The 101461-nt window shown below is 45.0% G+C and overlaps 5 protein-coding genes across 18 annotated transcripts in view; 4 read left to right on the forward strand and 1 right to left on the reverse strand.

Annotated features, from left to right (window-relative positions):
* The window catches only part of LOC115176726 (chondroitin sulfate proteoglycan 5), a 45823-nt gene extending 32482 nt beyond the window's left edge, over positions 1-13341 (forward strand). Inside the window, exons 3-7 of one of the 9 annotated variants that reach the window (XM_029736953.1) lie at positions 3421-3609; positions 7572-7650; positions 9643-9699; positions 11100-11201; positions 12491-12578. In XM_029736953.1, coding sequence (XP_029592813.1) covers positions 3421-3609; positions 7572-7650; positions 9643-9699; positions 11100-11186 — 412 coding nt within the window. In that variant the 3' untranslated portion in view covers positions 11187-11201; positions 12491-12578. Of the gene's footprint in view, positions 1-3420; positions 3610-7571; positions 7729-9642; positions 9700-11099; positions 11202-12490 lie in introns of all 9 variants that reach the window. The other 8 variants (XM_029736954.1, XM_029736950.1, XM_029736949.1 and 5 more) reach the window with 8 other exon arrangements.
* Positions 13342-28598: 15257 nt separating this feature from the next.
* On the forward strand, positions 28599-32002 carry elp6 (elongator acetyltransferase complex subunit 6). 2 transcript variants are annotated; one of them, XM_029736967.1, is made up of 7 exons: positions 28599-29091; positions 29177-29255; positions 29490-29557; positions 29728-29852; positions 30178-30376; positions 31008-31166; positions 31316-32002. In XM_029736967.1, the coding sequence occupies exons 1-7, from the start codon at positions 29038-29040 to the stop codon at positions 31436-31438; spliced, it is 807 nt and encodes a 268-aa protein (XP_029592827.1). In that variant the 5' UTR covers positions 28599-29037; the 3' UTR covers positions 31439-32002. The 2 variants fall into 2 exon arrangements, with proteins under 2 accessions (XP_029592827.1, XP_029592826.1); XM_029736966.1 differs by having other exon boundaries at positions 28601-29091; positions 29487-29557.
* A 91-nt stretch (positions 32003-32093) lies between these two features.
* LOC115176731 (sterol regulatory element-binding protein cleavage-activating protein-like) lies at positions 32094-61110 on the forward strand. Of its 3 annotated transcripts, none has more exons than XM_029736961.1 (21): positions 32094-32319; positions 39425-39631; positions 42916-43036; positions 43264-43421; positions 43529-43749; positions 46566-46844; positions 48571-48697; positions 49468-49580; positions 50290-50384; positions 50550-50648; positions 50971-51183; positions 51633-52033; positions 52238-52384; positions 54639-54840; positions 54941-55056; positions 55403-55910; positions 56176-56344; positions 57086-57252; positions 57390-57470; positions 57993-58199; positions 58331-61110. In XM_029736961.1, the coding sequence occupies exons 2-21, from the start codon at positions 39510-39512 to the stop codon at positions 58574-58576; spliced, it is 3792 nt and encodes a 1263-aa protein (XP_029592821.1). In that variant the 5' UTR covers positions 32094-32319; positions 39425-39509; the 3' UTR covers positions 58577-61110. The 3 variants fall into 3 exon arrangements, with proteins under 3 accessions (XP_029592821.1, XP_029592819.1, XP_029592820.1); XM_029736959.1 differs by lacking the exon at positions 32094-32319 and adding an exon at positions 37026-37799; XM_029736960.1 differs by lacking the exon at positions 32094-32319 and adding an exon at positions 37838-39184.
* An 86-nt stretch (positions 61111-61196) lies between these two features.
* Positions 61197-88093, reverse strand: LOC115176730 (tyrosine-protein phosphatase non-receptor type 23). Its single transcript, XM_029736958.1, has 23 exons — positions 87748-88093; positions 75242-75316; positions 74995-75122; positions 70329-70405; positions 70163-70212; positions 69852-69983; positions 69658-69738; positions 69294-69425; positions 69149-69196; positions 68957-69013; positions 68759-68817; positions 68481-68560; positions 68201-68381; positions 67936-68081; positions 67521-67841; positions 67286-67440; positions 66999-67150; positions 64269-66747; positions 63789-63973; positions 63585-63689; positions 63310-63448; positions 63009-63125; positions 61197-62366 (listed from the first exon to the last, which is right to left on the reverse strand). The coding sequence occupies exons 1-23, from the start codon at positions 87829-87831 to the stop codon at positions 61749-61751; spliced, it is 5601 nt and encodes a 1866-aa protein (XP_029592818.1). The 5' UTR covers positions 87832-88093; the 3' UTR covers positions 61197-61748.
* A 177-nt stretch (positions 88094-88270) lies between these two features.
* On the forward strand, positions 88271-93894 carry LOC115176732 (GA-binding protein subunit beta-1). 3 transcript variants are annotated; one of them, XM_029736963.1, is made up of 9 exons: positions 88271-88392; positions 89239-89349; positions 89549-89716; positions 89919-90116; positions 90374-90479; positions 90669-90749; positions 91116-91280; positions 92095-92213; positions 92301-93894. In XM_029736963.1, the coding sequence occupies exons 2-9, from the start codon at positions 89242-89244 to the stop codon at positions 92766-92768; spliced, it is 1413 nt and encodes a 470-aa protein (XP_029592823.1). In that variant the 5' UTR covers positions 88271-88392; positions 89239-89241; the 3' UTR covers positions 92769-93894. The 3 variants fall into 3 exon arrangements, with proteins under 3 accessions (XP_029592823.1, XP_029592822.1, XP_029592824.1); XM_029736962.1 differs by having other exon boundaries at positions 89242-89349; XM_029736964.1 differs by having other exon boundaries at positions 88275-88392; positions 89242-89349; positions 89922-90116.
* Positions 93895-101461: the final 7567 nt, after the last annotated feature.

Below are 101461 nucleotides of genomic sequence, written 5' to 3' on the forward strand. Positions count from 1 at the left end.
CCCATCTGTGCCCCCCTCTACCTTCCAACCCACTCTGCCCCCCTCCTCTTGGCCAGGTTAGGGTATCTATCCCGGGGGATTTTGGCAGTCGAACAGCCTTTACAAGCCTAATCAAGTTAATATTGAGGGGATTTGTGAGTTCTTTGTAATGTGGCTCAGGCTCGGGTAATTCCATTGTGTCGCTGGGTTAGAGGGCTGTATTTGGTGGCGATTGGAGGTTGTGGTAAACCTTGATTGAGTTAATGATGGGGTAGGGAGGGAAGGCTCTGTGGTTACACTGGGTAACTGGTTAGGGTAAAGCTGTCGGAGTCGTGAGTGTTTAAACGAGGAGCTCAGAGAGAGAGAGAGAACCAAGCCTAGCAAGAGCCAAGCCTTTTAAGGTAAAACAAACAAAGAGCCATAGTGAATGTTTCTACTGGGTTTATTTCAGCTGGATTGTTTCGGTTTGATTTTAACACTTGAGAAAACGTGCAACCAAAATCTTCAAGTCAAATTGTAGGGTTTTTAGGACACCATTTAAATTATGTCAAAACCAATGGAAACAAGATTACAGTCTGCTGGAGGCAGCTGGCAAAGAGCAGGAGAGCGGAAGGGTAGAGAGAGACATAAGGATAGTGGGAGGAGGAGGAGAAGAGGTGGTAAATCTGTGATAAATTGGAGAGATGGAGAAACTCAAGGAGCAGCGTGATAGAGGAGGGAGTAGGAGGACATTGAGAATGAGAAATAAAGAGTGATTACTAAGCGAGAGAGTCTCATGAGAGCTCTGTGTGTGTGTGTGTGTGTGTGTGTGTGTGTGTGTGTGTGTGTCTGTGTGTGTGTGTCTGTGTCTGTGTGTGTGTGCGTGCGTGCATGCATGTGGTGGAATGACATATCAGTACTGCATCTGCTTCTTGTGTGACTCAGCTGGATCGCCATGGCAACCAACCATCCTCCTTACCCTCTCCTTAAATGTACTCTCTCTCGCTCTCTCTTTCTCTTCCCTATATAAACTACCTCTTTGTACCAACATACAGTACCCTGGCACGGAGGGTCCCTGGTACCCTGGCACAGAGCCAACGCCCCTCGGTTGGCACGTTCGGCACAGGCAGAAAGGGGGCAGGATGCAGGAAGTGGTGCTGAAAGGAACCGAGCCCCCCATCACCCGCTCACTAGGCAGAATTGAAACTGTGAATCTGAAAGGCCATACCCACACCTCCATTCATACTGCGCATTTACATTCATCTGTGTGAGTCTGTAGGTCTCTTGGCCTGTGTTTGGGGAACAGGGGAAGGGAGAGGTGCATTTCTGTTGCTCATCACATTCAAATTCTTCCAAGTGAATGTGTGTCCATCCGAAAGTGGTGATTTCCCCCTAAAATCCACATGCAGACATTCAACCTGGAACCTAAAGGGTTCTACCTGGAACCAAAAAGGGTTCTACCTGGAACCAAAAAGGGTTCTTCAAAGGGTTCTCCTGTGGGCACATCCAAAGAACCCTTTTAGGTTCTAGATACAGTAGCAGCAGGAATATGCATAGTATCTGGTTACTATGGTTTCATTCCTGTTATAAGCAGTGAGAGACGAGTCATTACCACTTCCCCTTGTTAACCAGTGTGATCGACCCAGTTTATAGAGTCTATGTCTTTTTATGCAACATGCCATACAACTCATTCTCCTAGTGGTTACAAGCATGTGAGGCAGCACATTTGGTTAGTAAGGTTCCAGTCTTGTTAAGAACTGAGATATTTAGATGCCAGATAGTCAGCAGACAAAGCCATCTGCCTCTGTCATTTTTGTCCCCAGGCAGAAACCGTACACTGGCAAACTGGAGCAAAAAGAGTCTAGGGCTCAGATGGCGGGAAGTGTGTGTGTGTGTGTGTGTGTGTGTGTGTGTGTGTGTGTGTGTGTGTGTGTGTGTGTGTGTGTGTGTGTGTGTGTGTGTGAGAGTGTGTGTGTGTGTGTGTGTATGGAAAACAGCCTCTGGCTCTTTGTTTTTTTCTATTTTCTTTTCTGACAGAATGATCACATTATCCCTTCAAATAGAGCCATGTTGAAGGCCTGCTGGTGACACTTAAGGCATCTGAGAGTCTGTTTTAGACTAGGAGTTGAAATTTCACTTCCATAAATGACATACACTGCTGCATATGTGGGATGTTGAAGAGCCTTTTTTAGACCCCACACTCAGGGCTGGATTTAATCTGTATCGCGGAAGATCCGTGGTATAGCACGATTTAAATTGAAAGACAATGTTCCCGCATAGATTTCTCTATTGTGTTATATGATTGTACGTTTGCTTATGTGTAACTCTGTCTTTGTAACGCCTGTCTTCGTCGTCAGATGAAACAGAGAAGTCATCGTCGGAAAAGGTGGACCAATACGCAGCGGAGGATGTGTTCATATTCAATATTTAATTAATAGAAACACTTCAAACAAAACACGAAAATGAACAACAGCCTACAGTTCTGCTAGGTACAAAACTAAACAGAAAATACAATTACCCACAAAACCCAAAGGAAAAACATGCTCCTTATGTGTGACTCCCAATCAACAACAACGAACTACAGCTGTGCCTGATTGGGAGCCACACACGGCCCAAAACAAAGAAATACAAAAAAACTAGAAAAATAACATAGAACGCCCACCCAATGTAACACCCTGGCCTAACCAAAATAAAGAACAAAAATCCCCTCTCTATGGCCAGGGCGTTACAGTCTTGTTGTTTTTGTCGCACTGCTTTGCTTTATCTTGGCCAGGTCGCAGTTGTAAATGAGAACTTGTTCTCAACTGGCCTACCTGATTAAATAAAGGTAAAATAAAAAAATAAAAAACCTGAGATTGTCCACGATACTTCCACGATATGGATTGAATCCAGCCCTGAAAGCTTTCAGACTCACATAATGAAGTACTTGGGATAATTATAAACAGAAATTCTTTATTTTCTTAAACAGAGCAAACTGGATGTAAATGTGTGCCAACCATTCAAGCTTGAACTATGAATGACACAGTGGTACTGCCCTCACCCTAATCTAAATAATTTAGAGCCTGCACACACACACAGACAGAGACACACACAGACAGAGATACACACACACACAATTTTGTTGAAGTGTTTTATTTGGTAAATAAACTCTCTGCCATTTCTCACCCGCCCTTCTTTTCTCTCCATCCTTGATTGATTTCCCTTTACCCTCCTCTCATGGCCTTTCTCCACTCTTCCCTTACCTGGCCATTTCATCTGTCACCCTATCTATCTTTCCCTGGCTGCTCTTCTCCCTCCTCTCCGTATTCCATCACACATGCCTCATTGTTTCCACTACTACTACTTCCCCTCTTCGTCTTCATCTTCGTCTTCCTGTTCTTCCTCTTTCTTCTTCTTCTTTTTCTCTTTCTCTCCTCTCCTTTTTGCTCCCCTCTCTCTCTCCATCCCTCCTTCTCCATGCAGGTGTAATGTCCAGGACTACATCTGGCACAAGGGTTCCCGCTGTGAGTCGGTGGTGACAGAGTTCCAGGTGCTGTGTCTGACCATCGGGGCGTCGGCCCTCATGGTGCTGCTGCTTTTCATGATCATCGTCTGCTTCGCCAAGAAGCTCCACGTGCTCAAGACCGAGAACAGCAAGCTGCGCAAACGCAGGTAAGCTTACAGCGTGGACCTGGGGAAACCTGCACAAATATAGGGGGATTTATGGACCAGACAAAAGGTGTAAGAAAACCAGGAAAAACCAGGCAGTGCAACCATAGATCATAGAACCCATGGAAAACTGGCTGTGCAAACGCAGGTGAGCTTATGGACTAGAAAAACCAGGCAGCAGATAGACAGGTATTTGAGCTCTTGTATTCTCACAGCATATGTATGTGAAATAAAAAAATCACACTCACTATCAACAAAGCTTAGCATTTCTAGCACTTTTGAAAATGATCATATTTAGTATTCAAGAGAAGAGGCTGTGAGAGGGAGGCTGGACTGGAAAGAGGAGGATGGGGGATGGGTCACAAACAAGAAGAGGCGATAGACAGGACAGACAGAGGGGGAGAATTGGATGGATCAGATAAAGGGGGGAGGATATTAAATGATCGAAGGAGACAATGAAGGAATGCGGAGGAGGAGGAGGGGGCGGAAAACACGATGACAAGATAGATGAGAGAGGAAACGCAGAAAGAGAGAAAAGATAAAGCAGAGCGAGAGAGTGAAAAAAAAGGGAGGGATTGAGTTTGCATTGAAAGAGAACAGGATGAGGATAGCTAGAACGAGTGCAGTATGAGATGCGGCTGTGCCTTCGCCGGTCGTTTTGCCTAGCAACAGTGAAGTCATGTAGGAGGGTGGATGAGTGTGGATGCCTCCATCAGCAATGCACATTTCTTAGCTGAGGATGATGATGTTAGCATTATGATGATGATGAAGAAAAGTGCAGCAGTCAGTGCGGTGGATAGCATGCTGATGGCTAGCGCGCGGTGCTAGCTGAAAATAGTGATGTCATTGCTGCTCTGGCTCCAGCTGAAAGTAGGGCAGTCTGATCAGGAGTGTATGAGAGGGGAGGGGGAGACAAGGCAGGGGAGGTGAAGTTGACCTACATACAGCTGTGCGACCTGGGGGGGGGGGTGTATGTGTGTGTGTGTGTGTGTGTGTGTGTGTGTGTGTGTGTGTGTGTGTGTGTGTGTGTGTGTGTGTGTGTGTGTGTGTGTGTGTGTGTGTGTGTGTGCGTGTGTGTGCGTGTGCGTGCGTGCACGCGCATGTATAGGGCACTGCTGATGAGGCTCATGTATACATGAGACACCCACCTCTCTCTCCCTCCATCTGCTGCAGATAATTGCAGTGGGCTGCACAGTGTATGTGCCACAGTCAAGATGGGGTCTGCTTCCCTGTCAGAGAGAGGGAGGCAGAGAGAAAGATGGAGTGAGAGAGTGATGGAGGGAGAGAGGTGCTGGGGAAGGTGGAGAAAGAGAGAGGTCATGAATGGGAGGATGGGGAGAAAGGGAAGGAAAAATAGTAGGGATTGAGGGAGGGAAAGAGAGAGAAAGCGAGAGGGGTGACAAGAGTGGCAGAAAGTGAATGGCAGAGGACAGAGAGAGAGAGATGCAGGTAACATTATCTTTGCAGAGAGGAGAGAGTGTGTGTTCTGGCTGAAGAGCCAGATTAAAACTGAGACATCCTGGCTTTAGTCCCTTTAGTCCCTCTCTCTCTCTGTCTCTCTCTCTCTCGGCATGATATAACAATGTATATATTGCCAAAGCTTACTTTGGAGATTTCAATATTAACATAATTAAAATTATAATAATCAATATTGTCAACTTCTTTCTGTCCCTCTATTTATTTATTTATCTAGCACACTCCCTCATCATTACTTGAGCTTTGATTGGCCAGTCATATGAACTCTTTAAATATAAATATTGGCGCTGCATCTCAATCAGACAGTAGTAGGAACAGCTGGGGCTGTACTGATGGGTCTAGTTCAGAGGATGTTTAACTATGGATATGATGAGGAGTGGGAGAGGAGGAGATCGAGAAGAGACAGAGAAACTGAGAGACTCTTTCCAGTTTCTGGAATAACACAAAATGACTGTTTGGGAAGTCTGTTTTGGATATCAAGTTTCTCCAAGTTTTTAATTGGGTACACAAAGTGAATCACAGTGCTTCAATGGTAGGTCAATGGTGAGTCATTGTTGCCTGTTTGGAAAGTACCTCTCATTTTTGTTTTCAGTTGCAAAACATTTTGCTATACAGTGTGCCCTATTGAATGCAACCCAGGGTTGGCTTTCAGTGGCAATAGCTATAGTCTAGTTTTGAGTCACAGCTGATTTGTCTGTCTGTCTGTCTGTCTGTCTGTCTGTCTGTCTGTCTGTCTGTCTGTCTGTCATCTGCTAACTGAAGTCTTACACTATACTGTAACTAACACTGCTTTCTCTTGCTTTTTCTCTCCCTCCTTCCTCCTCTCCCCACCTCCTTTACCCCTGTTTTCACATATTTTCCCCTCGTCCTTGAATCCTGATTTTGCCCTCCCTATTCTCCGTTCATCTGTCTTTTTTCTCTTCTCGCCACCTCTCGCTGCATCCTCTTTTTCATTTTCCCCCTCCCCATCGACACTCTCCTTTTCCTCCACAATGTGACCCCTCCTACTTTCCTCCTCGTTTAATCCTTTTTCACCTGTTCTCCCTCCTCCCTTACTCTCATCTCTGGTCCCCTCCCTGTCCTCCCTTCCTCTCGTCTCTGGTCCCCTCCCTGTCCTCCATTCCTCACGTCTCTGGTCCCCTCCCTGTCCTCCCTTCCTCTCGTCTCTGGTCCCCTCCCTGTTCTCCCTTCCTCTCGTCTCTGGTCCCCTCCCTGTCCTCCATTCCTCACGTCTCTGGTCCCCTCCCTGTCCTCCCTTCCTCTCGTCTCTGGTCCCCTCCCTGTCCTCCCTTCCTCTCGTCTCTGGTCCCCTCCCTGTCCTCCCTTCCTCTCGTCTCTGGTCCCCTCCCTGTCCTCCCTTCCTCTCGTCTCTGGTCCCCTCCCTGTCCTCCCTTCCTCTCGTCTCTGGTCCCCTCCCTGTCCTCCCTTCCTCTCGTCTCTGGTCCCCTCCCTGTCCTCCCTTCCTCTCGTCTCTGGTCCCCTCCCTGTCCTCCCTTCCTCACGTCTCTGGTCCCCTCCCTGTCCTCCATTCCTCACGTCTCTGGTCCCCTCCCTGTCCTCCCTTCCTCTCGTCTCTGGTCCCCTCCCTGTCCTCCCTTCCTCTCGTCTCTGGGCCCCTCCCTGTCCTCCCTTCCTCTCGTCTCTGGTCCCCTCCCTGTCCTCCCTTCCTCTCGTCTCTGGTCCCCTCCCTGTCCTCCCTTCCTCTCATCTCTGGTCCCCTCCCTGTCCTCCCTTCCTCTCGTCTCTGGTCCCCTCCCTGTCCTCCCTTCCTCTCATCTCTGGGTCCCTCCCTGTCCTCCCTTCCTCACGTCTCTGGTCCCCTCCCTGTCCTCCCTTCCTCTCATCTCTGGTCCCCTCCCTGTCCTCCCTTCCTCTCATCTCTGGTCCCCTCCCTGTCCTCCCTTCCTCACGTCTCTGGTCCCCTCCCTGTCCTCCCTTCCTCTCGTCTCTGGTCCCCTCCCTGTCCTCCCTTCCTCTCGTCTCTGGTCCCCTCCCTGTCCTCCCTTCCTCGTCTCTGGTCCCCTCCCTGTCCTCCCTTCCTCACGTCTCTGGTCCCCTCCCTGTCCTCCCTTCCTCACGTCTCTGGTCCCCTCCCTGTCCTCCCTTCCTCACGTCTCTGGTCCCCTCCCTGTCCTCCCTTCCTCTCGTCTCTGGTCCCCTCCCTGTCCTCCCTTCCTCTCGTCTCTGGTCCCCTCCCTGTCCTCCCTTCCTCACGTCTCTGGTCCCCTCCCTGTCCTCCCTTCCTCTCGTCTCTGGTCCCCTCCCTGTCCTCCCTTCCTCACGTCTCTGGTCCCCTCCCTGTCCTCCCTTCCTCTCGTCTCTGGTCCCCTCCCTGTCCTCCCTTCCTCTCGTCTCTGGTCCCCTCCCTGTCCTCCCTTCCTCACGTCTTTGGTCCCCTCCCTGTCCTCCCTTCCTCTCGTCTCTGGTCCCCTCCCTGTCCTCCCTTCCTCACGTCTCTGGTCTCCTCCCTGTCCTCCTCCTCTTCCCAGCAGTAAGTACCGGCCTCCATCGGAGCAGCACAATGATAATTTCTCCCTGTCCACCATCGCTGAGGGCTCCCACCCAAATGTAAGGAAACTGTGCGACACCCCTCCTAACGTCCCTCATGCCCGTGCTTTGGCTTACTATGATAACATTATCTGTCAGGTAACGTGGTTCTCGTCTCTCTCTCACCCTTTTCTTCCTTCCCTCCTCCGCATGGGCTTGAGTGTCACCTCTCCGGGGTACAAGGCGGGTGTTACAGTGGGGGCGTTCTCTTTCGCTATGGGACAAGTCTACAGCCAGATAGGCAGGCGTAGTACTACTCCCGGTTACTGAGGCAACACTGTTACCATAGCAACAACGTGGCTGTAAAGTCTCTACTGTGTATTGCTTCGTTGTCAGTTATTGGTTGAGTTTTTTTGTTAGCTATTGATCCCACTTGAAGGTGACACAAACACACACATGCATGTACACACACTGCAGATGCGAAAGATGGAGCAAGGAAATAAGTTGATTTTACCTATCATCTTCCTGACCCGGTGGTGTGGTCAGTTCTGCCTATCTGCCTAGGATAAGACTTGACCAAGAGAGAACTCCTATAGCCCTCACTGTAACCCCCTCCACCCCATCTATCCCTGATCTGCTCTCCCTTCGATCGGTATGTCACTGCATGCCTGCTCTATCGCTCACATGGTGCCCCCCCCCTGGTGGCCATGTCAGCCGCTGCAGCAGTCTGTCCGTCGCTCTGCCTCTGTATCTCTGTCTGTCTGTTTCACTCGTTTATCCTGACTTGGGCTGGATAGGTTGGAAAAGGGAAGAAGGGCTCTTGATTGGTCGATAATAGGGCTTTGGGGGGGCGGTGAATCCGGGAGCATGAAATGTATTTAGTTTATGGGGTTATTATCAGGTTGATCGCGGATGGTGTGCAAGGTGGGCGGGGCTATTAAGTCAGGATAAGCATCTGAGATGCAATGTCTCCCTGCTGCCTGTAGGTAGCGGGGGAGAGTATAGACCTAGATGCACAACAAACGGAAGCATGGGGTAGCATAGCGCTAACATGGTCATAGCAGCATGAGTAGAAGTAGTGCTACGACATAAGATGTGATGCCACTTTCTAACAACTCATCAAATAGTTCTCGTCATCATACTTGGTAGAACCACAAGCAAATTGCTTCACTTAGGTTTCTTTTGCTCGTTTTTTTGTTTGTTTGTAGATGCAGTGTTATTCTTCCTTCTGGGTAATTGCGATAATGTTTCTGTAAATATATTATAGTGACAACTTGGGGGGAGTCATATTGCAGTGGTTCATACCATGATACAGAACACTACTAACCGTAACCACAACCCAATACCATCCACAACCAAATAAAACACCATATAACACCCCCATCTTCCAGACATCTTCTAATCACTGAAACAGGATCGCTCTGCTCTTTGAGTCTCAACCTGGATTTGCAGCTTAGCTCTACAGCTCTAAGTCAATGTATTAGTACATCTCTCTATCCATAGGAGTAAATATAGAGCACCAGTATACAGTATCTGGAAAAAAGGTCCATTAAAATACTATGTAGATTCATCTGCAGAGAACAGCCAACACCACAGAGACATACTTCTTACTAAAAAATCTCAGAAAACATAAACTAATATTGTGAATAACCAATACCTCAAATCCCTCCATCTAGTTCATGAACTAAAACCCCTGTGTTTCTATGTCAACATGGTACCCTCAGAAAAGTTTCATCCAACATTTACTATGGTAATGTCAAGGCCACAAAGCACCATAGTTACTGAGACAAATCCTTCAGTGTCCTTATATGGGCACAGTCTCTACCTCTCAATGTGAGCTGGGAATATCAGCTATCATCCTTAGGAAGTTCCCCTTACTAGGTCTCTCTCTTCTCCTCTCCTCTCCTCTCCTCTCCTCTCCTCTCCTCTCCTCTCCTCTCCTCTCCTCTCCTCTCCTCTCCTCTCCTCTCCTCTCCTCTCCTCTCCTCTCCTCTCCTCTCCTCTTCTCTTCTCTTCTCTTCTCTTCTCTTCTCTCTCTGAGGATGTTATGTATAACCCTCTTCCCCCCTTCAGAAAACCATGAGCAGATACACCTGGGAGTGTAAGACCAAAGAGGAGCCCGACAGTGAGGTAAGATAAACCCCCTCAGATGGCCCGTCCCCCTCTCCCTTAAACGGCTCTCATTGTACTGTGACCCTGTCAGTCACCCTCTCTCAACTCAACGGCCCAATCCACGGCCCCAAACTTGGCTAGTCAGAACCTAGTGCTGTTACTTCTAAGTGCTGATCTAAAGTCAGTTTATAAGTTAAGTTAGCCATTACCTCTTAATGGATCATTTCCGGATTTGAGTAAATGCTGATTTTAGACATGATCCATATCTTTACATATTGTGGGCTCTTAAAATAACAACTACGAAATAAACATAATTTAAAATATGAAATGTACAGTCTTTTATCTAGGTTAAATGGCACAGAGATAAACATTGTAGCAGTCCAGTAGCAGTACGATTCTGTCCTTGAAGTGTCCTTCAGAAAGGGGATATCGACCCTTCCCACATGAGTTCTTTGCAGAAGAGAAAACACTGCAGTAAACTGAAACCAGAGAAATCTCGCTAGACAGAAACTCTCTCTTCAGATAAACACACGGTCAGAAACTGTACACACTCCAACATGCATAAAACACTATCATATATACAGAAACACAGATAATACAACTAGAAAGTGAAATATTGTTGGAGGGAGAAAAGTTTCTTTATTTTCAGCATTACATGGACTGAGTACAGTGGATTGTATCCGTTTACCTTTAATCTCCTATCAACATTAATACCTGTCCTTTTATGGACCATGCTGGTTCACAGTATATATTTAACTATGGCTTGTGTCAATTCCATTCTAACTCAGTCAACTGACAAAATTATAAAGATGATAAGTAAAAGTCTATATTTAGAGTAATTAATACATGTATATGTCCATGTGCTCTGTATTGATTGAATTAAAATGGAATTGATAAAGTGATTATTATAGGATTGTACTGATACATAGTGACATGTTTTCATAATACTGACATGTCCTTGTAATGTTGACATGCCAGTCCTGTGCTGTGGTTAAAAGTCCCGGGATGTACAGTACCGGTGTCCCTATTGTCCAGTCCTGCCCCATAGGCTGTGCTTTGCTGTGCTGTGCTGAGCCATACTGTACTGTGCCGTGCCAGTGAAGAGCATTGAGGCTCTCTATCTATCTGTAACAAATCGTTTGACTCAGTCCTGTCCCACCCTCTTCGTGTCCTTCCTCCACTACGCACACACACACACACACACACACACACACACACACACACACACACACACACACACACACACACACACACACACACACACATAGGCATAAAGCAGGAAGGATACAAAGATCTGTCATGTTTCATCTTCATCTCAACACCTCGTATATCTCTGTTCCAAAAAGTCCCCGTAAAGTCCCTCTCACCCTATTTCCCCAATACAATGAAAAACAACAGCCAACAAACACATTTTCCAGTTTCACGCTGACGGAAGGAAAGATGGCCCCTATCCTGTAACCATGGAAGTGACGTATCCCCACGTCCTGCCCGAAGTTACTATCTAGGCCATCAGCCAATGGGTAAATGCTCTCGCCATCCCTTTTGTGTGCCATTGAATAACAAGCATTCAGCTCTGTTTCGTAATGGCACAGCCCTCAGGGTCTGCAGTGTGTGTGCGTGCGTGTGTGTGCGCGTGCCTGTGTGTGTGCGTGCGTGCGTGTGTGTGTGCTTGCGTGTGTGCTTGCGTGTGTGCTTGCGCGCGTGTGTGTGTGTGTGTGTGTGTGTGTGTGTGTGTGTGTGTGTGTGTGTGTGTGTGTGTGTGTGTGTGTGTGTGTGTGTGTGTGTGTGTGTGTGTGCGTGCACATGTGTGTATATGCGTGTGTGTTTGTATGTGTGTATGCATGTGTGTGTCTGTCAGTCAGCCTGAGCACAGACAGACACTTCAACCTCTACACAGCAGGGTCGATGAAGCTATGCAATATTAATGAGGATAACAGGCTAGGAAAATCAGGTTCAAATGAATGCCAATCCATTCTTGTTCTTGACCTTAATTAAATGCAGCCAAAAGGATGAATTGAAGTGAAACAGAGTTGTCTCCTAATGCATTGTTTTTCCAGCTCCAGCTGTACTCTAGGTATGTATGAAGATGGTTCCACAGACAATGTGTTTAATGCCAATGAGGGCACGACTCATTGTGTTTTAATTGGGACAGTAGCGAGGTGAAGGGGGCTGGATGAGTGATGGGGGGGGGGGGGTCTTGCATGTGGATGTGCATGCGCTTCCCGGTTGGCCAGGATGGGGTGCTTGTTGGTGGGTTATGAAGGGTGGGAGGGGGTCGCTCATACAGTTCTCCAATCACCTCTATGTCCCTTCAACCAAAACAAATGTGCAAAGAGAGCATGATGTTGAAACAATTGGATAGCCACGGCCAATGTACAATGGGTCTTTTTTACAGTTAGCTGACTCACAGCTCTCTTCCATTGACGGATAGTCAGGTAGTGTGAGGATAATTTGGGATTTGGGGATATTTATATCCAAACAATATATTAAATGGGATTACAGAGAGGGATGGAGGGGAGAGGGGTGGTAATATTTGGAGATGTTAGAATGCTATTTCAGATATTCTCATCTCTTTTAGGGGAATGACAATATGCAATAGCAGTGGTCTGTCTATAAGGGGCTATAAATTGATTGGTTGAAGGCCATCTATTGGCTGATGTTGTGACAGTCCCAATAACAGGATGCAACAAAAGATCACATGGTAGACTAGAGGGAGGGTTTGGTTTATAACAGTTTTGGGCGGTCTGACTGGGTGGGCCTAACAATGTTTTCTCCTCCCTCCGTCCATCTGTCCGTCCGTCCCTGGCAGGATGATCCTAATGCCCAGAACAAGCTGGAGGACCCCGTGAAGGCCCCGGTGCCCAAGGAGGACGACTCCCTGAACATCCACAACTCCCTGACCCCCAAACACGAGAACCACAAGGTACTGGGCGAGGAGAACTCCTCGGAGGTAAACTCACTGCAGAACAACATGATGTAGAAGCCTGGGTCGGGATGAGAGCTCCAGTCCTGCTCTCTATCTCAGCCACCACGCCTACAACTGCTACCACCAGCCAACCACCGTCTACAACACGGCAACACTGCCACCAAGCGGCCCATGCCGCTGCAAAAAATACACACCACCCCTGCTGAAACTCCCCCCTGACCTGCCACCGCCTATAGCGACCCTTTACGCCCAATCACGCCCCCCTGCCTCGCTGCCCTGCTCCTTCGTTGCTGTCACTCTGCTCCCTCTTACCCCCTGCCCGCACGCACATACACACACTAGAACACACAAACCGACACACCAGAACACACAAACACACACATATATGTACATACACACACTCACATATACACTCATATTCCCCTGCCTGCATTGGTGTATTTTGTAAAAAGAAAAAAATCATATGGAGTTTAAAAAAAGAAGTTAAACATTGTAAAAAATATAAAAGTTACTGAGAGGTTTCAATGTTTGTCTGACTAATTAAGTGAGTATGTATAAATATATGAAAAAAATGCTTGGATTGATATAAAAGAAACAACACAATGTGTCTTCGTTTTCATTGATGTGATTTCTAATCCTTTGATGTACTTGTTTTATTTTGTACTTTTTTGGGAATACAGACTTCAAAACAGAGAACAAAATCTGAGTTGTTGAAATAAACCTTTTTAACATGACACCTTGGTCCCTGTGTTTTCCTGAACAATACTGTCCATTTCCCTCTCAAACTCTTGCATGGCTTATTACATCTTGGTAGCACCTTAGGTTGCACACACACACACACACACACGCACACACACACACACACACACACACACAAACACACACACACCTGCAGCTTGCATGGATCCTGTAGTTTGCTTTCTCACAGAACTGCAGCTGACCCCAAACGAAAACTCTTCTCTCACCACTCATGCCAGAAAGGGCCTTATTCAGAAGGCCAAACACACAAATAACTATCTTTCTTTCTTACACACACACACACACACACCCTCTGTTACATTCCCCGTTCACACATCATTTTTCATACCGGACAGCATTCTCAATGAGTCTCAAAGGAGGCCTCTCCGATGCCATGCCTTTGTCGGAGTGATCATTGAGAGAGTTCTAGACTGATTGGACAGAGTCTGGTATTCTAGGGCCCTTCTCAGGCTGCGGGACCTTTGGTTGGGTGGATGGGGGATGGAGGACCCTTTTCCCATCAATAGGGACAGAGAAATATTCAAACCACTACAGAGGAAAAGTTTGGCTATGGGAATGAACAGCAGGCAAGCAGCTACGACAGCACTTAACACATTCTCTCTATCTCTCCCTCAGTCTCTGTAATGTAAGAGAACACATAGCACTCGTGGTTCAAACGAGAAGACCTATTGGCTTTGCACCTTTCTCAGACAAAATTTGAACGGCTTTGCACAAACATACACATACACACACTGAAGAAGGTTAAAAGCTGAAACATTTGTGTGTCCTTGGGATGGACAGAGAATATAAAATCAATCAACCTGCATGAGCTATAGCTCAAAACTTGCTCCTCAATTGTGCCTGGGTTCGAGCCTTGGTGTGAGACCAATCAGGAGAAAGTGGTACTAGCTAAGCAAGCAGCATGACGTCCGTTACATTAGGGATTGTTCTTTGGTATTTTAGCAGACCAGAACTCTCCAATGAACCTGTTATGTTTCTACCCTCATCTCTTTAATTTCCGCTTTATCTCCAATCAACACCAATGACACTTGAGGACTCAACCAGAAAGCCTCCCTTCCCTGGGGGCCACTCTGAATTTGACTGTTTGTGTGTGTTTCTGTGTGAATGTGTGTGTGGGTGTGTGTATGCATGCGTGTGTGTGTGTGTGTGTGTTCACGCTTGTCTCTGGGAAGAGAGAGCACAGTGTCCATCACACCACAGGACAAGAGGTGATGGTGTGGTTGAGAGAGCTGAGCACTGAGATAGATGTCTATCTCTATTCCTCTAAAACCCGCTCGCCCTTTCTAAATATATTTTTATACAGCCCCCCCACCCCTCCCTCTTTCCCTTTTGTTCCCTTTTGTTATTTTTATATCTCTTTTTCTGGCATCAACCGCTCCCCCTCTCTGTCTGGCTTATTCCCCCTCTCTCTCCAGAAAATGTTTCACATCGTCCCCCCAGTCCTCTCTCTCTCTCCTCTATCTCTCTCTCCTCTCTCCTATCGCTCCTCTCCTCCCTGTTGCTGGAGGGTCTTTACAAATGCAGCCTAAGACAGAGGGGGCGCCGTTGCCATGGAAACCAATTCTGTCGCTTTGGTCCAAGCTTGAGAGGACCAACTCAATGACCTCACCATTCCTTTCTCTCTTTCTTTCTTTCTCTCTCTCTCTCTCTCTCTCTCACACACACACACACACACACACACACACACGACTACACACACACACACACATACACAATTAGAACAGCCAGACTGTCGCGTTGTACTGAGACTCAGAAAATGATGTATAATAGATATATAAAATCAAGAATGCATTATGCAGATTTAATGTTTATCTAGGAAAACATGAATTGTTGACATTAAATACACTCTGATTCTACATAACCCCCTTACAATACTCCCTCTCTCTCTCTAGCTGACATTAACACCACTTTGTGTTCTTATAGCATTTTTACAACGTTCTGACGATGAATGCACTCCTGCTCACCTTTACCAAATCATTTATCTGGAGAGGAGAGAGGAAGGGCACACTTCAGGTAGGGAGAGAGGGGTAAGGCGGGAAGAGAGGGCACAAAGAGTGCGTGTCAAGATTTTTCTCTGCCTCCCTAAGCCTGCTGGGATGTTGGATTCATCCGCACACTGCCATTGGCTGAGGATGTGGTGGAACGATGGTGTGTGAATTCCACAGGGAGCCTCAGGATTGGCCAACGCAAACACATATACACACAGACAAACATACATGCCCGCACGCACAGTCACGAGCGCACACATACACACACGAAAGCACACAAAATTGCACAGAGTCAAAGTATACACAAACAAACAGACTTGCAGAAAAGCTCATAGAGCACCTGGGAAGCAAGTGTTAAAACTGAAAGGCAAGCTGTGGGTGGGTGAGTTATGACTGATTGAACCATTTTGCCATTACTCTGGTTTATTAATGAGGATGTCTGGAATGCAGACGATCATCAGAGAAGCCTTTCTGATGGAAATGTGCCCAAATCCTACTCCCACTTTTCCCCAAAGAAAGGAGAGAGGGAAAAAAGATACAATTATTCACACCACAGAGTTTGGCCTTTCTCTGATGTGTTATCCTGTGTAGATCAATGTACAGCTGCAATGGAGGTTGGGGGTAGAAGGAAAGGTTATATGTAAAGAGCTGGATGGTACAGGTAACTGCCAAAATAAAGAAAATACTTGAGTAAATGAGGGATGCAAAGTAAATTGAAAGCAGGTGCTTCCACACAGGTGTGGTTCCTGAGTTAATTAAGAAATCCACATCCCATCATGCTTAGCGTTATGTATAAAACCCAATATGGGAGATTCTGGAGCGGTGCCTGAGACTACGTTTTCCACCACCATCAATAAAACACCAAATGATGGAATTTCTTGTGGAATAATGCTGTTGCATCCCTCCAATAGAGTCCCAGACATTTGTTGAATCTATACCAAGGCGCATTGAAGCTGTTCTCGTTTGTGGTGGCTCAACGCCCTATTAAGACACTTTATGTTGGTGTTTCAATTCTGTAGAAAACCGTTTTAGGTAGAAGTAACCACACAGATCAGATGTGTGTCTATGAGCTGGTGTGTGTGTGTGTGTGTGTAGGGTGGGATACATTACTTTCTAAATGTAATCCGTTACAGTTATTAGTTACCTCCTGTCCAAAATTATAATCTGTAACATAACTTTTGGATTTCCCAAACTCAGTAACATAATCAGATTACTTTCAGTTACTTTTGAATTACTTTCCTCTCAGGAGGCATTAGAAGAGAAAAAAGAATCCATCAAACACATTTTAGTGTGTTATCATAGTGGTCTCTGATTTGTGGTCAGACTTGCACAGGTGGAACAAACTTAAACTTTCACCGTTTTTGAAGGCTGAATTGAATGTCATTGAGAAAACAGAAAGGTGTCATAATGTATTTTGTTCCGCATCCTTTCTGAATTTAAAAGTAATCCAAGAAGTAATCATCTAGTTTTTCAAAAGTATCTGTAATCTGATTACAATATTTTGCTTGTAACGTAACGTAACTGATTACAGTTACAGTTTTTATTTAAAGAGATTACATGTAATCAGATCCTCCCCAACTTTGTACTGTATGTGTGTGTGTGTGTGTGTGTGTGTGTGTGTGTGTGTGTGTGTGTGTGTGTGTGTGTGTGTCTGTGCGTGTGTTCTTACAGGGCGAGGTGACCATCGAGATGGAGCTCTACCGTCCCAAAAACGGCAAGCCGAGGCCCCCCTGCAGTCCCCTGATCCACTATGACGTGTACCTCTACAAGGTGCCCAAAGCCCTGCCCAAAGCTCCTGTTGTCAACCGGATAGGGGCCAGGCCCAGGGGTAAGGTACTGAGGTGGGAGGATGACATGTACCCCCCTTCACATCCCTGTCCTATGTACAGCCCCCTAAGTACACAGTCCTTACCGACCATCGACACCAGGGGTTATAGGGCACGATCACGGACAGCCAAGGTGTGAACTCCCTAAGCCCTGGGTCAAACATCGCCACACCTCTATCTATCACTGTACAGGAGTATACTGACATACAGTATACATACTGAAAGAGTGTTGCAATGTACTGGAACTGGAGAATGAAAGACTGTACTGACAAACAATGAATTATACTCATCTGGACAGAGTCATACTGAACTTTTTATCCATCATCAGTGGGTTTTTGGCGAGTTGCAAAACATAAAAGGTGGATTCTTCCATAACTGTGCAGCTGAAATATTAATCAAAAGTCTTGGTCTGTATTTCAATAGTCTAAAATGGCTTTCTCTTCTTTTCTCTTCTCCTTCGTCTATTGCAATGATCTGGGAGAGTAAGCTATTTCAGACCATTAAGGTTACCGGTCACCGTGATTTCAAACTACCTCACGTCATCTGGTGGATACTATAGTTAGTTACATAACAGTGGCTGTAAATACACTACAAACTTGAACACTGGCAAATGAATGTGACACAACTCAAGACAACTCAAGTCTCAGACACATTGAGGATACTTGATTTTAAAACAAACAGTCGCTCGAGCAGCTACCATTGAACATTCTAAAAGGACAAAAACGATCTTATTTCACCATGGATATACTGAACACGTACAGTGCATTTGGAAAGTATTCAGACCCCTTTACTTTTTCCACATTTTGTTATGTTACAGCCTTATTAAAAATGGATAAAAGTTTTTTTTCCCTCATCATTCTGCACACAATACCCCATAATGACAAAGCGAAAACAGGTTTTTAGAAATGTTTGCAAATTTCTTACAAATAAAAAAATAGAAATACCTTATTTACATAAGTATTCAGACCCTTTGCTATGAGACTCAAAATAAATTGAGCTCAGGTGCATCCTGATCCATTGATCATCCAAAAACCAAGCCATGAGGTCAAAGGAATTGTCCGTAGAGCTCCAAGACAGGATTGTGTAGAGGCACAGATCTGGGGAAGGGTACCAACAAATGTCTGCAGCATTAAAGGTCCCCAAGAACACAGTGGCCTCCATCATTCTTAAATGGAAGAAGATTGGAACCACCAAGACTCTTCCTAGAGCTGGCCACCCGGCCAAACTGAGCAATCGGGGGAGAAGGACCTTGGTCAGGGAGGTGACCAAGAACCTGATGCTCACTCTGACAGAGCTCCAGAGTTCCTTTGTGGAGATGGGAGAACCTTCCAGAAGGACAACCATTTCTGCAGCACTCCACCAATCAGGCCTTTATGGTAGAATGGCCAGACGGAAGCCACTCCTCAGTAAAAGGCACATGACAACCCGCTTGGAGTTTGCCAAAAGTCACCTAAAGGACTCTCAGACGATGAGAAACAAGATTCTCTGGTCTGATGAAACCAAAATGGAGCTCTTTGGCCTGAATGCCAAGAGTCACGTCTGGAGGAAACCTGGCACCATCCCTACGGTGAAGCATGGTGGTGGCAGCATCATGCTGTGGGGATGTTTTTCACTGACAGGGACTGGGAGAATAGTCAGGATCGAGGGAAAGATGAACTGAGCAAAGTACAGAGAGCTCCTTGATGAAAACCTGCTCCAGACTCAGGGCCTCAGACTGGGGCGAAGGTTTACCTTCCAACAGGACAACGACCCTAAGCACACAGCCAAGACAACGCAGGAGTGACTTCGGGACAAGTCTCTGAATGTCCTTGAGTGGCCCAGCCAGAGCCCTGACTTGAACCCGATTGAACATCTCTGGAGAGACCTGAAAATAGCTGTGCAGCGAAACTCCCCATCCAACCTGAAAGAGCTTGAGAGGATCTGCAGAGAAAAATAGGAGGAACTCCCCAAATACAGGTGTGCCAAGCTTGTAGCATCATACCCAAGAAGATTTGAGGCTGTAATCACTGCTAAAAGGTGCATCCACAAAGTACTGAGTAAAGGGTCTGAATACTTATGTAAATACTTATATTTTTATGATATAAAAAAAATAATTGTTTCTATACAATAAAGTAAAATCATTTCTCTGTTAATATGAACTGTTTCTTGTGAGTTTCTGTGAGGCTATCTAAAGATTACTTTTCTATTCATAACCACAGGACCACAGAACGAAGACATACGGCATGGGAAGCACATGGAGCTGGGGATCAGTTTCCCTGCTTCTTTCAGTTCATACAGTCTGTACTTGTGTCATCAAGCCCCAGTGGCCTAATGGATGAGGCACTTTCCTTCAAAGCCATGGATTGTGAGTTTGGATCAATCTGGGTGGTTAGTAGCAGAGTGGCGCACTGGAAGCGCACTGGGCCCATAACCCAGAGGTCGATGGATCAAAATCTTCCTCAGTTGTCTTTATTTTTTAAAAGGACATGAAAATTTAATGGGCGGATCTTCCATGCTGACGTTCCCACAAGCTTCTTACGTTTGTGAGTTCAAACGATAGGTTTTGTATACGATCAAGATTCACAGAACTCAGCCTCCCCTGGCTCAGAGGGGTATACTACAAAGCAAGATCAATGAGTTACTCAGCTCAATATTCTGACATAACTTTATATTTTTTTGAAAGATAAGCTTGAAATGGCATGATGTAGTTGACTCCACAACCAAAAACACATATCTAAGTTTACATTTCTCAATGAACCAGAAAATATGTGGTTATTGTTGGTTGTTTCTCTTTAGTTAGCTGGCTAACTCATTGATGCTGCTTTGTAGTATACCCCTCAGGTGACCCCTCCCTGCCAAACACACAACCAGACATTGATTGATTGGAGACAGCTTGTGTCAATTACTGAACATTTCTTAGAATTTTCTACATGCAGCGACATATGTAGCAATATGTGTAGAATTGCAGGAAATTAGCTTTAAAACAGCAATATTTTCTCTCAGCCTCATGGAAAAATGTTAGAATAGCATGCAATTATTTATAAAACTGCACGCCACTGGAGATAATCTTCATCAGCTTTAAGAGATTTTTTTCTTTCACTTTTTGTGATTTTTTTTGCATTCATGTAATCTAAAGAAGCAGATAAAGCACATACAAGCTTCATAATTCCTAAATGTCATAACTGACTGATATTATCTCATAGAACAAAAATTATAAGATCTCCTAAACCTGTGTTAACCTCAGACCTTATTTTCAGCGTTTATCCCAAAACACCATTCTTTCTGCATTAATTTCCTCCATAAGAATGGCTGAACGAACCAGAGGTATGGCTTGTTAGTGGTTGTTAGATTAACAAGCACCATGAACGCTTTTGTCCCAAACCCATTACAGTGTTTTAGGTGCCAAGCTTATGGTCATATTGTAGCAGTGTGTTGGAGGGAGTTTCCTAGATGTGAGAAGTGTGCAGGAGGGCATGAGACAAAGGAATGTGCAGTTGCAGCCTGGTCTCATAGACTAGACATAACATAGTAAATGAAAATATGTAACACTCAAATTAGTATGATATGTTACGTTTGGTATAGTTTCATAAGACAGATAGTTACTTAAGGCAAAAACTAAAGTAGGGTGGTTGGTAGGGGAGGATGGGTAGGTGTGTAACGCAAACATCAAGCAACCAAAGTTCAAATCTCATCATGGACAACTTAGCATTTTAGCAACTTTTCAACTCCTTACTACTTTTTAGCTACTTTGCAACTACTTGTTAGCATGTTAGCTAACCCTTCCCCTAATCCTAAACCTTTTAGCTAACCCTTCCCTTAACCCGGGGTGGGCAACTCCAGTCATCAGGGCCCTGATTGGTGTCACACTTTTTCTCCATCCCTAGCAAACACAGCTGATTAATCAAATTGTATTCTAAACTGAAGACCATGATTAGGTGATTATTGGATTCAGGTGTGTTAGCTGGGGCTGGGGAAAAACTGTGACACCAATCAGGCCCCCAAGGACTGGAATTGCCCACCCCTGCCCTAACCCTTTAACCTAACTCCTAAACTTAACCATAGCCTTAACCTTAACCCTAACCCTAACTCCTAGGCTAACTAACGTTAGCCACCTATCTAGAATTCATAAAATATCATACTTTTTTGCAAATCATAACATAAGGTATGTTTTGCAAATTTGTAACATATTGTACGTTTTGCAAATTCGTAACATATCATATGAAATGAGTGATGAAATCCACAAATGAATACATACCATACGAGACGTAACATATACTAATGAAATGCTCTGAGACCAGGTTGCAGCATCGGTGGGAAAAGTTGTGTGTGTGTTACCTATAGGGAGGAGTACCCATGGTGCTGGAGATCAGAAGTGTCCGGTGATGGAAAGGCAGGTTGAGGTTGCCAGGATCAGAGTAGTACAGAAGGTGTCATATGCCGAGGCAGTGAAGAGAGTAGTAAAGGAAGATGGGTCCAGGGAGAGGGATCCTAAGAGGCTCCCTTTAAGTAGGCTGAGGCCAATAGAGAGTGATAGGAATAACATGTGCTTCAGTAAGGTGGGTTTCTTAGCATTCGTAGCCATGGTTGTTAACTGTACCACAGGAATGGAACGTAAATCACAGAAAATACATGTTGTGGTGGCAGCTGCAGAGAAGTACTTGGGTGTATGAGATTTTACTGCAGAAGAGTTACAAGGTGTGTTGAACGATAGTGGCCCGTCCTCCGAAGCTGCCGACCTGGTGTATGATAAGATAGACCCAAGCAGTGGAAAAGTGCTGATGTTTTAATGGGTGTAAGGTTAGTTGGTCGGGCATTTTTAATTCCCTTTTCCCCGTAAATTTCACTTATTTTTTTGTGTCACAAAGTGTAATAAATTCACACTCCAGAACAGTAGGCGGAAACACAGGGCTAGAGAAGAGGATTTGATTAATAGAGAGGCCGTGACCTGCGTCACAGTCCAGTACAATGGCGGTGTATGCACCTCTCGGTTGCCATCCGTCAATACAAATTTATAGAAGAAGAATAACAAGCACGTGTATGGAGCAAATGCGTCAATTAAATGCATCCTTGATTCCTCCCTTGATATGTTCAAATGCAAATAGCGCTTCATATCTATAATCTATAATTGAGCAGTGCTCAATTAATTACATTCCATGAGAGCAACATATATTTTAAAACGGGATGTGTAAAATTTGTTTGTGAAATGTCGACACGGGGGAAATGCGTTGAACGAGGCCCAACGTTCAGAGAGACGAAAGAAGTGGAGAGCTGAAGGTTTTCCACCGCGACTAGAGTAGAACAGAGTTAAGTTTGGGGGTGTGGCCTCTGATCATGCTCTCAAAATGTTGGCGCCCGGAGAAGACACGTTTCTAAGGTGAGCAGGATTATGAGAGGGAGTTACGTCGGGATGCCACCGGGCCGCAAGCAAAGAGGTATATTGGGATAGGGACACAGAAAGGTGTATTCTGATGAAGAATGGAGGGGGGAAAGAGGAAGAAGAGGTCGAAGAGAAATGAGGAAAGGAAAGGTTGAATTTGAAATTGAGGAAGATGGTGATAAAAATAGAGATGGGGTGTTGAACAGGAACAGGGTTGATGTCAAGTGCCAGCAGAGTGAGCCGTGTGCCAGACCGAGTTCTGGAGGGGAAATGGAAGTGAATGAGGGTGAGTTAAGTGAGGTGGAAGGTGAACTGAACAGCTCGGACCCGAGCCTGGCATCAATGGACATGATAAAGAAGAATCTGGTCCAGTAGGAGTGACATTTTTGGAGAAAGTGGGTCCTTGCCTTTTGGAGGATCCATTTGTGGTTTCAGGGTGGGTGGGAAAGGAGGTGGGTGCAGTTGAATCACTGAAGGTAACCTGTAGTGGACTTGTGATATTTCTTTGTGTTTCTTCTGACCAGAGGGAGTGAGCGCTCGGTGTCATGTAACTTGGTTCAAGATCTGTTTCTTGCTTTGCTCTCAGGAACAGGGCACAATTGAAATGAGTGATTTCTGGGGTAGCGTTAAGTGTGGAGGTGGAGCAATTGAAGCAATTGAAGCTGAAGATTCCTGGTGTTTGTGATGCCCGCCGTTTGCTGTGACGCAGACCCAGTGGTGAGCGCGGTGAAACAGAGGAGTCACTGTCAGACCTTCTGAGTTTTGAGTCATCTTAGGATATATCAGTTACCCTGTTAGAGCTTTGGTACAGAATCCACTGCGCTGTTTCAGGTGCACCGTTTATGGTCATGTCGCAGCAGTTTGTAGGATGGAGATTCCATGATGTGATAAGTGTGCATGGGATAGAGGATTGTGTATCATTTCGGTGGATGAAATTGTATGTAGGGCTGCTCATGGTTGAGGGATCCTGAGAGGATCCCTGTGAGTAGTAGATCTGTGCCACTACAGAGGAATAAGCCAACTAGTGTTATACAGTACCAGTCAAAAGTTTGGACACACATACTCATTCAAGGGTTTTTTCTTTATTTTTACTATTTTCTACATTGTAGAACAATAGTGAAAACATCCAAACTATGAAATAACACATATGGAATCATGTAGTAACCAAACAAAGTGTTAAACAAATCAAAACATATTTCAAATTTGAGATTCTTCAAAGTAGCCACTCTTTGCCTTGATGACAACTTTGTACAATGCTTTTCCAACAGTCTTGAAGGAGTTCCTACATATGCTGAGCACTTGTTGGCTACTTATCCTACACTCCGCGGTCCAACTCATCCCAAACCATATCAATTGGGTTGAGGTTGGGTGATTGTAGAGGCCAGGTCATCTGATGCAGCACTCCATCACTCTCGCTCTTGGTCAAATAGCCCTTACACAGCCTGGAGGTGTGTTGGGTCATTGTTCTGTTGAAAAACAAATGATAGTCCCACTAAGCGCAAACCGGATGGGATGGCGTATTGCTGCAGAATGCTGTAGTAGCCATGCTGGTTAAGTGTGCCTTGAATTTGAAATAAATCACAGTGTCACCAGCAAAGCACCCCCAAACCATCACACATCTTCCATGCTTCACGGTGGGAACCACACATGCGAAGATCATCCGTTCACCTAGTCTGCGTCTCACAAAGACACGGTGGTTGGAACCAAAAATATCAAATTTGGACTCCAGACCAAAGGACACATTTCCACCGGTCTAAGGTCCATTGCTCATGTTTCTTAGCCCAAGCAAGTCCCTTCTTCTTATTGGTGTCCTTTAGTAGTGGTTTCTTTGCAGCAATTCCACCATGAAGGCCTGATTCATGCTGTCTCTGAACAGTTGATGTTGAGATGTGTCTGTTACTTGAACTCTGTGAAGAATTTATTTGGTCTGGTAATTTATTTCTGAGACTGGTAACTCTAATGAACGTATCTTCTGCAGCAGAGGTAACTCTGGGTCTTCCTTTCCTGTGGCGGTCCTCGTGAGAGCCAGTTTCATCATAGCGCTTGATTGTTTTTGCAACTGCACTTGAAGAAACATTCAGTTTTTAAACTTTTCCGCATTGACTGATCTATTCTTGAGTTAATTCGGGAAACGGCAACTCATTAAACAAAATTGTCCCGTGGTGCCCCAGATTACTACTCAATTAATTGTTATATGATTAATTTAATCGCGTAATAATTGAATGTGGTATGTAATTATTCAATGAATAGCCATCATCGCATTAATGGTAGTCACGACACGACAGTGGTGTCAGTAGACCAGTGTGGGGGACCCTGCAAAGGCCCCTTCCCAGAAACGACAGGTACTGGTCCCTGAAGGCATTCAAAATGCAGCTTGTGCATTCACTTTGTAATGGCTACAGTGGAAGGAAACAGGGTGCCAATTGTGTGGCACCATGGGGTGTGGACCCGAGCTGTTACTCCTAATTTGAAAGCAGGCCACTCCCCGGTGAAGTTTGAAGGGCGCATGAGAGGGTGTGTGGCGTGCATCCAGAGTGGATGCAGGGCTAAGACTGGGAAATGTGTAAAAACCTCCTTTGGGTGTTCTATGTGTTCTGTGCCACTTTGCAGGATGGGGCTGTGCTTCCAGAAATACCATGACAGTGTGAAATATACATTTGTCCTACAAGTCTTATAGGGAAATTGTGTCGTTTTAAAAACTGTGTTTTGTATTTTCTCTTTTCACTGAATTGCTGTCAAAGTAGGCTACTATTTCTTCATTGTGTCAGGCCTAGCATGTACTAAATATTATTGAGAGAGGTCTCTGAATAGTTGTTAGCATTTTTACATTGTTACAGAAGTAAATGTTTTTTGTCAATATGATAACTCTCAATAAGCATTTGGATTTTATTTGCTCTGAATCTTTATCCAATACGTATTGCATTTACTGAATTGTTGTCAAAGTACTCTTTTTTACATTTTGTGCCACTTTGCAGGATGGGGCAATGCTTCAAGAAGTTTCATGGCATGTTGTAGGCTAAATGCAAATAAACTTTTTCTCTGAACAGTAGTTGTGTTTTGCATCTTTTCTAATACTTGTTGCATTCACTGAATCGTTGCTAGGCTATTATTTCTACATTTTGTTTCAAACCTGGTCTGTACTAAATCTTATTGAAAGAGGTTATCTACATTTTGAAAGTCTATGAATAGTTGATTGCATTTTTACATTGTAACAGAAGTAAGATACACTGTCATTCAAATAGCCTACTTTGTGTGGGTTTTGAAATACTTCCTAAGTATTGTCTTCTGGTCACATTTTGGATAATATATTATACTTGGTACATTTTGAGTGAGTAATTTAGTCAAATTTACTACAATTTACAGTGCCTTCAGAAAGTATTCATACTCCTTGATTTCTTCCACATTTTGTTGTGTTACAGCCTGAATTGAGAATGAAATAAATGTTTTTTTTCCCTCGCCCATCTACCCACAATACCCCATCATGACAAAGTGAAAACATGTTAGAAATTGTAAAAAAACGTATTGAAAATGAAAAACCGAAATATCTAATTTACATAAGTATTCACACCCCTGAGAATTGTAATGTATTTACTTTCAAAGTTCTTGACATTTTCCATATTGACTGACCTTCGTGTCTTAAAGTAATGATGGACTGTCATTTCCCTTTGCTTATTTGAGCTGTTCTTGCCATAATATGGACTTGGTATTTTACCAAATAGGGCTATCTTCTGTATACCATACCTTGTCACAACACAACTGATTGGCTCATACACATTAAAAAGGAAAGGAAAATTCCACAAATTAATGTTTAACAAGGCACACATTCCAGATGACTACCTCATGAAGCTGGTTGAGAGAATGCCAAGAGTGTGCAAAGCTGTCATCAAGTTAAAGGGTGGCTACTTTGAAGAATCTAAAATAAACAAATCAAAATATATGTTACATCACTTTTTTGGTTACTACATGATTCCATAGGTGTTATTTCATGGTTTTGATGTCTTCACTATTATTCTACAATGTAGAAAATAGTAGAAAAATAAAGAAAAACCCTTGAATGAGTAGGTGTGTCCAAACTTTTGAGTGGTACTGCATGCTTCAGTAAGGTTGACTTCTTAACATTCATAGCAATGGTTATCAATTGTACTGCAGAAATAGAACATAAATCATAGAAAATAGATGTTGTAGTGGCAGCTGCAGAGAAGTATTTGGGCATACAAGATCTGATTTCAGAAGAGTTACAGCGGGTGTTGAGTGGTGGTGTCTCGTCTTCCCAGGCCGTTGGTATGGTGCAGGAACAGATAGGGTTTAAGTAGTGGAATGGGGTAGTGGGTTTTTAATGTGTATGGTTAGTTGTAAGTTTAAAAAAAATAAAAAATTGTGTCACAAAGTATAAGGGATTTATATTATAGTCGAGTTGGGGGCGGTAATGCAACATATTGGATGCCACCCGCCGTTAAACTCCGAAGAAGAAGAAGGGGTCCATATGGAGATTGTGACAGCTGGCTAAATGGCATCCCTTGAGAAGGCAAGAACAAGATGCATGTCAGAGAAGTGCATGATTATCATAAGGAGTTGTATACTTGGAATACGGAGGAGCAATGGAGGGAAAAGAGAGGCAGAAGAGGTCTAAGAGAGAGAGGGAGGAAGAGGGTGAGCTTGAGTGTGTTAGAAATCGCTGGAAAAAGGGAGATGGTTTGTTAAAGTAGAATGGTAGAAAGTGTAAGTAGAGTGAGCTGAAGACAGGAGGAGAATTGGAAGTGAATGAGGTCGAAGTATTGGAGGTAGTAGGTATGGTGAAGTTCTTGGAGAATGAGCCTTGCACTGAGGTTCAGGATAAAGATGAGTCTGTGACAGTAGGAGTGAAGGTTTTGGAAAAAGTGGACCCTTGCCTTTTGGTTGATCCATTTGTGGTTTCAGGGTGGGTGAAAACAGAGTTGGGTGCTGTGGAATCGGGAGGGGAACCAGAAGTGGTCTTGTGATAATTGTTTGTGTTTCTGCTGGTCAGAGGGAGAAGGTGCTCTGTGTTAAACGAATGGAGGCAAGAAATGTGAAATGTTTTGCTCTCAAGAAAAGGGCACAATTGAAAAGAGAGATTACTGGGGTAGCAGTAAATATAAAAGTTGACCAACTGAAGGGGAAGATTCCCGGTGTTTGTGATGCTAGACATTTGGTACAACGCAGACAGGGTGGCGTGAGTGGTGAAAGAGAAGAGTCATTGTCTCTTCTTTTGAGTTTTTATGTTGAGTCTTTGGCCGACAAAGTGATGTTAGGATAGATAAGTTATCCTGTATGAGTTTTTGTGCCGAATACATTACGTTGTTACAGGTGTCAAGCTTATGGGCATGTGGGAGCAGCGTGTAGGAGGGTGGTTCCTAGATGTGAGAAATGTGCAGAAGGACATGAGACAAAGGAATGTGTAGCATTGGGGAAAGTAGTGGTATGTGTTAATTGTAGGGGTGCCCATGGGACTGGGGATCAGAAATGTCCTGTGCGAGAGAGGCAGGTTGAGGTTTCCAGTAGTGCAGAAAGTTGTCATATGCTGAGGCAGTGAAGAAAGTAGAGGAATATGGGTCAAGGGGGAGGGACTTTGAGAGGAGTGGTGTGAGTAGTAGATCTGTACCAGTACAGAGGGATAGGCCAACAAGTGATATATGTTTCAGTAAGATTGGATGTTTTGCCTTTATAGCAATGGTTATCAACTTTATTGCAGGTATGGAAAGTAAATCGCAGAAAATTGAGGTTGTGGTGGCAGCTGCAGTGAGGTATTTGGGTGTGCGAGACTTGACATCAGAGTTACAGGGTATGTTAAGTGGTGGTGTCCCATCCTTTCAGGTTGTTGGCCTGAGGTAGGACTAAATATATTTAAATAGTGGAGTAGGGTGATTTTGGGGGGAGTGTAGTTTAAGATGGTAGGGTATTTGTTTATTTATTTTTATTTTTTTTTCAAGCAAAGAATAAGGGAGTTGTACTCCAGTCTAGTAGGTGGCGGTAATGCAACATTTATTGGATGCCAACCGCCGTTAAACCTCATCGAAGAAGAAGTCAAAACGCTTTTCACATACTCAGATTGTCCCTCTCTTCGTGCAGTAGAAACTACGGTCGTGTACCATGCTACTTTTTCACAACAAACATTCGGAAAAAGAAATAGCTATGAACAGGGAATTGTTTTAAACATATTCTATTAATGCAGTTATTATTGACGAAAGGGTACTTTGAGCTGTTGTGATTTGTCCTGGATAACGCAAAAAATTCGTGTCAACAATCTAACCAACTTCATAGCCTCCCTCGATAGTCTGCACTTCTACTGTAGCTAGCTAACGTTAAATGTACTTTCCTGGGAGTGTTAAGCTTTCATATATAAAGACATTGGTTAAGATATCTAGCTAGCTATTAAATAAAGTAATTTTTGTCAATCGATGTTAGTATTTATCTAGATAACTAGCAACTCACCAGAAGACATCCCAAAGATTCGTATGAGATAAGTCTTCATCCCTTCTCAAGATGTTTGCAGAGCTCAACAGTATTCTCAATACTAGTCCCGACAGCTTCAAGCCGGTAACCCTAACCTCACCTCTAACCGTAACCAATTTAAACCCCTATGTCTAATCCTAACCTTTGGATTTATGTGTGTTTTCTGCAGGGAGAGTTTATTTTAGTGTCTGACAAACATACAGACGCGTCCTTCCTCATTCACCATTTCCTCTCATTTTATTTACGAGGTGAGGATTTATGTGAGTGGACTGATGTCTAGTTGACTGATACTTGTCTGTAACACTGTGCCCTCTATTGATGTTGACTGTTGACTGTAGTGTTAGGTGAGAAAAAATGAAAGACAGTAATGAAGGGAAGATATGGGGCTAAGTTGTGTACTATGATGCACTCTCATAAGTGGTCAAAAATAACATCTGTTGAATCCAGACGTGCTCAGAATTTTTTGGTGTGATTTACAGCAGGCTGTAAGGTGTGTTTCCTGGGTCTTGTGCAGTCCTTCAGTCACTACAGTGCAATCAGTCAACGGTTGGTGAGTATACCTATCCTCCAAAACGCTGGGTTAAACTTTCCCCCAGCCACTCTTATACATACTGTGCAAGTAAATGTGTCTTTACAGTTGTGTATGATTTGCTGTTGCTTGGTGGAGATGTATTAACTACATTTTGTATGGGTTCTTTCACTGTGTTTCATGTTAATCAGGGTGTGAGTTTGACCCAGGCAAGGGAGAAAGGGCAGCTGGTGTTCTTAGAGGGACTAAAGGAATCCTTGGGGGTACTGCTTCAGGGGGAGGCCAGCAAAGGAACCCGGGCAGTGGACTTCCTCAGGTACCTGTCTGTAGCGTTGACTCTGATCAAGCCTACTCCTGGACTAAAAAGCATGTTCATTCAGTGCAGAAGCTCCATTGAGAGTGCTTTTTGGTCCTAGAATATCATAGACTTTATCTGGCTTTGGGAATCCAACCTGTATTGTTTGATACACTTGTACACCTTTTTTCTGATGTAATCAAAGCAGTTAATGATAATATGAATCTGAAAATCTCTTCCTGCTTCATTTATCTCCCCCTCTATGTCCCCTTTCTTTCTTTGTCTCTCATCCCTTGCCCCCTCAATCTTTCTCCCTGTCTCTCTGTTCCCTTCCACCTCTCCACAGAGATCCCAGTTCTGGCCTGCGGGGTCTATATGAATTTGTGCGGGACAATGTTATGGGGGCAGTGTGTGGAGGTGAGGAGTGGGGTCCCCCTGTGCTCCTGGTGGATGACCTCAGTGTGGTCCTGAGTCTGGGGGTCAGTGTTGGGGCGGCGCTGGACTTCAGTCATTACTGCAGAGCCACCGTCTGCTCCGAGCTGCAGGTCAGATAATACAGTATACCACATTTTACATTTACATTTTAGTCATTTAGCGGACGCTCTTATCCAGAGCAACTTAGTTAGTGCATTCATCTTAAGATAGCTAGGTGGGACAACCACATTACACAGTCATAGTAAGTACATTTTTCCTCAAAGTAGAAAGGGTGGGGGGCTGTGGGATGATTTAAGATACTCTTTGAAGAGGTAGGGTTTTAATGTTTTCGGAAGATGGGAAGGGTCTCTGCTGTCCTAGCTCTAGGGGGAAGCTGGTTCCACCATTGGGGTACCAGGACAGAGAAGAGCTTGGACTGGGCTCAGTGGGAGTTGCTCTCCCGTAGGGGTGAGAGGGCCAAGAGACCTGAGGAGGCAGAACGGAGTGCTCGGGTTGGGGTGTAGGGTTTGAGCATAGCCTGAAAGTAGAGATGGGCAGTTCCTCTTGCTGCTCCGTAGGCAAGTACCATGATTTTGAAGTGGATGCGAGCTTCGGCTGGAAGCTAGTGGAGTGTGCGGATGAGCGGTGTGACATGGGAGGCTCACGCTATCACAAGCTCGCTGTCTCTCCATCGTCTGACTCTGTTCAAATAATCACACACATTCCTCTATATCTACTATCCCTTTTCTTTTTGATCTGCAGGGCAGCATGGTGATGTTGGTGCGATGTGAGGCAGAAGAAGAAGAGGAGAGTGATGATGAAGGCTCAGAGCGGCTCCTAAGGGGCCTTATACACCAGTGCAGCCTCACACTCCAAGTACAGGGTCTTCCCACCGGCTACTGCAGGGACATCCACGGACAAGTCAGATGGATTACATTATATATATGTGTGTGTGTGTGTGTGTGTGTGTGTGAGAGAGTGGGAAAAAAAGAGAGAAAGAGATTGCGTGTTATATGCAGTAGAAGACTGTTAAACGCATTAAGCTGAACCGTACTGTGTGTGTGTTTCAGGTGGAAGTGTGCTGGCGGGGACAATGTGACAGGCAGCAGACCCAGAAGAAACTCTTCCAGTACAAGGTCCATGACAAGGGGGCTTCCTTTTTCGCCAGGGGGATGTCCAGTGCAGTCCTTTAAGCCCTCAATGGATCCCTTCTGCCTCCCTTCCCAGTGTTGATCCCCATTCCCTCACCTCTCAGTCACATGGCTCTCTGGGCTCAACCATAGAGAATGATAGAGGCCTCTAGTGGCCAAAGGGCTATATTAGCATGGGAAGCTATTGGGCCGCCACCATTTTAAAGTAGTCAACCTCATGAAACTTCCAACTTCATTGGCTGATCCCTCTTGGTGACTCTGTTGGAATCATGTCCAACTGGGTCATCAGAAGGGATCAGTCAATTGTGAAGAAGAAAATGGACTACTTCAAAATGAAGATGCCTCAATGGAGCTGCCTATGCTGTCATATATGTAATGGCACAGCTACAAAGATGGTCATGATCATGAAACAGGTTGGGATCAGTTTTGAACTGGAGGTGTGGTATTGAATTGAACATTGGATTACTGCATTCGAACCAACCCGGCACATGCATTTGCAAAGCTGACATAGGAAGCCTGGGTGAATAGGTCATTTCTCAAGCGACATGGGAACTGACCTGACTTGGTTGCACTTGTGTTATACAAAAAAATAAAAAATAAACGGCACATTTAAGACCAGTGTAAGAGTTTTTTGGGGCGTTGTTGGAGGTAACATACTGTGTGGTTAACGGTTGTAAAACACGTTTTCAATAATATCCAGCGCGTGTCGCTATATCCTCATGGTTTCCTGTCTTGGATAAAGTAAAGGGTGAGAGGTCGACAATTCACGCTGCTGCTGAAAATACACAGTGGTGACATGGTTCTGTTGATGCAGTCAGTTTTTCCAGTTAAGTTACTATAAGGAGGTTAAGACCGTACACGAATAGCTCCTGGATAGCAGGACCAGCACTCTCGACGAAGACACGAGAAAGTTATTCAGCCAGGCAAGTCAAGTGTAACGTAGTAGCTAGCTAGTCAACTAGCTAACGTTAACTTTGGTAGCTAATTGACTCGATTAGCTAGCAAAGCGGCCCATAATATTTAAGCTAGCTAACGAAGTTAGACGGGTAGAACCTAGATTGAAGATATATTTTTTCGACCCAGGGTAGAACTTCTCTGGGTTTGGCGGGGGGATGAACACGGGACTCGTTAAGTGTTTTTGGTGGTAGCAGCTAACGTTATATCCAGCCAAGTTCGCTTAACTGTTAGCTATTGACGGACGATGTCACTGGCATTACTCGGAAAATCGCTAGCTAATGTGATTATCTAATTGCTAGTTGCCTGCCATACTATCAGTGTAAGGTCAACAACCCTACGTTGCTGGTGTTGGTTGGCATCAGATAGTAATGTGTTAGCAAGCATTTACCATATCTGCTAACAGTAGAAGCTAGCTAACCTTAGCATCATCCGTTAGCTAACGACGTTACGCATGATTCAAGCGTTGAAGCTGATTTTACGTTCCATTTGGCAGAGTTATGGATTAACGTTGTTTTTGGTCGTCTCAGTTGTATATGATAATACGAAGGAAGTAAATATCGGCTAGGTAGTGGATTTCAAATTAAGTTGCCCTGTATTCGCTAACGTTAGCTAGCTAAGTAGCACCTGTTAAAGCTAACGCTACTGGTGACTCGTTTGACAGCCGACAGCACGCCCTCGGGAGGCCTGTAAAGTTTATCATGGCAGAAAACTAACACTTTTTATTCACCCATCTAATTAATTGCCATTAATCTAAGCGTTAGGCAAACTTTTACACAATTGATTTGAATGAGATCACGTGTAGGGATATTTATTGTGTTGCATCACCACTACTGTGTGAACAGACGAGGGTGACAGTGTTTCTGAATTATGTTTTAGCAATAGTACTAACTGTAATTGATACTTTTTTCTGTCTGGGGAATTTATATTGTTACAGAGCTGCGCCACACCAGTTGGTTAACGTTGACCAAATAAAATTTGATTGGTCAACAGCTACACGTTAAGTAACTGTGTATTTGGACCTTTGTCACTAAAATTGCTTTGACATTTGAAAACGGTCTGTTTTGTAGGCCTGGCCCAAACTTGTGTGCTCTGTCACCTCTGGCTGCATCGCAAATGGCCCAAAAAATACTTTTAGGGGCTAGTCAGCCCTCCCCCTGTTGAGGTGCCAACTTGTTAAGCATTTGTATTCCTGAACTTATTTAGGCTTGCTATAGCAGTGGTTGAGTACTTATTGACTCAAGACATTTCAGCTTTTTTGAAATGCATTTGTAAACATTTCAAAAAACATAATTCCACTTTGACATTATGGAGTATTGTGTAAGAACCTTATTTCTCTCCAACTTTGTGCACACATTTGTTTACATTCCTGTTAGTGAGCATATTTTTCTTTGCCAAGATAATCCACCCACCTGACTGGTGTGGCATATCAATAAGATGATTAAACAGCATGATCATTACACAGGTGCACATTGTGCTGGGGACAAAAGGCTACTCTAAAATGTGCACGTTTTGTCACACCATACAATGCCAAAGACGTCTCAAGTTTTGAGGGAGCGTGTAATTGGCATCCTGACTGCAGGAATGTCCATCAGAGCTGTTGCCAGAGAATTTAAAGTTAATTTATCTGCCGTAAGCATGAGAAGTTCTCTTTTAGAGAATTTGGCAGTACGTCCAACCGGCCTTAACCGCAGCTGGCGTCGTGTGGGCGAGCGGTTTGCTGATGTCAACGTTGTGAACAGAGTGCCCCATGGTGGAGATGGGGTTATGGTATGGGCAGGCATAAGTTACGGACAACAAACACAATTGCATTTTATTGATGGAGATTTGAATGCACAGAGATACTGTGACAATCCTGAGGCCCATTGTCGTGCCATTCATCCACTGCCATTGCCTCATGTTTCAGCATAATAATACTCGGCCCCCTGTCGCAAGGATCTGTAATCAATTCCTGGAAGCTGAAAATGTCCCAGTTCTTCTATGGCCTGCATACTTACCAGACATGTCACCCATTGAGCATGTTTGGGATGCTCTAGATCAAGGTGTACGACCGCGTGTTCCAGTTCCTACCAATATCCAGCAACTTTGCACAGCCGTTGAAGAGGAGTGGGACAACATTCAACAGACCACAATCAACAGCCTGATCAACTCTATGCGACAGACAGAGATGTCGTGCTGCATGAGGCAAATGGTGGTCACACCAGATACTGACCAGTTTTCTGATCCACACCCTACCTTTTTTTTTTTAAAGGTACACTATATATACAAAAGTATGTGGACACCCCTTCAAATTAGTGGATTTGGCTATTTCAGCCACACCTGTTTGGTGAAGGAGGAATAATGGTCTGGGGCTGTTTTTCATGGTTTGGGCTAGGCTCCTTAGTTCCAGTAAAGGGAAATCTTAACACTATAGCATACAATGATGTTCTAAATAATTCTGTGCGTCCAACTTTGTGGCAAGTTTGGGGAAGGCCCTTTCCTGTTTCAGCATGACAATGCCCCCTTGCACAAAGCGAGGTCCATAGAGAAATAGTTTGTCGAGATCGGTGTGGAAGAACTTGACTGACCTGCACAGAGCCCTGACCTCCACCCCATCGAACACATTTGGGATTAATTGGAACGCCGACTCTGAGCCAGACCTAATTGCCCAATATCCGTGCCCGACCTCACTAATGCTCTTGTGGCTGAATGGGAGCAAGTCCATGCAGCAATGTTCCAACATCTAGTGGAAAGCCTTCTCAAAAGAGTGGAGGCTGTTATGGAGTTGGTCCCCCCTTTGCTGCTATATTAATGCCCTCCATATTAATGCCCTGTTTGACGAGCAGGTGTCCACATACTTTGGTCATGTAGTGTTTCTGTGACCAACAGATGCATATCTGTATTCCCAGTTGTGAAATTCATAGATTAGAGTCTAATCATTTTATTTAAATGAGCTGTTTTCTTTATATGAACTATAACTTGGTAAAGTTGTTGAAATTGTTGCATTTATATTTTTGGTGTGTGTGTGTGTGTGTGTGTGTGTGTGTGTATAAATCAAATTTATTTATATAGCCCTTCTTACATCAGCTGATATTTCAAAGTGCTGTACAGAAACCCAGCCTAAAACCCCAAACAGCAAGCAATGCAGGTGTAGAAGCACGTTGAAGTCGGAAGTTTACATTCACCTTAGCCAAATACATATAAACTCACTTTTTCACAATTCCTGACCTTTAATCGTAGTAAAAATTCCCTGGCTTAGGTCAGTCAGGATCACCACTTTATTTTAAGAATGTGAAATAATAGTAGAGAGAATAATTTATTTCAACTTTTATTTCTTTCATCACATTCCCAGTGGGTCAGAAGTTTACATACACTCAATTAGTATTTGGTAGCATTGTCTTTAAATTGCTTAACTTGGGTCAAATGTTTCAGGTAGCCTTCCACAAGCTTACCACAATAAGTTGGGTGAATTTTGGCCCATTCCTCCTGACAGAGCTGGTGTAAAGGAGTCAGGTTTGTAGGCCTCCTTGCTCATACATGCTTTTTCAGCTCTGCCCACAAATTTTCTATAGGATTGAGGTCAGAGCTTTGTGATGGCCACTCCAATACCTTGACTTTGTTGTTCTTAAGCCATTTTGCCACAACTTTGGAAGTATGCTTGGGGTCATTGTCCATTTGGAAGACCCATTTGCGACCAAGCTTTAACTTCCTGTCTGATGTCTTGAGATGTTGCTTCAATATATCCACATAATTTTCCTACCTCATGATGCCATCTATTTTGTGAAGTGCACCAGTCCCTCCTGCAGCAAAGCACCCCCACAACATGATGCTGCCACCCCCATGCTTCACTGTTGGGATGGTGTTCTTCGGATTGCAAGCCTCCCCCTTTTTCCTCCAAACATGATGGTCATTATGGCCAAACGGTTCTATTTTTGTTTTCATCAGACCAGAGGACATTTCTCTAAAAAGTACGATCTTTGTCCCCATGTGCAGTTGCAAACCGTAGTCTGTCTTTTTTATGGCGGTTTTGGAGCAGTGGCTTCTTCGCTGAGCGGCCTTTCAGGTTATGTCTATATAGGACTCGTTATACTTCGTGTGTGTGTGTGTGTGTGTATGAGGAGTGGGAGATATGGCTTTTTTCTTTGCAGCTCTGCCTGGAAGGTCAGTATCCCGGAGTCGCCTATTCAATGTTGACGTTGAGACTGGTGTTTTGCGGGTGCTATTTAATGAAGCTGCCAGTTGAGGACTTGTGAGGCGTCTGTTTCTCAAACTAGACACTCTATTGTACCTGTCTTCTTGCTCATTTGTGCACCGGGGCCTCCTACTCCTCTTTCTATTCTGGTTTGAGCCAGTTTGCGCTGTTCTGTGAAGGGAGTAGTACACAGCGCTGTACTAGGTCTGAAGTTTCTTGGCAATTTCTCGCATGAAATAGTCTTCATTTCTCAGGCCTCTGTACGCCTATGTAGATATAAAATATCAGCAGTTTCCAGCTACAATAGTCATTTACAACATTAACAATGTCTACACTGTGTTTCTGTTCAATTTTATGTTATTTTAATGGACAAAAAAAAAAAAAAAAAAAAAAAATAAGGACATTTCTAAGTGACCCCAATATTTTGTGTATAATGTGTGTGTGTGTGTGTGTGTGTGTGTGTGTGTATATATACACATACATACATACATACATACATACATACATACATACATACATACACACACACACACACAAAATTTGCTTATAACTTGGGGGTTGAAATAAAATCGCCTGCCGGCCAAAAAAGTCAAATATAGACTTGACATTTTGTCCACTTTCACATTTTCAGACACACTTCTCCCATTCATTCACCTACTGCATGTTTCATGCACATTTACACCACACAGATCCACACATTCACATTGTATCCAGTTTTCTCTAAAAAAAAGCAGATATTTTATTCAACTCAGTATGTGAATGTTATTGAGTTTTTTTTTGTTTTGTTGCACAATACACATTACATAGGCCCACTGATTTTCCATTTAAATGTTCATTGTGTCTCATACGACGGGTCGCTCAACGTTTTTGGACCGGGTTTTTGCCATTTTCAATGATATAATAGTGGTTACTGATTGACTGGGCCAGTTTGCTCCCTGTGTGTTTGTAAATTGGTGTCTGTAAATGAGTTGTGTTGCAATAAAGCCTGCAGGCATTAGTCCCAGCTGACATTGACTCAAGAATGGTCTGTACAGTTATGGGGCATTAGAGTTGAGGGGCAAGTACTCAGTTCACTATGGCAGAAGGGAGCTGAAATACAATCTTGCTGCTCCTCAATGTAGCCTAAAATCCCTGCATTTATGGTGCTACTTGCCAGGAGTCTTTGCTTTTTTACGATTGGGTTTTAAGACCCCTTACACAGGTGTGGATCATGGCAATGGACTGTATAGGATCCAACGATGCCTTCAAACTGGGGATTTTAGGAAGCATCGTTAGGAGGTAAGCATTTTATTTAGTTTATTTCAGGCACGCTCTTCTTCAGAGTAGCATATGATATCTTAAGCCTAGTCTTGTGTAACTCTGTTACCAATTCCTCCATGAGCTAGCAAACATGTTTCTGAGAGAAGCGTGTCTGCACATTTTGTTGTAAAATGTAGTCTACAGGTACGCACCATTTCACTTACATTCATCTTATTTTAATTTCCTGGGAACTTGCAAGTAGAAAAACATGTCTACAGTACACACAGGCTACTATGTAAAGAAGAGGTTTATGGTTTTGGGAGGCATTTTTGTCCCTGACTTTCTCACACGTGCTTTTGGAGCATAAGGACATGCTCTGTTTTGTCAGAAACTGTGTTTTCTGTATGAGTGGTTAGGCAGGTAGGCCTACTGAAGGTAAACTGCTGCCCCCTCCCTGAGCTGGGCTACTGGAATCCATAGTGGCACATGTCTCGACTTGGCATCATAAAGTCTCTGGTATTGCTGGCTGGGTCAGTCGTTTTTTTGTCTTAAAATGCCTCATGGTTTGAGGTATGCACTGACTCACTATCATGTGCAGACTGACTTGACTGCCTGCCTGATGTGTGTACAGAGTGTTACCTGTTAAGTCTGCCTCACCCATGTAGCTGCAGGATGGAGAGACTAGGGAAAAAGAGGTAGAGAGGGTGGGGGCGTAGACCTGTGAGCCTCGTGGCGTTTCCTATCCCGGATTAACTCACTGACGGAGATGTTGTTGAGCACCTGCCAACTCAGGCCTCACTTTCCTTCACCACAACACCAGGGAAGGACTGTGGAGATGGACGCACAGGGCATAATGGGATCTACAGGCTAGATAGCAGGTCAATATGTAGAACAAAGTAGAAATGGGGTGAATCAATGCACTCTGTCTCTTTGATTAAATTCAACCCTCGGTGTGCTGTCTGCTGTGTTTACTGTATATAGAGTATTTATAGTGGAAGATCAAGCTGCTCCGGAGGTAGGCTAAATTCCCCAGAGGAATGTTTCCAGAGTTCTCAGGGGGTAGCGCTGAGCCAGTCGGTCACACTTTGGCTGTGGTGCCTGAAATAGGGCTCTGTTGTTTTAAGCCAAGGATCTCCGTGAAACCTTTTTAAAATCCGGTGCTTTTGGGGGACAAAGGCCAAACCGGCACGAGAGAGCGTGAGAGGCAGCCAACCTCCCCCTGAACAGGTACCGGGACAGAAAGGCACCTTTTCCAATATCTGTGGTGTTTTTGATGGGACAGGGAGTTAGAGGGCTTCTCTTTGGTTTCTGCAGTGTGTGGCCATACACGGGTTTGAGGTGTTTTGTGTAATAAATTGGTAAAAAGGCAGACCCATCCAAAGCAACATGAACACAGGCTACATTCAGCAGCAACTGATTATGTGGTGAGTGCCGAGTATCCTCCAGGGTTGAGGCCAATTCAAATTCAGGAAGTAAAATGAAATTCCAATTCAATAATCGAAAAAAATACTTATGTTCATTGCTTTAATTCAAAGCTTTTTCCATTTATTCATTTTAAATTCAAATCACTTCCTGAATTGACTGCATTCAATTTGAATTGACCCCAACCCAGGTATCCTCTGAGTTTGTATTAACCCACACCTCTCGTCTCTGTGGTTCCCTAGGTCCCTGGATGCCCCGCGGCACTCTGTCCTCGCCCGCCCACGCACGGCGCCCCCCGATGGCCGGCAGCTGACCCCGCCCCCCAGGATGACGGTGAGAGAGCGGCTGCGGGAGAAGATCTCGGCGGCGTTCTACCGCCACGGGCTGCTGTGCGCCTCCTATCCGGTGCCCATCATCCTCTTCACCTCCGCAAGTATCCTCGCCTGCTGGTACGTCTGAGGAAGGGGTGTGTGTATGGGGAGGGGTGTTCTGGGGATGGGCATCTTCAAGAGATGATGTGAGTTCTTCTACTGCTTTCTCTGAACACGTTCATTGTTGGTTTAAGGCAAGTTGTGAAAGGATAGTACCTATTTTTTTTATCAACATGGGTGGAGTGAGATGGTAGGTCAGGAGAAGTGGATGGATGAAAATAAAAAAAGAGGTAAACAACAGAGCTGGGAGAAAAAGGAGCAGACCCTGCAAAACCCAGTCAACTAAATGAAACGGCCATAGCCATACACATAAATCAGCACTCGGGATCAGAACACACACTTTTCCACCTCAGAGTTTCACATTAGAGGTCAACCCCGTCACAGATGAGAAGTCAGGACAGGATGGAACGAATACGTTACAGCATGGAGGCAGCAATGCAGTGCCAAAAGCACGGCTGGCTGACGGCTGCACTGAGTGCAGGGAATTAAGGGGGTGGGAGCAGAGTTAAAAAGAGAGACACAGCAGAGGGCTGTGAGAAAGTGACCCCTGGAGAATAGGCCTATCTGTGTGTTCCTGGCCCTCCATCTGCCTCCCAGGAGGTGGGGGCTCCTGCTGCAAAACAAAAGCCCTTTGTGGCATTACAGTGACCTTAGCGAGCGAGCGGGAGAGAGTTTGTAGTGTCCTCAAAGGGAAATTTGTATCCCGTGGCCCCGGGCCTGACAGGCTGCCAAAGAACCAGGATGAAAGAGTGTTAAAGCACTAAGATATTGAGCAACACTGTCAGTCACGTCACTATTTTAAAATAAACACAAGCTTTTTTACACCCAAAAAACATCTGCTAAATATCTTTGTGACCAATAAGATTTTATATCTTGTACTATACTTTGGTACTATGCAAACTGCACGTATTGATGTGGTGCAGGTCAGGATACTGAGTCAGTTTTGACAGTGTTTAGAACACCCAGAAATGTTTCAGTGTGTTCAGTCCTCACCTGAAAATCAATTTACCAGTGACCTGTTGGAATCTTCAGTTAATTATTCAAGAGGTTTGAAATGCTTTTGCTCGTCTTTGGAGGTGGGCTACAACTTCTCAGCCATAGAGCTAGGCCTATACCCTTCTCAGTGGGGTAGTCTGCTCTCGTTGGGGAAAAAAAAAAACAATTGTAGATTTCCACTCACAAGGTCCAGATATTTATCGAACTAGGTGGTACAGAGATTTTAACTGGCTATGGTTGCCATCATCCAAATTTGTACCTAACTTCATCCCTTTACTACAGTATTGCCAGGCTGTCATCATCATTTCTGGTCGTGGTAAAGTGTACCCAATGGCCTGACAGAGACAAACAAATGCAGCACTGTCACTCTGGCTGTTTGTCTTAGCCTCGTAGCTGTCCATGAATTTTGGAGGTGCCCTTGAACTTAATGGACTTGTTGGTTTTCTTTGTGTGTGTGTGGTTTTCTCATTTAAAATGAGTTTATTTTCAGGGCAAATAGGCCCTAGAAAGTGGGCCTTTCTAGGAGAATGATTGAGTGATGATGACAAACTGGGATAAAAGGTTGTAGTTACCTACTCATGCATTAGGGTGGAATTAGTGGGCATTAGTTACTCATGTTTTACAAACACACCTTCATGAGTGGATATGGTATTGGCATACATATTAAGCACTAAACCCCTTCAATCCTTTTCTCATTAAGTGTGTGTGTGTGTGTGTGTGTGTGTGTGTGTGTGTGTGTGTGTGTGTGTTTCCTGTGTCTGTGTGGGGTGTGCAATTGTGCACGGGAGAGTGTATCGGTCTACTAAATCTTGTAAATCTCATTGTGTTTCATAAGAGCCAACCTCTTCCTTTTTCTCTCTTACAGACATTCACACACTCAGGGATGCTTATATATACATACATGTGTTATTATACTGAACAACAATATAAATGCAACATGTAAAGTGTTGGTTTCATGTGCTAAAATAAAAGATCCCAGAAATTCTCTCAAATTTGGTGCACAAATTTGTTTACATCCCTGTTAGTGAGCATTTCACCTTTGCCAAGATAATCCATCCACCTAACAGGTGTGGCATATCAAGAAGATAATTAGACAGCATGATCATTACACACGTGCACCTTGTGCTGGGGACAATAAAAAGCCACTCTAAAATGTACAGTTTTTTCACACGACACAATACCACAGATGTTTCAAGGGAGTGTGCAATTAGCCCATATTCGGCTTCTTCACCTGTGGGATCGTCTGAGATCAGCCACCCGGACAGCTGATGAAACTGTGGGTTTGCACAACCAAAGAATTTCTGCACAAACTTTCAGAAACCGTCTCAGGGAAGCTCATATGCTTGCTCGTTGTCCTCACCAGGGTCTTGACCTGACTGCAGTTCGGCATCGCAACCAACTTCAGTGGGCAAATGCTCACCTTCGATAGCCACTGGCACACTGGAGAAGTGTGCTCTTCACGGATGAATCGCCATTTCAACTGTACCAGCAGATGGCGTCGTGTGGGCGAGCATTTTGCTATTGTGAACAGAATTCCCCATGGTGGCAGTGGGGTTATGGTATATGCAGGCATAAGCATCGAACACAATCGCATTTTATCGATGGCGATTTGAATGCACAGAGATACCGTGACGAGATCCTGAGGCCCGTTGTCGTGCCATTCATCCGCCGCTATCACCTCATGTTTCAGCATGATAATGCACAGCCCCATGTCGCATGGATCTGTACACAATTCCTGAAATGTCCCAGTTCTTCCATGGCCTGCATACTCTCCAAACATGTCACCCATTGAGCAAGTTTGGGATGCTCTGGAACGATGTGTACGGCAGCTTGTACCAGTTCCCGCCAATATCCAGCATCTTCACAATAGCCTGATCAGCTCTATGCTAAAGATGTCGTGCTACATGAGGCAAATAATGGTCACACCAGATACTGACTGGTTTTCTGATCCACGCCCCTACCGTTTCTTTTAAGGTATCTGTGACCAACTGATGCATATATGTATTCCCAGTCATGTAAAATCCATAGAATAGGGCCTAATTAATTTATTTCAATTGACTGATTTCCTGATATGAACTGTTACTCAGTAAAATCTTTGAAATTGTTCCATATTGCGTTTTTATATTTTTGTTCAGTGTACATACATTTAACTGTAAGGCAATGATCATTTTGGCAGAGAGTGTATATTTTAGTGCTGTGATAAGAATTTGCAATACTCAGTCCTTTAACTAATATTCAGACCCCACTGTCACTTATTCTCCAATCCCATGTTCTCCCATGTCGTTGCTCTCTCCCCCCTCTCTCAGTTACCCCCTGCTGCGGCTGCCTCTGCCGGGGACCGGGCCGGTGGAGTTCACCACACGGGTCCGAGATTACACCGTCCCTTCCCATGAGCCCCAGGGAGACCTCGGCGAGCGGCCTGACTGGGTAAGACTCATGGTTAAAAGATCACCCCACTTACAATACCTACATGGCTTGACTGTTTACATGGTACATTTGTAACATCATGATCTTTAAAAAATAAAATAACTAAGTACCAGGTAGTTACCAATTGAATTCTTTGAAATACCAACTGAAAAAGGGACTGTAAAATAACTAACTCATCCGCTTCTCTGCCATGTTTTTCAAAACCCTCTATGGCTCTGTTCTTCTAGTATCGGGGTCCTCCGGTGGCCTACATTCAGCAGGTCCTGGTGAAGGCAGCTGTGTCTCCCTGGGACAGTACGCTGGTCCCTGTGGACGTGTTCCGCTCCCCACTGGGCCGCGTATTCAGCCTGCTGGAGGAGATCCGCAACCATGTACACAACGACGGGTATGGGACACTACACACGCACATCCACTGTCTCTCCCCCACCTTTAGCTTGCTCTATCTTAAAATGCGCCTTGACTTGACCGGACTTACCTCTCGTCTCTTTGCAGTTCTGGGGTCAGGAGCTTGGAGGCGCTCTGCCTGCAGGTGACGGACCTGTTGCCGGGGTTACGGCGTATGCAGACAGTGCTGCCGGAGCACGGTTGTCTGCTGGTCTCCCCCGGCAACTACTGGCAGAACCAGCGGGAGCTGTTTGACTCTGACCCCGACCTGCTGAAGACCGTCCACCAGCACGAGCCCAAAGGACTGCACACCACCGCTACACTGAGAGGTAGAGAGGGGAGGGAAGGGAAGGGAAGGGGGGAGGTAAATGGAGGACAGAGCAGAGGAAGTATCCTTTTGTATCTCTTTGGCTAATGCCCATTGATCCCCAACCAGAGAGTGTGAGCAGAGCCTCTCATCGCTAATGGTGTGGTGCTTGCCCTCCATGTCCTTTCTGCTAAAAACCCGCTCCAAATTTGCTCCATTTATTAAAATCACAATTTAACCAACCACAATTTAACCGTTTATTTTTGTGACTACCTGGACCTACAAATCAAGTCAAATTGTATTTGTCACATGCGCTGAATACAACAGGTGTAGACCTTACAGTGAAATGCTTACTTACAAGCCCTTATTAACCAACTATTAGGTTTTAAGAAAAATAAGTGTTCAAGTATTTGCTAGTGAAAAATAACAAATAATTAAAGGGCAACAGTAGCAAGGCTATATTTACTTATTTGCATGTTATTTAACTAGGCAAGTCGGTTAAGAACAAATTCTTATTTACATTGATGGCCTATATACAGGGGGTACCGGTAAAGAGTCAATGTGCGGGGGCACAGGTTGAGGTAATTAAGGTAATATGTACATGTAGGTAGAGGTAAAGTAACTATGCATAGATAATAAACAGAGAGTAGCAGCAGCGTGGGGGTGGGGGGTTCAATGCAAATAGTCCGGATAGCCTTTTGACTTGGGGGTAGCAGCTGTTAAGAAGCCTTTTGGACCTAGACTTGGCACTCCGGTACCGTTTGCGGTGCGGTAGCTGAGAGAACAGTCTATGACTAAGGTGGCTGGAGTCTTTGGCAATTTTTAGGGCCTTCCTCTGACACCGCCTGGTATAGAGGTCCTGGATGGCAGGAAGCTTGGCCCCAGTGATGTACTGGGCCGTATGCACTACCCTCTGTAGTGTCTTGCAGTCGGAGGCCGAGCAGTTGACATACCAGGTAGTGATGCAACCAGTCAGGATTCTCTCGATGGTGCAGCTGTAGAACATTTTGAGGATCTGAGGACCCATGCCAAATCTTTTCAGTCTCCGAGGGGGAATAGGGGTTGTCGTGCTCTCTTCATGACTGTCTTGGTGTGTTGGGATAATGATAGTCGTTGGTGATGTGGACACCAAGGAACTTGAAGCTCTCAACCTGCTCCGCTAGAGCCCGGTCGATGAGAATGGGGACGTGCTCGGTCCTCCTTTTCCTGTAGTCCACAATCATCTTTGTCTTGATCACGTTGAGGGAGAGGTTGTTATCCTGGCACCACACTGCCAGGTCTTTGACCTCCTCCCTATAGGCTGTCTCATCGTTGTCGTCGGCAAACTTAATGATGGTGTTGGAGTCATGCTTGGCCATGCAGTCATGGGTGAACAGGGAGTACAGGAGGGGATTGAGCACGCACCCCTGAGGGGCCCTAGTGTTGAGGATCAGCATGGATCAGATGTGTTGTTACCTACCCTTACCACCTGGGGGCAGCCCATCAGGAAGTCCAGGATCCAGTTGCAGAGGGAGGTGTTTAGTCCCAGGGTCCTTAGCTTAGTGATGAGCTTTGAGGGCACTATGATGTACCAATTGTTTTTTTAAGTATTGAAACCAAACCATATGGATTTGAATGAAAGGTATTTGAATAAACATGTAAAGGTGATTGTAAGAAGCGAACATCATTTCAAATAGGCTACATGTCATATTAAACCGCATATAAACACTCTAAATAGGTCAGGAGCCAGACAGGGAGACTAAGAAGGAACGAAAAGGAATTATTCAGGCTATTATTTCAAGGCTATAGCCTACAAAGAAATACATTGTGAAGCATTTGCGAATGCGACACTAGGCTGGTAGTGACATAAAGCGCTCAGCATTTGAACAACATTTAGTTGTAGTAAATCATTATAGTCTGTAAATTGTACATTTATTAAATACAAATTAAATTAAATATGCCTTATTAGTCTGTCTACAGTGCCTTTTTAATAAATGTTTTGAATACACGGCAGTCCTTGGCTTCAGACTCATGCGATGGTGCCTGGAGAGCCGGTCAGCAGTGGAGAATATTCTCTCTGAGCTTGCAGAGCCACTGGGGATGATAAACACCCTTTAGGCCACTCTCGCCAGGCTGAGCTGAGCTGTTTTAAAAATGTTCTATAGGTAGGCCTAAAGGTTTTTAGGCAAAATAACCCAATCAAAACGGAAAGCTCCTTGAAAGTGGGAATGTAACGTTACCAGGCCTATTGGGCCAAAATATTTATGGCCTATTTTATAGATCTCTTTTAAGAGATCAGATTTTTTTGTTTATGAATACTTTGCTACAATGACACACTTTCGTTATCTACAAACCTTGTTCCTTTCTTTTAGCATGTGCATGTAGTAAGTATACTATCATGCTTTCGGGATACGTGTCTTTTCAGATTCCACAATGATTCTGTAGTTGTAGACTCTACATCACCACACTCCCTCTCTTGCTCTTGGTCCTCATCTTTGTAAGTCACCTTGATTTAGCACCTGTGTGTTTTATCAGTTTCTTTATTCAAATATTTAGTTAACTCCATAGCTGTAGCTAAAGCATGGGCATATAGCAGCACACAAGTAGACTACAAATGCATGCTGGGCTGGACATGCTCTGAGCTCCTGAAGCGAGCGCTACTTTTTTAGAGCGAAATTAGAGCGGGGAAGATGGCCGACACTCCAGCCTTTTGGGAATCTCGCTCCGTGCTCCAGTCAAATTGGGCACACTGCTCACATACACTGGCCCCAACTAGTGTCAGGCAGACTGGTAATGCTGATATTGTTCAATGCTGTGTGTGTGTGTGTGTGTGTGTGTGTGTGTGTGTGTGTGTGTTAGACCTGCTGTTTGGCGTCCCAGTGAAACACACAGGGGTGAGTCTGTACAGCAGGAAGAGGGTGGTCACCTACACCATCACCATGGTCCTGGGCAGCTACGACGCCAGGTTCCTGTCTAGCCTGCGGGCGCGTCTCCTCCAGCTGCACCCCTCGGTGAACTGCAGCCTGCGCGAGGACCACATGGTGCACGTGCACTTCAAGGAGGAGATAGGCATGGCCGAGCTCATCCCCCTGGTCACCACCTACATCATACTGTTCGCCTACATCTACTTCTCCACACGTAAGTCTCTGACTGGAGTCTGGGGGGCACGGGAGCATCTGGGCGCCACGGGGGCATCTCAATAGTCTAGAGGTTCACTTTATCTGCACTGATCTGGAAGAGTTGGCTTAGTTTTAATTAGTTAAAGATGCATCCTTCTTTCCATCCTTTCTTCCTTGAAGTAATGTGTCCCTTTACTAAGGCCGTGGGGGAAATTGGTTTCAAATGAAATGCTGAAGTCGACTTTCTTGCTTTGGGGGCCCCTCGTTTTCTCTGGGATATTGTGCCCAGTCAAGGCCACAGAGCCAAGACCCAGATTAGTGTGTGTGTTTGACCGAGTCCTAGCCAAGGCTGTTCCTGTCTATTCCAGGGATAATCCCCTATACAGGAACACTGTAGTCCACCATAAGGATCTACCATGATAAGACTCACCAACAATATGCTGGCACACACACACACACACACACACACACATGCAATCTGTACAGTACACAAACTGCATTTCAACTAAGAGCTGCATAAACTCTCATGCTCAGAGACATTCTTCTTTGTAGTTTGTGTGGCCTCTGTCTATGCTAACTCTTTCCTCCCAGTGTGTGTAGACTGTCTATGCTAACTCTTTCCTCCCAGTGTGTGTAGACTGTCTATGCTAACTCTTTCCTCCCAGTGTGTGTAGACTCTGTCTATGCTAACTCTTTCCTCCCAGTGTGTGTAGACTGTCTATGCTAACTCTTTCCTCCCAGTGTGTGTAGCCTCTGTCTATGCTAACTCTTTCCTCCCAGTGTGTGTAGACTGTCTATGCTAACTCTTTCCTCCCAGTGTGTGTAGCCTCTGTCTATGCTAACTCTTTCCTCCCAGTGTGTGTAGACTGTCTATGCTAACTCTTTCCTCCCAGTGTGTGTAGACTGTCTATGCTAACTCTTTCCTCCCAGTGTGTGTAGCCTCTGTCTATGCTAACTCTTTCCTCCCAGTGTGTGTAGCCTCTGTCTATGCTGACTCTTTCCTCCCAGTGTGTGTAGACTCTGTCTATGCTAACTCTTTCCTCCCAGTGTGTGTAGCCTCTGTCTATGCTAACTCTTTCCTCCCAGTGTGTGTAGACTCTGTCTATGCTGACTCTTTCCTCCCAGTGTGTGTAGACTCTGTCTATGCTAACTCTTTCCTCCCAGTGTGTGTAGCCTCTGTCTATGCTAACTCTTTCCTCCCAGTGTGTGTAGACTGTCTATGCTGACTCTTTCCTCCCAGTGTGTGTAGCCTCTGTCTATGCTAACTCTTTCCTCCCAGTGTGTGTAGCCTCTGTCTATGCTAACTCTTTCCTCCCAGTGTGTGTAGCCTCTGTCTATGCTAACTCTTTCCTCCCAGTGTGTGTAGACTGTCTATGCTAACTCTTTCCTCCCAGTGTGTGTAGACTCTGTCTATGCTGACTCTTTCCTCCCAGTGTGTGTAGACTCTGTCTATGCTAACTCTTTCCTCCCAGTGTGTGTAGACTGTCTATGCTAACTCTTTCCTCCCAGTGTGTGTAGACTGTCTATGCTAACTCTTTCCTCCCAGTGTGTGTAGACTGTCTATGCTAACTCTTTCCTCCCAGTGTGTGTAGACTCTGTCTATGCTGACTCTTTCCTCCCAGTGTGTGTAGACTCTGTCTATGCTGACTCTTTCCTCCCAGTGTGTGTAGACTGTCTATGCTAACTCTTTCCTCCCAGTGTGTGTAGACTCTGTCTATGCTTACTCTATTTTTTCCTCGTTCCAGGTAAAATTGACATGGTGAAGTCAAAATGGGGCTTGGCGCTGGCTGCCGTGGTAACGGTGCTCAGCTCTCTGCTTATGTCTGTGGGGCTCTGCACCCTGTTCGGCCTGACGCCCACACTCAATGGAGGGTAAGAAACACACACACACACCAAAAGCATGCCCACACACTTACTAACTCACACAAACTCTCACCCTAAAATCCCCTGACCCTCTCCTGCTCATTGATCTGTATGGATTACTGTGAGACTACAGTTGTTAATGTACAGTGAGTGACAGGGGACTGTGTTACCAAGGGCAACAGATGTGGACTTAAAGGGGAGGAGGGATTCTTAAGAGGGCTGGGATAGATATTGATGTGGCGTACCTGGCCAATCACACCCAGCTTATTGGAATGTAGAGGATGGCATGACCATCTCACCCCATCCAAATCTCATCAACCAAGATTCCAGGGTCCACACACACATAGACCTACATACCCACTGTTGTGCATATTGACACAATGGCCACATACACATGTGTTTTAGTCTTTATCTTCTGCGGTGTAGTTTTGTTGCGTACTGACCTCCAACCCTTATCTTCACGTGTAATGATGGCATATCTCTGGTTTACTGTCCGTCAAACCTCATGTCTTCAATCGGCCCTTCTCTTTCTGCATCCGTACTCTTGTCTACTAAATGTCCAACTTTCTATTTTTAACCTGTTTCTTATTTGTACGACAAACATAATGACAACAATCAAGTCAATCAAATTGAAAAACCTGACCTCTCTCCCACCCTAACATCCAAACTTGCATTTGTCACCTGATCCACAAATAAGTACTCTGAGAGCACTGGTTACTCAAATGAGATTATGAAGTATTATTCACAACAGCCTTGTAATCATGTTGTCTCTCTGTCAGTGAGATCTTCCCTTATCTAGTGGTGGTGATAGGGCTGGAGAACGTCCTGGTTCTCACCAAGTCTGTGGTGTCCACCCCTGTTGACCTGGAGGTCAAACTACGCATCGCTCAGGGTAAGAGTGTGTGTGGGTTGGTTCTTCTATCCTTGTGGGGACCTAAAATCCCCATAAGTCCCCACAAGGATAGTAAAACAAGGAAAATTCTTCTTTGTGGGGACATTTCCCATGGCCCCATGAGGACAAAGGATATTTTAAGGTTAGAATTTGGGTAAGGGGGCCTCCTGAGTGGCGCAGCGGTTTAAGGCACTACATCGTGCTTGAGGCGTCGCTACAGACCAGGGTTCGACCGCTGACTTCGGTGCTGACTTCGGTCGCCATTTCCTTGTTTCCTCTGACATATTGGTGCGGCTGGCTTCCTGGTTAAGCGAGCAGTGTGTCAAGAAGCAGTGCGGATTGGTAGGGTCGTGTTTCGGAGGACGCATGGCTCTCGACCTTCGCCTCTCCCGAGTCCATACGGGAGTTGCAGTGACGGGACAAGACTGTAACTACCAGTTGGATATCACAAAATTGGGGATAAAAAGTGGTCAAAAGTACCATAACAAATATATATTTTCCCTAAACCTAACCTGTAACCCTAACCCCTTACCCTAATTGTTATTATATATATATATATATATATATATATATATATATTTTGGGGTTAGGGAAAATAGGATTTGGAATGGAAATTCATTTTAGGTCCCCATGAGGATAGAAGAACAAAGTGTGTGTGTGTGTGAAATCCAAGCATTTGTTAATGTGGTATTGTGTTGTCCCTCTACAGGCCTTAGTAATGAGAGCTGGTCTATCATGAAGAACATGGCCACAGAGCTGTGCATCGTCCTCATAGGATATTTCACCCTGGTGCCCGCTATCCAGGTAACACACACACACACCGATCTATCACACACTGGCGTATGAACACAGGTAGACGCACACTTTCATTCACATAGACAGAGTAGAGCATACTGCCACACAACATGAACACACACACTACTACTGTGCATGTTATGAGCGGCCTGCTGTTTATTTCTGTGTTTCCAGGAGTTCTGTCTGTTTGCTGTGGTGGGACTGGTGTCTGACTTCTTCCTTCAGATGTTTTTCTTCACCACAGTTCTTTCCATTGACATCCGACGCATGGAGGTGAACACACACACACACACACACACACACACACTGTCAACAGTGCTTTCCTTAGTAGTTTACAGCATGGAGGTGAGGTCATAGACACACACACATTTGCCACGTGAAGGTGAGGTCTCTTGAGACATGAGTCATTTCCTCAGTCTACAGTGCTCTTTAAAATATTGACAGTCTCTCTTTATCCACCTTGTTCCCCTGTTCGTCATATACACATGCATACTCTAACAGTAATCCATACACATGTACTCACATACTTGTACTCTCATACGTGTTGCACACTCCCACATGCCCGCGCACCCTAAAACTGTCCTCTCACACACAGTTGGCCGATCTGAATCGGCGTCTTCCGGCCGAGGCGGGGATGCCCCTTCCCAAACCGGGCCCCCTGCGCCCTCGGGAGGCGCCTCCTCCCCCACGGCCCTCGCCCCACACCATCACCCTGCAGACTCCCGCCTTCAGGAACCTGCGTCTGCCCAAGAGGCTCCGTGTGGTCTACTTCTTGGCCCGCACGCGTCTGGCCCAGCGCTTCATCATGGTGAGACTGGCTGGAGGCACTTCCTGAAAAGACCGTTTAAGTTAGGGCTGCACGATTATTTTGCAAAATGCACAGGCTTTTCAGAAATTAGGATTGAAAGACTCCCGATTTCCTGCTTATTCCCGTCTGATTCCGGGATTCTTCCAACTGGATTTTCCGGAATTTTGCAACCCTAGTTTCACTTAGTCCAGTGTTAACAAATGCTTGTGTGAAAGGAGGGTGAGTTAGCACTGGGATAAGAACATGCAGTGTGAAAAAGCCTTGAGGGCCTTGTCTCAAGGCCTTTTAACAGAGAGTCGACCTGTTGGGCCGTCGTGTCAGTGTTTTACGGTCTGTCTCGTCTGTCAGTATGTGTCCGTCTCTGTATGACTGTCTGAACGTTTACAGTACTTCCTTGAAGTAGTCCTCTGCATGCGTTGACGTGTCCCTCTATCCCTGTATTGTTGTAGGTGGGTACAGTGATCTGGATTGGCATCCTGGCCTACACAGACCCCGCTGGCCTCCGTACCTACCTGGCAGCCCAGGTGTCTGAACAGAGCCCCCTGGGGGAGGGCGGGGCCGGGGGTCTTCCCCCCCACCTGGGAGTAGCCCCGGTCTTCCCTGGACCAGGAGGGGACCCCGCCAGCACCCTCAGTGTCCTCCCTGCCCCCGCTGAACCCACCCCGCTTCCGGAGAACCAGTCCCAGGGCCACCATGGGGCCCCCAGGGAAGGAGTACCCCACCAGGCCCAGGCCCCACCTCTGGTGCCCCAGATCAGCTGGGGGGCGGAGGATGAGGAGGGCTGGAGGAAGCTGTCTTTCAGACACTGGCCCTCGCTCTTCAGCTACTATAATATTACTCTGGCAAAGAGGTAGGTCAGGGGAGTTGGAATGAGTTACTGGATGTGTGTGTTTATCGGAGGTGTGTGTGTTTATCGGAGGTGTGTGTTTTTATCGGAGGTGTGTGTTTTTATCGGAGGTGTGTGTCACTGTTGACCCTACTTACCATGCTTTTGGGTTAGGGTGAATTCATTGTTTAATGTTAAGAAATGTCATGTTACCTTTCTGTCCCACAGATACATCAGCATCCTGCCTGTCATCCCTGTCACATTCCACCTGAGCCCCCGGGAGGCCATCGAGACACGTCACCCCCAGGACACACGCCACCCCCCGCCGCCCAGCCTCAAAACTAACGACCTGCCCGCAGACCTCACGCTCTACAAGTTAGTACCGACATACTCTCACACACACCAAACTCTATATCTAACGCCTTCAAACTACAGATTGACTAATATTCCCCCTACCACAATCCATGCACTTCATGTTTTTCAAATACACACACACACACACACACACCCATGCACAGTGCACACCACTTCAAAGTCCATGCTAATGCTCTTGTGCAGGCGAAAGATCAACGTTATAGTGAACGATTATGGCTTCAAGGCCAAGAGATTCAGTGATAGTCCACACAGTCCAAACCCACATCTCACACAGTGTAGGCTTGAATTTGTCCCACGTGGGGTTGCCAAATTCCGGAAACTTTCAATAAATTCCCTGGTTTTCCCCAAATCCCGGGAGGATTCCTGGAATCAGGAAGGAATAAGCAGGAAATCCGGAACCTTTGCAACGCTAGTCCCACACCTCTCTCTTCTTCCTCTCTTTCTAACCTTGCAAACGAAGCACGGCCAAACAGTCTGTCACCGTGTCGATGGTTATCTCAAAAAAGGTAGGAAGAAAGAAAATAGTTTTTTCTCTTATCTCTATAGTTGAGTTGACTGGATATTGGGCGAGGTTGGTTTTGCATCGTTGCCCCCACCCACCCGGGGCACAGGGCCATGCAAAATAAACTCCCTCACTGACTCACAGACTGGTCCTGTCTACCGGCTCATCTGATTGGCTGTCAGGTTACTCGTAAGATGTCCGTGGGTTGATGATGTCATGGTGGAGTGGGTAATGGTTGGTGTGGTTTTTTGGACTGAGTGAAACGGCCTCTCAACTGTGTTTTCCCTAGTAGGCGGCAAAGGTTCCTCAAAGTAACAGGCAGTACGGTCAATGTTTCTATTAGAACAAACAGAATTATGCAGGGGGGTGCTGTGCTGCTTGAGAAGTGTTGTTGTCAAAGACCACCGGTGTTTTTAATGCAGTGTACTACATCCTTGACCGAAAGCATATTAAAATGGAACTGTGTCCACTGTGATGTGTAACACTAGGGAGGTGTTTCATTGGAAGTGGGCGGTTTGAGTCATATTCATCAGGTCATGGTCATCTGTGAAACCCAGATCAGTGTTCACGGATCATATCTGAGAGAAAGGCCACAGTGGTGAAGGTCATCTGTGAAACCCAGATCAGTGTTCACGGTTCATATCTGAGAGAAAGGCCACAGTGGTGAAGGTCATCTCTGGAACCCAGATCAGTGTTCACGGTTCATATCTGAGAGAAAGGCCACAGTGGTGAAGGTCATCTGTGAAACACAGGCCAGGCACACATGGAGATTTATCTATTACAATCTTTGGGTCAGGTCAAGGAGGAGGGGCCTGGGATGGTTCTCCCAGAATAAAGTAGGATCTGTCGTATCTATGGTTGTCCAATCAAGGACAGCTTCCTGGAACTCTTGCTTAGGTGGACTCACTGTGTTATTTTCAGAGAATCTCCCTCAGCCTGTATACAATAGTCATAAACAAATAAACTGGTTGCCAATTAATGTTGGACACTATTTTATTATGTTAGGCCTGTGGTGGTGATGGAATTACATTAGTATGATCATTTTCTAACATCATTTCAAGCCACAAATGGAAAGGCTGCTTTCTGTTGTAGTGTGAATGGAAGTGCAACCATAAGGTGAGGAAAAACAGCCATTTTGTCCCTGGCTCTCAACGGTCTACATTTGCATACTTCCACGGAAGGGGTCTGATTGGCTTGAACATGTGCAGCCAGTGTGCACACCACATGGGTACAACGTTTCCCTAAGGGGATAATAAAGTCAGTGTGTACACGCTGACTCCATGCATGAGCATGTGTGGGAGAGTACGTGTGCTGGACCAATCAGACTCTGCCGTGGTTTCAGGACTGGTATTGCACGTGGAGCTGGTTACACCAGTGTGTCAGGCCCTGTTGTCATGGCAGTGAGTCATTCTACATGACAGGTGCTGTTTAGGCATCTGCCTTTACACCCGTCTCCCCTAGAGGGACACACTGGACCCATTGCATATGGCTCTGCTTTCCTCACAGGATATGGAATGTCATGCTGAGGATTTATGACGGTACGTCATTGCGTCAAGTTCACACCGTTCTCAACGTTCAAGTCTTTCTATTGTAAGATGCTCTGTGCGGGCTACGTGATGGCAGGGTCTCCCCGTCATTGGTACTGTCTGTCTCTGATGTGCTCTCTCTCTATGTCAATGCAACCCTAGCCAGCTTTATTGGCACGTGTGGAGAAGGCAGAAAACAGGTTATAAACCCTGTCTGTCTCTTTAGGGTAGCAGCTCTGGGCCTGGCGGCAGGGGTTCTACTGGTGCTGCTGCTCTTCTGTCTCTACCGGGTCCTCTGTTCCCGCAACTACGGCCAGAACGGCGTGGTCCACGGACGCCGTCGCCGCGGTGACTTGCCCTGCGACGACTACGGTTACTCGCCACCCATCAGCGAGATCTCCCCCTTGCTGCTGCGTGGACACAGCATGGTGAGAGACTGCGCACACACACACACACGCTGACACACATACCATTGTTCATTTGCATGGATATTTACGAGTATCTCTTTTCTGCGTTCTCTCTCTCCAGGACATAGAGTGTCTGGCGAGTGACGGCATGCTGTTGGCCAGTTGTTGTCTGGCAGGACAGATCCGTGTTTGGGACACTCAGACTGGAGACTGCCTCACCGTCATTCCTAAACATGGGTAAGACACGCACACACATACCATATCCACAAGGTCACCTTGGCCGATACAGGATTACATACACACACCTATGGACAGTTCTTGCTTGTATTCATGCATAATGTTTTATCTTTTTTGGCCTGGCACCACCCACCTCTTCAGAGTACAACTTGTATTATTTTAATAATAAATGTACAATATTAACTTTACATATGTAAGTCATTAGATGGGTTTTTTTCAGCATAGTTTTTATGTTCTCCCTTCGTCTTATTCCCATGTCCTTTATTTCTTTCTACATAGTCTTCCAACCTGTTCTCCTGTATGCATATCCAGCCTCCTGGTCTGAACACTAAACTCTCTCTGTCAGGCTGCGGCGGAGTAGCAGCAGTGGCTGCTGGGAGCAGCGGGATGGTTGGGACGCCGTGGGTGTGGCCGAACCTGAAAATCTGGGGGGCGGGACAGAACCAGGGGGCGGGGTTTTCGACGAGGACGAGGGCTACCCCCTCAGGCGGCGGACCACCCCACGTCCTGCCCTCTTTGAGGACCAACCCGACCTCACCCCCCTCATCGACACCAACTTCGACTCCCAGCCCCCCTCCCACCTCCTCCTCACCCCGCCCAGGGATGGCTTTGACTTCGGGGGGCTGGTGGAGAGGGCCTACCTGGAGCACGAGCCTCCCTCGCCGGGCCTCACTGCCTCCTACCCCTCCTCCTCACCCCTGTCGGGACCCCCTCCCCAGAGGAGACGCAGCCTGGGGTACATCCAGCCCCCTGCTCCACAGGGCCAGGGAACCCCGGACTGGGAAAGCGCCGTGTGGGCCATGGAGCTCCGGGGGAACCTCATCGCTGCTGGGAGGAGCAGCGGCAAACTGGAGGTGAGACCCAATCCCAAATCAACCCCCCTAGCCCCTACACTGTCACCAGACACTTTATGATGCTCCCTTGTAGAACAGAAATAAACGAATGGATGGGTGCAGAGGGAGTGGATGAGATGGAAGACGAGGGGGAAGAGAGGAGGTAGTCACAATGAGCAAGCAGGAAACAATATTTGCCAGAGGAGAGACAGTTAGAGTAGGAGAAATTGGCACGGAGAAAGCGATAAAAAGCCAGGGCAAGTGCACTAATGTGTTATGTGGTTAGCTGTGGGACGCAGTGGAGGGCTCGTTACGCTGCAGTAATGAAGACGGCGTCTCGGGGATCACGGCCCTGGCCTTCCTCAACAACAGGATTGTGGCGGCCAGACTCGACGGCTCTCTAGACTTCTTCACTGTCGACATCAACAAGCCTCTGGGCTTACTGCAGTACAGAGGTGAGCTTCACACACACTGTCAAACGACCCAATGATGTCAATATACACAGTGTACAAAACATTAGGAACCTGCTTTTTCCTTGATATATACTGACCAGGTGAAAGCTATGATCCCTTATTGATGTCACTTGTTAAAGCCACTTCAACCAGTATAGATGAAAGGGAGGAGACGGGTTAAAGAATGATTTTTAAGCCTTTTTAAGACATGGATTGTGTATGTGTGTCATTAAGGGTGAATGGGCAAGACAAAAGATTTAAGTGCCTTTGAACAGGGTATGGTAATAGGTGCCAGACGCACCGGTTTGAGTGTGTCAAGAACTGCAACGCTGCTGGGTTTTTCACGCTCAACAGTTTCCTGTGTGTATCAACAATGGTCCACCACCTAAAGGACATCCAGCTAACTTGACACAACTGTGGGAAGCATTGGAGTCAACATGGGCCAGCATCCATGTGGAACACTTTCGACACCTTGTAGAGTCCATGCCCCGACGAACTGAGGCTGTTCTGAGTGCAGCAGGGGGTGCAACTCAATATTAGGAAGGTGTTCCTAATGTTTTGTACACTCAGCGTTAACTCACTACAGCGGTAGCTATAAATAGTGTAGTTAACTAATTATCAAGTAAGGTCTCTTCAGACATGTTTACTTTTGACGTTTGTGACGTCGTGACTTTGGGAGCGTTTTAACTGTAGACGTCTGTAATGAGTGTGTTATCCATGTTGGGTGTGTGTGTGTGGTGCCAGGTCCCCCCGGGCGCAGTAACATGCCGCCCTCGCCCTGCTACAGCAGTGAGGATGTGATCTCATGCCTGCTGACGCGCTCGGTGCAGTGTGCCCACCAGAAACCCATCACGGTGCTGCGAGCCGCGGCCGGCAGAGTGGTCACGGGCAGCCAGGACCACACCGTCAGGGTGAGGGAGAACACGCTCACAGATGTACAGAAACACATACACACGCGTGTATATCGTTCACCAACCGTTTGCATGATAATACAGTATAAAATCAACACTCGCACACTAAAACCCTGCTGTTTGTCCCTGTGTGTCAGGTGTATCGTCTGGAGGACTCATGCTGTCTCTTCACGCTCCAGGGCCACTCTGGGGGAATCACTGCCATCTACATAGACCAGGTTAGTCGGGGCAGTCCGAAGGTACAGCCATGTCCCCCAAAGCTGTGTTCCAATGGCTAAACTGTTGTCTGGTTGCATTCCAACCCAAAATCAGCTCCCTTTAAGAATTTCCCCCAGAAGGATAGTTATGCAATGGGCTCACCTTGCTCCTAAAATCCCACCTTTTCCAAACCTTCTGTACCAGTCTAAGGCACAGGCAGCCCAATTCTGATATTTTTTTACACTAATTGGTCTTTTGACCAATCACATCAAATCTTTTCAAATCAGATCTTTTTCAGAGCTGGTCTCATTGGTTAAAAGTCTGCCTGTGTAAACATGGCCTAAGGTACTCCTTTCCGATCAAAATCCATCAAAGTGTAAGCTACCCTTACTAGGGCACATCGTAGCAAAACGTTTTGCAACGGAAAATTAGGACTGCTTATGAACAACTCCAGGTAGTCCCTCCCCATAGCAGTCCACTTTTTTCTGTTTGTACTTAATGAATATGACCCATGTGAAGTATCAGTCATTGTTGTGTTGCAGACCATGGTTCTGGCCAGTGGGGGGCAGGACGGAGCAATCTGTCTGTGGGATGTGCTGACGGGCAGCCGGGTGAGCCACGTGTACGGTCACCGTGGCGACGTGACCTCGCTGGTGTGTACCACATCGTGCGTGATCAGCAGCGGCCTCGACGACCTCATCTGCATCTGGGACCGCAGTACGGGCATCAAGCTCTACTCCATACAGCAGGTGTGTGTGTGTGTGTGTGTGTGTGTCAGTCATTTGGGAGAAATCAGGTATACTAGTCTCCAGTTTTTCAACTATAATTTATGCCTCTTCGCCTGCTTCTATCCCAATTTCTTTCCCTCTTCCCCCCTTAGGAGGTGGGCTGTGGTGCCAGTCTGGGGGTGATTTCTGAGTCTCTCCTGGTGACAGGGGGCCAGGGCTGTGTGTCCTTCTGGGACCTGAACTTCGGAGACCTCCTCCAGACGGTCTACCTGGGCCAGAGCAGCGACGGCCAGGGGGTCCGCCAGCTCGTGGTGCTGAACAACGCCGCCATCGTCTGCGACTTTGGCTCCGAGCTCAGCCTGGTCTACGTACCCGCGGTGCTGGAGAAGCTGGACTGAGCAGAAGCAGAACTAGGACAGGCGCCACACAGTGGCTTGGAGGAGTAGACGAAATAATCAGTACTGACAATGGGGATATATGCAAACTCAACTCATTTTGGCCCTACACTACGCTGCAGTTGGACAATTTTCTTGGAAACGGTTGTGGCTAATTTAGATCGTTAGCGCTTCACCTGATTTAGCTGGGAGGGCATTTCTATAGCAATACATAATGTTTTTTATAAAGCTAATGTCTGGTTGGAGAGAGATGTACAGACAGACTTACAAGTGGTCAACCTGCCACAGGGTGAGGTCTGTCTGACCAGAAAGATGACCCTTGACCTTGTTACTAGCTCAGGGGGTTTGTGTTACACACACCCAACGGGGTTCCCATCCAACAATCAGACTGTCACTGCACTCTATGCCGCTGGCATTGGCGGAGTGTTTGATACCACGCCAGCCAATCAATGTTGCGCAGCTGTAGCAGGCTCATTTCATGAAGTCTGAAGGCCGTTGGGCTAAGCTAAGCAGTTACTAGCATGCGTGTGTTTTGTGTCCTGGGAAAGAAACAGTCCCTTTTTATGGTGAAAACATTGCTGACAAAAATCCTTCATTATTGTGTGTGTGTGTGTGTGTGTGTGTGCGTGCGTGCGTGTGTGTGTGCGTGTGCGTGTGAGAGAGAACTAGATACGATTACTGTAATGAAATGCACCTTGACAGGGTTGTTTTTATTTTTAAATCTATTTATTAGTGATACTTAAAAATGTAACAATTTGAGATGTGCATAATATGTGGAGATGATGTCATAAATGTAGGGTTAGATTTTTAACATTGGTTATGATGAGATTAATATTTGTAATAATATTTTGGAACTGAAAATGCGTAAGTGTTTTCTTGGAGTTGGGGGTTGAGGGGGAGAGGTTCCTTGCCTTACCCCAGCCTCTTATTTTAGGGCTACTGTTGCTGCAAGAGGTCCAATCTGGCCCCTAAGAGCCCCTTAAGCTGGAAGAGGCTCTATACTTTCTGCTTGAATTTGAGATTTGCATCTGAAGGTGTGGTAGCTCTACATTGGCACACATTGTCAGAGTTTACATTGGCTGCTCTCTTCCCATGTTGACTGCGCCCAGGAGAAATGTCAGATCGTTTGAGATTGTGACTATATTTAATTTCACGGTTTTACGTTAGTAACATTGCCATGTTACCATTGTACGTCTTGTTCTCTGACAAAAGGTTCCATTGAGGAAATCACGTTACTTTTGAAATACCTAAAATGGCTTCCTCTTGAAAAACATCTTACAACTGCGTTTCTCTGTCCACTATGTTTTTCCCAATTCACTGAAAAGGCATCTTTATTTTTTTTGTCTTATCTCTGTAATTCTCTGCTTGTGAGTTTGAGAACCCGATCAGGCATAAAAGGAGAGGAGGGGTAGTGTACCAGAAATGTAACTCCACCTTGGCCCAGCCAGTCTTCATGTCAGCGAGGGCCTCAGACTAGGAATATGATCGTACCCCTCTAGGTGGGAACTCTCTAACTCAACCTTTCTCCCAGCCCGTTACCTCTGAGTGACCGTAGCGCTAGCCTGCAGAGAGAGCGTAGTGGACTAGACCTTAGACGTTAGCCTACTTGGTTACTTACACCCATAGCTGAATGTAGATCTGGGATGCTTGATATTGAAAAGCAAATCCACTGAACTTCAACCAACAGAAATATAACACTAACTTGTGCACTAACCCTCTCACATGCTCACACACTAGGCACTTTGAAACAATGTATAGAAAGACATTCAGAAACACACATACTGAAAACATAAAAACGCACACATCAGACTTGTGAATGCAGGGGTGGACAGCTTTAGTCAAGCGTTGGTGTGTCTGCTGGTTTATCAACAAGATGAAGAGAAGCGAAAACCCTGACACACGCCATCCCTGAAGGACTGGAGTTGTGCACCCGTGTTCTGTTGTGATTTATTTCCTTTTTTTAATGTAAATAGGTAAACGCTTTAGAGTGTAGATTCACTTACAATTGTAAGGATATAAACCGCTGCCTGGGTTTAATATGGTTGTGTTCCAAGTCCTTTTAAGCTGCCTTTCCTTATCTCCTTGCAAATAATGATACGATAGTTATGACACCCACACTATGCAGGAATTAACCCTCACCACTCGGGTGTTGCGAGCACTATGCTCCAAACAACATTGGAATGTTTATGGAACAGGAGTTCTGACATTTTGTTTTACAGTGTTCTGCCACTGTACTATCAGTAGTGATGAAAGGAGAAGGGAAGCATTTAAGATGATTGGAGCACAGCCCATGTCCCCTTGATCTGACCCTTTTGGTCCTATGAAATATTTGAGAGGGAGGGGCAGAAAGAAACGGGTGTAAATATTGTTTTTGTGGAATCATAGCAATGCTCTGTCCCCCTCCTGAACCACCTTCCTTCGGGTGGCTAGGGTGCACAGACTAGTGGCGCTAGCAAATATTCTGGGCTATTTTACTATTTTTAACACCGGAGCAAAACTTTGTACTAATTTCCAAATAAAGAGGCTTTGATACCTTGTCATGTCTGTAGTGTATGATTTTTTTGTAGGGACATTTTTTATTAGCTTATGGAATGTGGGTGTGTATAAAATACAGTAGTCAAAACCATGCCAACCTAAATTTATTCAAGATATATTTACAGTGTTAATGAAAGACAAGAAAAATGTTAAGACGTGCTGATTCTGCTCTATGTATGCTGTTAACATAACGAGAGCCTTCGTCTGCAACCTCCTCCCTGGCCCAGAGCGACCAGCTGTAAGAGGGAACCATAGACACTGCTGCTAGGAGTGCATGCTGGGATTGTAGTGGTGCTGAGTGGCCAGCTCTGAAGCAGGGAGTGAAGAACAGACCCATCTGGTACAGTTAGACATACAGGAAAAGAAAAGACAAGTGCAGTGATTTGGTCCCAGAAGCACAGCCAGGCCACCAGGCGGAATGTAGGACACCTGAAGTGTCCCTAAAGCGACAAAGGCCCAGGTTCAAACCAACCCCTAGCCCCTAAGCACTTCTAGTTGTGATTCTTGGAGTTTCCACCATTTGAGTCATTTTGGTTCATTAGCTAAGAATCCGAGAATCAAGAAGAACTAGTTCTAAAGGCTACAGGTCAGTTTGACACGGCTATGAAGTGAGAGAGAAAGAGGGCATCGTGGCTGTGTTTCAGTTCTTATTGAGGCTCCAGAGGGGGTCGAGGTTGCTCAGGGGGTCGTCTCCCCCCTCCTCGTGGGGCCCCTGGTGGAGGCCCTGGCCCTCGGCAGGCTGCAGGAAGCTCTGCTTAGTGACACGGTGCTTCCCCTTGCACCCACCACCCTCCATGGAGAAGGCCTCGGGAGTCAGAGAGGCCAGCAGCTCCAGAGAGTTCAGGGCCGGGCCAGCGGGAGGGGCTGGATCAGGGGTCATCTCTGGGACCGCATGGTTATTGGCTGTGGGGGGAGAGGAAGGGGCGGTGGTATCCACACCATTGGGTGGTAGGGACTGAACCTTCTCTGGGGAGGAGAGTGGGGGACTGAGGGAGGAGGGTTGGGTCCCGTTGGGAGAGGGGTCCCGGGCGGGGGTGGCGGCTGGCTCTAGCTCTCTATCCAAGGGCAGGCCGGTGGGGGGAGTGAAGGGTTGGTCCTCTAGACCAGAGGGGGCACCAATGTCAAGGACAGGGTCCATGGCTGGGTCAGTGGCACTGGGGGGCCGGATGCTGAGTTTGGCGATGGTGGCCTGAATGGAGCTGATGGTCATGTCACCTCCCAGAACGATGTCCTGTTGGGACTCCTGGCGAGAGTAAGGCTACAGGGAGAAGACAACCAGACAATATTTAGACAGGAGGGAGCAGTAGTGTAGCATAGAAAGGTTGGTTGTTAAGCAGCAAAACAGACAGGGTTGGCTTAGATTGTTGACAACATGTAAACTATACTTAGTCTCCAATGTTTATTGAAAACATAAATAAATGTGCACAATGAACACTTGTCTCATACATCGTTACAGTTGTTGGTTAGCTAGCTAGCAAATGTTTTGACATATTAGCATTGACATGAAATCAGTCAAAACACATGATATCAATATACCATGTCCATGATAAATATACCATGATAAAACTAGCTGACACGAGTCACGATTCCCCACATTGCAGTTTCTTGTCATTGTTGGTAGCTATCTTGCCATCCAGAATCACAACAACTCATGGAATTCTTGTGAACATGGTTTTCGTGACGTTGTCAGCTAACCCATCTATAGGGACTCTCAATTTTAGCTTACATCGAGTACCACCAAAATCTAAGCAAATACAAATAGTTTTTCGACTCACTTTTCAATAGGACCATATTTACGACCTCAAATCACCACTACTCACTTATCCATTCAAGTGTCTGAGACCCTAAAGCCTGAATGCCAAAAGGATGTAAAACTGTCTCAGTGAGAGACTGGGCTCACCTTGGTGGTAGCAGTGCTGGGTATCTTGCTGCAGGGGGCGGTAGGGAGGTAGCCGTGTCTCTGGAGGACCTGCTCAGCGTGTTTCAGCACCGCTTCGTAACAGAACTTCAGGTGGAGCTGCGGACAGACACCAAAAAGAGGAGGACCTTGAAGAGCCATCACACCAACAAACATTGACTCAATGCACTGGGAAAGTGACATGAGCTTTTACTAGAGAACTTGCCTATGTGACGTCACTCTTGTGAGACTACACAATTAACCTCTTGTAAAGCATGAGCTTGTTAGGTGTGTGTGTTCTTACCTTCTCCTGCAGCATGTTCTTCCTCTGCTGCCTCATCTTCTTGACCAGTAGAGGTAGGTCAGGGATGCTGTTCCCTGCCTCCAGCTCCTGTACCGCTGCATACAGCAGACAGAGGGCGCCAGTACGCCCCACGCCAGAGCTGAGGTCATGGAGAGAGACCGGGTTAGTGTCAACACACACACACACACACACACACACACACACACACACACACACGGTTTTGATGAATCATCATGATGTTTGGTGATAGTAATAAAATGGCATGTGTGTATTACCTGCAGTGCACAACAATAGGTGTGTGTAAGGGCCTCTGGTGCAGGTAGTATCCATGAACCTCCTGGATGAAGCAGATTAGATTGCTCTTGCTCTCAGGAAGACCCCTGGGGGGAGAAAGAGAGAGAGAGAGAAATGCTATTCGTTAGCCAGATATTAATTTCCACGCATACAGTGGTTAATCAGTTGTTACTGTGTGGTCTCACAGCTCAGGCCAGGAGGTGAACTGCAGGTGTATGACGGTGCGTTTGAGGCTCTGGTCAAGGTATTGCAGGCCAATCATTCGCTCCACATGGGTGGGCGTGGTCTTCTGCGTAGTCAGGGTGACTGTGATTGGTCCTTGAGCAAGCTGCTGGCCGCGTTCTGTCGGGAAATAGCGCAAAACCTTTCCCTACGAAAACACAGTAAAGAAACCGACTAAGAGTTGGGGTTCTCAATAAATTACAATGGGTCAATCAAAATATGGACTGAACTTCAAATGAAATAATGTGTTTTCACAGACGTTTATGTCAATAGTCTGGAAGTAAATAAACCATCTAATCAAAGTTCTGCCTTATCCAATTCCTTACCTACCTTTTATCCCTTCTTGGGTAAAAACCAAACAGGTGGTACATCTACCACAGTAGTAAGCCTTTATAAGCGACCCCGAGAATGACCCATTCCTTCTCCCCTGAGTGTGTTCATACCTTATCTAACTCCTGCTCTGAGACCAGCATGACCACCAGCGAAACCTTCTGCTCCCACACCATGAGCCAGAAGTCGGCGGCCGTGCCCGACAGCGGCGCCTGCGTGGCGATGAGGCGCGGGCAGTAGGGCGACAGCTCCTCCACAAAGCTGCCGTTGATGTAGTCGTCCTTGCCCGAGCGCAGCAGCACGCGGTTACAGTCGTAGGGCATAACGTCCTGGTGGCGGTTCTTCATGGTGTAGCAGCGAGCGATGGCAATGGACAGCTGCCTGGCGTCCCTCTCCTGCCCCTCCTGGAGCTCCTTCCAGCGGGCATCCAGCGGCGACAGACCACCTTCGTCCACCGACGGGCGCTCCAGAGACTCCACGGCTGACCGGAAGCGTTCGAGTTCGCTGCAGAGGCGGGCTACGCGTTCGGGGGCTTGGTACGGGTCGCCCTGGATCAGCCGGACGCCCTGGGAGCTCTTCTTGCGGCGCTCCCCATCCTGAGGGTCAGCCTTGGTGGGTTGGAGGACATTGGCGGGGGCCTTGGGGCCACCAGGCTGGCTCTCTGGGCTGGAGGAGAGCAGGTCGTCTGTGATGGAGTTCTGGTGCGGGAAGAGGGAGGTGGAGGGGGATGAGGAGGAAGGGAGAGAGGGTGGACCGCCAGGGGTGGGGGCCGGGGAGGGCCTCTGGGGAGCCAGGCCTAGTGAAGAGGGGCCTGGGGAGGGAGAAGGGGAGGGCGAGGGAAGGATGACGTTAGGTCGAAGGGCCACTGCAGGAGCTCCAGCAGTTGGTGGAATCATGTGCTGGGGAGGGGGCCGAGGTTGGCCCATAGAGGTAGGCTGTGGTGGGGCTCCAGGAGAGCCGTTCACACCTGGAGGAGTAGGGTACATGGTGGGGGTCATGGGGGCTACAGGCTGGGGAGCCTGGGACTGTTGGGGGGCTGATTGAGGCATTATAGGAGGCTGGTAGCCCTGTGGTAACTGGGGCTGGTAGACATGTTGGGGGGGTTGACCAGGGTGGGGCATCTGGGGCCCCTGAGGTGGGAGGGGGCCCCTGGGCAGGTAAGCCTGAGGGAGGTGGACATGATGGGACTGGGAAGCAGGGGGCATGGGCTGGTGCAGGCCAGGGGGCATGGGCTGGCTGGTGGGGGGCAGGTAAGGCTGGGAAACTGGGGGCATCGGCTGGCTGTTAGGGGGCATCTGCTGATGAGGGCCAGGGTGCATTTGCTGGGCGTTGGGATGCATTTGTTGTTGTTGGGGAGGTAGCATCTGCTGATGAGGATGCGGGGGCATCTGTTGGTTGGCAGGTTGCATGTATGGTTGGGAGACAGGGGGCATGGGCTGGGAAGTGGGGGGCATCTGTGGGTGAGGGCCCCTTGGGATCATGTGTGAGGGCTGTTGGGGCAGGTAGCCCTGCTGAGGGTGTTGAGGCTGATAGCCCTGTGGTAACTGGGGCTGGTAGCCATGCTGGGGCTGGGGCTGACCAGGATATGGCTGCTGATACTGGGGGGGCATGGGTGGCCGGGGCTGGTGCTGGGGGGGCATGTACTGTGGGTAACCCTGCTGGGCCTGGGGAGGGGGTCGGGGTCCGGGCATAGCCCTAGGGGCAGACTGGTAGCCAGGGGGCAGCTGCCCAGGAGGGTGTTGGTACTGCTGCTGTGGATGTTGGTGTGGCACCTGGCTGGGCGCTTGCATGGGCACCCCAGGCTGGGGCATGTACTGTGGGAACACACCCATCTGTGGGGGAACAGCGTAGCCTGCAGAGACAGTAGGTGGTACAGGGTGGCGTGGGGCTGAGTTATAACTGGGGATGGGGGTCTGGATACTATCTACTGTAGTAGTGGAGGGACGGAAAGGGGCACGGGCAGGCCTGACTCCCCCAGTTTGGGGGGCTTGCGGCTGGGGAGGGCCATAGCCAGAAACAGGGGTCTGCTGGGGGGGTAGCTGAGTGAAGGGTCCGCGAGGGAAACCCTGGGCGGGGAGTGGGCCGGGGAACTGGGGCGGGCGAAGGTTTGGGGGGAACTGAGTGGTATAGAGCGGTGCCCCAGGCGCCCCTGGCCAGGGTAACGAAGCATTGCCACCCAAGTTGGCACCAGGAAGGAAAGCCTCAGGTCCCGGGCGAAGGGAGGGGTGGTCGGGGGGTAGACTACGGAGCTCGTCAGGCAGGTCTCCTCCCAGGCTCAGTATAGCAGCGTTGATCTGGGCTAGCTCGGCATCCTCCAGACTAGAACAGGCAGAGTCCACGTCTGAGCCCACCTTGGACCCCAGGGACGGTTTGGCTGCCGTGGGCCGAGAAGGGGGATTCTTCTGGGTCTCCCTGTCCAGCACGGCCTTCCTCTCCTCCTCCCTGCCCTGACACAGAGTCTTAGCTCTCTCCAGCAGGCGGGAGGACTTGGTCTCCAGGTCCTCGTAGAACTCCTTCCCCTCCTGGGACTTCTTCATCAGGTCCTCGTAAGCCTCGTAGGACGCCACCAGGGTCTGCACCGTGCCGTTCCACCTGAGAGCGAGAGAAAGGAAGGAGAAGAGGAAGAGAAAGGGAGTGGTGAGAACTTCTTCAGTAACAATGACATGAGGCTAGTGCTTTATGTATCTAGTGTTTCCAGTGGACATTTGTCTGCTCCGATATGTTTGTGTATTCTGATTCCCTATATTGGCCCCCTCCCTATGGCCTTGGACTGGAACAGCGTCAAAGTCCTTTGACCAATAGTGCTGGTGTCCTACTAAAATCCTTCCCAGGCCCTTCCTCACTTGTGTTCCGTCTCGGCGAGGCCCTTGCGGACCGAGGCGTATTGCACGTTGGCTTCCGTCAGCGCCTTGAGGATGTTCTCCTGGGCAGACAGATTCTGGTCGATGTACACCTTCACCTGCTCATACTTCTTCAACTGCTCCTCAAACAACCTCTATAGGGAGGGAGAGAGGGAGGTGGGGAGAGAGGGAGGTGGGGAGAGAGAGGCAAATGTTACATATAGTGTGTTAAGAGGCATGCGTTAGTCTAGAAGTTCATGAAGATCAAACCCACACACAATGTCCTGTACCTTCATGTCAGTGCGCTCAGTAGTGACCAGGGAGGAAGTGATGTCGTCCTGCTGGATGAGGTCACGCAGCTGTTTCTCCAGGGTGCTCCTCTGGTCCCTCATCTCCTGCACCTTACCCAGGATCCTCTTCATGCACTGCAGCCCCGCCACCTCCTCTGTAGGAACACACACACATATAGATTTAGAAATACACTCCAAATGACACCATAACTCTTTTCCACTTTCCTATACCCACCCTGGTTGAGTTGGGGCCTCGGCAGGGCGTCTCTCAGGGCATCCAGTGGTCCCCCCAGCAGTCTCAGGTTACTGATGTGCAGGTTCATGGCTCTGTGCAGCTCTGTGTTGGTGAAGCTGGCCTTCTCATGGGCCTCCATGTACTTCTCCAGGTCCCTGCGGATCTCAGCCAGGGTCTGGGCATGTGCCTGGGGGTACAGCTCCGCCGCGGGGCCTCCTCCTGCCGCCTCTTGCAGCGCCCGCACCCCGGCCTCGTCCTCCTCCAGCACGTCCCGGATCTCCCTCAGAGACGCCTCCACGTCCGTGAACACACCAGACAGGACTAGACGGAGAGAGACATAGGGATAGTACCGAAAGGCTTGTGTGCATATGTGTGTGTGACGTGTGTATGTGTGTGTCCCAGGCCAACCACTCACCCTGCATGGACTGAATGAGGCTCTTGACGGTGTCTGGTCTGACACTGAGCGCAGCACACTTCTCCATCAGTACAGGGGGGATGTGACTGTACATGTCCAGGTTATCTACTGAGTCTGGCTCCAGACCCAGAGAGTCCATAAACTGCCTGTAAACCCAGAGCTAGATCAGTAACCACACAAAGTCACTATATTAAATCATAAAAGGCGTACCTAGACGGCACAAATACACACACAGCCCCTCCGACTCTCCTACTGTCCGACTCACTCTAGAGTCTCATTCCTGCTGTCTATCTTGGCCATGATGTCCCGTAGCAACTTTGCCTTCTCTTCGCTGTAGAGAGAGGAGGCCTCGTGGGCAGCCATGGGCACCAGCTTGGCAAACAGGTCTGGTCCTGTGACACTGGGATCAGTTGGGTTCACGGGCAAGGCCTTCACCAGGGGGGCACCTAGAGAGGACATGATGACAATGAAAATCCAAATATAGTATATGAAATGCAGGAGAGGTTGTGTGTGAGGATAGGTCATAGGTCAGGGTTCAATGTTACCTTTGACGGAAGCAAGAGTCTCCAACAAGGGGACAGTCTCATGGTAGATGAAGTCATTGTCTTTCTTGGCAGAGTTGAACCTACAAGGGACGGGGGGTAATGAATAGCAAAATAAAAAAAGAGGACGGATCAGAGAGAACCACTTCAGCCAGAGCGCCACTGTTTGAGTGACAGAGTGTGGCAGAGTGTGTGTGACTGTCCACATCCCAAAGGGTAAAGATTGTACCAACCTACCCACAATCATAAGTGAATATACAGTAGGGAATATAGCTGCTTACTTTCCCCCTATCACGTCCATGGTGAACTTCAAGGCCTCCTGCACACTGTCCGGCTGACCCTGTTCATAGAGATTAAGGGAAAGGAGCATAAAGACAGTTACTTTGTTATTGTAAGCTTGATAACAGATACAAAAGAAACCATTTCAGAATGCCAAATCAAAAAGGTTACACACAGAGTCAATTGGAAGGTGACTGTACCTTGGCCAACTTGATGGCTTCACTGAGTTTGTCTAAGGAGCTCTGCAGGTAAGCCAGCTGTTAAAAACACAAAAACACACAGCTTTAGAAAAATAGGTGTATAAGGAGAGACATTGGTATGCATGCAGAGGAATGGAGGTATGCAGAGGAAGATACACGGGGGGAGTAGGGATAGTCAAGAAGGTGACATACCCGCTCTCCATATTTCTGTTGCTCCTCAGCCTGCTTCCCCATATGCAGCTGAAAATAAATGTTATTCAATAACAGAGTATCCGTAAACCAAATTGAGAACAAATTCGCAATTCACTCCCTCACAACTGTCCTGTCTCACACTCACATGGGCGATGGAAGCAAAGTAGGAGATCTTCATCTGTACCAGTTTCTTCCAGTCCTTCTGGATCTTACCCAGCATGGAGGCTGTGTCAGAGTTCTCCAGAGCCCTGCATGCCTCCTTATAGTAGTCCACCACCTGCACCAGGCCAACAACAGAACAGCCGCACACCTGAGTCATACTCATTAGCGCAAATCGTAGCAAAACGTTTTGCAACAGAAAACAATTTGCATTTTCTTATTGGACAAGTTCAGTTAGTCCCTCCCCGTTTGATGCCTATTGAGAATGACCGTGCTCTACGGCAACTGAGGTCTAGAGGGTGTTATCGTGCCCTGCTACTACGTCTTGTGTTGAGAGGAGAGAGATTTACCTGAGCACTGATGCGGGCTACAAGGAAACTCTTCCTGTTGTCCAGCATGGACTTCTCCAGGAGACACTCCTGAGCCTGACCCTGAATGGAGACAAATAACCACGATGAAGTGTGTGTGTGTATGTATGTGTGTGCATGCTTGTGAGAACACGTGCATGTGCGCAAGTGTGTGTGTGTGTGTGTGAGATAGTTACCAGCATGAGGTTGATGTTGAGGTTAAGGATCTGGTGACTCATGTCCACGCTGAAGTTGTGGCTGAAGTGGTCCCTCAGGTAGGAGAAGGCCCCCGCGGAGCACTGGAAGTGTGTACATGACACCTTCATCCCCTAGAGGGAGAGAGAAAGGGGAAGGGAGACAGAAGGGAGTGAAGATGGAAGCGAGAGAAATAGACAAAGGGACATATTGAGTTTCAGAAAGAGGAGGGCAACACAATGGATGTCAGTGTGAGATGTCATGGAGAGAGAAGTTGACGGGGTAGAGATAGACGGCCATTGTTTCTGCCCACCTCTTCGGACACCCTGTTATCCATGGCTCCCAACATGGAGTGGAGAGCACCTACAGAGAAGACAACATTATGGCAATCAGAACATAGCTGTTTGACGGATGGTTTTGCCCTCAGTGCTGATCTAAGGTCAGTTTTACAACTACACCATTCAAATGGTTCAACTCACCCAGGTTGTAGAGGATGCAGGCTTGCTCATAGCTGATGTCATCATGAGTGACTGTTTTTCCAGAAAATATTTCTGTCCTGGTAAGAGAGATGAAATTGTTGACACCCAGTTTTGCATACATGAGGGTGTGGTGTGGGTCTAACGTTGAAGTCAGAAGTTTACATACACCTTAGCCAAATAAATTTAAACTCAGTTTTTTACAATTCCTGACATTTAATCCTGGTAAAAATTCCCTGTCTTAGGTCATTTAGGATCACCACTTTATTTTAAGAATGTGAAATGATTTTACTGCTTGTATGAGTTACTTGATGTGGAATAGAGTTCAATGTAGTCATAGCTCTACGTAGTACTGTGCACCTCCCATAGTCTGTTCTGGACTTGGGGACTGTGAAGAGACCTCAGGTGGCATGTCTTGTGGGGTATGCATAGGTATCCAAGCTGTGTGCTAATAGTTTAATTTAAACAGACAGCTTGGTGCATTCAACATGTCAATACTTCTCACAAATACAAATAGAGATGAAGTCAATCTGTCCTCTACTTTGAGCCAGGTGAGACTGACATGCACATTATTAATGTTAACTCTCCGTGTACATTTACGAGCCAGCTGTGCTGCCCTGTTCTGGGCCAAATGTAATTTTCCTAAGTCCCTCTTTGTAGCACCTAACCAGATGACTGGACAGTAGTCTAGGGCCTGTAGGACCTGCCTTGATGATAGCATTGTTAAGAAGCTGAGCAGTGCTTTATTATGGACAGACCTCTCCCCATCTTAGTTACTGTTGCGTCAATATGTTTTGACCATGACAGTTTACAATCCAAGGATACTCCAAGCAGCTTAGTCTCCTCAACTTGCTCAATTTCCACATTATTCATTAGTTGAGGTTTAGGGTTAAGTGAATGATTTGTCCCAAATACAATGCTTTTAGTTTTTGAAATATTTAGGACCAACTGCTTTCTTGCCACCCATTCTGAAACTGACTGCAGCTCTGTGTTAAACACTGCAGTGATTTCACTTGCTGTGGTTGCTGACGTGCATAGTGTTGAGTCATCAGCATACATGGACAAACAGGCTTGACTCAGAGCCAGCGGCAGGTCATTAGTAAAGATTGAATAGTAAGGGGCCTGTGTTCTGTTATACAGGTAACTCTCGATCCACCATATAGCAGGGGATGTAAAGCCATAACACCAATGCTCCATCTAAGCTGCGCGCGTGTAGCCCCGGAACTGCCGCGCAGAAAAACCAGCCCACAGAGAGAAGCACGAGAGCAGCGGCCACCAACCGGTCAATCTCCAAGACATTCCTAGTCGATCGCCAAACATTTCTGTAAAAAACCCAACGATAAAGCCTTGTGTTCCTATTTGTTTTGATTTAGTCTTGGGCTGTTGGTGGTAGGTGCACTTGATTCAGCTGCCCTGCGCGCCGGGTAGGCGAGCTGTTGCCATTCTGAACCATTGCATCTGTCTGAAAGTAAAAAATCTGCCTTCCCTGCGGACCCAGAGAGCAAATGAAGTGCGCTATAGGCCTACCGCTGGCCAATCGGATGGCTCAGATGGCCGTGTCTGCAGTAAGGTAGCACGGCATAAATGAAAGCCACAGAAAGTTGATACTGTGACATTTCTAAAAATGTCAAACTATGAGTAGAGAGAGACTGTTAGCGAATACAGCAAAGAGATGCTGTTTTTATGACTGAGTTCATGTTTAAGTTCTTACTCAGCACTGTCAACACTTTGTACTCAACACTTTTATAAGCCATAAAATGCGCGTCGTTCCTATTTCCACTCAGCGCTACAACAAGCACTGCAGTAGTAATGAATAAGTAGGAAAGTGTATCTATAGGCTTGCGTTGTTATTATTAGCGGCTTGGGTCTTTTTTAATTTCGAGGAATATTACACTTTCTCTGTTCAACATGACTTTGTGCATGAGGCAGAAATAATGCGGTGCGAGTCGAGTTTTGCCAGCTGGAAGATGGTGTCCCTTTTTGGTCAGTGTCAGTGGAGGAAAGGGAGAGCGGAGGGATGTTGAGAGGCGGACCCTCAGTCTGCTGCTCTCTCCCTCCGCTGAGACTGACCATCAGATGCAGGCACCATCAGCCCCCCCCCAAAATGTTTAAATGTATTTTTTTTTAATTGCCTGAACAACAATGCATTGGCAGGGCAATTCAAGCAAAGCCAATATGCAGTGATAATGGATTGGGCCTATAACTTACTGCACAAACCTCATTGCTACAGAACTGTTTTTAATTGATTGTTGCATTGGCTTACATTTTTTTAAAGTCATGTTTAAAAAAAGAGTTGTAGATCTCAGCTTGCATTTTGACTCACTGATCTTGACTCAGACAACGTTGGTGACCACTGTTCTAGAGTTTTCCCTGTTAACACTATCAACATTTCCATTTACCGTGGAAATTGTGATCAAATCAACGCAATATTACCAAAACAAAACAAACTATGCAAGAGATTTTGTTGTAGGCAGAATGCATCATAGTATGATTCTATTGCATTGGCACGCACTACTCAGCCCGTACTCTACACAGACAGGTGCGGTATAAACAATCAGAGCTGCAGTAGACCTATATGCAAATAGATCATTGCCATATATGGATATGTGCCATTTACTTTGAACTGGACTGCGTTTGCAGCATGAGCGGTCGTGAGTAGATGCGCTTCATTTGAGGTCAAAGTAAGAGCTGCTGTAGCCACGTGTGCACATTTTGTTCATATCCTTTGCTAGTTAGTGAGTTATTAGCCCAGTTATAGATCATTTGTGGTCAACAATAGGGGAATGATTGCTTCCTACAACAGCACAAAACATATACATTTCTAGACGTCTTTGAAAAGCGAGTCAGGTAAAGAGCTTTTTTTATGTCTTAAAGGGGCAGTGTTGTATTTTGAGACAGGCTTGAATAAGCTAAGTAGCCAATAGGCAGAGGGTAGAATAATTTGTCTGATTCTCTGTAATAATGGTATGGGAATAATAATGTATTTTATTTTGTAAAGTGGTTTCTTGCATCAAACACAATAACATTTTCAGTCACCTCCTTGTCTGAAGGACAAGTGGATAAACAGGTTGATGTCAAGCCCTGCACTTTTTTTCAAAAGTCTCATGGAATGTAGGCCTACATTGAACACCACACATTGGCTGCTATGTTAGGCTGAATGACAGAACAGCCGTTTCCATGTTAAAATGTTATGGGATGCATTTTCTCCATTGTTTTGATGTTAGGCTACTCTGGTTGGCCTACATTATGATCAAATAGCCACAGTAGCCTACTTAGCCACTGTTAAAACTGTAACTTAAAGCGGGTACAGCCTCCGTGTTAACAGTAAACGCGTGCTGGAAGTTGCACAGAATTTTCACAACGTTCAGGTTTACGTTAAGCAGACCTGAAATTTGCTCAGTGCCGGAAAAAAATTGAGGGAACATTACATAACGCATACGCTTTTCCAGCAGCAGATTATTACAGATAATTTCAAAAGTTGCACTGAAGACTAACAAACAGGTCCCACAATCTGTTTATTACTTATTATTTTATTAGCCAATCATCAGTCATTTGTGTAAGTGGCGTACATGTTGAATGCCCCTCCCTATAAGCGTTTTGAAAATGTTCATTTGTTTATCGTGAAATAGCACTGTATCTGGTCAAACACTATTTTGTTCCAAAAGTTTACTAAGGGTTGGTAACAGGCTGATTGGTCGGCTGTTTTAGCCAGTAAAGGGTGCTTTGCTATTCTTGGGGAGCAGAATGACTTTTGCTTCCCTCCAGGTCTGAGTGCACACACTTTCCTGTAGGCTTAAATTGAAAAGATGGCAAATAGGGGCGGCAGTATCGTCCGCTATCATCCTCAGTAATTTTCCATCCAAGTTGTCAGAACCAGGTGGCTTGTCATTGTTGATAGACAACAATATGTGTTTCACCTCTTCCACACTGACTTTACAGAATTACATTGCTTGTCTTTCATTATTTGGTCAGTTATGCATGGATGTGTAGTGTCAGTGTTTGTTGTTGGCATGTCATGCCGAAGTTTGTTAATCTTGCCAATGAAAAAACGATTTAAGTAGTTGGCAATATCGGTGGGTTTTGTGATGAATGAGCCATCTGATTCAATGAAGGATGGAGCCGAGTTCACCCAAAATGTAATGTAAAGTGATCCAAACCTTTTTACCATCATTCATCTTTGTTTCATAGTAACTGTTTTTCCAGAAAATATTTCTGTCCTGGTAAGAGAATGAATTTGGCAACACACGGTATTGCATACCTGAGGGTGTGGTGTGTGACTACGCATATGGTAGGGAGAGCTTATGAAAGTGTGTGTGTGTATTCGCTCACACTTTATTTGGATAGTCCAGATTGTAGATGCTCTGTAGATATCTGTTCATAAGCAACTGCTTGCTGGGGTTACAGTTAGGGATGGTTCAGAATAAGGGTAAGAGTTAAAGTTAGGGCTAGGGTTAAGTTTAGGGTTAGGATAAGGGTTAATGTTAGGGTTAGTAGATAGTCTGTCGAACATCTACAGATGGACTATCCAAATAAAGTGTTACCTTGTGTTCTTCTGGTCTTTCCGTAGCTGTCTGTGGTAGAGTTTATGAAAGCAAGTGTGTGTATGATAAGGATCTCATGGGTAAGTGTGTAAATATAGGGGTCCTATGTGTACTTCATTGCCTCATACCATGAGATGGGTACTGCTGCTTCCTGCCCAGGCCCCAGAGGCACACGGCTCTGGAGATAGTGCAGCTGCCCAAAGTACTTCCTCAAAATGCTGCAGCCCTCAAAGTCCCGCGTCACATTCACCGCACCCTGCCACAAACACTTACTTATTATATGATAGAAAGACAGCGCAGTATATGACCTACATTACAAATAAATCACAACATATGACATTTGCGTAGCACAAGTCGCTCAGTCCCAGTTCATACCTGTCTCAGTGTCTCCAGCTTCTTCAGCTGTTCATTATAGCTGTCTGGATTCTCCCCATAGTTCTTCAGGATGAACTGAAAGGACAGAGGGAAAGCAGATTAGAGGGGCCATTGGGAGCACAGCAAATAACCTTTATTTTAACCAATAAGGTCTATTCATTCAATCAGAAATAGATTTACAGTACCAGTCAAAAGTTTGGACACAACTACTCATTCAAGGGTTTTTCTTTATTTTTACTATTTTCTACATTGTAGAATCATAATGAAGACATCAAAAGTATGAAATAACACATATGGAATCATGTAGTAAGCAAAAAAAAGTGTTAAACAAATCAAAATATATTTTATATTTGAGATTCTTCAAAGTAGCCACCCTTTGCCTTGATGACAGCTTTGCACACTCTTGGCATTCTCTCAACCAGCTTCATGAGGTAGTCACCTGGAATGCATTTCAAATAACAGGTGTGCCTTGTTAAAAGTTAATTTGTGGAATTTTCCTTTCCTTCTTAATGTGTGTGAGCCAATCAGTTGTGTTGTGACAAGGTACAGAAGATAGCCCTATTTGGTAAAAGACCAAGTCCATATTATGGCAAGAACAGCTCAAATAAGCAAAGGGAAATGACAGTTCATCATTACTTTAAGACATGAAGGTCAGTCAATCCGGAAAATGTTACAAACGGAATGTTTCTTCAAGTGCAGTCGCAAAAACAATCAAGCACTATGATGAAACTGGCACTCATGAGGATCGCCACAGGAAAGGAAGACCCAGAGTTACCTCTGCTGCAGAGGATAAGTTCATTAGAGTTACCAGCCTCAGAAATTGCAGCCCAAATAAATGCTTCACAGAGTTCAAGTAACATACACATCTCAACATCAACTGTTCAGAGGAGACTGTATGAAATCAGGCCTTCGTGGTCAAATTGCCACAAAGAAACCACCATTACAGGACACCAATAAGAAGAAGAGACTTGCTTGGGCCAAGGGACATTATACCGGTGGAAATCTGTCCTTTGCTCTGAAATTTGAGATTTTTGGTTCCAACCACGGTCTTTGTGAGACGCAGAGTAGGTCTACAGAGTTGACTAGAGGAAAATGTAGGCCTATAAGAAGCACAACAAACTTCTTCTTGAATGGATGATCTCCGCATGTGTGGCTCCCACCGTGAAGCATGGAGGAGGTGGTGTTGAGGTGCTTTGCTGGTGACACTGTCAGTGATTTATTTAGAATGCAAAGGCACACTTAACCAGCATGGCTACCACAGCATTCTGCAGCGATATGCCATCCCATCTGGTTTGCGCTTACTGTTTTTCAACAGGGCAATGAACCAAAACACACCTCCAGGCTGTGTTAGGGCTATTTGACCAAGGAAAGTGATGAAGTGCTGCATCAGATGACCTGGCCTCCACAATCACCCGACCTCAACCCAATTGAGATGGTTTGGGATGAGTGCGACCGCAGAGTGAAGGACAAGCAGCCAACAAGTGCTCAGCATATGTGGGAACTCCTTCAAAACTGTTCGAAAAGCGTTCCAGGTGACTACCTCACGATACTGGTCGAGAGAATGCCAAGTGTGCAAAGCTGTCATCAAGGCAAAGGATGGCTACTTTGAAGAATCTAAAATATATTTTGATTTGTTTAACACTTTTTTGGTTACTACATTGTTCCACTTTTATTTACATTTTAGTCATTTAGCAGACACTCTTATCCAGAGCGACTTACAGTAGTGAATGCATACATTTCATACAATTTCTTTCTGTGCTGGCCCCCCGTGGGAATCGAACCCACAACCCTGGCGTTGCAAACACCATGCTCTACCAACTGAGCTATCAAGGAGGCCCATGACTACATGATTCCACATGTGTTATTTCATAGTTTTAATGTCTTCAGTATTATTCTACAATGTAGAAAATAATAAACATAAAGAAAAATCCTGGAATGAGTAGGTGTGTCCAAACTTTTGACTGGTACTGTAGATTTGGAGGAACTTTATTGTCCCACCACTAGAACATTCAATTAGGCCTAGAGAGTTGAATAGAGGAAAATGTAGGCCTATAAGAAGCACAACAAACTTAATGGCCCTCACATTGTCAAAAGAATCCTGGGGAGAACCCTGCAGGCTTGTACATAAATATTTAGGTGTGTCCACATCGCTCATGGCCTGAGAGAGTCCATGGATTTGTGTAGGGTGGGGGGTGTATGACTATAGTGCATTCAAGCAATGGTAATTCTATGTTTACCCACACACCATTCATATAGAAAACCTATAGTACATAGTACCTGCATAGATGGTTGATGATTTTATTAGGCATAATTGTTGGACGATTCCAGAGTTTAAAACATGTTGTTTGTTCTACTGCAAGGGTCGTGGAAATTCAAAAAAAAAAAATCCGGTCCCTTTTTGGCAACCAATTGACTATCAAATCAGTCAGACCATGTTAAAACGGGTTTTTTTTGCATTCACGTCTGAGATAAAAGGCTGACCCACAGTTGCTGCCAATCCTATTGGTACTACAATAATAGAGGTGGAACATACTGTGTGTCCATAGGCTACAACAGATCATCAGTGGAATTCACACAAAAAGCCATTGCCTCACAACATCACAACAGATAGAAAGACTTTATAGGAAGTTCATATTTGTCATTAGGGTCAAAGGTGTCAGGATGGAGATGAGGCAATTATCAGAAGAAAGGTGAGGACACAACACTTCACCTGACAAGACTGAATTCAAACATTACACTGTTGATTTTAAGTGCATTTTACATTTACTGTACTTTTCACAGCATTTGTTGATAACGAAATCTGGAAATATTCAGTAACATAATAATAATGCATATTTGAGGTTTTTTATTTATTTATTTCACCTTTATTTAACCAGGTAGGCAAGTTGAGAACAAGTTCTCATTTACAATTGCGACCTGGCCAAGATAAAGCAAAGCAGTTCGACAACATACAAAAACACAGAGTTACACATGGAGTAAAACAACATACAATCAATGATGCAGTAGAAAAAAATAAGACTATATACAATGTGAGCAAATGATGTGAGATAATGGAGGTAAAGGCAAAAAAATGCCATGGTGGCAAAGTAAATAAAGTATGGCAAGAAAAACACTGGAATGGTAGATTTGTAGTTTGAAGAAAGTTAAAAGTTAAAATATAAATAATATGGTGCAAAGGAGCAAAATAAATAAAATAAATAAATACAGTAGGGGAAAAGGTAGTAGTTTGGGCTCAATTAAAGATGGGCTGTGTACAGGTGCAGAGATCTGTGAGCTGCTCTGACAGCTGGTTGATGCTATATAAAACAAAATAAAACAAAATCATTACAAGGGTTTGAATGAGAGGTCAAACTGGTTTCTCCAAGTGGCCACACATCTCTCCAAACATTGTTCCAGCAGGATCCAGCACAAATTTAGCACTAACATTCATAATGAATCCATAATCCAATCCAATTAATCCATGCAATAAAAAAAAAAGAATAAGTCTGCGCCTATTGTGTGGACAAAGGAAAGGAATCTGATCGCCCAGACAGTCAGTGTTTTATACATTTTTGTTGGTCTTCGTTAGCTTAAAGCCGGGATTCCACGTTAGACCAATCCATGTTAGATCTACGTTATAGCCAGAGGAGGCTGGTGGGAGGAGATATAGGAGGAAGGGCTCATTGTATTGGCTGAAATAGAATATTGGAACGGAGTCCAATATGTGGTTTCCATATATTTTATGTGTTTGATACCGTTCCATTTATTCCATTACAATGAGCCTGTCCTCCTATAGCTCCTCCCACCAGCCTCCTCAGGTTATAGCACGCTTGACATAAAAGTTATTCCCGATTGAGCCAACATTAACAGCTTTTACAGTGAATGAGATCTGGCGAACGTCTGGGAAAATACCTTTAAAAGCTTGCTCCATTCCTCCAACTTTCCACTCTAGCTGCCCTGTTCACTCTGCCAAATACACTATAACACCAATCAAGGGTTCAACGCATCTAATGGTGTCTGCATACAAGGACCACAGGGGAAGAGGGGAGCCATGCGAATCATCGCCATGGTCAACAGAGACCGATCCACGTCTCTGTACTGAGACCCAGGAGCTGGAAGGGGACATCCACCTCAGCTGACCACCATGAACGAGTGCATCTACAGGAATATGTACAGGTCGCGGTAAGTACTGCTGGCTGACGCCTCATGGAGGACCTACAGGGACAGCACCCAGACGCAGCTGTGTTCCTGATGGAGACACACCTCTTCCCTGCCACAGCCGCTACCACTACGCCAGACCATTCCGCACTGAGGAGGGCGCCGGAGGTGGATCTCCAGGACTACATCTACAGAGAGCCTGTTCAGGAGGACGCCTTCCGCTCCTACAAGATGATGGTCTACCCCCGGCTGGTGCTGCAGACAGACATGTTTGAGGTGACACAGAGCTACGGTGACACTGTCAGGGTTCCATCCGATGTGTGTAAGATCATGCAGGTGAAAGAAGCTGAGAAATGGAGCAGGACCAACGAGCAGCTGGTCCTCGATAGAAGTTTCTGGGAATTCAGAGTTTATCTCATGCCCAATGTCGATAAAGTTTTACAGAAATTAGGAATACAGAAAACTCCTTGGGAGCATTTACTCGGTTAAAAGTTGGATATTGAGAATCAAAATGCAAGATTTCTGGGACTACAGGGTAAATCCATTTGAATACCATTTCACACCACCCCCTTTGATTTGAAACCTTCCATACATACAGTGCATTTGGAAAGTATTCAGACCCCTTCACTTTTCCACATTTTGTTACGTTACAGCCTTATTCTAAAATGGAATTTAAAAAAAAGTATAATTCTCAATCTACACACAATACACCATTATGACAAAGCAAAAACAGGTTTTTTGAAATTGTAGCAAATGTATAAAAAAATGAAATATCATGTTTACATAAGTATTCAGACCTTTTACAGTACTTTGTTGAAACATCTTTGGCAGTGATTACAGACTCGAGTCTTCTTGGGTATGACACTACAAGCTTGGCACACCTGTATTTAGGGAGTTCCTCCCATTCTTCTCTGCAGATCCTCTCAAGCTCTGTCAGGTTGGATGGGGAGCGTCCCTGCACAGCTATTTTCAGGTCTCTCCAGAGATGTTCGATCGGGTTCAAGTCCAGGCTCTGACTGGGCCCCTCAATGACATTCAGAAACTTGTCCCGAAGCCACTCCTGCATTGTCTTGGCCGTATGATTAGGGTCTTTGTCCTGTTGGAAGGTTAACCTTCGCCCCAGTCTGAGGTCCTGAGCGCTCTGGAGCAGGTTTTCATCAAGGATCTCTCTGTACTTTGCTCCGTTCATCTTTCCCTCGATCCTGACATGTCTCCCTGTCCCTGCCGCTGAAAAACATCCCCACAGCATGATGCTGCCACCACCATGCTTCACCGTAGGGATGGTGACAGGTTTCCTCCAGAAGTGACACTTGGCATTCAGGCCAAAGTGTTCAATCTTGGTTTCATCAGACCAGAGAATCTTGTTTCTCATGGTCTGAGAGTCCTTTAGGTGCCTTTTGGCAAACTCCAAGCGGGCTGTCATGTGCCTTTTACTGAGGAGTGGCTTCCGTCTTGCCACTCTACCATAAAGGCCTGATTACAATTGCAGTAATCCAATCCTTCTCCTGGAGGTATGCTGGGTGTGCAGGCTTCTGTTCCAGCCCAGCACTAACACACCTGATTTAACTTACCAAACCTAATGAGTTGATAATAATGTGTATTATTGCTGGACTGGAATAGAAGCATGCTCACCCAGTAGATCAGAGAGTGGAGCAAGGTTGGCCACCTCTGGTATGGACTTTTTTGTACACCTGAAATGATGCTTTAGTAATAATAGCCTAATTACTAAGATGTGTAACCTTTACAAACAAGTTAGATTATTTGTACTTTTGAAATTATATTCTGATTCATTCAATGTTGATTCGTTGAAGTGAAGTGTTTAAACTTGTTTTAATTGTTAACTTAAAAACATTATTCAAGATGAACTACAGTAATGCCAATGTTCATTCATCACAGATCACAATTCTACAATAAAGGTGTGAACGGGATCTGTCTCTAATTTATCTGTGTTTCTGTGTTGCTTTCTTAAATGAACATGACCTTTTTGTCCAGTTGTGAGCTCTCCAATTTAAAGTGATACCAGTAGATAATGTTTGAGGCTAACCATGAGCATGATTTTTTACATGATTTTTCTGACCTGAAATTGTTTAGTGCAAATCCAACCCTTATGTTCTAGGTACAGTACTGTACATGAAAATAAGGAGCCAGCCAATTGTAGACAATTTTGGACCCCCTTGTGGCCCCCCTAAATGTGGAGTATAAAATAATTTTTACATAACTAACCTATTCCTCCTGCGGGGGAATAGGTTTTGTCGTGCCCTCTTCACGACTGTCTTGGTGTGCTTGCACCATGGAGGGTTGTTGGTGATGTGGACACCAAGGAACTTCTCAACCTGCTCCACTACAGCCCTGTCGATGACAATGGGGGCGTGCTCGGTCCTCCTTTTCCTGTAGTCCACAATCATCTCCCTTGTCTTGATCACGTTGAGGAAGAGGTTGTTGTCCTGGCACCACACGGTCAGGTCTCTGACCTCCTCCCTATAGGCTATCTCATCGTTGTTGGTGATCAGGCCTACCACTGTTGTGTCATCGGCAAACTTAATGATTGTGTTGGAGTCGTGCCTGGCCATGCAGTCATGAGTGAACAGGGAGTACAGGAGGGGACTGAGCACGCACCCCTGAGGGGCCCCCATGGTGAGGATCAGCGTGGCGGATATGTTGTTACCTACTTAGCTTAGTGATGGTCCTTAGCTTAGTGATGAGCTTAGAGGGCACTTTGGTGTTGAACGCTGAGCTGTAGTCAATGAACAGCATTCTCACATAGGTGTTCCTTTTGTCCAGGTGTGAAACGGCAGTGTGGAGTGCATCATCTGTGGATCTGTTGAGGCGGTATGCAAATTGGAGTGGGTCTAGGGTTTCTGGGATAATGGTGTTGATGTGAGCCATGACCAGCCTTTCAAAGCACTTCGTGGCTACAGACGTGAGTGCTACGGGTCGGTAGTCATTTAGGCAGGTTACCTTAGTGTTCTTGGGCACAGGGACTATGGTGGTCTGCTTGAAACATGTTTGTATTACAGACTCAGACAGGGAGAAGTTGAAAATGTCAGTGAAGACACTTGCCAGTTGGACAGCGCATGCTCTGAGTACACGTCCTGGTAATTTGTCTGGTCCCGCGGCCTTGTGCATGTTGACTTGTTTAAAGGTCTTACTCACTTCGGCTACAGAGAGCGTGATCACACAGTCATCCGGAACAGCTGATGCTCTCATGCATGCTTCAGTGTTACTTGCCTCAAAGCGAGCATAGAAGTAATTTAGCTTGTCTGGTAGGCTCGTGCACTGGGCAGCTCGCAGCTGTGCTTCCCTTTGTAGTCTGTAATAGTTTGCAAGCCCGGCCACATCCGAAGAGGGTCGGAGCCGGTGTAATACGATTCAATCTTAGTCCTTTATTGATGCTTTGCCTGTTTGATGGTTCGTCGGAGGACATAACGGGATTTCTTATAAGCTTCCAGGTTCGAGTCCCACTCCTTGAAAGAAGGCAGCTCTACCCTTTAGCTCAGTGTGAATGTTGTCTGTAATCCATGGCTTCTGGTTGGGGGTATGTACGTATGGTCACTGTGGGGATGACATCATTAGTGCATTTATTGATGAAGCCAGTGACTGATGTGGTGTACTCCTCAATGCCATCGGAGGAATCCCGGAACATATTCCAGTCTGTGCTAGCAAAACAGTCCTGTAGCTTAGCATCTGCTTCATCTGACCACTTTCTTATTGACCGAGTCACTGGTGCTTCCTGCTTTAGAGAAGAAAATATAATAGATAAAGTATAGATAATAGAATAGACATGACCATTTAAGTTGAGATTCAATGGTGGGTGGACCAGTGGCCATCTTTGTGGTAGTAATTAGAAGTTAAAATGTTTATTCAATTTCAATCGTGTACCCACTGTACCAGATCAATTGCAGTGGTCTGGGGGATAGGTCCATTCTATGAAATGTATTTCTATGATTCAAATGACACCCACCCTGCACTTAAGAGTATGTTGTGTCTCAACTGATGGTGGGCACAACACAAAAACCTCAGATGATGTAAATTAGGGTCTAAGATACAACATATGTGAATATGAAAAAAATAATCTGAGTTTAAGCGTTTAGATAATTGACGTTAAAGGTTCAAATCAATTTTCATATCTACAAATTATGAAATAATTTGACAACCCTGTTTGTAAGCTTTTAAATGATATCAAACTCAACCGTTTATATTTTCCAGTGAAGAAGACATGGCTGTCTCATGGTATGGTGGGGTATGACAAATGGGTAAACTTTGAGCAGTTTTATCTTCTGAATGTTTTGGCATCGGGTTAAAAAAAAAAAAACTTTCTGACCACTTCTTTCATGGGCAAACATGTATGGAAAGTTTTGTATAAACCAAAAGGGATGCTGTCAAAAAGTGATAGAATTTAAATGGATTTACCCTAAAGTGGTTTCTATTTGCATTGAGGTCAAAGGTGACCAACGCCATGATACATGCACAGCAGTACTGTAGGTAACTATTTTTGTTAAAAAATACATGTTTAATAATCAATGATGTGTAGTTTGGAAGGATGTCTTAGTTGATCAATTTTTAGATTTTGTCAGACGGATTATTGTACAGTTATTCAAATCTGGTAAGTGGTGGACAAAATTTGAATAGTATTGACATGACTACATGACCAAAAGTATGTGGAAACCTGCTCGTCGAACATCTCATTCCAAAATCAAGGGCATTAATATGGAGTTGGTCCCCCCTTTGCTGCTATAACAGCCTCCACATTTGGGAAGGCTTTCCACTAGATGTTGTAACATTGCTGCGGGGACTTGCTTCCATTCAGCCACAAGAGCATTAGTGTGCTGACGTTGCTTACAGAGGCAGTTTGGAACTCGGTAGTGAGGGATGCAACCAAGGACAGACGATTTTTACGTGCTTCAGCACTCGGCGGTCCCGTTCTGTGAGCTTCTGTGGCCTACCACTTCGCGGCTGAGCCGTTGTTGCTCCTAGACATTTTCCCTTCATAACAGCACTTACAGTTGACCAGGGCAGCTCTAGCAGGGCAGACATTTGACGAAATGACTTGTTGGAAAGGTGGCATCCTTTGACGTTGCAACGTTGAAAGTCACTGAGCTCTTCAGTAAGGCCATTCTATTGCCAGTGTTTGTCTATGGAGATTACATGGCTGTGTGCTCGATTTTATACACCTATCAGCAACAGGTGTGGCTGAAATAGTCAAATACACTAATTTGAAGGGGTTTCCACATACATACATACATACATAATTTTGTGTGTATGTATGTATGTATGTATGTATGTATGTATGTATGTATGTATGCATGTATGTATACACACACACAGTGCATTCGGAACGTATTCAGACCCCTTAACTTTTTCCACATTTTTTACGTTACAACCTTATTCTAAAATGGATTAAATAAAACACTTTCTCAATATACACACAATACCCCATAATGACAAAGCAAAAACAGGTTTAGAATTTTTGGCTAATTTATCCAAATAAAAACAGAAATACTTTATTTACATAAGTATTCAAACCCTTTGCTATGAGACTTGAAATTGAGCTCAGGTGCATCCTGTTTCCATTGATCATCCTTGAGATGTTTTTCTACAACTTGATTGGAGTCCACCTGTGTTAATTTCAATTGATTGGACATGATTTGGAAAGGCACACACCTGTCTATATAAAGGTCCAAAAGTTGACAGTGCACATTAGAGCAAAAACCAAGCAATGAGGCCGAAGGAATTGTCCGTAGAGCTCGGAGACAAGATTGTGTTGAGGCAAAGATCTGGGGAAGGCTACCAAAATCTTTCTGCAGCATTGAAAGTCTCTAAGAACACAGTTGTTTCCTTCATTCTTAAATGGAAGAAGTTTGGAACCACCAAGACTCTTCTTAAAGCTGTCCGCCTAGCCAAACTGAGCAATCGGGGGAGAAGGGTCAGGGAGGTAACCAAGAACACGATGGTCACTCTGACAGAGCTCCAGAGTTCCTCTGTGGAGATGGGAGAACCTTCCAGAGGACAACCATCTCTGCAGCCAGACGGAAGCCACTCCTCAGTAAGAGGCACATGACAGCCCGCTTGAAGTTTGCCAAAAGGCACCTAAAGGACTCTCAGACCATGAGAAACAAGATTCTCTGGTCTGATGAAACCAAGATTGAACACTTTGGCCTGAATGTCAAGAGTCACGTCTGGAGGAAACCTGGCACCATCCCTACGGTGAAGCATGGTGGTGGCAGAATCATGCTGTGGGGATGTTTTTCAGCGGCAGAGACAGGGAGACTAGTCAAGATCGAGGGAAAGATGAACGGAGCAAAGTACACAGATCCTTGATGAAAACCTGCTCAGGACCTCAGACTGGGGGCGAAGGTTCACCTTCCAACTGGACAACGACCCTAAGCACACAGCCAAGACAACGCAGGAGTGGCTTTGAAATGTCCTTGACTGGCCCAGTCAGAGCCCGGACTTGAACCTGATAGAACATCTCTGGAGAGACCTGAATCTGCAGAGAAGAATGGTAGAAACTCCCCAAATACAGGTGTGCCAAGCTTGTAGTGTCATACCTAAGAAAACCCGAGGCTGTAATCACTGCCAAAGGTGCTTCAACAAAGTACTGAGTAAAGGGTCTGAATACTTATGGAAATGTGATATTCAAGTTTTTTTTTCATACATTTGCAAAAATGTCTAAACCCGTTTTTGCTTTGTAATTTTGGGGTATTGTGTGTAGATTGAGTGAAAAAAAATATGATCCATTTTAGAATAAGGCTGTAACTTAACAAAATATGGAAAAAGTCAAGGGGTCTGAATAGTTTCTGAATGCACTGTTCATGCATTACATGTAATCTGCTCAATTTTAACCTGGATGACAAATACACGATCAATCTGTTTTAACATTGAATCCGAATCTTATCAACATTCCCTGTTGGCTGGACTGGGAGGGGTTGGCCTCCAAATGGCTCTGGAGCAATCCCATCATGCCCTGCTGTGGTAAGTATTCTCCGGTCAGTGATGAGCCTCTCTAATAAGCAGCTACTTATAGTCAGACTCACTGGAGCCACAGTCTGTAGGTAAACAAGACCATTATTTGTCCTTATCACAAGCCACACACACACACTCCAACATAATATCTGTCTTCAACAAAATATATTTGTCAGCCATAGCCAAATAAATCACACAGGACAGAAATTGTCCTGTTAACAAACTCCAGCTGCACTGCTAGTGTAACAGTATAGCTTCCGTCCCTCTCCTCACCCCTACCTGGGCTTGAACCAGGGACCCTCTGCACACATCAACAACTGCCTCCCACGAAGCATCGTTATCCATCGCTCCACAAAAGCCGCGGCCCTTGCAGAGTAAGGGGAACAACTACTTCAAGGTCTCGGAGCGAGTGACGTCACCGGTTGAAACGCTATTAGAGTGCACCCCGCCAACTAGCTAGCCATTTCACACCGGTTACACTAGCCTAAACAATGGAACTCTATTATTCTCTCTTCATTCCTCTCTGGGCTGTCTTTCTCCTTCTTTCCAATCCTTTTCCATTGACTGTTATCCTTCATGTCCTTTCCAGATAAAATCTGTCGCTGCTATACTAAAAATCGTAACTGTCATTGACAAACGTTGCTAGAAAATTGATCTGGGACTAAGGCAGCAAAAAAGAAGGACCAGAGAGGGCAAAAGTCCTCTAGTAATATCTGGAGCATGAGGCGGAGGAGGAAGAAAGGAGATTGGATAGTAAGGCATAAGATGTAATTGTGGTGGTTGTGTTACTTTACAATATTTCTCAATAAATATTGTGAGGGAGAATTTCCTCAGATATATGTTCTGATGACTAGGGCAGAGTTTTCCCTGGCCGGATCTGATGACCAGAAAAAACTCCTGGCTCTACTATGACCCTTCACCTAACGTTACTCTGCTGTTCTCTAATTTTAACTCATTCCAGCACTAATTTCTGAATGTCTTGGCTATTTTTCCCCATGTCCCCCCCCCCTTAATGACAACTGACAGGGGTGTGAACATACAGGATTCCAACCTGCCAGACTTGCCTCTATATCAAAGCAAACTGGTTCAGGGTGCATGTGACAATGACATTATTTTAAAGACGATTTATTTGTTGTGACTGGGGTATCTGACACATTAACTACATGTTGACATAAATAGCTAACTAATTATCAACTTAGCTAGCTAACTGTAAACAAAGGCGATTGTCATGGCTGACACAGCTAACCCGATACTAGCTAGCTAACTACCTTTACTTGATGCGTCAGGCTAATAACAGTCTAGATGTGCTCGATACTTATGATTATTTTACGTAATCCTTGTCTGCTTGACTTCCGATCTCAACTGCCCGACAGTGCCCTGTTGTCCCACTCCCTCACCCATCTCACCTGCTTCACCGACGGGCTGAACTCGAACTCCCCTGCCTCTTTCAGATCCAGCCAGATCATTGGCATACGGGGGACCGCCTCCATCGCGGCCAGCGACTGAACCGAGCCTGAGTTAAAGTGACTTCTATTTAAATATCACTTCAGCAGTTTTGAATTCAGCGGATTTCTAACTATATTGTTTCTTATAATCCCCAAACAACTGTGTCATGTCTCCATTTACACTTCAACAGGAAACGATGGATGCTAAGGGACGTGACGCCAGAAGGAATGTTCCAGTGCGCAAATGTTTATGGGAAATGTAGTTCACTATATTAGATCAGACTGGTTGTTTCACCAGAGGTTTGAATTTGAAACATCTAGCTATATTCAGTATCTTTTGTTAGGCAATAACTACATTGCATAATAGTATATCTTATGTAAAGTGATACTAATGTCTCTTATCATCATGTTTGAGCGTGGGAACATTTGTGCAGCACACTACATACTATTACCACTTCCTGTGTGCCTGGCCACCATATTTGATTCTGCAAAAAATATAAATATTATGATGTTTGTTTAGCTGTCTAGAAGTTACGAAAGTGTAATAAACACACATTCGGCGGCAGAATTTAGAAGAGTTGCACTTTTAGCGAACGACTAGCTAAGGTAAGCAACACTTGAAACCCTAATCCATAGTTAGCTGTAGCTAAATATCAACAAACCGTGTAAAAGCTCTGCAAACTTAGCTAGCTATCTAACGTTAAGCTAACTACTTGTAAAACTAAGTCATTGACATGGTTAGCTGTCTATCTAGCTAGCTATCTTGCAATGTAGCTAAATGCCCAAAACGCTAACGCGAAATACTATTAAGATGCTATTGACTATGTGTCTGGGATATGCTCTTTTTGAAGTCTTGTGAAAATCAAAGGCATCTTCAGGTCTGAATGCTAGTAACTAGCTAGCAATAATAGTGCGGATGTGGAAGTATCCTGATTTGGTGCCCACTTTGCCATCCGTAGTTTCATATTCGACTTCCACCGGAACATAACACCAACCAAGTATCAAAGTTTATATTGTTGATTGTTGCGTTATTATATGTATTTCTAGATAACGAGAAAAGTTCAAGCCCAGCTAGTTGAACTGTGCGATCATTCAGTGTTTCTTCAGCTAGCCTGTGACTTGACACTGTATTTTAGCTAAATAAATAATTTCACTTTTGCCAAGTTGGTTCTTATTGCTGCCACAATTTCACATCGGTTCTGACTACGATTGCTTCAAATTTACACAAACGGAATTTTTCCTAGTACTGCAATTTGTCCTTCAATACAACCATCAACATTACACCAATAAAACACATTGATGCAACATGTTTCGCAGAGCATAAACAATTCTATTTTGGCAGCAAAAACCTTTCTCTAGAGACTTTTTAGCAGTGCCTGGCTTATATTCACTCAAGGGGTTTGTCTTATTGTTTTGACACTCTTATGCAAAAGCACTCTTTCTGTCTCCCAGTAGATGTCACTGGTGGACCTGGGGAAGCGGCTGCTAGAGGCTGCACGGGCAGGGCTGGATGATGATGTCAGGACCCTCATGGTCAATGGAGCTCCCTTCACCACTGATTGGGTAAGGGTCTCACTGTAGGGGTACTCACATCTACACAATTTGTGATTTCACACCTCATGTAGCCTAACACAGAGATATTGTTCCTCAGATCTCTTGCGGTACATCACAAATCTACCTATGTTGCAGTGCTGGAGTCTTTCACACAATCCAGACAGTGTTGTAGGGACTGGGTCCTCATAAATCAAACCGTGTGTTCTAGCTGGGGACTTCCCCGCTCCATCTAGCTGCTCAGTACGGACACCACTCCACGGCTGAGGTGCTTCTCCGAGCAGGCGTTAGCAGGGATGCCCGGACCAAAGTGGACAGGACCCCACTCCACATGGCGGCCACGGAGGGCCACTCCAATATAGTGGAGCTGCTAGTCAGTGTAAGGGCAACCAAATATAAAGCTGACAGTATTCAGCTGTTTATATGAAAAACATAATAGTTATATTTTTAGTAAAGTGACTGACAAACAAATGTTATTTCATTCATGTTGAATGTTCACCACCCACATTTTGGAATCAAGGCTACCAGTCTCACCTTCATATCTCTTTCCCACTACTGGGGGGGTGTGCTGTGCTCCCTAGCAGAGCGGAGCGGACATCAACGCTAAGGACATGCTGAAGATGACAGCCCTGCATTGGGCGGCCCAGCACGGTCACAGGGAGGTGGCAGAGCTGCTGCTCAAATATGGAGCAGACGTCCACTCCCTCAGCAAGTTTGACAAGACTCCCTTTGACATCGCCATGGACACCAGCAACACTGAGCTCATGATACTGTTACAGGTGAAGGGACTGTGTGTGTTGTTTTTATATGGCTCTTATGTTAATTTGTTTTCACAAAAATGCCCTTATGTCTGTATAAGAAGAAGTGAACACAGATTTTTTTTCTTTATCTAAACACATGCAAGTATGTGTTCTTATCACTGGTTTATGTAACACGTGTTGACCTGTTAAACTGGTTGCCCAGTATGTGGGAGGAACTGTATCTGTGTTCTTGTGTTAGATAACATCTTCAAGGTGTGTTTTGTGTATGTACACAGGATGGCATGCAGAACCAAGTGAACATGAACCCAGAGCCCCAGTTCATCATCTCCTCTGCTGGAGTCGTGAACTTCTCTGACCTCGTCAACACCACCGCCAAGTCAGGTATGGGCAACTGGAGCACAGGTTACAGTAAGTTAGGTACAAATTAAGTAGAGATATATCAAATCAAATATAACTCACTGACATTTATAATTTATATAAATGGGGAACCTTAGTTACCACCTGACCTTACCCAAGACACTTCTAAATGGGATGACTTGATTGAGGTTTTTCATTGTCTTATTATTCCAGGAGAATCTGTCTCTACCACCTCAGTCCTGGCAACACTGGCAGCCCTGGCAGAAGCCTCAGGTCCCATGGGTAAAAATGCAGGTAAGTGATGTCTTTTCATAACCATGAGGATAACACTATAAATTACTCTGCGCTACTCATGTTACAATTAATAGTACTTTGATCGATATCATATTCTATAAAATGATAACTCTCTGTGCGTTAGGGCTAACTCAGATCTGTATTATAGTTCTTAGACTGCAATGGTAAGTAACTCTATCATTCCTGGGATAGGATAGGATAAAGTAATCCTTCTAACCCCCCCCCCCCTTAAAAGATTTAGATGCACTATTGTAAAGTGGTTGTTCCACTGGATATCATAAGGTGAATGCACCAATTTGTAAGTCGCTCTGGATAAGAGACGTCTGCTAAATGACTTAAATGTAATGTAAAATGTAATTCCCACAGGCAAATCTGAGGACGCAATCGCTGCAGATTCTGTGGACTCGGCCATTCAGCATGTAGTGGGCGATGGAGGTCAGAGGGTCATCACCATAGTGACGGACCAACACGGCAACCTGCAGCCAGCGGGACTTGGGCAGCAGTTCTTTGTCACTATGCAGGGGCAGCAAAGTAAGTAGGAAACCACATCTATTTATACACTCACATGGCCAGTTTATTAGGCATACCACCCGTTCACGAAAATGGTTCGCTCCTACAAACAGTAAGTCGGGTGGCTGTAACTTGCTATGAAAAGCAGGTAGACAGGCATCGGGGCATTCAGTTACTGTTTGATTGACTGTTAGAATGGGCAAAACGAGTGACCTATGCAACTTTGAGCATGGTATGATTGTCGGTGCCAGGCTCACCAGTTCCAGTATTTCAGAAATGGCTTTTCCTGGGCTTTTCACGCATGACAGTATCTAGGGTTTACAGAGAATAGTGCAACAAACAAAAAACATCCAGTTAGCTGCAGTCCTGTGGGGAAAAAAACTTGTTGCTGAGAGAGGTCGAAGGAGAATGGCAAGAATCGTGCAAGCTAACAGGCAGGCCTGAAACAGGCAAATAACGGCGCAGTACAACAGTGGTGTGCAGAACGGCATCTCGGAACGCACAACTCGTCGATCCTTGTCACGGATGGGCTATTGCAGCAGACGACCACACCGGGTTCCACTCCTATCAGCTTAAAAACAAGAAAACGCTTATTGATAGTTCCCTTGAAACCAATTGAGCAACATTTGAACGCCACGACTTGTAGAATCCATGCCCTGAAGAATTCAGACTGTTCTGGAGGCAAAGGGGTGTCGACCCAGTACTAGATAGGTGTACCTAATAAAGTAGCCCCTGAGTAGCCCCCTATGTTTATTTAGTTTACATTGTGCTTATGTCAGCCTTTTTCAAGACTTTACAATGAATGCATTCATGAGTTTGTGTTTTGTTTCTGTAGTGGTGGCAGTCCCGGCTGGTCAGATCACAGAGGAGGTGGTGGAACAGGAGCCTTATCCCTCTCCGGCACGCAAGAGGAGAATAGAGCCTGCAGCCATCCTAACCAGACCCAAAGACAAGGTCAGCACAGGTCCCCATATTTGTGGCTTGGCATAATATTCTGAAATAGTTTCTCTCTTTCTTACTGTGTGTGTCCATTGTTCTCAGAATGCGAAGTCAGGGGACAGCAGTCGGGAGCAGCTCCAGAAGCAGCTGCAGGAGGCCAACCGGAAGGCCCAGGAGTACCGCACACAGCTCCTACAGAAGGAGCAGGAGGCTGAGCAGTACCGCCTCCGACTAGAGGAAGCCATAGAGCAACAACAGAGCAACAATACCAGCAATGCTACCGGTTCTTCCAGCACAGGTGTCCAGGAGGTAGAAGAGGAGGTGGTCCAAATGGAAAAACAACACGAGACAGAGGAGAGAGTTGTAGAGGAGGACAAAGTGGAAGGGGAAGAGGACGTCCCATTTCCGGAAGAAACCATTCTTGTTAAAGTGGAGGAGGAGCTGGATTCAGGGGAGGGAGAACAGATAACCGTGGATGATACCGAGGAAACGGAGAAGGCTTCAACTAAGTTCACAACGACCCCCAAACGGGGGAGAGGGAGGGGACGAGGACGTGGAAGGAGGCGGTAGTCAAGCGTCCCTCTGTTCTCTTGGTGTTCTCTCATGATATGTCTTGTTTTATGCTTTTATATTAATATTAACGGTTATTACTTGTTTGTTATTTTAGAACGATAACGTTGTACTTGTATTTGTAACTAGGTTTTGAGATTATTTTATTTACTTGCAATACTTTTGATGAAGAAGCCATTGGCGAGCACTTGTAAGCTAATGCTGAGCCCTGTGGGAGGACTTAAGGATGCAGATGGCTCCACAGTGTACAAACATTTCTGTGAATTTAGAGAAAGTAAGAAAAGGTATGTTTGCATAGGAGTGTAAATACTGCAATGTGGGTTTGATTGCACTGTGCATTCGTTCTCCTAAGAATAAGGTTTGCAACACATTCTAATATAGGATATTCAATCCCCAACATTTCTGGTTCCTGTCTTCAGCGTCATGTTTAAAATAAAATAAACTTAGCTCAAGTGTATAGTCCTAACTGAGAAAATGTATCTGATTCTTCAGAAAATGTTCTCCAAGGCTGGCTAAGTTGTAGTTATTTGCGTACCTGTATGTGTGAGTGTTTGGACATGTGTGGGTGAGGTCGAGGTGTGGGATATCGGTGTTTCTTTGCTAGATGGCCAGCTTTCTTAAGTCTTGAATATCCTATTCTAGTACTATTTTAGCTGCAGACCACTCAGACACTAAGATACTGTAGGTTTTCATTTTTTGTTCCAAGTAGTGTTAGAGTTAATGTGTAAGTTAATGTTATTCTTAAGCTCTTATTTTTGTTCCTTTTGTCATTTTAAAGCATTACACTCTGTATAGATCAGCATCTGTCAATAGACATTGATCTGTCATCGCAGTCCAGTTTAAACTAATACTCTCTCTAAAATATTGTTTACATATGCTCTCTTTATATGGTTGTTAGTTTGACACTATGTCCTCCTATGTGCTTTTATAATGTTCATAAAGAAACACTATCAGGGGTTATCTTCCAGTTGGTTAGGAGGAGAAAAATTAGAATTTTGCTACAAAATAATGTTAGTGAGAAAATATGGGAAGTTGTTGAATTGTTTTCTATGTGGAATACCCCTTTCTTAACAAATGTATTTTTAGAATTCAATAAATAAACAGTTATTGTTATTCTATCCATGCATGCTACTTGTCCTTTTGATTTATTTATTATATGACTATTGCTCATTGACAAACTACATACACTGAGTGTACAAAACATTAGGAACACTTGCTCTTTCCATGACAGACTGACCAGGTGAACCCAGGTGAAAGGTATGATCCCTTATTGATGCCACTTGTTAAATCCACTTCAATCAGTGTAGATGAAGGGGAGGAAACAGGTTAAATAATACTTTTTATGCCCTGAGACATGGATTGTGTATGTGTCCCATTCAGAGGGTGAATAGGCAAGACAAAAGATTGAAGTGCCTTTGAACTGGGTATGGTAGTAGGTTTCCCATGTGTATTAAGAATGGTCCACCACCCAAAGGACATCCAGCCAACTTGACACAACTGTAGGAAACATTGGGGTCAACATGGGCCAGCATCCCTATGGACTGCTTTTGACAGCTTGTAGAGTCCATGCCCCGATGGGGGGGTGCAACTCAATATTAGGAAGGTGTTCCTAATGTTTTGTACACTCCGTGTATACCTGCAGGTATATACAATCTTATGTGTTTTGAATTAGTCCTGACTGACTAGTTTTAATGATTTTTTTTGGTTGCATAAGGTTCACCATACAGCTTCTGTAAGTAATTGGCAAAATGGGGCATTTATTTTTTGTCTCGTTGAGCCTGAGAGGTTTTTTAATTTCATATTTTCTCTGGAGGACTGCTTAATAAGCTCGTCCAACCTCACCTCTATTTATAGCATTCACTTCACAATGATGTCCCTGGTGACCAATCAGGAAAATTACAAGCAATTTTTTAAAGTGCTTAGTTGTACATGTACATTGTCTATTCTGTTCTTTTATACAGCTGTGATGGTTTCAGCAATGTACCATAGTACATCAGTCTCGCTATGTGGTCATGGTATGAGCTGTGCACCATGTTTCAACCCAAGAAGCTTAGAAGAAAGAAGTAATATGAAGTGCATGTACCTTAAAGGCCCAGGAGTCTTTTCAAAGGATATTGGTTAGATTTATTTTCCCTTTTTACCTACTGGACATGTATCCTGTAGCTAGTTTTCTCTATGACCATTTCTTCCTCTTGTCAGTAAATGGAGGTAAGATAAATGTTGTACCCCAACAGAGGAATCATTCCCCTGCACTGCAAAATCGATTGTGCAATTCCAATATCCTCTTTAAGTCCTACTCATGGCCATTCCCACTCACGGGGGAACATTCCCAAGAAAACTGTTAACGGACCATTAAATAAACTTGCATAGATTACAGCAGAAAAACTAAAACAGCCCCTTTGGGAATTAAATATAGTCAGTACATACAGTATATGTAAGGTGACTGAGTGTGTGTAGTAGACCTTCAAGAGCCACTAAACACACCGATTGGTATGTATGGGGAGGGGGAAGCTGAAAATGTAACAATTTTCACAATTTCATAATATTATTCCAATCTTATAGTGTGGAAATATACAGTGGGGTCTGAAATTATTGACACCCTTGATAAAGATGAGCAAAAATGAATGTATAAAATAATTCAAATACTGAGGTATATTGAATGCCAAAAAAAGGGGGAAATTATATTATTTTATACTAATACAATTGCTCAGAGAAAGAGATTGTGTAACAAGTAATCTTTTTTTTCTCAAAAAGGTAGGGGTCAAAATTATTGACACCCGTTTTCAATACCTCACCTTGCAAGGATAACGGCATTGAGCCTTGAATTTCTTTGTTGAGAACACATTGGGAGGGATCTTAGACCATTCCTCCATACAGAATCCTTCCAGATCATTGATATCCTTCGTCTACGCTTATGGACTGCCCTCTTCAATTCGATTGGGTTTGGGTTTCAAGTCCGGAGACAGATGGCCATTGCAAAATTTGGTCACGCACACCAGTGGTGGGTTTGGCGTCGAAATGAGAATGCATGAGCAGAAAATAATTCCATACTACTGTAAAATATGGTGGTGGATCTTTGATGTTATGAGGCTATTATGCTTCCACTGGTTCTGGGGCCCTTGTTAAGGTCAATGGCATCATGAACTTTACCCAGTACCAGGATATTTTAGCCAAAAACCTGGTTGCCTCAGCCTGGAGGCTGAAACTTTGCAGCAAGCGGATCTTCCAGCAAGACAATAACCCCAAGCACACATCAAAATCCATAAAGAAACTGATCATTGGCCCCAAAAATCAACATTTTGCAATGGCCATTTCGGTCTCCGGACTTGTGGTTTGAAATGTAGACGGCAGTCCATAAGTGCAGACTAAGGATATCAAGGATCTGGAAGTTTCAACTCTAAACCCAACAATGCAATAATCAATAACAATGTAATACTAGGAGAAAAAAAACACATGAGAAATAAGAATTATGAAGAACACAATAAGTAAGTAATTAAGCATACTTGCATTCAGAAAATATTCAGACAACTTGACTTTTTCCACATTTTGTTACGTCATGTGTGTAGATGACGAGGGGAAAAAAATGATTTAATACATTTTTTAATAAGGCTGTAACGTAACAAAATATAGAAAAAGTCAAGGGGTCTGAATACTTTCCAAATGCACTGTACACGGTCAGTTCCAATACCATATTTACAATGTGAAGGGATACTGGAGTGATGGAGGTAGATATGTATAGGGCTAAGGTGACTAGGCAACAGGATATAAGATAAACAGAGTAGCATCAGCTTGTATGTGAGTGGGTGTGTACGTGTGTGTAGGGCCTGTGTGTGAGCGTACATAGAAACAGTGCAAAAATAAAAAATAAAATTAACATACCAGGTTAATTCAGATACTCAGTGTTGCTATTTTGTTAGCTATTTATCAGTCTTATTGCTTGGGGATAGAAGCTGTTCAAGAGCCTGTTGGTGCCAAACTTGATGCACCGGTACTGCTTGCCATGCGGAAACAGAGAGAATAGTCTATGGCTTGGGTGGTTGGAGTCCTTAACAATTTTCCAGGCCTTCCTACCACATCGCCTAATATACTGTAGATGTCCTGGATGGCAGGGAGCTCGTCCCCAGTGATGTACTGGGCTGTCCGCACCACCCTGTAGCGCCATGCGATCGAGGGCGGTGCTATTGCCATACCAGGCTGTGAAGCAGCCAGTCAAAATGCTCTCAATGGTACAGCTGTACAACTTTTGGAGGATTTGAGGGCCCATGCCAAACTTTTTTCAACCTCTTGAGGGGGCAAGAGGCGGTGTCGCGCCTTCTTCACGACTGTGTTTGGACCATTTTAAGTCTTTACTGATTTGGACACCGAGTAACTTGAAGCTCTCGACCGGCTCCACCTCAGCCCCGTCAAAGGATTTTGTATGGAGGAATGGTCTAAGATCCTTCCCAATGTGTTCAACTCATAAAACATTTTAGAAAAAGGCTCAGTGTCGTTATCCTCGCAAGGTGAGGTATCGAAAGGTATTGAAAATAGGGGTGTGAATAATTTTGACCCCTACCCTTTTGAGAAGAAAATATATGACTTCTTAACTGTGCTTGACTTGGATTGAAATTGGTTCCGGTAGTCATTTTGGGTGACGGTACAGTTTATATGGCCTTCCCTGTGGCTCAGTTGGTAGAGCATGGTGTTTGCAACGCCAGCATAGTGTGTGCAACGCCAGGGTTGTGGCTTTGATTCCCACGGGGGGCCAGTACAAATGCATGAAATGAAATGTATGCATTCACTACTGTAAGTCGCTCTGGATAAGAGCGTCTGCTAAATTACTAAAATGTAAAATGTATATTTAGGTGCAGGAGTGCCACAATCATTTTGAGCTAATATTCTATAAGAGGAACAGGAACATTTGAGGTGCAGGTACTAAGCTCCAGTGAGATCCTACCCAAGTTAAGCACTACTTGTTAAACAAAATCTTTTCTCTGAGCAATTGTACTAGTATACAATAATATCCTTCCCCCCAAAAATGTAGCATACAAAATAACTCTAACTATTTGAATGATTTATTTTATACATACATTTTTGCTATTCTTTATCAAGTGTTTCAGTGTAACCGATGTGAAATGGCTAGTTAGCGGTGGTGCGCGCGTTTCAATCGGGTGACGTCACTCGCTCTGAGACCTGAAGTAGTTGTTCCCCTTGCTTTGCAAGGGCCGTGGCGCGATGGGTAACGATGCTTCGTGAGTGTCAGTTGTTGACGTGTGCAGAGGGTCCCTGGTTCGAGCCCAGGTTGGGGCGAGGAGAGGGACAGAAGCTAAACTGTTACATCAATAATGTCAGACCCCACTGTATATAAAACACAGGAAAGTCAAGTTTCTGACTGCACTGTGCCTTTAAAATACTCATGTAATTAATGGGTGCATTTCCTTTACACGAGTCATTATCAGTTATTGATAATTGATAGTTATTGATCTCCACAGGTTTATGTCCTTACCATGAGCAGAGAACTCAAAATGACTGTAGTAGATTGTGTGGATATGGGAATGGAATGCCTGCTTCTAGCAGGAAGACACACAAAGGCTTTGTATTCCATGTTCCAATGTTAGTGTATGTGTATCTTTAAAAAAACAGACAAAGAGAAGTGTTGAAAATATCAAAAATATCTTTGGAAAACATTTAAGGTAGATAATATGAATTACTGAAGACCTCTACAGCTTTTTTGAAAGATATGTAACAGCATTGTACTAAATGGCATAATAACAATTGCTTATTGCTTTACACAAGCGTTTTAATATTTCACAAAATGATTGTACATAAATGTTTTTAGATGTAATATTAAATAGGTTCCCCTCCCTGTCTGTCTATGCAATAATTATATATATCAAGGCACACCATTTGTGTGTCACAGTGAATTGTTATTCTGCATGGTATTGGATCCGTCTCGCTCGAAAGAGCAGCTCTTGCCTGCGGCTGGAGCAATAGCAGGTGTGTCTATTGGCCTGATGAGAGCCAGACAAAGTGCCTGGGTTCACACAAATGATACAGACGGCTGCGAGCCACCCCTGCCACAAGCTGAAAATATGTTAAAGAGAAAGTGTTCATGTTTTTACCCATATCATGAGCTTGGAAAGGGCATAATTAAAAATAATAATAATGTTTTTTTTCCTTAACTTTTTGTCTGATGATTGACATATTAAAACAAAAAACAAAAAAGGTAATGCATCGTAATTACTTTTATTATGAAAGGAAAGAGGCTCAAGGCAAGCGTAATACACATTCAAAAGAAGGCTCAAACGTTGACAGTGAATACTGTACTGTACCAACTAAATAACAGCAGCATCAACATGTATAAAGCACTCAACATGCTTGGAGGGGAAATTTTGCAAAAACATGCAAAGATACTTGTGCACAGAAAGGTACCACTAAACTGATACATTGTGATAGGAAAAGACCACAGTATATCACAAGAACATCACATGTCAAAGTGTGAAAGCACACTCATTTGGTAGGTGTATGACATCTGCTTGAAGTGCATAACATATTTTTCTGTCAGCTATTGACTATCTGTAAACATGCTACTCTATAAGGCGTACAGTTAAGGAGTTGCCCAAATTAAGAGACACAGACATTGTCCATAAAGGGATAGTCCAAGGTGTGATAATCTGTTCAGATGTAGCACACTGCTAACATACCATCTGTGGGCAGTGATATGCTTATTTTATTTCAGATATGAAAATGATATTACATAGAACTATAGCAAGATGCTATCTACAACAGAACTACTGGTATGAATCTTTTCGACTCATTTCCCTAAAATGCTCATCTAGATGTTCATAATTAGGCACAAGTTACGGCACAGTAAACATTTCAATAAACCTCATTTGGTCATTCAGATTTATGACTCTGGATCCTTTCCATAAAAAGTGACAAAGTTGTCTATTTGTCATTTTTTTGATTGCAGACATTGAATAGTTAACACTTATCCCATTGCTGACATCAAACATCTAAGGCCCATTGAAGCCACCCAAAAAACAATGAAGTCTCTTTAAAGGATACTTTGAAACATTGTCTACCTCTCTTTCCATGATGGCAAGAAAACAAATAACTTGGGTGACAAAGATATGGATCTGGATATCAATGGTATGTTATAGGCTGGCTGATGTTAAAGGAAATATCTGTCTTCCAATTTCAAAAAAGTATTAACCAGCTCGATGAGGGTGAGGGTCTTTGTGAGTGCACAAGGTGCTGGTTGGCATAAATGTAACCACATTTGTCTTTTCTGTGTAAGTGTATTTTTGTTTGAGCAATGCTTGATTGATTGTTTGTGCATTTTGTGCCTTAGCCAAAGTGGACAATTGAAGTAAAAAAAATCCACTGTATACACTGCAGCAAACAAGCAACTTTATAGCTTCAAACGGCATTCAAATGTTTTTCTTGTTCTTACATGGAGTTTTATTCCTTTACTACTACAAGTACACAATTGAAATGTAGGCCTATTTGCAGGAGGAATTGTTGCATAGAGCACCTGTAGCCCTTTCCTGCAGTCAAATGACCAAAAGTGGTCTCATGGGTGGAATGTTATTCATATTTCTCATAATTAATAAACATCCAGTGTTGCTATGTCAAACGGTTGTGTTATATTTCAGTACTCTGTGATGTGTATAAAATGTAATATTGAGATGCAAACTCAAAATTGAATATATTTCAACTCTATATCTGACATGGTAAAGGTGTCTTATTTTTTTAAACCCATAACCATGTGTGTGAGGTGTTCACTTTTTTTCTAACTAGGTTTGTTTAAGACTACCAAGGAAGGTTAAGGGGACGGGGTAGTGATATGATGCAATAGTAGTGGCAACAAGGTTGCCTGGAGAGTGTCTTCAGGAGATAGATTTGATAGGTGTTACAGCAGGTACCTTAGGTGATGCCTATAGTGTTAGACTACTTGGTAGAAGATGTTCCTTATAAGTGATTCCATACGAAACCAGAACAAACAAAATATGATGATTTGGGGATTTTTGCAACATTTAATCCATAGAATGGTCCTTTGGAGGAAGGATTTTTGACATATATTTGACAGTTGTATCTAAAAGCATAATTGAGAAATACTGAATCAAAGTTGCCATATTATGGCATTTTTGCCATACCCAGGCCTCCTTTAAGACTCCATAATGTTTCATCTGTAGATGCTAAAAAGCAAAAATTGGTGTCATATGAAACTTTAATGCTTGCTCTGTAATATGAGTAGTATTATGATTTCAATAACATTTTTGTACATTCATTTATGAATATTGAAAAATATAAACATGAATATTGAAAAATATAAAACATGACTATAGAAAAATATATGTATTTGGCAAATGTTTCAATATATTGTTGAACATAATATACTCTAGGGGCATATCAAAGTTCCAGAGTGAGATCTCTGCTAGTTTTCATTTTATAGCCCATTTTATATAGAGAAATTGGCACAGCAGGCAATGTAACCAATCACAGCCCTCCTTTTACTTGCATCATTGCACATCATGCAAATCACCAGCAGAGGCCGACCATTTTGATTCCATTTTGGTAATGTTAATAAACTGGATCATAACTATAAAAGTAGCATAGATCCCACTCTGGAACTTTGATATGCCCGTAGAGCAGGGGTGTCAAACTCATTCCACGGAGGGCCGAGTGTCTGCGAGTTTTTGGTTTTTCCT

This window comes from Salmo trutta, chromosome 37 (assembly GCF_901001165.1).
Source record: "Salmo trutta chromosome 37, fSalTru1.1, whole genome shotgun sequence".
Taxonomy (NCBI): Eukaryota; Metazoa; Chordata; class Actinopteri; order Salmoniformes; family Salmonidae; genus Salmo; species Salmo trutta.

What these genes read in the sequence shown, in the direction of transcription:
- LOC115176731 (XM_029736959.1), top strand. Translation starts at nt 37,732, where the DNA reads ATGGCAATGGACTGTATAGGATCCAACGATGCCTTCAAACTGGGGATT. An exon ending in TGCTGCGTGGACACAGCATG is followed by an intron (nt 54,841 to 54,940) that starts GTGAGAGACTGC and finishes CTCTCTCTCCAG; the next exon opens with GACATAGAGTGTCTGGCGAG. An exon ending in ACCGTCATTCCTAAACATGG is followed by an intron (nt 55,057 to 55,402) that starts GTAAGACACGCA and finishes TCTCTCTGTCAG; the next exon opens with GCTGCGGCGGAGTAGCAGCA.
- LOC115176732 (XM_029736963.1), top strand. Translation starts at nt 89,242, where the DNA reads ATGTCACTGGTGGACCTGGGGAAGCGGCTGCTAGAGGCTGCACGGGCA. An exon ending in AGCTCATGATACTGTTACAG is followed by an intron (nt 90,117 to 90,373) that starts GTGAAGGGACTG and finishes GTATGTACACAG; the next exon opens with GATGGCATGCAGAACCAAGT. An exon ending in TAACCAGACCCAAAGACAAG is followed by an intron (nt 92,214 to 92,300) that starts GTCAGCACAGGT and finishes CATTGTTCTCAG; the next exon opens with AATGCGAAGTCAGGGGACAG.
- elp6 (XM_029736966.1), top strand. Translation starts at nt 29,038, where the DNA reads ATGTTTGCAGAGCTCAACAGTATTCTCAATACTAGTCCCGACAGCTTC. An exon ending in GTCCCGACAGCTTCAAGCCG is followed by an intron (nt 29,092 to 29,176) that starts GTAACCCTAACC and finishes TGTTTTCTGCAG; the next exon opens with GGAGAGTTTATTTTAGTGTC. An exon ending in CGGGCAGTGGACTTCCTCAG is followed by an intron (nt 29,853 to 30,177) that starts GTACCTGTCTGT and finishes ACCTCTCCACAG; the next exon opens with AGATCCCAGTTCTGGCCTGC.
- LOC115176730 (XM_029736958.1), bottom strand. Translation starts at nt 87,831, where the DNA reads ATGGAGGCGGTCCCCCGTATGCCAATGATCTGGCTGGATCTGAAAGAG. An exon ending in AGCTGGAGACACTGAGACAG is followed by an intron (nt 75,123 to 75,241) that starts GTATGAACTGGG and finishes TGTTTGTGGCAG; the next exon opens with GGTGCGGTGAATGTGACGCG. An exon ending in GACTCTTGCTTCCGTCAAAG is followed by an intron (nt 68,382 to 68,480) that starts GTAACATTGAAC and finishes TGTCCTCTCTAG; the next exon opens with GTGCCCCCCTGGTGAAGGCC.